The following is a 144,179-nucleotide window of genomic DNA, read 5'->3' as shown; positions in this document are numbered from 1 at the left end:
CTGAGAGCTCACCTCCTCCAGGAGGCCTTCCCAGACTGAGCCCCCTCTTTCCTCTCCCCCTCGTCCCCCTCTCCTTCCCCCTCGTCTTGCCTCCTTCCCTTCCCCACAGCGCCTGTATATATGTATATATGATTGTACATATTTACTACTCTATTTATTTTACTTGTACATATCTATTCTATTCATTTTATTTTGTTAATATGTTTGGTTTTGTTCTCTGTCTCCCCCTTCTAGACTGTGAGCCCACTGTTGGGTAGGGCCCGTCTCTATATGTTGCCAACTTGTACTTCCCAAGCGCTTAGTACAGTGCTCTGCACACAGTAAGCGCTCAATAAATATGCTTGATTGATTGATTGATTGATTCCCTTTGTCTGGGGCTGTGCAATTGGGTGGTCCAAAGCAGTATAACTAATAGTATTTATTAAGTGCTTACTGTGTGCGGAGCATAGTACTAAGTGCTGGCAGGGGTCCATGTTCAGCTCTACCTCCCACAGGAAAGGTGGCTGGGTAACCCAAAGGTGGCTCGCCCTACCCGGGGTTGGATCTTGGGGCACTACAACTCGAACTGGCTGCTTCCCCTTTTAGACTGTGAGCCCACTGTTGGGTAGGGACTGTCTCGATAAGTTGCCAACTTGTACTTCCCAAGCGCTTAGTACAGTGCTCTGCACACAGTAAGCCCTCAATAAATATGATTGATGATGATGATGATGATGACAGGGGCAGAACAGAGCAGGTGACCGAGGAGATGGGGCAGCAGATGAGCGGTTTGGATCAGAGAGTCAAAGGCTGGGAAGAACCATCAATCGATGGTATTTATTGAGTGTTTACTGTGTGCAGAGCAGCATACTAAGCGCCTGGGAGAGTACAATATAAGCGAGTTGGATGACACGTTCCCTGCCCTCATGATGGGAGGAAGCATAAGGATATGACTGAGGATAGAGCCCCTTCCTTCCTCTCCCCCTCATCCCCCTCTCCATCCCCCCGTCTTGCCTCCTTCCCTTCCCCACAGCACCTGTATATATGTATGTATGTTTGTACATATTTATTACTCTATTTATTTTACTTGTACATATCTATTCTATTTATTATATTTTGTTAATATGTTTGGTTTTGTTCTCTGTCTACCCCTTCTAGACTGTGAACCCACTGTTGGGTAGGGATTGTCTCTATCTGTTGCCAACTTGTACTTCCCAAGCGCTTAGTACAGTGCTCTGCACACAGTAAGCGCTCAATAAATACGATTGATTGATTGATTGATAGAGCTGGACAAGCTGAGGGGCAGAAGACACTGTGAATCTGCTGACCCCAGTTCTTTATGTGGGTTCCCACACTGGGGAGGGTGGAGAAAGTTTGGACCCTCAATCTTCACCCCAGGGAACTTAGGCCAGAGCCTGCTGCCCATTTTGCCCATGTAGCCTTCCTCTGGGTCCTTGTGGGAGGTTTGGGGAATGGGTAGGGACTGTCTCTATATGTTGCCAATCTGTACTTCCCAAGTGCTTAGTACAGTGCTCTGCACATAGTAAGCGCTCAATAAATACGATTGAAGATGATGATGATGATGGAGAGTCAGGGATCAGAATGCAACAGAGAATAGAAGGAAGAAGCACAGAGGAGTGGGCTGGAGGCTGCAGGGATCTACAGCATGGTGTAGTGGATAGAGCCCGGGCCTGGTGCTCAAAGGGTCATGGGTTCTAATCCTGTCTCCATCACTTATCTGCTGTGTGTCCTCGGGTGAGCCACTTCGCTTCCCTGTGCCTCAGTTACCTCATCTATAAAATGGGGGTTGAGACTGTGAGCCCTACATGGGACATGCACTGTGTCCAACTCGATCTGTTTGTACTGTGCTTAGCACAGTGCCTGCACATAGTATAACTATATGTATATAGTTATATATACACATATGTATATATAAATTACTATACTGTTATTATTATTACTATTATTATTACTATTATAATAATATTACTATTAATAATAATATTACTATTATATATTATATTATATACTATTATTATAATATTACTATTAATAATAATATTACTATTATTACCATTATTATTATTACTAAATTACTATTATTATTACTATTACTACTAAATTACTATTATAAATTACTATATATACTATAAATTATTATATATGTAGTTTATAGTGCACCTTTTACCTCTCCTCCTCCCCATCCCCTCAGTCCTACCTCCTTCCCCTCCCCACAGCACCTGTATATATGTTTGTACAGATTTATTACTCTATTTCACTTGTACATATTTACTATTCTACTACTATTAGAATATTATACTATTATACTAATATTATATATTAGTAATATATTACTAATTATACTATTACACTAATATATATTATATATATTATATATTATCTATTATACTAATAGAATACTATTCTATTTATTTTGTTAATGATGTGCATTAAGCTTTGTTCTGACTACTTGACACCTGACCACATGTTCTGTTTTGTTGTCTGTCTCCCCCTTCGAGACTGTGAGCCCTTTGTTGGGTAGGGACCGTCTCTATATGTTGCCAACTTGTACTTCCCAAGTGCTTAGTACAGTGCTCTGCATACAGTAAGCATTCAATAAATATGATTGAATGAATAGTAAGTGTTTAACAAAAGCCATCATCATTATTATTATTACTATTACAGAGGAAAACAGGGAGGCCAGAGAAATGGCCCACCCCCAGTTGGCAGGATTAGAGGTGGAACTTCTGCTTCAGGAGGAATCTGGTGAATTTAGTCCCAAAGCAGGGCTCTGTGAGGCTGTAGGAGCCTCCCAACCTGCAGCCCAGGTTGGGAGGGAGTGCTGAACCAGCATCACTCCATGGAGGGCGATGGCGTCGTGGTGCCCAACGCCGAGTGGTACAGCGGGACCCCCGGAGGGAGGGAAGGATGGAGAGGAAGAGGGTGTGTGTGAGGAAGGGGCATTCGATGGAATTTAACGAGTTGGGGGGCTCCTTCCCCCTTCCCCATCCCTCATCCCTCCCCTACGTCACTTCTGGTTCCCCAACTGGGAGAGGAGGCGATGGCGTCACCTCAGGCCTCGACGCCCCCACTGTGACCCCCATTAATGCACGCAAATTCGTGAAGCGTTCCCTAGTTTTCTGATGAGCTTAGTACAGCGCTTCAAGCGCTTAGTACAGTGCCAAGCGCTTAGTACAGTGCTCTGCACGCAGTAAGCGCTCAATCAATACAATTGATTGATTGATTGATGAGCTTGCCCATCCGCTAAGCTAGCTGTCTTCCTCCCTTCAAGGCCCTACTGAGAGCTCATCTCCTTCAGGAGGCCTTCCCACACTCAGCCCCCTCCTTCCTCTCCCCCTCGTCCCCCTCTCCATCCCCCCCATCTTACCTCCTTCCCTTCCCCACTGCACCTGTATATATGTATATATGTTTGTACATATTTATTACTGTATTTATTTTACTTGTACATATCTATTCTATTTATTTTATTTTGTTAGTATGTTTGGCTTTGTTCTCTGTCTCCCCCTTTTAGACTGTGAGCCCGCTGTTGGGTAGGGATCGTCTCTATATGTTGCCAACTTGGACTTCCCAAGCGCTTAGTACAGTGCTCTGCACACAGTGAGCGCTCAATAAATATGATTGATGATGATGTTGACTATTAGGGGTGCTGGCTTAGTATGGAAGCGGCCTGCCACGTGACATTATCACACCTCACTCGGTATGGATTGTGATGTGTTACATCATATCAATCAATCGTATTTATTGAGCGCTTACTATGTGCAGAGCACTGTACTAAGCGCTTGAGGCACGGCACTTTTAACCCTCAGGGGGCTTGACCAGGTGAAAACAGCCCTGGTAAACAGACAGGGTCAAAGAACACTGCAAAGTGTTTGCACAGGTTGTTTATGTTCAGAACCCATTTATGGCTGAAGCGACTGCTGAAGTGGCATGGCGTAGCACTGCATCACATCCCAATGGGGTTTGCCCTGGAAGTTTTGTGGCTTAGTGAATAGGGCTCGGGCCTGGGAGACAGAAGGACCTGGCTTCTACTCCTGGCTCTGCCACATGTCTGCTGTATGACCCTGAAGTATTCACTTCACTTCTCTGTGCCTCAGTTTCCTCATCTGTAAAATGAGGATTAAGACTGTGAGTCCCATGTGGGACAGGGTCTGTGTCCAGCCTATCTTCTATCTATCCCAGTGATTTGTATGGTGCCTGGCACGTAGTAAGCCCTTAACAAATAAAATTTTTAAAAGCTGCTGTGGTTTTTTTGCCATCCATATTAGCCTGCTATTTTTTTTAGGACTTTTTGGGTTTCTCCACCACTCAGTGTGGCCTAAATGGTCTTTGGTCAGAAATCTTCACCCCTGATGGTATACACCAACAAGCAATCTTCTACTTTGCAGAGCCAGGACTAGAACTGAGTCTTTCTGATTCTTAGAACCAGAATACACCACTGGACTACAGCAGGCTGAATGGGAAATGGCAATTCACCTAGAGAAAGAACAAGAGTCGAAAAAAGGAGCACTGTTAAGATAACAGACATTCTCTATGCACATTTTCTTAGAAAAAAATTGAATATGTCTGTAATAGATGTAGTTAGATAAGAATCACTCTTTAGTATCTCAAAATGCATACATGTGTGACAGGTTGCTTTCCAAGGAGTCATAACTTCTGACCTACTCATCTTATGCGCACTCTGCCTTTTGCCCTTTCCTCTGTTACTTAAGCACATGATTTTATTTCATGAGTTTCAGCCTCTTTCTTACAACTTCATCTTCTTTCTTTCAAACTTCATTCTCTCTCTGAAAGATCTTGATGCTTGTCAAAATGACAGGTTTGAAACTCCAATTCACCCCTGTCAGTATTTCAGACGCAGGCAATCATTAAACCTTCCAGGGACACTATCAATCAGTGATATTTATTGAGTGCTTACTATGTACAGAGCAGTTGGGAGAGAACAGTACAACAGAATTACCAGACATGTTCCCTGCCCCTAACCAAGTCACAGTGAGTCATCCTCCTTTCTCTGACGTGTTCGGCATCGGGAGCTGAGTCCCGAAGGATTCTTTATCTTCCTGGGTGGATACAATCATTGAGGATAAATGCCAACAAAAAGAGGGTTGGGCTTAGCTATTAGTCTCCACCCAGCTAATTTCTCAGGAGTATCAGTGAGTCAAATGTTTTTACATTCATACTTTAACAACCTCCTGAAAGAGCTACTCCTATTTGCTTTTGTCAGCTGCTCTTTCATTGCATGTACTAGCAAAGGATGTTTAGGACTGGTGCTCACCAGGAAATGTTCTGGAGAGCATTAGTAACCCAACAAGAGTAGGATGATTAGCTGATTAGAACATTCCTGCCAAGTATTTCCATATGGTTGGGCTTATAATAATTGCGGTATTTGTTAATTGCTCAGTACGGGAGCAGTCACGAGTTCATCCCTGACCCAAATGGCGTTCGCAGACTAAGTAGGAGGGTGACCAGGTATTTAAACCCCATTTTACAGATGAGGAAACTGAGGCATGGAGAAGTTAAGGGTCACACAGCAGGCAAGCGGCAGAGCCGGAATTAAAACCCAGCTCCTCTGACTCCCTGTGCTCTTCCTACTAGGCCACGCTGCCCACACAAGATGGAGAAAAGGTCAGTATGACATCACGATGCAGAAAGACTACCGCCATCCCACTATTTGTGTATACACACACCCTCCAGATTCTTCAGCCAAAGGGAGGAGAACCTACCCTAGTGGTGAGGGAAAAAGCAAAATTAGTAGAGTTTAGCTATCCTGTTAGAGTATCCTGCCAAATGAAAAGGCTTTCTCTTAGTTGCTCATCCTTTGTGCTGGAGTAAGAGGATAGATCCAGCGGTTGACTGGCATTGTAACCCACAAAATATAATCAAAGACCTGTGACATGTCATCTGCGGTCCCAGGGAGTAAGAGGCTAATAAGCAATGCCAGTAGATTCTGAATAAAGGCCCCAAGACGTTTATGTAGAACCACTGCAGGAATATTGATCTAGGTAAGTTATGTCTCTTTAATTGCATTTGTTAAGCATTTACTGTATCAAGCCCTACGCTGAGCGTTGGAGGAGATACAAGCTAATAAGGTTGGACACAGTCTCTGTCCCACATGGGGCTCAGAGTCTGAGGGAGAGCAGGTTTTGAATCCCCATTATATAGTTGAGGGAACCGAGGCACAGAGCTGGGATTGGAACCTAGGCTCCCTGACTCATGGCATAGTGAATAGACCACGGGCCTGGAAGTCAGAAAGTCATGGGTTCTAATCCCGGCTCTGCCACTTCATCATCATCATCATCATCAATCGTATTTATTGAGCGCTTACTATGTGCAGAGCACTGTACTAAGCGCTTGGGAAGTACAAATTGGCAACACATAGAGACAGTCCCTACCCAACAGTGGGCTCACAGTCCAAAAGGGGGAGACAGAGAACAAAACCAAACATACTAACAAAATAAAATAAATAGAATAGATATGTACAAGTAAAATAAATAAATAAATAAATAAATAGAGTAATAAATATGTACAACCATATATACATATATACAGGTGCTGTGGGGAAGGGAAGGAGGTAAGAAGGAGGGGATGGAGAGGGGGACGAGGGGGAGAGAAAGGAAGGGGCTCAGTCTGGGAAGGCCTCCTGGAGGAGGTGAGCTCTCAGTAGTGCCTTGAAGGGAGGAAGAGAGCTAGCTTGGCAGATGGGCAGAGGGAGGGCATTCCAGGCCCGGGGGATGACGTGGGCTGGGGGTCGATGGCGGGACAGGCAAGAACGAGGTACGGTGAGGAAATTAGCAGCGGAGGAGCAGAGGGTGCGGGCTGGGTTGGAGAAGGAGAGAAGGGAGGTGAGGTAGGAGGGGGCGAGGTGATGGACAGCCTTGAAGCCCAGGGTGAGGAGTTTCTGCCTGATGCGCAGATTGACTGGTAGCCACTGGAGATTTTTGAGGAGGGGAGTAACATGCCCAGAGCGTTTCTGGACAAAGACAATCCGGGCAGCAGCATGAAGTATGGATTGAAGTGGGGAGAGCCACGAGGATGGGAGATCAGAGAGAAGGCTGATGCAGTAGTCCAGATGGGATAGGATGAGAGCTTGAATGAGAAGGGTAGCAGTGTGGATGGAAAGGAAAGGGCAGATCTTGGCAATGCTGCGGAGCTGAGACCGGCAGCTTTTGGTGACGGTTTGGATGTGAGGGGTGAACGTGAGAGCGGAGTCGAGGATGACACCAAGGTTGCGGGCTTGTGAGATAGGAAGGATGGTAGTGCCGTCAACAGAGATGGGAAAGTCAGGGAGAGGGCAAGGTTTGGGAGGGAAGACAAGGAGTTCAGTCTTTTACATGTTGAGCTTTAGGTGGCGGGCAGACATCCAGATGTAGATGTCCTGAAGGAAGGAGGAGATGCGAGCCTGGAGAGAGGGGGAGAGAGCAGGGGCAGAGATGGAGATCTGGGTGTCATCAGCGTAGAGATGATAGTTGAAGCCGTGGGAGCGAATGAGGTCACCAAGGGAGTGCGTGTAGATCGAGAACAGAAGGGGACCAAGCACTGAACCTTGGGGAACCCCCACAGTAAGAGGATGGGAGGGGGAGGAGGAGCCTGCAAAAGAGACTGAGAATGAACGACCGGAGAGGTAAGAGGAGAACCAGGAGAGGACGGAGTCTGTGAAGCCGAGGTCAGATAGTGTGTTTAGGAGAAGGGGGTGGTCCACAGTGTCTAAGGCAGCTGAGAGGTCGAGGAGGATTAGGACAGAGTAGGAGCCGTTGGATTTGGCAAGCAGGAGGTCATTGGTGACCTTTGAGAGGGCAGTTTCTGTGGAATGTAGGGGACGGAAGCCAGACTGGAGGGGGTCGAGGAGAGAGTTGTTGTTGAGGAATTCTAGGCAGCGCGTGTAGACAACTCGTTCAAGGAGTTTGGAAAGGAATGGTAGGAGGGATATGGGGCGATAACTAGAAGGTGAGGTGGGGTCAAGAGAGGGTTTTTTGTCACTTTGCTGGGTGACCTTGGGCCAGTCATCTCATTTCTCTGTGCCTCATCTCATCCATAAAATGGGCTTTGAGACTATGAGTCCCACATTGGACAGGAACTGTGTCAAATTCAATTTGCTAGTAACCACTCCAGCACTTAGTGAAGTGCCCGGCACATAGTAAGCGCTTAACAAATACCATCATTATTATTATCAACTAGGCCATGCTGCTTCCTATTTTTCTCAACAGAGGGTTTCTTTCAGGCTCTGGAGCAAAAATTCCACTGTGATCTCTATTCCCTCCAAAATGTCAGCAACACCCAGGAAGTCTTAAAGCTCCAGGTACTTTGGTGAGAGAATGCCCAATAGGAGTGATGTAAGCATCCACTGAACACATTGTAAGCCTCAAACTCTCAATCATGCTCTCAATCATGCTCTCAATCATGTCACACTTGCTCTTCTGGAAGAAAGCTTTCTAATGCCTGGGAATGAGCTCAAATTCTAAATAATTGCTTTCCCATGCATCCAGAACCTTAGACAGGTATCATAGATGCCCCAAGAGATAAAAGAGAAACAGCTGTTACTTTTATTTTGGGAATTGCTTTCCTATGGAAATTATTTCTTTGGATCGTTATGCCCTGGATGACTGAGACTATATCAATGATGTCTGTCTCACCCCTTCTAGACTGTAAGCCAGTGTGGGCAGGGACTGCCTCTCTTTATTGCCGAATTGTACTTTCCAAGCGCTCACACAGTAAGCGCTCAATAAATATGATTGAATGAAGGAATGAATGAATGGAAATTATCAATCAATCAATCCGTGGTAATTACTGAATGTTTACTGTGTGCTGAGCACTGTACTATGTGCTTAGAAGAGTAGAATAGAGTTTATAATCAGTCGTATTTAATCAATCGTATTTATTCATCATCATCATCAATCGTATTTATTGAGCGCTTACTATGTGCAGAGCACTGTACTAAGCGCTTGGGAAGTACAAATTGGCAACATATAGAGACAGTCCCTACCCAACAGTGGGCTCACAGTCTAAAAGGGGGAGACAGAGAACAAAACCAAACATACTGACAAAATAAAATAAATAGGATAGGTATGTACAAGTAAAATAAATAAATGAATAAATAGAGTAATAAATATGTACAACCATATATACATATATACAGGTGCTGTGGGGAAGGGAAGGAGGTAAGATGGGGGGGATGGAGAGGGGAACGAGGGGGAGAGGAAGGAAGGGGCTCAGTCTGGGAAGGCCTCCTTCCTTTATTGAGCGATTACTGTGTGCAGAGCACTGTACTAAGCGCTTATAGCACTTTATAGACCTGATCCTGGCCATCAGGGAGCTTACAGTCTAGTATGTGAGATAAATACATAAGTGATGTGAGAGTGGAAGAGAAGTATTCAAGTGCTTAGGGTGTTTAGACCCCAAGCGCACAGGTGATGTAGAAGAAAGGAGGGAGAAGAGATTTGTAAGGGGGGGGGGGGGGGTGTTTTTCTACTGTAATTTTGTATTTTCCACATTTCCAAAAGGAATCAGAGTACCTCTTGCTGAAGCTCATTGAAGTATTTCCAGCTACCTCTGCCAATGATATTCATTCATTCATTCAATTGTATTTATTGAGCGCTTACTGTGTGCAAAGCACTGTACTAAGCACTTGGGAAGTACAAGTTGGCAACATATAGAGATGGTCCCTGCCCAACAGTGGGCTCACAGTCTAAAAGGGGGAGACAGAACAAAACAAAACATATTAACAAAATAAAATAAATAGAATATATATGTACAAATAAAATAAATAAATAGAGTAATAAATACATACAAACATATAAACATATATACAGGTGCTGTGGGGATGGTAATAACAATCAGCACTTGTGTAATGTTTTGTCAAAGGGATCTGTCATCATTAATTGCACAATGTCCCTGTGATACAAGTACTTATCATTATTTCCATCTTAAAGGTTAGAAATCTAACAAAGACTTTATGCAATTTTCATAAGGTTAATGTCATCCAACAGCCAGGAAACTAATTCAGGATTTCAATTCATAAAATCACCACTTTCCCAACCAAGAGTGAAATACAGGTAAAACCACTGAGTTTTACATTTCCAAAAAGAATATAGCACATCTATCATCAAGAGGTTATCTCTTTTGGTTGCTGGGATCTCTACTGGTTGGCTGAAGACCAAAAAATAGTATAAAATCTAGCATAATTTGAAAGTGGTTTCACTTTACTTCAACTTTTTCTGAAAGCAGACAAAACATAAATGTATTTGCTTACTGGGATGTTCACACTAAGACCATGTTCTCCATAACAAACAACTCTCTCCATGTATGCTATGAAGAATAATTCTTCTCCTGCTAAGGTATCTACTATCCCATCCTGAAAGAGGTCAACCAATTTATTTTAGACCAGATTGGTAAATTAGCAGGTGGCACCATTTCTACTAGGAAACATCAAGATACTGAAGACCACAGCATTTTAAAAATGACCCAGAGGACTCTGGCTTGACAAAAGTTCAAGTCACACTTCAAATTGCTCTGTTTGCAATGAAGAGTGCCAAGTGATGATTTGGAGAGCCACAAGGAGTTTTGGACAAAAGACTAAATTTATATAAAATGTCTATGCCAAAATGATGAGACTAGTATCTTTTAGAAAACAAATTTGGTTCATTTTGACTTTAAAGGACAAAAAAAAATAAGAAAGGATTCTATTGAGACAGTTATTCATAGGTAAATCTGGATCCTCTGTTACGATGTAGTGTTGGACTAAGAGCCTGAAGTACTTTACCCAATAAGGAACTCTATTTGTCATTGCCATAGTCCCTGAGTAGAAGCAGCATAGCTCAGCAGAAAGAGCCCGGGCTTGGGAGTCAAAGAACATGGGTTCTAATCCCTGCTCCACCATTTGTCTGCTGTGTGACCTTTTGCAAGCTGCTTAACTTCTCTGTGAGTTACAATTCTCAGTTACCTCATCTGTAAAATGGAGAATAAGACAATGAGCTCCACGTGGGACAACCTGATTACCTCTGCGCTTAGAACAGTGCTTGGCACATAGTAAGAGCTTAACAAATAACATTATTATTATTATTCATAATAATAATAATAGTATAAAATAACTGGGACTCATGTTCGGAGGGTCCTGCTGCCAGAATCTTGTGGAGCCGGAGTTTATGTCTGAGGCCAGGAATTCCCCTGGTCCCTAGATTAGCAACTTTTGTACAGCAGAGGATAATTTTTGTCTGGGACTACTGATGTTAGTCCAAATGAATAAGAAAAACCCCAAGTAAGTCCACGGGCTATCCTGGTTGGGATGGTCATGGATTTCTTGCTACTGACCCCATCCCCAAAGTCCAAGCAGAATAATTTTGGCAACCAACCTGCATTCTCGGTCACAAATGTGCATATTTAAAAAATACGTATTTTTCATTAACGTGCTCTAGAAAAGCAGCACCGTATCAAGGGATTCTGTCATAGGGATAGCTGCTTTATTGAGTTATCTGCTATTGGGAGCAGGTTCAGGCTTTATTGGGTCTAGGGCAGAGGGCACCCCAGCCATAGTTCAGCTATTCCCTCCCCTTCCCAGATTAGGCATGGTGCCTGCCTCTATCAGTGTGTTATTGTCCTTTATGATGTCTAGAGCAGCTGCTGGGTGGGGAAAGGGTGGGGGGAGGAAAGAATAAGCAGAGTATGCTGTCAAAAGAGCCATGGTAAGCCTCTTTGAGTCTGGAGGGACTTGGGACAATTGTCTCTTTGCCCAATGATTAAAATGGCCTTGTCTGTCCTGATAAGGCCAGTAAACAGTCCACATTAAACAGCTAGCCAAAGAACAAAGGAATTTAACTAACCCCCCTTTACCCATACTGCACAGAAAAGAAGAATTCTCACAGTAAGGACTTTTAAGGCTGTAACAACCATACCCTCAACCTACCCTCTTTTCAAGGAACTAAAAATGTTTTTTCATCCATCCTGTGATGAAGGATGGTTGGGCCAATTTATTCCGATTCCACCTGTATGGAGAAATGTACAGAGAATGAGTGAAATGCACAGGTTATGGAAAATATGACTGATAGAGCTTTTGTATAGGACTAGATTTACAAAATTCTTAGTTGTACTTTGTTATTAACTATTCAGGTGAAAATGACTGATGGGGCTTTCATGTACAACTAGATTTACAAATTCTTAGAAACTGTTTCAAAAAACTATTAAAGGAGAGCATGAGTCTTCAGATTTTTCATCCCATTTCTTCCAATTGCCCCAAGACTAATAAGTATAAATATAAAAATAGATACATTATGTATATAAAACTGAGAAGAGAGGTAATTTGGGAGTCATTTTGTCACTGATATTTAATAGTAATTACACTTCACCATTCAGTCACTGTAGAGAAATGATTCAGTGGTAGAGAGGTGGGAGGAAGCTGTTCAGTTTTCAAAGACATTCATTCACTCATTCATTCATTCAATCATATTTATTGAGCGCTTACTGTGTGCAGGGCACTGTACTAAGCGCTTGGGAAGTACAAGTTGGCAACATATAGAGACGGTCCCTACCCAACAGTGGGCTCACAGTCTAGAAGGGGGAGACAGAGAACAAAACAAAACATATTAACAAAATAAAATAAATAGAATAAATATGTAAAAATGAAATAAATAAATAAATACATAAATAGAGTAATAAATACGTACAAATATATATACATATATACAGGTGCTGTGGGGAGGGGAAGGAGGTAAGGAGGGGGGATGGGGAGGGTGTGGAGGGGGAGAAGAAGGAGGGGGCTCAGTCTGGGAAGGCCTCCTGGAGGAGGTGAGCTCTCAGTCGGGCTTTGAAGGGAGGAAGAGAGCCAGCTTGGAGGATGAGTGGAGGGAGGGCATTCCAGGCCAGGGGGAGGACGTGGGCCGGGGGTCGACGGCGGGACAGGCGAGAATGAGGCACGGTGAGAAGGTTAGCGGCAGAGGAGCAGAGGGTGTTGGCTGGGCTGTAGAAGGAGAGAAGGGAGGTGAGGTAGGAGGGGGCGAGGTGACGGACAGCCTTGAAGCCCAGGGTGAGGAGTTTCTGCCTGATGCGCAGATTGATTGGTAGCCACTGGAGATTTTTGAGGAGGGGAGTAACATGCCCAGAGCGGTTCTGGACAAAGACAATCCGGGCAGCGGCATGAAGTATGGATTGAAGTGGGGAGAGACAGGAGGATGGGAGCTCAGAGAGGAGGCTAATGCAGTAATCCAGACGGGACAGGATGAGAGCTTGAATGAGCAGGGTAGCGGTTTGGATGGAGAGGAAAGGGCGGATCTTGGCAATGTTGCGGAGCTGAGACCGGCAGGTTTTGGTGACGGATTGGATGTGAGGGGTGAACGAGAGAGCGGAGTCGAGGATGACACCAAAGTTGCCGGCTTGTGAGATGGGAAGGATGGTAGTGCCATCAACAGTGAAGTTAATAGAGGTTCATTACCTTTGGTAAGTCCAAAACTTCCAATTTCCGCTAAGTAAGATTATTTGCATATTTGTGTATCAACAGAATAGTAATAAAAATTGACACAAACAATTGGCTTGTAGGGCTCTGCCTATGGCATGATGCCAATTTTGTGCCCCTTGGTCCTACTTTTAGAATTATGCTGCCTAGCAACTCAATGTGAGAGGATCCTAAGTGAACAGTTCTTAGCTGGGTGGTGTATTTTCAATGAATTAGGGGTAGTACTGACAGGAAGGTTACTTGTATTCCTAAACTCCAACCTCAAGTATTTTACTCCTCCTTTTCCCTCTCAAGCAGTGGGGTGCGGGGGAGGACTTCTTGTCATTCTATAAGGAAAAAATTTTCTTCCAAGAAGAAAGCAGTATGGCCTGGCTCTTCCTGTAGAACGTCCTCTGCTGATCTTGATGGATTAAGTACAGTACTCACTCTATCCCCTTATTTGTGTACAAAACTGTATCTTTCAAATTTCTTAGAGAAGCAGCGTGGCTCAGTGGAAAGAGCCCGGGCTTTAGAGTCAGAGGTCGTGGGTTCAAATCCCGGCTCTGCCAATAGCCAGCTGTGTGACTTTGGGCAAGTCACTTAACTTCTCTGGGCCTCAGTTACCTCATCTATAAAATGGAGATTAAGACTGTGAGCCCCCCGTGGGACAACCTGATCAACTTGTAACCTCCCCAGCGCTTAGAACAGTGCTTTGCTCATAGTTAGCACTTAATAAATGCTATCATTATTATTATTATTATAGCTTGGGCCTGAAAGATGGAAGGACCTGGGTTCTAATCCTTGCTCTGCCACTTGTCTGACATGTGACCTTGGACACACAGCATCAGTTACCTCATCTGTAAAATAGGAATTAGCTTTTATCTATCCCAGCAGTTGGTTCAGTGCCTGACTCATGGTAAGTACTGAACAAATATCATAAAAAAGATATTTTTATTCATTAGGGAGATATATCATCTTCCCTCGTATTTAGACTGTGAGCCCCATGTAGGACAGGGACTGTGTCTGACCTCATTATCTTCCATCTACCCCAGCACTTAGTACAGTGCTTGGCAAATAGTAAGGGCTTAGTAGATACCATTTTTAAAATATCCAAAATTGCTTCTTGAGAAACAATTGATGTTTCAAGAAAAAACACATTACAATGGAGAACATAAAAGAGACAAATAGGCAGCCATTTGGCGAGCCATTTGGCCCTTGCCAAATGTAAATGAGATCAAACAAACAGTAAAAGGATCACAGCACTTAAAATACATGAAAGGACTAGTATCCAGAATGAAGGACTCCAGGAAAGAAGCGAAATAAGAAAATTGGAACATGAAATGTCACAAGTAAAAGAAATGTAATCTACATAAATCTAGTAAAAGGGGTACACCTGTTCATATGAGATAACCTAGTTAATGGGCTGGCACTGATTCTAACTTTGTGAGTTCGCAAAGTACAAGTTCAAAGAGGAAGTTTCATTATAGGACTTTCCATAGGATAATAGTAGTAGTATTTATTAGTTCTTAAGCGCAGGTGGGACAAAGTATACAAGGACGTAAGTGAGATATGGCCCTGACCCTCAAGGAGAGGACAATCGAAGAATAAAGGTGGGGAAGGTTGACAGCTGACACAGAAGGAAAGGTGAAACAATAAAGCACAGAATAACGATATAAGATAAGGATGAAAACATAAACCATAGGAGTTACAGAGGGACGTTGGCTAAAGGAGCAGTTTCATACGCTTCACTGCCAGACCAGGGTGTTTAGAGTACAGCAGTCAACAGAATTTACAGAATATCATCTGTTCACAAATCCCTTCTCTGAGCACTTCGGAGAATACAATGGAATGAGTGGACATTATCCCTGCCCACAGAGATCTTCCAACCTAGTGGGGGAATACATAAAATACTTTAAAATTTGGATGAAGTACCATATTAAACATGAATGAAAGCTTAATGAGTAGTAGTATAAAATTGGGGTAAAAGTGTTGAGAAGATTGTTGGGAAGGCTGTGAACTGGGAAAAACAGTCTATCAACGTTACTTATTGAACGTTACTGTTACGTTACTGTTATTACTGTGTGCAGAAAACTGTTCTAGGTGCTCAGGAAAATAGAGGCAAAAGAGTTTCCTGACCATAAGGAGCAGGAAAAATTAACCAGGGAAAAACTCCTTGAAACCAGGGATCATGTCTACTAATTAGAATTTGTGTTTTGCACACCAAAAGTATCAGTGAATACCACTGATTAATGTCATTTATCATCATCATCAATCGTATTTATTGAGCGCTTACCATGTGCAGAGCACTGTACTAGGCGCTTGGGAAGTACAAATTGGCAACATATTTATCCTCGTGTATGAATGTTTTTCCATATTATCCATGGGCTGTATCAATCCATCAATCCATGGTATTTATTAGCGCTTACTGTTTGCAGAGCACTGTACTAACTGCTTGGGAGAGTACAATCTAACAAAGTAGGTAGACATGTTCCCTGACCACAATGAGCTTACAGTCTAGAGGGGAGATAAATAGTAACATAAATAAATTGTGGATATGTACATAAGTGCTATGAGACTGAGGGAGGGGTGAATAAAGGGTGCAAATTCAAGTGCAGGGGTGCTGCAGAAGGGAGTGGGACAAGAGTTAATGAAGACCTAGTTGGGGAAGGCTTCTTGGAGGAGATGGGCCTTCAATAAGACTTTGAAGGTGGGGAGGGTGATCGCCTGGCGGATATGAAGAGGGAGAGCGTTCCAGGCCAGAGGCAAGACATGGGGGAGAGAGCGGAGGAGAGATGGACGAGATCGAGGTACAGTGAACAGGCTGACTAGGTGAGCGAAGTGTGAGGGCTGCGTTGTAGTAGGAAAGCATTTAAGAAATGGTTATTCAGATGTGCTGGGCCAATGCTGGTTCTACTCTGAGTAACTTTGGCATTAGGAGTATGGTACAGGTTCACCGTGAGTGTATTTCAATGGATCTGATCATCCAGTTAAATTCAGACATAAAAGAAAGCTAATTTAAGATACTACTGAATTAGAAAGTAGGAGTTTCTGTAGTAACTGGACTTGCTGTGACTGGCTTCCCCCTCTGAGTGCTCATGTGAGCGTCACACAAAAAACTCAAGTGAAATTACGTAATACATTTCCGTCTCTATTCTACAACCGATTGTTTTGTAATTCACAAAGTTCCACAAAAATACTTGATTGCAATCCCCCTGCCCACCCTCTGACAGTTTGGAATGTTTTCTTGCACATCGCATCCACTTAAGATTCTTTGGCGAGACCCTAAAATAAAATCATCCTGAAAATATATTTCTACTCATAATACGTTAAAAGGAGATCAGCCGTCTGGCTTTTATAAATAATTTCATTGCATTTTAGTGCTTATTTCACTTCTGCAAGACTTAACTACTGAGGGGGAGGAAGGTGACATTTCAGTTGTAAATCTCCCAAGCAAAATGCATTTGCTTGAAGGCAGATCTAGCAAATTGAATCTAGGAAACCTGTTCCCACAGAGCCGGCCTCAGATTTCACAACAGTTTAGCACCAGCTCTGACCTCAACTGTCCTTCCTTTCACACGGCTAGTGTATTATCGTCTTGATGCTGTACAACTGTTGAAGGGGAAGGGCAACTTGACTTGACCCTTGAATAAGGACACTAAAATACGGACACAGCGTAGACTCAAAAGTTGCTTTTCAGAAGTTGCTTCATGGAAAAAAAGATCCAGTATTTTATGGATCAGCTTCATTGACACTAACGCTGCACAGACGCTGTCCTGTCCCGGTTCTCCTCCTATCTCTCTGGCCACTCATTCGCAGTCTTTTTCAAGGGCTCCGCCTCTGCCCTCCACTCCTTGAAGGTGTCCCTCAAGATTCAGTTCTGAGTCCCCTTCTATTCCCCATCTACACCCACTCCCTTCGAGGACTCATTCGCTCTCATGACTTCAACTACCATCTCTATGCAGATGATATCCAAATCTACATCTCCAGTCCTGATCTCTCTCCCTCTCTGGAATCTTGCATATCCTCCTGCCTTCAAGACATCTCCACTTGGATGTCCTTCTGTCACCTCAAACGTCTAAAGCCGAGCTTCTTATCTTCCCACTCAAACCCTCTTCTTCTCCTGATTTTCCCATTACTGTAGATGGCACCACCATCCTTCCTGTCTATAAGCCCGTAACATTGGGCGCTATCCTTGACTCTTCTGTCTCATTCAACCTACCTATTCAATCCATCACTAAATTATGTTGGTTTGACCTCCCCAACATCACTAAAATCTGCCCTTTCCTCTCCATCCAAACTGCTACCACATTAATCCAATCACTTATCCCTATTCCTCCTTGATTACTGTATCAGCCTCCTTGCTGACCTTGCTGCCTTGAGTCTCTCCTCACTCCAGTCCATACTTCACTCTACTGCCTGGATCATTTCTCTACAGAAACATTCTGGCCGTGATTCCCCACTCCTCAGGACCTTCCAGTGGTTGCTCACCCATATCCACCTCAAAAAGAAATTCCTCACCACTGGCTTTAAAGTAATCAATCACCTTACCCACGCCTACCTCTTCTCACTATTCTCCTACTACAACTCAGCCCTCACACTTCACTCTTCTAAAGCTAACCTTCTCATCTTAACTCTAGCTCGTCTATCTCACCACAGGGCCTCTTGCCCACATCCTGCTTCTGGCCTGAAACTCCCTCCCTCCTCATACCTGACAGACAATTACTCTCCCCATCTTTGAAGCCTTATTGAAGGACTTCACTAGTATAATGAATATATTTCTCATGTTAATAATAACAATGGTATTTGTTAGCACCTACTATGTGTCAGGTGCTGTACTAAGCGCTGGACACCAGAACAGTCCCTTTTCAGGCTGATCAAGCAAATGTCAATAATAGGATGACAGACTATGGGCTTGCTGTGGGCAGAGATTGTCACTGTTTATTGTTGTACAGTTCTTTCCCAAGCAACAGTGCTCTGCACACAGTCAGTACTTAATAAATATGATTGAATGAATGAATGAAAGATTACAAGATTATTATTTGACAAGCTATATGGAATTTGCATTCTTGTGCTGGAATGCATTTAGTATCCAATGTCCTTTTATTTGTAAAAAGATTTTTTGGATAAAGGATTAAGTTGGGGTTACTCATTTGCTACAGATTCAGAAAACACACTTGTGATCATTTTCTAAGTAAACCGCCATACTCTTGAGGCAGAATAGAGTGGGAAACATTTAATGGGTTCAATCTTTCAGATATTGTAGAGATTTGAGTAGAAAGATGACTCAGCTTGATTCAACAAAGACGGTTATACTGAGAATCACTTCTGCTATGATACATGTTTTCATTAAAAGTGTATGTAACACAACAGAATAATGTCTGCTGTGTGGCCTTGTGCAAGTCACTTAACTTATCCGTGCCTCAGTTACCTCATCAGTAAAATGGAGATTAAGACTGTGAGCCCCAAATGGGCCATGAACTGTGTCCAACCTGATTATCTTGTATCTACTCCAGCACTTAGAGCTGTACCTGGCTCATAATAAGTATTAAGGAATATTCTTCCCACGACATGAGTCCGTCCTAGTATTATAACACAATCCAAAAGTTGGTACAAATAGATTTCCCTACCCCTCCATATCTGTCAAAACATCACTCTCACCATCTTCAAAGTTGTATTATCATTCAGTCAAATTTATTAGGTCATCTCTCCAAGAGGCCTTAATGGAATAAGCCCTCTTTTCCCTGCTTTCCTCTCTCTTCTGCGTCATTCTTCCACCTGGGTTCGCTCCTTTAAACCCTTTTTTTAATGGCATTTATTAAGTGCTTACTATGTGCAGAGCACTGTTCTAAGTGCCTGGGAGGTTACAAGGTGATCAGGTTGCCCCACGTGGGGCTCACAGTCTTAATCCCCATTTTACAGATGAGGTAACTGAGGCACAAAGAAGTTAAGTGACTTGCCCAAAGTCACACAGCTAAGTATCAGAACCCACGATCTCTGACTCCAAAGCCCTGTGCTCTCACTTGATATTCAACCGCACCCTCAGCCCCACTGCACTTATATAAATATCCATATCCGTAGGATATGTATCCACCCAGCTGCTTAGTACAGTGCTTGACAAATAGTAAGCACTTAAATACCACAATAATTATGCATATTAATGCCTGTCTCCCTCTAGACTGTAAGTTCATCATCATCATCAATCGTATTTATTGAGCGCTTACTGTGTGCAGAGCACTGTACTAAGCGCTTGCAGGTTCATGCAGGTTCAAGTTCATGCAGGTAGGAAATGTGTCAATCAACTCTGTTGTACTCTCCCAGGCACTTAATGCCATGCTCCGCACACAGTAAGCGCTCAGTAAATACCACTGGTCAATCAATCAATCAATCAATCGTATTTATTGAGCGCTTACTGTGTGCAGAGCACTGTACTAAGCGCTTTGGGAAGTACAAATTGGCAACATATGGTCGATTTAGTGCAGGAAGAATAGGTCGCAAGCATCTGCCAAGATAGCTCTCTTCCTCCCTTCAAGGCCCTACTGAGAGCTCACCTCCTCCAGGAGGCCTTCCCAGACTGAGCCCCTTCCTTCCTCTCCCTCTCGTCCCCCTCTCCATCCCCCCCATCTTACCTCCTTCCCTTCCCCACAGCACCTGTATATATGTATATATGTTTGTACATATTTATTACTCTATTTATTTATTTATTTATTTTGCTTGTACCTATCTATTCTATTTATTTAATTTTGTTAGTATGTTTGGTTTTGTTCTCTGTCTCCCCCTTTTAGACTGTGAGCCCACTGCTGGGTAGGGACCGTCTCTATGTGTTGCCAACTTGTACTTCCCAAGCGCTTAGTACAGTGCTCTGCACACAGTAAGCACTCAATAAATACGACTGATTGATTGATCAGTCATAGTGAAAGACTGCAATGCTTCCCAGCTTCTGCCTCACTGCTCCTCAATACTTCGGAGTATTTAATGCAGTCAAATAACAAGGAGGCAAGAATATAAAGGTTTCTATGAGTAAAAGATAGAATATAAAAATCTTTAAGAAAAATTTCCCCCTCTCCGGGGCTCACCTGGAGAGTTTCAGGACTCTACCAGTCACGACTACAGGAGGGAGAGTCAAGCAGAGGCATACCCATTCCATCCCATTCCTGGCTTGGCCAGTGGCTAGTGAGTGGAAGACAATCTGCCACAAGTTAAAAACTCACCTGTGCTGGGCAGCAGCAGCATGGGAGAGAGTCGAGGGCAGAGACTCATTTATTGCGGGGAAGGAGGTGATGGTAAACCACTTCCCTTTTTTTTTCCAAGAATACTCTATGGACACGCTACTAGAACGATTGCAGGTGGAAGTGGGGTGTTGTAATGGCATTTGCTAAGTGCTTACTATGTGCAGAGCACTGTTCTAAGCACTGGGGAGGTGACAAGGTGATCGCGTTGTTCCACGGGGGGCTCACAGTCTTAATCCCCATTTTACAGATGAGGTAACTGAGGCACAGAGAAGTTAAGTGACTTGCCCAAAGTCACACAGCTGAGAGATGTGTCTATGGCATCGCTACGGGTCGGACACGACTCGACAGCTAAGGCAGAGCTTAGTACAGTGCTCTGCACACAGTAAGCGCTCAATAAATCCGATTGAATGAATGAAGGACAGCAAGAGCAACAAGAAAAATTTCGGTCATAGCTACCTCCACAGCGATTATATACAGGTTCTTATATTTTGTTGCTTCCTCTATCTATAATTAATTTTAAGGTCGGTCTTCTGCTGGACTGTAAGCTCCTTGACAGCAGGACTCCATTGTACTCTATCAAGTCCTTACATGTTGCCAACTTCTACTTCCGAAGCGCTTAGTACAGTGCTCTGCACACAGTAAGCTCTCAATAAATACGATTGATTGATTGATTGATTATGGTACTTTGCACAAAGCGCTCAATAGATACCACTGACTGATCTTCAAACTATCAACTCCTAACTCACTAATTCTTTGGAATCAATGGTCACTATAGTGTGACTGTCCCATAACATTAAGTTCTTCAAGAGCAAAGCCATATTGGAACAAAAGTGACGATAACAAAAAAGCGATCAACCTTTCAAACAGAAGCCTAAAACATTCATGCAACCAGAAGAAGATGACGTTAAATTTGAACAAACATTTCAGAATAAAGTAAATAAACGCACATTTGAACAGGATGAATTATTCCTAAAATATCTATCCTCTTTCTCATGGTCACCTACACAAAAGTTTTCACGGAAATAAAACTGCCCTTTGTCCTGTTTTCGTTGATTTATTTGTGTTAAAGGAGAAAAGGGTTTTGTCATTTAAATGTATATAAAGTAGAAAGGACTCCAAAAGCCTCCCATAGTTCTGAGTTATCCCAGTCAGGATGAGAGAAACAAAGACACACTGGTTCATGTTACAAAAAATACACAGAAAAAGTGAAAGACATACTAGTTTTTGTGCAAATATGCCTAAAACAATCTATTCTTTCATTCAATCGTATTTACTGAGCGCTTGCTATGTGCAGAGCACTGTACTAAGTGCTTGGAAAGCACAATTCAGCAACAGAGACAATCCCTACCCAACGGACTCACAGTCTAGAAGTGGGGAGACAGACAACAAAACAAAATAAAGCAAGTGGACAGGCATCAATAGCATTGATGAATCTAGAATCTAGATCGATCCAGACCAATTAGATCAATCCAGATCCATCTAGGTTAATCTAGATCAATAGCATTGAATCTAGAATTCGGTTATTAAAATCAGAAGTTTAAAAAAAAACGCATTGTGATATAAGAAGGGCTGCTTTACAGAGAACCAGTGCTTGGCACGCAGTACGCACTTAAAAATCCCATAATTATTTTTTTAATGGTATTTGTTAAGTGCTTACAGTGTGCCAGGCAATGTACTAAGCACTGGGGTAGATACAAGCTAATCAAGTTGGAAATAGTCCATGTCCCACATAAGGCGCTTACTCCTCATTTTACAGAGAGCATAACTGAGGCATGGAGAAGTTAAGGGACTTATCCAAGGTCTTGGGCCGACAGAGGGAGGATCAGAACCCAGCCCTCCCAGGCCCAAGTTCTAGCCACTAGACCATCGTGGCTCAATGGAAAGAGCCCAGGCTTTGGAGTCGGAGGTCATGGGTTCGAATCCCGGCTCCAGCGCATGTCAGCTGTGTGACCTTGGGCAAGTCACTTAACTTCTCTGAGCCCCAGTTCCCTCATCTGCAAAATGGGGATTAAGACTGTGAGCCCCACGTGGGACAACCTGATCACCTTAGAACAGTGCTTTGCACATAGTAAGTACTTAACAAATGACATTATTATTATTATTATTATTATATTATTTCATAAACCAGTTGTTGGGCAGGGGATGTGTCTGTTTATGGTTATATTTACTCTACTAAGTGCTTAGTATAGTGCTTTTCACACAGTAAGAGCTCAATAAATACAGATGAATGAGTGAGTGAATAACTAGTGTTAAGAACCATGAGTTTCCTCATTACTCCTTTACTAGTGAGAGACGCAAAAACATTATTTACATCAATCAATCAATCAATCAATCAATCGTATTTATTGAGCGCTTACTATGTGCAGAGCACTGTACTAAGCGCTTGGGAAGTACAAATTGGCATCACATAGAGACAGTCCCTACCCGATAGTGGGCTCACAGTCTAAAAGGGGGAGACAGAGAACAGAACCAAACATACCAACAAAATAAAATAAGTAGGATAGAAATGTACAAGTAAAATAAATAAATAAATAAATAAACAGAGTAATAAATATGTACAACCATATATACATATATACAGGTGCTGTGGGGAGGGGAAGGCGGTAAGGCGGGGGGGATGGAGAGGGGGCCGAGGGGGGAGAGGAAAGAAGGGGCTCAATCTGGGAAGGCCTCCTGGAGGAGGTGAGCTCTCAGCAGGGCCTTGAAGGGAGGAAGAGAGCTAGCTTGGCGGATGGGCAGAGGGAGGGCATTCCAGGCCCGGGGGATGACGTGGGCCGGGGGTCGATGGCGGGACAGGCGAGAGCGAGGTACGGTGAGGAGATTAGTGGTGGAGGAGCGGAGGGTGCGGGCTGGGCAGTAGAAGGAGAGAAGGGAGGTGAGGTAGGAGGGGGCGAGGTGATGGAGAGCCTTGAAGCCCAGGGTGAGGAGTTTCTGCCTGATGCGCAGATTGATCGGTAGCCATTGGAGGTTTTTGAGGAGGGGAGTGATATGTCCAGAGCGTTTCTGGACAAAGATAATCCGGGCAGCAGCATGAAGTATGGATTGAAGTGGAGAGAGACACGAGGATGGGAGATCAGAGAGAAGGCTAGTGCAGTAGTCCAGACGGGATAGGATGAGAGCTTGAATTAGCAGGGTAGCGGTTTGGATGGAGAGGAAAGGGCGGATCTTGGCAATGTTGCGGAGCTGAGACCGGCAGGTTTTGGTGACGGCTTGGATGTGAGGGGTGAATGAGAGAGCGGAGTCGAGGATGACACCAAGGTTGCGGGCTTGTGAGACGGGAAGGATGGTAGTGCCGTCAACAGAGATGGGAAAGTCAGGGAGAGGACAAGGTTTGGGAGGGAAGACAAGGAGCTCAGTCTTCGACATGTTGAGCTTTAGGTGGCGGGCGGACATCCAGATGGAGATGTCCTGAAGGCAGGAGGAGATGCGAGCCTGGAGGGAGGGGGAGAGAGCAGGGGCAGAGATGTAGATCTGGGTGTCATCAGCGTAGAAGTGATAGTTGAAGCCGTGGGAGCGAATGAGGTCACCAAGGGAGTGAGTGTAGATTGAGAACAGAAGGGGACCAAGCACTGAACCTTGGGGAACCCCCACCGTAAGAGGATGGGAGGGGGAGGAGGAGCCTGCAAAAGAGACTGAGAAAGAACGACCGGAGAGATAAGAGGAGAACCAGGAGAGGACGGAGTCTGTGAAGCCAAGGTCAGATAACGTGTTGAGGAGAAGGGGGTGGTCCACAGTGTCAAAGGCAGCTGAGAGGTCGAGGAGGATTAGGACAGAGTATGAGCCGTTGGATTTGGCAAGCAGGAGGTCATTGGTGACCTTTGAGAGCGCAGTTTCCGTGGAATGAAGGGGACGGAAGCCAGACTGGAGGGGGTCGAGGAGAGAGTTGTTGTTGAGGAATTCTAGGCAGCGCGTGTAGACAACTCGTTCAAGGAGTTTGGAAAGGAATGGTAGGAGGGATATGGGACGATAACTAGAAGGTGAGGTGGGGTCAAGAGAGGGTTTTTTTAGGATGGGAGAGACATGGGCATGTTTGAAGGCAGAGGGGAAGGAACCAGTGGAGAGTGAGCGGTTGAAGATGGAAGTTAAGGAGGGGAGAAGGGATGGAGCGAGAGATTTCATAAGATGAGAGGGAATGGGGTCAGAAGCACAGGTGGCCGGAGTAGCACTTGAGAGGAGGGAGGAGAGTTCCTCTGAGGATACCACTGGGAAGGATGGGAGAGTAGCAGAGAATGTTGAGAGCCGGGGGGTTGGAGAAAGGGGGGAAGAGACTTTGGGGAGGTCGGACCTGATGGATTTAATTTTGTTAATGAAGTAGGAGGCCAGATCGTTGGGGGTGAGGGAAGGAGGAGGGGGAGGAACCGGGGGGCCTGAGAAGGGAGTTGAATGTACGGAAGAGCTGGCGGGGGTGATGGGCATGGGTGTCAATAAGGGAGGAGAAATAGTTTTGTCTGGCAGAAGAGAGGGCTGAGTTAAGGCAGGAAAGGATAAACTTGAAGTGAACGAGGTTGGCATGGTGTTTAGACTTTCGCCAGCAGCGTTCGGCAGCTCGAGCATAAGAGCGAAGGAGGCGGACAGTGGCAGTGATCCAGGGCTGTGGGTTAGTGGTGCGAGAGCGGCGAAGGGAAAGGGGAGCGAGCGAGTCTAGCTGAGTAGAAAGGGTAGAGTTGAGAGCAGTAATCTGATCATCAAGACTGGGTAGAGAGGAGAGGGCGGCGAGGTGGGGTGTGAGGCGTTCCGAAAGATGGGTGGGGTCCAGAGAGCGGAGATCTCTGTGAGGGAGTAATACGGATTTACAGGGGAAAGGAGTGTGAGTGAGGAGGCAGGTGAGAAGATTATGATCAGAGAGAGGGATCACAGAGTTGGTGAGGGTGGACACAGTGCAGCGGTAGGAGATGATGAGGTCGAGGGTACTCGAGGGTACTCGAGGGTACTCGATCAGTGGTACTTCTTGGGTGATTTATTGTGTATAGATTACTCATTTGGAAAAGTACAACTGAGCAGCCAGACAGAATCCCTTCCTTTCAGGTGCTTAGAATTTTACATCCTACAACTTTAGCAATTCATAAGTAATTTTTATGATTCCAATCAGGTAAATTTTAAGGAAACTTAATGGTGACTCTTAATAGAAGTAGCATGGCCTAGTGGAAAGAGCATGAATGAATGAAATCCCCCCCCCCCCCGCCCCCCGGCCTACCTCCTTCCCCTCCCCACAGCACTTGTACATATGTTTGTACAGATTTATTATTCTATTTATTTTACTTGGACATATTTACTAATCTATTTTGTTAATAGGTTTTGTTTTGTTGTCTGTCTCCCCCTTCTAGACTGTGAGCCCGCTGTTGGGTAGGGACCGTCTCTCAATGTTGCCAACTTGTACTTCCCAAGCGCTTAGTACAGTGCTCTGCACACAGTAAGCGCTCAATAAATACGATTGAATGAATGAATGAATAATAATGATGGCATTTAGCCCCCTCCTTCCTTCCCCCTCCTCCCCCTCCCCATCCCCCACCTTACCTCCTTCCCCTCCCACAGCACCTGTATATATGTATATATGTTTGTACGTATTTATTACTCTATTTATTTATTTTATTTGTACATATTTATTCTATTCATTTTATTTTGTTGATATGTTTGGTTTTGTTGTCTGTCTCCCCCTTCTAGACTGCGGGCCCGCTGTTGGGTAGGGACCGTCTCTATATGTTGCCAACTTGTACTTCCCAAGTGCTTAGTACAGTGCTCTGCACACAGTAAGCGCTCAATAAATACGATTGAATGAATGAATGAATGGTCTGAGGACCTGAGCTCTAATCCTGGCTCTGCTACTTGTCTGCTGTGTGACCTTGGGCAAATCATTTGCCTTTGCTGGGCCTCAGTTTCCTCAATTGTTAAATGGGGATTCCTTCCCTGTTCCCCCAAACACACTTAGACTGGGAACCCTGTGTGGGGCATGGATTGTGTCCAACCTAATTAAGTATTTAGAACAGGACTTGTGACAAAGTATATGCTTAACAAGTACAACAATAATAATGATGATAATACATTGAAGGAATCGTAGCTGAGTTGAAGAGGAAGGAGAGGGGAAAGGTCTACTTGAATGTTTACAATATTGCTTAAAGGTGAACACCTAGATGTATTTAGAAATAGCTGCATTCATTCATTCAATCGTATTTATTAAGCACTCACTGTGTGCAGAACACTGTACTAAGTGCTTGGGAAAGTACAGTTCAACAATAAACAGTGACATTCCCTGCCCACAATCAATCAATCAATCAGTTGTATTATTGAGCGCTTACTCATCATCATCATCATCAATCGAATTTATTGAGCACTTACTGTGTGCAGAGCACTGTACTAAGTGCTTGGGAAAGTACATTGCAACAATAAACAGTGACATTCCCTGCCCACAATCAATTAATCAATCAATTGTATTTATTGAGCGCTTACTCATCATCATCATCATCATCAATCGCATTTATTGAGCGCTTACTGCGTGCAGAGCACTGTACTAAGCACTTGGGAAGTACAAGTTGGCAACATATAGAGACAGTCCCTACCCAACAGTGGGCTCACAGTCTAAAATTTGGGGGTTCTCCTCACTCTTTGAGGCAAACGTTTAGCCCCATTTTCTCAGTTAAGCTTCCTGCAGAGACAAATGCCAAACACTTACGAGAAGTAGCGTGGTCTAAGCGGAAAAATCCCGGGATTGGAAGTCAGAAGAACCTGGGTTCTAATCCTGGCTCCGCCATTTGTCCGCTGGGTGATCTCGGGGAAAATTACTTCACTTCTCTGGGCTTCAGTTCCCTCAGCTGGTTTCTTTGAATGTTGCTAGGAACTTGTTCGACAAAGGCATCCCTTTCTGCTGTCCAGAGTTTTGTTACAAACGTCAGTGCTTTTCTCTTCTGCTTACTGTGTGCAGAGCACCGTACTAAGCGCTTGGGAAGTACAAGCTGGCAACATAAAGAGACGTTCCCTACCCAACAGTGGGCTCACAGTCTAGAGGGGAGTTGTGATCCGGTTAGTCTAGGAAAGGGATGCAGAATCTTCTGCCCTGTAAACTCCACTTGTAATAATCCTAATGATGGTATTTGTTAAATGCCTACTATGTGCCAAAATGTACTAAGCACTGGGTGGACACAAGCAGATCGAGTTGGACACAGTCCCTGTCCCATTTGGGACTCACGGTCACAATCCCCATTTTATAGGTGAGGTAACTGAAACGTAGAGCGATGAAGTGACTTGCCCGAGGTCACACAGCAAACAAGTGATGGAGCCAGAATTAGAACCCATGACCTTCTGACCCTCAGGCCTGTTCTCTAGCCCATAAACTCCTTCATTCATTCGATTGTATTTATTGAGCGCTTACTGTGTGCAGTGCACTGTACTAAGCGCTTGGGAAGTACAAGTTGGCAACATATAGAGACAGTCCCTACCCAACCATCAATCAATCGTATTTATTGAGCGCTGGCAACATATAGAGACAGTCCCTACCCAACAATCAATCAATTGTATTTATTGAGCGCTTACTGTGTGCAAAGCGCTGTACTAAGTGCTTGGGAAGTACAAGCTGGCAACATATAGAGACAGTCCCTACCCAACAGTGGGCTCACAGTCTAGAACTCCTTGAGGGTAGGAATCAGATCCACCAATTCAATTGCATAGTACTCAAGCGCTTAGTACAGTGCTCTGCACACAGTAAGCGCTCAATAAATACGATTGAATGAATAATGATGATGAAGGCACTGGTTAAGTGCTTACTACGCGTCAACCACTGTTCTAAGAGCTGTTGAAGATACAAGCTAATCGGGTTGGACACATTCCCTGTCCCCAGTGAGACTCCCAGTTTTAATCCCTGAGAAGCAGCGTGGCTCAGTAGATGGAGCACGGGCCTGGGGTTCAGAAGGTCTTGGGTTCTAAACCTGTCTCTGCCACTTGTTTGCTGTGTGTCCCTGGGCAAGTCACTTCACTTCTCTGTGCCTCAGTTACCTCATCTGTAAATTGGGATTGAGACTGTAAGCCCCTTGTGGGACACAGGGACTAGGTCCTAACCAATCTGCTTGTATCCACCCCAGTGCTTCGTACAGTGCCTGGCACATAGTAAGCATTGAACAAATACAATCATTATTATTATTATTATTACTACTACAGATGAGGTAACTGAGGCCCAGAGAAGTGAAGTGAGTTGCCCAAGGTCACACAGCAGACAAGTAGCAGAGCGGGGATTAGAACCCAGGTCCTTCTGATTCCCAAGCTTCCCCACAGCACCTGTATATATGTATATATGTTTGTACATATTTATTACTCTATTTATTTATTTATTTATTTATTTATTTATTTATTTATTTATTTATTTATTTATTTATTTTGCTTGTACCTATCTATTCTATTTATTTTATTTTGTTAGTATGTTTGGTTTTGTTCTCTGTCTCCCCCTTCTAGACTGTGAGCCCACTGTTGGGTAGGGACTGTCTCTATATGTTGCCAGCTTGTACTTCCCAAGCGCTTAGTTCAGTGCTCTGCACACAGTAAGCACTCAATAAATACGATTGATTGATTGATTGATTGATAGGACACGCTGCTTCCCTCGAGACCATTTGTTGACTGGCATTAAATTTAGGTCAAAAGCTCGACAGGAGGACATAGTTTATAAAGACTTGCTTAACACGTCTGTTGCTTCAGTGGGCCTGCCACCCCCTAAAAATTCCTTTTTTTCCCGTCGCAAGGATGGCAACATGTTCCCAGTCCTCTAATGGAGACGCAGCGTGGCTCAGTGGATAGAGCCCGGGCTTTGGAGTCAGAGGTCATGGGTTCAAATCCCGGCTCCGCCAATTGTCAAGCTGTGTGTCTTTGGGCAAGTCACTTCACTTCTCCATGCCTGTTACCTCATCTGTAAAATGGGGGTGAAGGCTGTGAGCCTCCCGTGGGACAACCTGATCACGCTGTAACCTCCCCAGCGCTTAGAACAGTGCTTTGCACATAGTAAGTGCTTAAATAAATGCCATTATTATTATTAATGCTGAGTGTGAGTTTATGCGGATATTTTTCACCCCAGAGGAAGCGGTTTGGTTGGCAACGGGCACCATCTAGTAACTCTCCAGAAAGTTACTCCTCACCATTGGCTTTAAAGCCGTAAGCCCTCTGCCCATCTGCCAAGCTAGCTCTCTTCCTCCCTTCAAGGCCCTACTGAGAGCTCACCTCCTCCAGGAGGCCTTCCCACACTGAGCCCCTTCCTTCCTCTCCCCCTCGTCCCCCTCTCCATCCCCGCATCTTACCTCCTTCCCTTCCCCGCAGCACCTGTATATATGTATATATGTTTGTACATATTTATTACTCTATTTATTTATGTATTTTACTTGTACATATCTATTCTATTTATTTTATTTTGTTAGTATGTTTGATTTTGTTTTCTGTCTCCCCCTTTTAGACTGTGAGCCCACTGTTGGGTAGGGACTGTCTCTATATGTTGCCAACTTGTACTTCCCAAGCGCTTAGTACAGTGCTCTGCACACAGTAAGCGCTCAATAAATACGATTGATTGATTGATTGCTAATCACCTTGCCCCCTTCTACCTCACTTTGCTACGCTCCTACTACAACCAAGCCCCCACACTTCCTTCCTCTAATGCTAACTTTCTCACAGTTCCTCGGTCCGGTCTACCTCACCGCCGACCTCTCGCCCACTCCCATAGGGAAGCAGCGTGGCTCAGTGGGAAGAACACAGGCTTTGGAGTCAGAGGTCGTGGGTTTGAATCCCGGCTCCGCCGCAAGTCTGCTGTGTGACCTTGGGCAAGTCACTTAACTTCTCTGAGCCTCAGTTACCTCATCTGTAAAAATGGGGATTAAGACTGTGAGCCCTACGTGGGACAACTTGATCACACTGTATCCCCCCAGCGCTTAGAACAGTGCTTTGTACATAGTAAGCGCTTAACAAATGCCATCGTTATTATTATTATTATTATTATCATCCGACCTCTGGTCCGAAACACCCTCCCAAATTATCACTCTCCTGCTCCCCCACCTCAAAGCCTTATTGAAGACCCAACTCCTCCAAGAAGCCTTCCCTGACTAAGCCCTCCTCTCAATCATCAATCAATCGTATTTATTGAGCGCTTACTGTGTGCAGAGCACTGTACTAAGCGCTTGGGAAGTACAAGTTGGCAACGTATAGAGACGGTCCCTACCCAACAGTGGGCTTACAGTCTAGAAGGGTGAGATAGAGAACAAAAAAAAAATATTAACAAAATAAAACAAAACAAAATAATAACAGTGCCTCTTCTTCCACTCCCTTCTGCATGGCCCTGACCTCCCCCTTCATTCATCGCCCTCCCATCTCCACAGCACATGGGAATCTATCTGTAGATTTATTTACTTATTTATTCAATTTATTTACTGAGAAGCAGCATGGCTAGAGCACAGGCCTGAGAGTCAGAAGGTCAAGGGTTCTAATCCTAACTCCACCACCTGTCTGCTGTGTGACCCTTAGGAAGTCACTTCACTTCTCTGGGCCTCAGTTCTCTCATCCGTAAAATGGGGACTGAGACTGCGAGACCCACAGGGGACAGGGACTGCGTCCAACCTGATTTGTTTGTATCTACCCCAGCGCTTAGTACAGCACCTGGTACATAATGAATATCATTATTATTATTCTAGACCGTGAGCCCCTTGTTGGGTAGGGACCGTCTCTATATGTTGCCGATTTGTACTTCCCAAGTGCTTAGTACAGAGAAGCAGTGTGGCTCAGTGGAAAGAGCACGGGCTTGGGAGTCAGAAGTCATGGGCTCTAATCCCGGCTCTGCAACCTGTCAGCTGTGTGACTTTGGGCAAGTCACTTAACTTCTCTGTGCCTCAGTTAACTCAGCTGTAAATGGGAATTGACTGTGAGCCCCACGTGGGACAAACCGATTACCTTGTATCCCCCAGCGCTTGGCACATAGTAAGCGCTTAACAAATACTATTATTATTATTATTATTATTATTATTATTACTACAGTGTTCTGCACCCAGTAAGCGCTCAACAAATACGACAACGAATGACTAGAGAAGCAGCGTGGCTCAGTGGAAAGAGCCTGGGCTTGGGAGTCAGAAGTCATGGGCCCTAATCCTGGCTCTGCCACTTGTCTGCTGTGTGACTTTTGGCAAGTCACTTGACTTCTCTGCGCCTCAGTTCCCTCATCTGTAAAATGGGGGTGAAGACTGTGAGCCCCACGTGGGACAACCTGATAATCTTGTATCCCCAGCACTTAGAACGGTGCTTTGCACATAGTAAGTGCTTAATAAATGCCATCATTATTATTATTTTTAACGGCATTTAATAAGCACTTACTATGTGCAAAGCACCGTTCTAAGCGCTGGGGAGGTGACAAGGTGATCAGGTTGATAATAATAATAATAATAATAATGGCATTTGTTAAGCGCTTACTATGTGCAGAGCACGGTTCTAAGTACTGGGGGGGGGGGGGGATACAAGGTGATCAAGTTGTCCCACATGGGGCTCACAGTCTTAATTCCCATTTTACAGATGAGGTAACTGAGGCTCAGAGAAGTTAAGTGACTTGCCCAAGGTCACACAGCAGACATGTGGTAGAGTTGGGATTCGAACCTATGACCTCTGACTCCAAAGCCCGGGCTCTTTCCACTGAGCCAACAGTGCCTGGTACATAATAATAATAATAATAATAATGGTGGTATTTGTTAAGCACTTACTTTGTGCAAAGCACTGTTCTAAGCACTGGGGGGGATACAAGATGATCAGGTTGTCCCACTTGGGGCTCACAGTCTTCAGCCCCATTTTACAGATGAGATAACTGAGGCCCAGAGAAGTGAAGTGGCTTGCCCAAGGTCACACAGCTGACAAGTGGCGGAGCTGGGATTCGAACCCATGACCTCTGACTCCCAAGCCCTCGCTCTTTCCAATGGCGACAAATGCCATTATTATTATTATTCTGCAGGCTAGGCGGCGACCTCCTCCATCGCAAACCGCGTCAGCGAGACAGGAATCTACCTATTCTATTTATTTCATTTTGTTAATATGTTTGGTTTTGTTGTCTGTCTCCCCCTTCTAGACTGTCCCGTCTGGACCACTGCATCAGCCTTCTCTCTGATCTCCCATCCTCGTGTCTGTCCCCACTTCAATCCATACTTCATGCCGCTGCCCGGATTGTCTTTGTCCAGAAACGCTCTGGGCATGTTACTCCCCTCCTCAAAAATCTCCAGTGGCTACCGATCAATCTGCGCATCAGGCAGAAACTCCTCACCCTGGGCTTCAAGGCTGTCCATCACCTCGCCCCCTCCTACCTCACCTCCCTTCTCTCCTTCTCCAGCCCAGCCCGCACCCTCCAGGGCTCCTCTGCCGCTAATCTCCTCACCGTACCTAGTTCCCGCCCGTCCCGCCATCGACCCCCGGCCCACGTCCTCCCCCGGGCCTGGAATGCCCTCCCTCTGCCCATCCGCCAAGCTAGCTCTCTTCCTCCCTTCAAGGCCCTACTGAGAGCTCACCTCCTCCGGGAGGCCTTCCCAGACTGAGCCCCTTACTTCCCCTCCCCCTCGTCCCCCTCTCCATCCCCCCATCTTACCTCCTTCCCTTCCCCACAGCACCTGTATATATGTATATATGTTTGTGCATATTTATTATTCTATTTATTTTACTTGTACACATTTATTCTATTTATTTTATTTCGTTAATATGTTCTGTTTTGTTGTCTCTCTCCCCCCTCTAGACTGTGAGCCCGCTGTTGGGTAGGGACCGTCTCTAGATGTTGCCAACTTGTACTTCCCAAGCGCTTAGTACAGTGCTCTGCACACAGTAAGCGCTCAATAAATACAATTGATTGACTGATTGTGAGCCCACTGTTGGGTAGGGACCATCTCTATATGTTGCCAACTTGTACTTCCCAAGAGCTTAGTACAGTGCTCTAGCACCCAGTAAGTGCTCAATACAATTGATTGATTACTCTATTTATTTTACTTGTACTTATCTATTTATTTCATTTTGTTAATATATTTGGTTTTGTTCTCCGTCTCCCCCTTCTAGACTGTGAGCCCATTGTTGGGTAGGGACCGTCTCTAAATGTCACCAACTTGTATTTCCCAAGCACTTAGTACAGTGCTCTGCACCCAGTAAGCACTCAATAAATACAATTGAATGATTAGTCTATTTATTTATTTATTTATTTTACTTGTACATATTTACTATTCTATTTATTTCATTTTGTTAATGTTTTGTTTTGTTGTCTGTCTCCCCATTCTAGACTGTAAGCCCACTGTTGGGTAGGGACGGTCTCTATATGTTGCCAACTTGTAATAATAATAACAACAACAACAATAATAATAATAATAATAATAATGATGGCATTTATTAAGCGGTATGTGCAAAGCACTGTTCTAAGTGCTGGGGAAGTTACAAGGCAATCAGGTTGCCCCTCAGGGGGCTCACAGTCTTAATCCCCATTTTACAGATGAGGTAACTGAGGCCCAGAGAAGTGAAGTGACTTGACCAAAGTCGCCCAGCTGACAGTTGGCAGAGCCGGGATTTGAACCCATGACCTCTGACTCCAAAGCCCGGGCCCTTTCCACTGAGCCACGACAAGGTGATCAGGTTGTCCCACATGGGGCTCCCAGTCTTAATCCCCCATTTTCCAGATGAGGGAACTGAGGCCCAGAGAAGGGAAGTGACTTGCCCAAAGTCACCCAGCTGACAGTTGGCAGAGCCGGGATTTGAACCCATGACCTCTGACTCCAAAAGCCCGGGCTCTTTCCACTGAGCCACGACAAGGTGATCAGGTTGTCCCACATGGGGCTCCCAGTCTTAATCCCCCATTTTCCAGATGAGGGAACTGAGGCCCAGGGAAGCGAAGTGACACAAAGTCACCCAGCTGACAGTTGGCGGAGCAGGGATTTGAACCCATGACCTCTGACTCCAAAGCCCGGGCCCTTTCCACTGAGGCACGACAAGGTGATCAAGTTGTCCCACAGGGGGCTCCCAGTCTTAATCCCCCATTTTCCAGATGAGGGAACTGAGGCCCAGGGAAGCGAAGTGACACAAAGTCACCCAGCTGACAGTTGGCGGAGCCGGGATTCGAACCCATGACCTCGGACTCCAAAGCCCGGGCTCTTTCCACCGAGCCACGCTGCTTCTCTAGTCCTTCCCAAGCGCTTAGTACAGTGCTCCGCACCCAGTAAGGGCTCGTGGCTCAGCGGAAAGAGCCCGGGCTTTGGAGTCGGAGGTCATGGGTTCGAATCCCGGCTCCGCCAGCTGTCAGCTGGGTGACTTTGGGCAAGTCACTTGACTTCTCTGAGCCTCAGTTCCCTCCTCTGGAAAATGGGGATGAAGACTGGGAGCCCCACGTGGGACAACCTGATCACCCTGCATCCTCCCCAGCGCTTAGAACAGTGCTTGGCACATAGTAAGCGCTTAACAAATGCCAATTATTATCATTATTGATTGATCGATTGTCGGTTACGCCCCGTTGACGAGGCGACAGCCCCCCCCTCAGCCGCCCCGCCTCCCCTTGGCGCGCGCGCGTGCACGCTCGCGCTTTATATTGACGCCGGCGCGCCTTGCTCTCGCGGGAACTGGGAGCTCCAGCGCTGGGCCCCCCCTCCCCTCCCCCCCCGAAATCTCACGATATTTGAAGCGGGGCCGGGCAGGGTAGGGTGGGGCAGGGGAAGGGAGGCCAGGTCGACCTGTTGGTGGCAGGTAGCGCCGCCTGGCGCGGAGTCCCCGCCCGCGCGCCCCCCCCCCCCCCGCCCCGAGTCGCGGTTCCCGCGCATGCTCCGTGCGCCGCGCAGGGCGCGGGTCCGGCGGGCGGGCGGGCGGGCGGTCCGTCGGGATGGTGTCGGCGGCGGGCCGTGCCCTGTCGGTGTTCCCGGAGCCGGGCAGAGCGGCGCTGGGCGCGGCCGGCCCCACCGGCGGAACCGGGACCCAGGTAACCGAGGACGGCCCGCGGGCGGCCCCCCCCGCCCCATTCTGCCCATCTCCTCCATCCCTCCCTCCCCCCGTTCCCCGGTACTTCTTTCTCCCCATCACCCCGGCCCCCGCTGTCCCCCATCCCTCTCTCCGTCCCCCATATCCCCTTCTCAGTCCTCCGTTCCCTCTCCGTCCCCCACTGTCCCCATCCCCCTCTCCGTCCCCTATTTCTCCTCCTGTCCCCCACTGTCCCCCGTCCCTCTCTCTGCCCCCGTTTCCCCTCCTGTCCCCCGTCCCCCTCTCCGTCCCCCACTGTCCCCCATCCCCGTCTCCGTCCCCCATATCCCCTTCTCCGTCCCCCGTCCCCTCTCTGTCCGCCACTGTCCCGCACCCCCCGTCCCCCACTGCCCCCCGTCCCTCTCTCCGTCCCCTATTTCCCCTCCTGCTCCCCATATCCCCTCTCTGTCCCCCGTCCCTCTCTCAGTCCCCCGTTTCCCCTCCTGTCCCCCATATCCCCCCTGCCCCCCGCCCCCCCTCTGTCCCCCATCCCCCTTTCCCCACAGACCCCCATCCCTCTCTGTCCCCCGTTTCTCCTCCTGTCCCCCATATCCCCTTCTCCGTCCCCCGTCCCCTCTCTGTCCGCCACTGTCCCGCACCCCCCGTTCCCCACTGCCCCCATCCCTCTCTCCGTCCCCTATTTCCCCTCCTGTCCCCCATATGCCCACTGTCCCCCGTCCCTCTCTATCCCCCACTGTCCCCCGTCCCCCCTCTGTCCCCCATCCCTCTGTCTGCCCTCCGTTTCCCCTCCTGTCCCCCGTTTCCCCTCCTGTCCCCTATATCCCCTCTGCCCCCCGTCCCCCTCTCCGCCCCCCACTGCCCCCCATCCCCCGTTCCCCACTGTCCCCATCCCTCTCTCCGTCCCCCATATCTCCTCTGTCCCCCGTATCCCCCTCTGCCCCCTGTCCCCCATCCCCCGTTCCCCACTGTCCCCCATCCTTCTCTCAGTCCCCCGTATCCCCTCTCAGTCCCCCGTATCCCCTCTCAGTCCCCCGTGTCCCCTCTCAGTCCCCCGTGTCCCCTCTCTGCCCCCCGTGTCCCCTCTCTGCCCCCCGTGTCCCCTCTCTGCCCCCCGTGTCCCCTCTCTGCCCCCCGTGTCCCCTCTCTGTCCCCCGTATCCCCTCCTGTCCCCCGTTTCCCCTCTGTCCCCCGTGTCCCCCTCTCCGTCCCCCACTGTCCCCCATCCCCCGTTCCCCACTGACCCCATCCCTCTGTCCGTCCCCCATATCTCCTCTGCCCCCCGTATCCCCCTCTGTCCCCCACCCCCCGTTCCCCACTGTCCCCATCCCTCTCTCAGTCCCCCATTTCCCCTCCTGTCCCCCATTTGCTCTCCGTCCCCCGTCCCCCTCTCTGTTCCCCACTGTCCCCATCCCTCTCTCCGTCCCCCATATCCCCTCTGCCCCCCCGTCCCCCCCTCTGTCCTCCATCCCTCTCTCTGTCCCCTGTTTCCCCTCCTGTCCCTCATATCCCCCATTTATCACTCTATTATACTCTATTTGTACATATCTATTCTATTTATTTTATTTGGTTGACATGTTTTGTCCTGTTCTCCGTCTCCCCCTTCCAGACTGTGAGCCCGCTGTTGGGTAGGGACCGTCTCTCTATGTTGCCGACTTGTATTTCCCAAGCGCTTAGTACAGTACTCTGCACACGGTAAGCGCTCAGTAAATACGATCGAATGAATGAATATCCCCTCCTGTCCCCCATACCCCTGTCCCCCGTCCCTCTCCCTGTCCCCCACTGCCCCCATCCCTCTCTTAGACCCCCATATCCCCTCTGTCCCCCACTGTCAATCAATCAATCAGTCAATCGTATTTATTGAGCGCTTACTGTGTGCTCAATAAATACGATTGACTGTCCCCGTCCCAGCGGTGGGCCGGTTTGGGGGGGCCTTGCGGGTCCGGTCCCCCTCTCTGGGGGTCGGGGGTCACCGAGGCCAAGGTCGGCCTGGACCGCCTACGGACGCCTCCGGTTTCGGCCGCTCACAACAGACAGTGGCCCTCCGCCGGGACAATCAATCAATCAATCGGTCGTATTTATTAATCAATCCATCAATCAATCGTATTTATTGAGTGCTTACTGTGTGTCTCTATATGTTGCCAGCTTGTACTTCCCAAGCGCTTAGTACAGTGCTGTGCACACAGTAAGCGCTCAATAAATACGATTGATTGATTGATTGATTGCAGAGCACTGTACTAAGCGCTTGGGAAGTACAAGCTGGCAACATATAGAGACGGTCCCTACCCGACAGTGGGCTCACAGTCTAGAAGTGGGCTCACAGTCAGCGGGCTCACAGTCTAGAAGGGGGAGACAGAGAACAAAACCAAACATATTAACAAAATAAAATGAATAGAATAAATAGACACCCACAGGGTCAACCGCCTCTCCCTTCTGTCCCCCGCCCGCCTGTGGTTCTCCCCACGCACCCCGATCTCTTCTTCACCCGACACGTCTTCTCTCCGGCTCCTGTCCCTCGCTCACTCCCCTACACGCACCTTAATAATAATAATCATCATGATGGCATCTATTAAGCGCTCACTATGCTTACAAAGTACTGTTCTTTTAGACTGTGAGCCCACTGTTGGGTAGGGACCGTCTCTATCTGTTGCCAACTTGTACTTCCCAAGCGCTTAGTACAGTGCTCAGCACACGGTAAGCGCTCAATAAATACAATTGATTGGTTGATTGATTGATCTAAGCACTGAGGAGGTTACAAGTTGATCAGGTTGTCCCACGTGGGGCTAACAGTCCAAATCCCCATTTTACAGATGAGGTCGCTGAGGCCCAGAGAAGTTAAGTGACTTGACTAAAGTCACCCAGCTGACAATCGGCAGGGATGGAATTTGAACCCATGACCTCTGACTCCCCCGCCCGTGCTCTTTCCACTGAGCCACGCTGCTTCACCTTCCTCACCTTCTTTAACTCCATTTTATACATATGTATATTTTCTATTTTATATAAATAAATGTGTATATATACATATCTCTATATAGATAGATGCTCAGCTCCCATCTGCCTTAATTGTCTCACCGCTCCCACCCCTGGTCCTTACCTGCTTTCTCTCACCCGCTGCCTTCCCCTCACAGTTTCCTGCTCTTTTCCTGTTATTCTCTCTTTTCTCCTCTTCTTTTGATTAGTCTTCCTGTTTTGTGTTTCTTCCTAACATACTTCTCCCATCCAAGGAGTATTTTGCGTGAGCTCTAACCATCCCTCACTATCTCCCTTTCTTTTTTTTTTTTTTAATTCCTCTACCTTGTTGCCCCCTTATAATAATGATGGTATTTGTTAAGCGCTTACTATGTGCCGGTTGTCCCACGTGGGGCTCACGGTCTTCATCCCCGTTTTACAGATGAGGGAACTGAGGCCCAGAGAAGTTAATTGGCTTGCTCAACAGTCACACAGCTGACAAGTCATCATCATCAATCGTATTTATTGAGCGCTTACTGTGTGCAGAGCACTGTACTAAGCGCTTGGGAAGTACAAGTTGGCAACATATAGAGACAGTCCCTACCCAACAGTGGGCTCACAGTCTAAAAGGGGTGGTGGATCTGGAATTAGAAACCACAGCCTCTGACTCCCAAGCTCGTGTTCTTTCCACTAAGCCACGCTGCTTTCATTCAGTCGTATTTATCGAGCGCTTTCTGTGTGCAGAGCACCGTGCTAAGCGCTTGGGAAGTACAGATCGGCAGCATATAGAGAAGGTCCCTACGCAACAATGGGCTAACAGTCTAGAAGGGGGAGACAGTCAATCAATCAATCAATCAATCGTATTTATTGAGCGCTTACTGTGTGCAGAGCACTGTACTAAGCGCTTGGGAAGTACAAGTTGGCAACATATAGAGACAGTCCCTATCCAACAGCGGGCTCACAGTCTAAAAGGGGGAGACAGAGAAGAAAACCAAACATACTAACAAAATAAAATAAATAGCAAAACAAGTAGACGGCTGCTTCTCATGATCCCTCATCTTATCATTCTTCTTATCCTTTCCAGGGTGGTTTCTTTTCTCTTATTGTCCAGCAGTAGATTCCTCTCCATCATGCCCTTCCGTTCCCCTTCATTTAGTTCCCATCAGTTTTCTCCCCAGCGAGGTTCCCCATGGTATTTTCTTATTTCTGCCCCCACCTCCCCACCTTCCTCTGTCCACCTGCTAAAGTCATCTTCTGTGAAAAGCAGTGGAAGCAGCGAATCTCCTGTCCATTCACGGGACTCTCCAGTGTGTGTGATTTTAAGAGGCGTTATTCGTATTTGGCATGTCCACAAAAAAATATCAAAAATGCACAACCAGCAAAAAGCTTGGTTCAGAGCTCCCTGAATGCTGTTTTTCACTTTGAAATGAAAATGGTGTATAACTTTTCTGATGCCAATAAGTACCAAATGTATTTTCAAAAAAATCACTTGTCATTGCAGTTTGATATGTGTGAATTTATTATTGTGACGCATTGCATCACTCTTCTTAAGGTTCGTTTTCCTCTCGATAAATGTTTGTAATTACAGTTAACTTTAGTGGAAGGTGTCTGCGTTTTTAAGGAATAATCAAACCAAAGCAAGGTAGAATTGGTAAATTACATATTTATAGAATATTGGGAAAAGATAGTGGGTGCCTATTACAATTTCTGAGTGGCCTTGCATTTCGTTTGGTGGAACGTACTTTTTTCTACCATGACTTCTTACGATTGACCAGTATATTATTAAAATAAAAAAGGAATGAAATACATCGAGAGATTTGACCTACAAACTTGTTTATGCAGACTGAGTCTTTTTTGCCCATCACTAACATACGTCGGGATGGCATAGAAGTTGCTTTCTATTAAGTGATTTTTCTTTGTTAGGAATGAAGATAACGAGTATAAATAGTGTAGTGTATTTCTTTTAATCGCCAAAGCTTTTTTCACCTGTTAATTTACTCCTCACAGCATCCATATCAAGCTCAAATTCTACTGCTCCTATTTACAAGTAGACCAATAAGGCCAAAAGGTTTAGTTCCCTGCGTCAGGTGATGCAGCGAATCAAAGGGAGAACTAGCAATCAGATCGTGCATAGGGGAAGTCGAATCTATTGACTAAATTTACAGTTGATTATTGTTATCATCTCAGTAGGAAAGAATGAACTCCCCATTTTTTTCTAGGTTCCATTTTATACTTTCTCTCTGGTCCATGCAGTGTTTGAATACACTTCTGTGATCTGTAGGGGGAATAAAATATCAAACTTGCCAAAAGAAAGAAAGAAGCCAGTTTTTCTGTAACACAGACTTCTGTCTATATTTTAACGTACTCCTTAATGTAATCTTCCGTGACATGTTAGTGAACTACTTCTGCAATCAGAAAGATAGTGGCATGCTGTACCAGGCCCTTGACTGAATGCCAGCAAATCAGAATCCCAACTAAGACTCATTCAGGTTACTTAGAGATGCTTCTTAACCATTCTGCTCCAGTGTCCCCGCCTATAAAGTACAAGTAATGATAGGTGCCACCCTCCAACCTCAGAGTGGCATAGTGAGGAACCCATTTTAAACACATCTCTAATGTATGTACCTCCCTAAAGTTCTATTTAAATGCTTACTAGTAACCTATTTTGGGAACAGGATAATGGAAAGACAGTAGTTGGGGAGCGTAATTCCCATCTGGATTAAACTGGAATTTAAAAAATTGAAGCAATTTTATAATTATGGCATTTGGTGCTCACTATGGACTAAGCATCGAGGTGGATACGAGATTATCCGGTCAGACACAGCTCCTGCCCCACTTGGGGCTCACAGTCTACCTCATCCTCATTTTACCAACGAGGAACGGAAGCCCAGAGAGGTTAAACCATTTGCCCAAGGTCATCCAGCAGGCCGATGAGCAGAGCTGGGATTACAAATCGAGTCTCCCAACTCCCTGCCCCATGCTGTTTCTCCACAGGATCCAGGGACTGCCCAGGGGACAGTTACATTTTTAGAGTGGCATTAGATAGTGAGCTCCCTATCAGCATGGCCTAGTGGAAAGAGCATGGGCTTGGATGTCAGGGATCTGACTTCTAATCCCCTCTCTGCCCTTGCCTGCGTTGTGATCTTGGCAAGTTTCTTCTTTGTGCAACAGTTTCCTCATCTACAAAATGGGGATTCAGTGTAACCTATTCTCACTCCTATTCAGACGGTGCGACAGGGAAGTGTCCGACCTGACTGTATCTTTTATCCTCCCCGGTGCTTTGTGCCATGCTTGGCACATAGTAAGCATTTAACAAATGCCATTATAATTGCTATTATTGCAAACGTGTGAATTGCATTCCTGAAGAACCTCACATTACGAACGAATTGCGCAGTACGCCGCGGGCGCACCTGTTTCTTCCAACATCGAAGCAGGATCTGTCCAGACCAACAGAGTCTGAGGATTATTTCCTAATTTCCAAGGCAAACACGTGTTTTTTGGGTTTGTTTTTGGCGGGGGTTTTGGTTTTATTGAGCGCTTAATATGTGTCGAGCACAGTTCTGAACACTGGGCTAGATACAAGTTAATCAGACCAGATACAGTCTCTGTTCCACATGTGGCTCACAAGTAGGAGGGAAAACAGGTTTTGAATCCCCAGCTTTTACAGTAGAAGAAATGGAGGCACAGAGAAGTTAAGTGACTTGCCCAAGATCACACAGCAGCCAAGTGGCAGAGCAGGGATTGGAATTGTTTTGGAAACTTCCTTTTCAAAAGTTTATAGCACAGACAAGTCACAAAAAGTGACTGTTCACCTATTTTTGGTGGTTAAAAATTTTGGTTGGAGTAAGATTCAACGAGGAAACTTTTATGTCCATGATTATTCAAGGTTTAGGTAATCCTTCAAACAGCCTGGAATATGAGTTATTCTGGATTCTGTTTGCTACATAGGTCAAATGTGACTATTCTGGAATGGTGCTGTGATTCTGTCTAGGTTCACTGAGGTGTCCTGCTTTTCCTAATTATGAGTATCTTTATTACTTCCAGAATGGACTAATTTATGCATTTAAAAAACTGTAATCCCCGTAAAGTTAGCCTGTGGAATGCAGCTGCCTCATCCAAGATTGTTTTTAGCACCATAGTGTCTGACACCTGACCTCTGCAGTCTTCACAAGTTGCCAGTAAGCCATGGACTTCAAAAAGTGCTGCTGACTGTAAACATATCTGAGTAATCTATGCCCCAAGGTCAAGCTTTGAAAATCAACTTGCCAATTTTACATTGGCAAATATAGCTTCAAATCCAGCCAGTCTGTTTTCTTTTGCCATAACCTCTGCCACTTCAGGAAGAGATTCACCTTTTTAAAACACTCTGACTTTAAGATTGAAGGCTGGATATTTACTGAGAAGCAGAGTAGCCTGGTGGAAGGAGCACAGGCCTACTCTCTGCTCTACCACTTGCCTGCTGTTGTGACCTTGGACAAATTACCTAACTTCTCTGGGCCTCCGTCTTCTAAACATTATAATGGGGATTATACGTATTACGTATAATGGGGATTACGTATCTCTCCCCTTTAGTCCTGTGTATGACAGGTACTGTGTCTTATGTTTTTTATTGTATCCACCCCAGCAAAGCATTTAGCAAAGAGAAGCAGCATGACTTAGTGGAAAGAGCACCGGCTTGGGAATCACAGAACGTGGCTTCTAATCCTTGCTCCGCCGCTTAATGTCTCTGGCCCTCAGTTGCCTCATCTGTAAAATAGGGATTAAAACTTTGAGCCCCATGTGGGACAACCTGATTACCCTGTATCTACTCCAGTGCTTAGAACAGTGCTTGGCACATACTAAACACTTAAAATATTCCATTATTATTATTTCTTGGCACAGATATTACTGTCATCCTTATTGCTGGTGTACAGGCATAGGATTAGAGAAGTAAACAGATGTGTTATGTCTTTCAGCCACAAGTACTGACTCCTTTTCCTGCTGAACTAGCCTATTGCACTTCCTAATAATAATAATAACTATGGTATTTTGCACTTACTATGTGTCAAGCACCAAACTGAGTGCTGAGATAGATACAAATAAGCAGGTCACAGTCTAAATAGGAGGGAGAACAGGTATTGAATTCCCATTTAGCAGATGAGAGAACTGAGGCACCGGGTAGTTGTGACTTGCCCAAGGGTCACAAAACAGATTAGAATCCAGATCCTCTGAATCCCGTCTCCATTCTCTTTCCATTGGGTCATGCTCCTCCTCAAAAGCAAGATTTTTAGGCTTGAAAGAAAACCTCTTTCATTGATTCATTCAATCGTATTTATTGAGCGCTTACTGTGTGCAGAGCACTGTACTAAGCGCTTGGGAAGTACAAGTTGGCAACGTATAGAGACGGTCCCTACCCAACAACGGGCTCGCATAGATTCTCTTAGTTGTGTAAGTAGAGATAAGCCTCATGAGTATGAGCTGAAGAGAACAGCTTTCCCAGAATTAAAAAAAAAAACAACAAAAAACGTAGCCATAATGTCCAGGCTCCATTCGGGTAAGAATGGAGGGAGGACGGTTCATAACTGTCTCCTACTCTTCAAACTCCTCCGAAAATCCCATCTTCCCCAGGAAACCTTCTTTGATTAGTTCACAACACCCCAAGCAGATCAACCCAGTAAACACCATGCTTATTACTTATATATATTTTGTTCCATTCCTTGGCACTTGTATAGGTGTGTTTTTATTTGTATATTCATTTATCCAACGACTTCATTGATACAGGTGCGTTACATTATGCTATATGCTCCCACTGTGTGAAAACTAATTTTTGTCTCTTCACCCTTTAGTTTGTAAACTCCTGGAGGAAGGTCAGTGGTGGTTGTATTTCCCTTGTTGTCTTCTGAGTGCTTGGTATTGTTTATCGTGCATAGCAGTGACCAGAGTAAATGCCACTGATGATGGTGTAGAAAAGGAGAAGCAGTGTGGCTCAGTGGAAAGAGCCCGGGCTTTGGAGTCAGAGGTCATGGGTTCAACTCCCGGCTCCGCCAACTGTCAGCTGTGTGAATGTGGGCAAGTCACTTCACTTCTCTGTGCCTCAGTTCCCTCATCTGTAAAATGGGGATTAAAAACTGTGAGCCCCCCCATGGGACAACCTGATCACCTTGTAAGCTCCCCAGCGCTTAGAACAGTGCTTTGCACATAGTAAGCGCTTAATAAATGCCATCATTATTATTATTATTATTATAGATGCCTGCTGTCAGACACATCTGGTGTTCTGGATGTTGTTGAAACTTCCCTTGTCCTCAGTCAGCGTTCCATGGGAAAAGGCTAAGCTTGGACTCCAAGAAGCCCTTGGCCTGGAGAACCTGGTTTACAGAGTCCTGCTGGGATAATAGCAGTAATAGCATTACTACTTAAACCAAATTTAATTCTCATTCAGGTTTTCTCCCTCCCCCCACCCATACACACACTTAGTGCAAATCTTTGTGTATAGTAGAAGCCAATTACTTCAGTCATTCAGTAGTACTTAATGAGCACTTGGTAGGCAGAACACTTTTCTAAGCACTTGAGAAAATACAATACAGGAGAATGAATAGATACGATCCCCGTCCATGAAGAGCTTTGTTGGGTAGGGACCGTCTCTACGTGTTGCCAACTTGTACTTCCCGAGCGCTTAGTACAGTGCTCTGCACACAGTAAGGGCTCAATAAATACAATTGAATGAATGAAGAGCTTACATTTTAGAGAGGGAGATGTACAGTAAAATAATTTCAAATAAGGGTTGTGAAATTACACAGCACAATGTAATTTGTGTAATTACATTACACAAATTAATGTCATTTAAATAGGACAGCCAAGAATAAACCACTTTATGTGGAGAGAATCATAATATTTAGTGCCATAAGGGGCCATGGCAGTTTTGCCATGTGCTTGCAAAAGTAGAGGGGAGAGCAAGTAGAAGAAATGAGGACCTAGGGGAGGCCACTTGGAGGAATGTGATTTTTAAGAGGGTTTTAAAGGTGGGGAAGGTGGTCATCTGTCAGATGTGAAGGGGAAGAGAATTCCATGCCAGACAGAGAATGTGGGCATGGTTTAGTATTGTTTATCATACTTTAAAGGAGATGTGGAGAAACTCCGAGCTTCAGAGAAGAGCAGCACATAACTTAAGGATTTGAAAAGCAGGCTTCTTTGTGGAAGATTAAATAATGTCTTAACCTGTACTGCCACCTAAAAGAAAGTCAGTGAGACTCCAAAAATTCCCTCTGCTACCTTTGTGGGACAGCAAGGGTACATTTGTATAGTCTGGTCAGGCTGCCTGTTGTTGCCATTTTTGGTCCCCTGAACCAAAGACATAATCTCGCTTAACCGTTCTCCGTGTGTGTCTCTGGTATCTCCGTCTTTTAGCTTTCAGTTTTTCTCTTCCTGGATCAGTGATTATCTCCATTTCCCGCCTTTACTTTTATCCACCCCAATTCTTGGGCCACTGACTCTGTTCCTTTCCCCAATTTACCCACTTTATACTTGAAAAAAACATTGTGGCCTAATGGAAAGAGCATGGTCCTGGGAGTCAGAGGACCCAGGTTCTAATCCTGACTCCACAATTGAGTGTTCCGTGATCTTGGGCAAGTCAGTTCACTTCTCTGTACCTCAGTTATTTCATTTGTAAAATGGGAGTTAAATCCCCCCTCTGATATAGACTGTGAGCCCCATGTGGGACAGGGAGTATGTCCAAACTAATTATGCCTAGCACATAGTAAGAACTTAACAAGTACCATTAAAAAAAAAGAATGCCTCCTGTGCATAGCAGTGCTGTATTTTTCCACTAAAAGGAGAGCATAACTGAGCTCTATGAAACTTAATTTGTCAATCATTATTTGCTATTTTCAGTATCTTCTATTATATGAGGGTTTTATAAAAAGTCGCTTTTTTAGTTCCTAAAAAGAAACAATACAATGATCCACTTGTCTCATTTGACAAAGATGTGTATAATTAGGGGAAATGAAGCGTTGAGTAATTGTTCTTTCTGAATGGTTGATTATTAAAGACCTTAAAGTCTATTAAACTGTATTTCTAATATGCCCAAAATAAGCTTGTTTTTTATGTTTTGTTCACATTTATGTCATCACATTATGAATTATGCAGTGTCATTTTTGAAGAACTCGTTCCCGTTCCTCATTCCGTACCTCATTCTCGCCTGTCCCCCCATCGACCCCCAGCCCACGTCATCCCCTGGGCCTGGAATGCCCTCCCTCTGCCCATCCACCAAGCTAGCTCTCTTCCTCCCTTCAAGGCCCTACTGAGAGCTCCCCTCCTCCAGGAGGCCTTCCCAGACTGAGCCCCTTCCTTCCTCTCCCCCCATCCCCCTCTCCATCCCTCTCATCTTACCTCCTTCCCTTCCCCACAGCACCTGTATATATGTTTGTACATATTTGTTACTCTATTTACTTATTTTACTTGTACATGTCTATTCTATTTATTTTATTTTGTTAGTATGTTTGGTTTTGTTCTCTGTCTCCCCCTTTTAGACTGTGAGCCCACTGTTGGGTAGGGACTGTCTCTATGTGTTGCCAACTTGTACTTCCCAAGCGCTTAGTACAGTGCTCTGCACACAGTAAGCGCTCAATAAATACGATTGATGGTGATGATGAAGGACTCTACTTTTTATAAAACTCAGCTAAATACTGCTGTAACTAGAGTGAGGCCTCTAATAACGGGCATTTCCAATATTCCCTAATATAACAGCAAATTTTGGCTGACCCAGCCCTCCAGCCAGCTTTTGAAGGAGTTTACAGTGACCAGGATATGTTGGCTAAGAAGGGGATGAGATATTTTTCATGAACTCTCCCTTTTGAGTCCCAACAGGTCAGGTTAAGCAAGCATCAAAGTGTTCTTTTCATCTGACTGGCAAACAATCCTCTAACAAGAGCTTTAGTGTGTATTTGGAGAGGAGACTACAACCCAGTCCACCCGCTTCACTCCTTTAAAGGCAACCTAGATCTTGTATACCTCACGCACTATACCTCGTTCTCATTTATTTTGCCACTGACCCCTTGCCCATATCCCCTCTCTGGCCTGGAACTCCCTCCCCCTTCATATACTTCAGACCACCACTCTCTCCACCCTCCTAATAACCCTTCTAAAATTGTATCTCCTCCTAGAGGCCTTCCCTGATTCATCCCTCATTTTCCCTACTCCCCCTTTCTTCTGTGTCAACTAAGTAGTTTGATGTGGAGGTGAATGGGCAAGCACTGGAGGTTCTTCAGGAGTAGGGCGCACTGGGCTCAATTTATTTATTTTTTTTTTTTAGGAAAATGATCCAGGGAGCAGAGTGAAGAGATATGATTCGTTTTCCCAAAGACCTCACCGTATAGTGGGGGAAAAACACCATACAGAAGTGCTATGGGAGGGGGGTGAACTGGTGTTCCCTAGTGAACAGAAGTGCTGAAATGGCAGTCGGGGAAGAAACAAGTTGGGGAGATCATTCAGTGGTATTGGTTGAGCACTTTCTGTGTGCAGAACACTGTACTGAGCGCTTGAAAGAGTGCAATACAACAGTTGGTAGAACGTTCCATGCCCACAAGGATGGGAGATCATCAGAGAAGGCCTTCTGCGTATTTTTGTGGAGTATATTGCTCAGTTAAGTGCTTCAGTTCCTCTGAGGGTAAAATGGAAAAAAAAACGTTATTTATCTTCAGTGACTATTTTTTAGAATCGATGATCTTTTTGACAATAGCGCCCAAAAGTGCTTAGGCATAATTATTAAGGAAATGCAAGGATTATTACATGAAGGGAGAATGTAGCAATAGTACAATTGATAGCTTTACATAAGGTGAGATGGAGGGAAGCCACAACTCCCTACTCCTGAAGAACCTCCAGTGCTTGCCCATGCATTTCCTCATCAAACTCCTTAGGTGACCTAGAAGAAAGAGGGAGTAGGGGAAAAGAGGGCTGAATCAGGAAAACCTCGATGCGGTTTTAGGAGAGTGGAGAGTGGTGGTCTGAAGTATCTGAAGGGGGAGGGTGTTCCAGGCCTTCTAGTGATGTTTGCTTTGATGTAGTGATGTCACTTCAGATGAGCTCTGAAGATAGAGCAGCAGACTGCTGGATTTGAAAAGAAAGGGTGCTCCAGACAGAGGGGAGGGTGTGAGCAAGAGGTGGTGAGAGAAAAAAGACCAAGACATGGTGAGAAGGCTGGCTTGTAAAGAATTAAATGGGCAAGCTGGGGTGTAGAGGGAGAGGAAGGGATGATAAGTAAGATGGGAGAGAGCTGATTACTCAAAGTAAAAGCCTATGGTGAGGAGTTTCTCTTTGATGTGGGGAGAATGGACAACAATTGGAGATTTTTGAGGAGTGGGGAGACATGCAGAATGATTTAGAAAAGTGATTTGGACAGCAGGGTGAAGTATAAACATAATGAAGTTTGTAACAAGCTCTATAAATGCACTTTTCTCTGTCTTTATAGTGAGGTTGTAATCAGAATGACTCCATAAAAGTGTTTTTCTTATTACGAAGGTGTTTTCTCAATAGGTTCTGCTTATGCTGACCATATTGAGATTTCCATTTAAGTGTTCATTCATCTGGACCATGTTAGGTTATAAACCCAAGATGGTAAGGAACAGGAATCTCTGGTGGGGAGCAGCATGGCCTAGTGGCTAGAGCATAGGCCTGGGAATCAAAAGTAATTGTATTCTAATCCTGGCTCTGGCACTTGTCTGCTGTGTGAATCTGGGCAACTCACTTAACTTCTCTGTGCCTCAGATACCACATCTGTAAAATGGGGATTAAGATTGTGAGCCCCATGTGGAACATGAACTGTGTCCAACCCTATTAGCTTGTATCTACCTCAGTGCTTAGTACAGTACGTGGCACGTACTATGCGTTTAACAAATTCCATAAAAAGGGTCCTGTTGAGTCCATCTTCTCCCTCAAGTACAGCACGTTTAATGTCAGTTTACACACTAGATTGTAAACTCTTTGTGGGCTTGGATCATGTCTACTTATTCCGTTATGCTCTTCCATGTGTTTAGTAAAGTGCTTTGCAATGATTAGATTTCCTGTTTAGTGAACATGAGGAAAGTAGTAAGGGTAGATGGCAGTGGTGGAAGTTGTGACTCCCTCCCAGGGCTTGGGTGTGTTCTTCAGTGACCACATCTCCAGCACGGCCGCTGGCTACTTCTGAAGCCAGAAGTACAATACATCATCTGAAAAGTGCTGTGTTTCTCAAGTGCTGACATTTTGTCCTCTTAATATACTCATGAGACGGTGGAGTTGGGAGGCAGTATTGCCCCATTTTACATTTGGGGAAGTTGAGGTCTGGAGAGATTAAGTGGATGGCTAGCTTGGCATTTGCCAGTCAGGAGAGGGGTTGGTATACATGGGCAGAGGTTTCAGTGTGAAAGAAGGCTGAGAAGCAGATTTGAACACAGCCCGCATGCTCTGCAGATGGTAAATGAGTTAGTGTGGTACAAGACTACCCTTTTGTGTATATTTTTGTGGGGTTTATTGCTCAGTCAAGCGCTTCAGTTCTTCTGTGGATGAAACGGAAAAAAAAATGTTCATCTTCAATGACTATTTTTAGAATTGATGTTTTTGACAGTAGTGTTCAAAAGTCCTTCCACATAACTATTAAGGAAATGCAAAGATTATTGCATGAAGGGAGAATGTAACAGTAATACAATTGATAGCTTCAATAAGGTGAGTTGGAGGAAGTTTACGTTTTTCAGAAGATTAGTTAATGACATTCCCTCCTTTTCAACACAGGGAATTCTATCCAGGATGAAAAGATGAGAAGCTTGGCTTAGTGGAGAGAGCATGAGCCTGGGAGTCAGAGGACCTGGGTTCTAATCCCAGCTCTGCCACTTGTCTGCTGTGTGATCTTGGACAAGTCACTTAACTTCTCTGAGCCTTAGTTACCTCATCTGTAAAGTGGGGATTAAGACTGTGAGCCCCATGTGGGACATGGACTGTATCCAACCTGATTATCTTGTTTCTACCCCAGAACCAGCTGGCACATAGAAAGCACTTAACAAATCTCATAAAAAGGGCTTTATTATGTGCCAAACACAGTCCTAAGCACCTAGGGCCCAAGGCCCAAATCACCCGCCCCTACCCCCCATTCCAGTTACTAGTTGCAGTCACCTATCAACCCCAGGCCCCTCCTCCATCTTTCTGAACCTTTTTGATCCCTTTCTCACATTCCTTCTTTTTCCATCCCTACATTGATCCTTGAGGACTTTGGTATCCATGGGATTGTTGCAGATAACTCTTGCACTGCTTACTTCCTCTCACTCCCCAACTCCACTAATCCCTTGCTCCACCCCACCCCTTCAGCAGCTTGGACACTCATTCAGTTTCATCATCTGTAGTCATTGTACAATCTCTACTCCCACCAACTCTGAAATTCCCCTATCCCAACCCCAACCCCCCCCCCCCCCCCCCAAATCTGTCTTGGTTCCCCACGGACACTTCCAATCTTTTGACCCCTTCCAATTTTTTGAAGTCATTATGACCCATTTGGTCTCCATATCCAAATTACCTTCTTTTGATGCAGAAGAAGCAGAGTGGTCTAGTAATAATAAGAATGATAATAAGAATAATGATGGTATTTGTTAAGCGCTTACTATGTGCAAAGCACTGTTCTAAGTGCTGATAATCATGGCTTTTATTAAGTGCTTACTATGTGCGAAGCACTGTTCTAAGTGCTGGGGAGGTTACAAGGTGATCAGGCTGTCCCACGGGGGGCTCACAGTCTTAATCCCCATTTTACAGATGAGGTAACTGAGGCACAGAGAAGTTAAGTGACTTGCCCAAAGTCGCACAGCTGACAAGTGGCGGAGCTGGGATTTGAACCCATGACCTTTGACTCCCAAGCCCGCGCTCTTTCCACTAAGCCACGCTGCTGGGCCTGGGTGCCAGAGGACCTGGGTTCTAATCTCACCTCTCCCAATTGCTTGCTTTCTGACTCTGCCAGTGACTTAATTTTTCTGTGTCTCCGTTTCCTCAAATATAAGATTGGGTTTAAAACTGTGAGCCCCAGGTGGGACATGGATTGTATTCAGGCTGATTATCCTGTTTACCCACTCCTCATGAATCTGTTATTTCTTCCCTCCCCACCCCCCCACCCCCTTAGACATTTAGCCCCACATGGGACAGGGACTGTGTCCAACTTGATTAACGTGTTCTGTCCAACTCTGTCCCTGAACTCAACTCCGTCACTTCCCTGTCCCTTCACCTTACTAACCCAGAACCCTGGATCACCTCCACTTTATATACACTTACGTTTCCTTCACTCCTGGGTATGAGCTGTAGAGTGCTGCTAGTAAAATTCCAGTCAGAGCTCATCCTATTTGCAATTCATCCTCATCTGCTTTAACTCTGCCCTCTCCTCCACCTGGCAACGTCATTTTTCCAACCTTATTTAGTCCCGTGTTCATTGCCTATGCCAGTCATTTCAGATACTTAACTCCTTCCTCAAGCCCTGTGTTTCTGCCATGCCCATCCTTCTCTTCCCCTCCCCTAACCAACCTGCCAATCTCTTGGCCCCAAGATCGGGTCATATACTTTATCGATAAAATTGAGGTATTCTGGCATGCTCTCCCTAAAATCACCCCATTCCATTCATTCCATTCAATCGTATTTATTGAGTGCTTACTGTGTGCAGAGCACTGTACTAAGCGCTTGGGAAGTCCAAGTCGGCAACATATAGAGACGGTCCCTACCCAACAGTGGGCTCACAGTCTAGAAGGGGGAGACAGAGAACAAAACATATTAACAAAATAAAATAAACAGAATAAACATGTACAAATAAAATAAATAGAAAATAAATAAGGTTTTCACATTTACAAAACGCGCCGTTTATTTGGCTTTGTGAAAAACGCAAGCCGCCTCGTAACCTTGAACCCCTGCATCTTTCCAATCCTGCCTCCTCTTTGACTTTCCCATCTTTCCCAGCAATTCCTCAAGGAGATCTACCCTCTCCCCCTTTGCATCTTATCCTATTCCTTTGCTCCTTATCAAAACACATGCCCCTTCTTTTATTCTCTCCCTGACTACCATCTTCAACCATTAACTTTCCAGTTACTTGATTCCCCGTAACAATGCTTTCAGGATTCTCTAGAAAAGCTTGTGTGGGCAGGAATCGTGTCTACTAACTCTATGGTATTGTACTCTCCCAAGCGCTTAGTACAGTGAGTGCTCTGCAGATAGTAAGTGCATGATAAATATCGATGGTGATAATGCTCTGCGCACAAATGCTCATTAAGTACGATTAATTTATAGATTTCAAACATGCTCATGTATGCGATATCCTAAAACAACCTATTCTAAGCCCTAAGCCCTTATTTCCCCTAATCCATTTCCCTTCTGCTTCACTTATGCACTTTGATTCATACCTTTTAAATACTTGATATTCACCTCATCCTCAGGCCTACAGCATTTATAAATTAAAATAATTTATTTTAATTAAAATAATAATAATTAAATAATTATATTATTTAATATTATTTAATTTAATTTAATTCATTAATTATTAAACAATTATATTATTATTAAATAATGATTAAAATAATTTATTTTGACGCCTGTCTTCCTATGTCTCTGGCTGCTGTTTCTCAGTCTCTTTCACAGTCTCTTTTTCTGCCTCCCACCCTCTAACTGGGGTTGAGGTGAGCATCCCTCAAGGCTCAGTTCTGGATCTCTTTCTGTTCTCCAGCTACACTCACTCCCTTTGAGAACTCATTCACTTCCATGGCTGCACCTACCATGTCTATGCAGATGATTCCCAAATCTACATCTTCAGCCCCAGCCTCTCTCCTTCCCCGCAGTCTCACATTCCCTCCATCTCACATTTCCTCCTGCCTTCAAGACATATCTACTTAGATGATCTGCACTTACCAGAGGCTGTGGGGTCAACACCTCAAGCCCAACATGTCCAAAGCAGCACTTCTCATCTTCCCACACAAGCCCTGACCTTCTCTGCCTTTCCCATCATTGTAGACAACACCACTGTATCTCCCAAGGCCATAACCTTGGCATTACCCTTAACTCTTCTCTCTGTAGATCCACATATTCAATCTGTCACCAAATCGTGTCAGTTTTACCTTCTTAACATCGCTAAAATCCTCCCTTTCCTCTCCATCCAAACTGCTACCATGCTGATCCAACCATTTGTATTCTCCCCCCTTGACTACTGCACAAGGCTCCTCACTGACCTCCCTGCCTCCTGTCTCTCCTCGTCTCCACCCTCACTTCACTATGCTGTCTGAGACGGGAAGGATGGTAGTGCCGTCAACAGTGATGGGAAAGTCAGGGAGAGGGCGAGGTTTGGGAGGGAAGACAAGGAGTTCAGTCTTGGACATGTTGAGTTTTAGGTGGCGGGCAGACATCCAGATGGAGATGTCCTGAAGGCAGGAGGAGATGCGAGCCTGGAGGGAGGGAGAGAGAGTAGGGGCAGAGATGTAGATTTGGGTGTCAGCAAGTATGGATTGAAGTGGGGAGAGACAAGAGGATGGGAGATCAGACAGGAGAAAAAAAATGAAAAAAAAAAAGTTCAGTTCATGTTGTCCCAGTCCTCAAGAACCTCCAGTGATTGCCCATCTAACAGCATCAAACAGAAATACCTTACCTTCTTCTTTAAAGTACTCAGCCAATCACCTCACCCTCCCCTATCTTACCTTGCTTACTTCCATTTACAGCCCAACCCACATACTTTAGTCCTCCAATGCCAACCTACTCCCTGTCCCTTGATCTAGTATATCTCACCACCAACACCTTGCCTGTGTCCTCTTGGCCTGGAACGCTTTCCCCCTTCCTGTAGCACAGACCATCTCCCCACCTTCAAAGCCGTATGAATCAATCAATCAATCAATCAATCGTATTTATTGAGTGCTTACTGTGTGCAGAGCACTGTACTAAGCACTTGGGAAGTACAAGTTGGCAACTTATAGAGATGATCCCTACCCAACAGTTGGCTCACAATCAAGAAGGGAGAGACGGAGAACAAAACAAAACATATTAACAAAATAAAATAAATAGAATAGATATGTATAAGTAAAATAAATAGAGTAATAAATACGTACAAACATATATACATATATACAGGTGCTGTGGGGAAGGGAAGGAGGTAAGGCGCAGGGGATGGGGAGGAGGGGGAGAGGAAGGAGGGGGCTAAGTCTGGGAAGGCCTCCTGGAGGAAGTGAGCCCTCAGTAGGGCCTTGAAGGGAGGAAGAGAGCTAGCTTGGAGGATGTGGGGAGGGAGGGCATTCCAGGCCAGGGGGATGATGTGGGCCGGGGGTCACGGCGGGACAGGTGAGAACAAGGCATGGTGAGATTAGCAGCAGAGGAGCGGATGGGGCGGGCTGGGCTGTAGAAGGAGAGAAGGGAGGTGAGGTAGGAGGGGGCGAGGGGATGGACAGCCTTGAAGCTGAGGGTGAGGAGTTTCTCCCTCATGCGTAGGTTGATTGGTAGCCACTGGAAATTTTTGAGGAGGGGAGTAACATGCCTGGAGCGTTTCTGGACCGAGACAATCCGGGCAGCGGCGTGAAGTATGGATTAAAGTGGGGAGAGACAGGAGGATGGGAGATCAGAGAGGAGGCTGATGCAGTAGTCCAGACGGGATAGGATGAGAGCTTGAACGAGCAGGGTAGCGGTTTGGATGGAGAGGAAAGGGCGGATCTTGGCAATGTTGCGGAGCTGAGACCGGCAGGTTTTGGTGACGGCTTGGATGTGAGGGGTGACCGAGAGAGCTGAGTTGAGGATGACACTAAGGTTGCGGGCTTGTGAGACGGGAAGGATGGTAGTGCCGTCAACAATGATGGGAAAGTCAGGGAGAGGGCAGGGTTTGGGAGGGAAGACAAGGAGTTCAGTCTTGGACATGTTGAGTTTTAGATGGCGGGCAGACATCCAGATGGAGATGTCCTGAAGGCACGAGGAGATGCAAGCCTCGAGGGAGGGAGAGAGAGCAGGGGCAGAGATGTAGATTTGGGTGTCATCAGCGTAGATATTTTTTACAGTTTATTTTAATGCCTGTCTTCCAGTATAGACGACATAACCTACTTTTAGTCAGGGAGCATGTCTGTGAAAGCACTCAATTCCGTGTTCTCTGCTCAATAAATACCCCTGATTTGATTGATCTGGCCTCAGAAAAAATGAACAAGCCAAAGTTCTATGGTTTATAGGAGGTAGAGCCTGGATCTATGTAAACTACCTACTCAAGTGTCTTGCCTCAGTCCCCTGGTAATGCAAATATTGTTCTCGCCCCTTGATTATTTGTTGCATGAAGAACGAATGTACTGCTGGTACCTGGGCCTCAAACCTGCAAAGAATCTATAAATCCAACACCCTCAAAATAAGAAAGACTCGAACACAATCATGTACTTAGAGGGGAATATTAATATCATCTAATCAGAGCCATATTTTTTTGTTTCCCATAGGGGAAATGTACCTTTGACAACAAGAACAAGTAACTGGAAGTACAAGATTAATTATTTCATATATTAGAATTAAGTTTTGATCAGAAAAGGTAAGAATGCAATATTTTTAAATTTTGCTTATGCCTTAGTATAGATTCCCTATCTCTTTAATTGACATTCTAATTAAGCTATGTGGTCCATTTTCTCATATTTGGTCCTTGAAACTCAGGTGCCATTAACATTTATAATGACTTAGCAAATACTGGTGAAGAAAAAAAGTTCACCAATTAGTTTGGACTCTTAAATGCCATCTATGAATATAAACATTTCATTAGGATTTGTCCTGTGGGACTCTGGATCATAATGTGTTACAGTTCTGAGTACCTTGCAGCAAAATGCATTTGGAGAACGTCTTTTTGGAAAGATCACTATACGATCCAGAGGAAGGAAGGTTCTGAGTATGGGGAATCCTCGGTCCCAAGATAAATGGTAGAACAAGGCTGGGATAAAATATTGACAAACCTCATAATTTGGTCATATTGAAGTTATGTAGCCTTTATATTTGCTGGTTAATTTTAAACCAACATCTTTGGCACTAGTAGTGACCATTTTGCACTAGTAAAGAACTGAGTAAAACTTTTTTTATCAAATTCACCTTTCTTAATTAGATCATTTAAATGTGTAGCTATTATTATTTTTAAAGTAATTTAAAAATTATAGTTCAGTGTTGTTAACACTCAGGAATAAGACTTTTCTGTGTATGTTCAAAGTGATACCCACAAAATGCTGGCTACAGAAGGAAGTTCTGTTAACATTTTATTGATTAGACTGAGTTGGGGAACTAAGCGCTTTTTGAGAAATGATTTCTTTTATGTGATTTTTAAACACTGTTGCTGCTAATCTTGTGAAAATTCTTTTTTTTCCTTTCTTCTCCTCTTTTTTCAAACCAGTAATAAGGTGCTATCAGTAGCTTTGTCTTCTGTGTATAAATAAAAATGAGTGAAGTTCAAGCCATGGTAGAATTCTCCGTGGAGCTCCACAAGTTCTACAATGTGGATTTGTTTCAAAGAGGGTAGGTATTTATTTATTTTTTTTAAGGGGGAAAACACTTTATAAATAGCTTTTTATTTAAACTGTGGTAGCACAGTCTTTATCAGGAAACTATTTGTGTAAACATCTGTAAAGGAAATATCATTGTACCTTTGAAAACAACTTTAAATGTTCAGATGGCATAGCATTGAATGTCTTCTTGAAATGCATCATATGGCAAATTGTCATTTTTAGTTTAGGAAAATGTTTTACATTCACTAGGTATGTGTAATCTCCACTTTCCCTAATACCGCAAGCTGTCCCATTTCCAACTTCCCCTTTGCTTTTAAATTCCTCAAAGTATCCTGGCCAAATCTGCATTGGAAGAACCAACTTTCGTTTCCTAAAACAAATTCAGAGCTTACGTGTTTCTGAATGGTGCAGAGTGCTCTGAATTATGTTTCCTATAGACTGTCATATTTATTGATGCCTTCCGTGGAGTGGCTATGGATCGGAGATGACTCGACAGCATAAGACAAGACAATTATGTGCAGAGTACTCTAAGTGCTTGGGGGAGTACCACAGAATTAGTAGACAGGATTGGCAAAGTACAGTTTCTTGTAATATATCAGGATTAGTTGAAACCAACAGTTTTGGTTCGGGCCATGATTTCTGACTGATTAAACATTCAGTGGTGCTGATGGCGCAGAGCTGCTCCCCTCCATCCACTGCCATTTTTGCCTAGATTTTGGGGGGGACTGCCTTTGGGCTCCCCAAAGGGCAGTGGGGCTGGGACTGAATTTGAACCTAGAGAAACTAGAAATGCCATAGATCAATCAGGAGGATGTGGTGGTGACACAATTTCCAGAGATCTTTAGTGTGTCCTGGGAGATTCAGACTGTTTTACCTCTGCCATCAAGCCTTGGTTGTGTGCTGAGGTATGTTGCTTGTTCGGAGCAGAATTGGGTTACAAGGAATTTTCCACTGGAAAATTATTTTAAATTTAGACGGCCGTTTCCTATTATTGTGCTCAATTGCTGCCTTGACTTTCCACCTTCCTCAGCCAGTGAGATATCTTTGCTCATATTAATCTCTTTATATGCCTCGCCTTCTTCCCTCGACCACCTTTACAGAAACTATTGAAACAATCGTATTATCCTAAAGCATATATTATGATTCTGTGATGTTTCTCATCAGCGTTATGTCCTTAGTCTCCCTTCTGCTCCTATTGTTTGGAATTGCATTTTATCCCTCCTCCCCCACCATTCTGTAAGCTTCTTTATTCATTCAGTCGTATTTACTGAATGAGCTGGGAACAAGCCTTGCTTTTATCGAACTGTTAAAAAGTGCTCGGCACTGACGTGCACTCCCACTGACTCAGTTTAGAAGGGAAATGCTGAGTTGAAATGAGAATTGCCCCAAATTTAACACCCGGGTGTGTGCAAGCGGTTGCAGCTGCTCCAGCAGAGCTGTTTTGGGCAGGATCACTTCTTTCTCTGCTTCGTATAGAGCCAGCAAGTACACAGTCCCCTTAGGAATGGATTACCTGACCTGAGTCAGATTACCACCCTCCGCACAGCCGGCCTTCCAGAATCAAAGCCGTCCGGGATCGAAGGAGGACAGTCACACTCCTTCACCCTCGCTGCCCTGTTCGGAATAACTCCAGCTCCTCTTCCTGAAAAACGTTCCTGGAATTTGGTGCCATATAGTCACCATTCAGTGACTTGATAGATTTGGACCGTAGGGATAGATGGGGAGCTTTAGGGAGTGTTGGCTGCAGGCTAGTTAGAGTCCCTAGCGGGTTCAGCCACCAGTTAAAGGAGAAAGCCAAATGACCTCAGTTTTTGCCCCATAGCGGTAATGTTGTCTTCCCAGGAAAATGGGCTCACACACACATGTGATGATAAAAGATGATAAAACAATTTATGAGATTTAAAATTTTTTCAGTCAGAATCTTAAATGAGAAGCAGTGTGGCTCAGCTTTTAGACTGTGAGCCCACTGTTGGGTAGGGACTGTCTCTATATGTTGCCAATTTGTACTTTCCAAGCGCTTAGTACAGTGCTCTGCACATAGTAAGCACTCAATAAATACGTTTGATGATGAAAGAGCCCGGGCTTTGGAGTCAGAGGTCACGGGTCCAAATCCCGGCTCCGCCACTTGTCAGCTGTGCGACTTTGGGCAAGTCACTTAACTTTGTGCCTCAGTTCCCTCACCTGTAAAATGGGGATGAAGACTGCGAGCCCCCCGTGGGACATCCTGATCACCTTGTAACCTCCCCAGTGCTTAGAACAGTGCTTTGCACATAGTAAGTGCTTAATAAATGCTATCATTATTATTATTATTATTATAAATCTCCCTTAGGGAATGTGTCTATCAACTCTACTGTCTGATCTCTCCCAAGTGCCTAGTACAGTGCTCAGCATGCAGTAAGCACTCAGTAAATACCTTTGATCCATAGAATAGCAGGGAGTTTGTAAGATAATTGCAGTAGTAAGTAATAATAATAATGATGATGGCATATATTAAGCTTACTCTGTGCAAAGCATTGTTCTAAGCGCTGGGGAGGTTACAAGGTGATCAGGTTGTCCCATGGGGGGCTCACAGTCTTCACCCCCATTTTACAGACGAGGGAACTGAGGCCCAGAGAAGTGAAGTGACTTGCCCAAAGTCACAGAGCCGACAATTGGCGGAGCCGGGATTTGAACCCATGACCTCTGACTCCAGAGCCTGTGCTCTTTCCACTGAGCCACGCTGCTTCTCAAATGAAGAGTAGAGATTTAAAACAAAAACAAAACAAAAATTCTCATTTAACCACAGACTGACCCTACCCTGTCACTGGTCCTTAATTGGTAATTAAGGGTAATTCCTGGGTAATTCCTAAACTAGCAGCTTCACTTATCTTTACTTTTTCGGGAAAGTTCTGATGCTTTGGATTGCCCCATGAAGACATCATCTTCAGATCTGGATGGAAGAACAAAAGAGGGTTCTCTTGCTGTTTATCCCTATTTGACCTTTTCTCTTGACCTCCCCTTTGTCCAAATTCCCTTCTGTATTTGAATTGTCAGTAGATAAGCTTGTCCTTTCCAAGAGGTTGACAGGACATGTGACTGAGCCTCCCCTCATGATAAAAGTCGCTAATGCCTCCTTATGGTGCCCTGTGTGATCTGGGCAAACTCCCACAGGTGCTATTTTTGGTGTTTGAATATTTAATTTTAATTTTGAAGCTTTAACTTTACTGCCATTAAAGGCCTTCCCAGACTGAGCCCCCTCCTCCCTCTCCTCCTCCTCCCCCTATCCCCCCACCTTACCTCCTTCCCCTCCCCACAGCACCTGTATATATGTATATATGTTTGTATGTATTTATTACTCTATTTTATTTGTACATGTTTATTCTATTTATTTTATTTTGTTAATTTTTTTTTTTTGTTCTCTGTCTCCCCCTTCTAGACTGTGAGCCCACTGTTGAGTAGGGACTGTCTCTATATGTTGCCAACTTGTACTTCCCAGGCGCTTAGTACAGTGCTCTGCACACAGTAAGCGCTCAATAAATACGATTGAATGAATGAATAAATGCCATTTTAGACCGTATTCCACAATTTATCAGTTGCACAGGAATTAAAAAGATGCTTGTCCATTTAATGGTTAAGAATACATTTTTTAAAAAAAATTGTGTAAGAAATTTAGTGTTATGAGTAGGTATGTCCATTGGTTAATTTTTTTTTTTTTTGCATCTATGAATGTTTTGCAAAGTTGCAGTGAAAGTAGTGGGTACACTATAAGTGTGAACTAGAAGTCAGTGTGAGCAAATTGCCTTTGCATGAGAAATTCTATTAAAGTTATTATACATTACATATATACAGCTATATATTACATATATGCAGGTATTTATATACATTTCATGATGAGAGACCGGTATTATACTGAGACCATCAAAGTTTGAGTCACTAAGTATATTTGTTAAGCATCCATTGGGTGCAGTTCAGTGTACTAATACCACTAAAAAGGGGTTTTAAGCACTTTATGTCAAACACTGCACTGGGGTAGACACAAGTTAATCAGGTCGGGCACAGTTCGTCCCCCCATATGGGATTCACAGCCTAAGTAGGAGGAAGAACCAGTATTTAATGCCCATTTTACAGATGAGGCAACTGAGGCACAGATAAATTAAGTGACTTGCCCTAGGTCGCACAGCAGGCAAATGGCTGTGATTCATTTTTTGAGGCTATACTCTGAAGTGAAAGTGAGATTTTTGACCGTAATTTTTTGAAAAGCTCTTGTTAATATATAATCTTTCAGTGCATATAGATTTGCTTAATTTTATGCAATATAGCCAACTCTTGATAATGTGTTCTCATAGGATAGGAATATCATGGTTAATTAAAGCCCACATATAATTCAAGCATAACTTTCGCTGATAATTTCCGCTTCTTCCACAGCCAAACCATTTGACAAGAATTAGAAGTAAGCTCGTTGCGGACAAGGACCGCGTCTACTAACCTTTCTGCTGTACTCTCCGAAGCACTTAGTACAGTGCTCATCACAGTGAGCACTCAATGAATACCATTGATGATGATCAATTGTATTGTGTGCTTACTTTGTGCAAAGCAGTGACTAAGCACTGGGGAGCATACAACACAACAGTGTGACAGACATGTTCCCAGCCCACAACGAGCTTGCTTACAGTTTAGAGGGAGCTTGCAGTCTAGAAGGATAATATAAAGTAAATCCTGGATTTCCCTAGCTTACTTGTGCCTCTGACTGGGATAATGAGGATCCTAGAGCATCCCACTGTATCCATGCGCTGACGGATTACCACGTGGCGTTGGTGTGTCGACCCCTGATTCTCACCAAAAGAAATCTCGGGGCCTTGGAAAATTCAACAGGAAGTATTTCTTATTTCTGTTTCCCACTGGTTAACACCGTCCTATCTCCCTTTCAGTGAAGTTGGTCATTTGCTGTTTTTTTGGTGTTACAGTTTCAGGACTTTCTTCTTTTCCTGCACTTCATCCTGGATAATGGAGCTTAGTGGAATATCGCCCATAGTGGAACATCTTTTAGCCATATTTGATCTACACACACCCTTCCTTTCTAACTGCTTGAAGCACTACTGTTTAATGTTGCCAGGCCTGATGACTAAGATCTTTCTCCTTTACCAAATTTATGGGAATAGCTTAATCGAGGTGTGTGATGGTTGGAATGCGGTCAGTAGTAGAAGTTAGTTGTTTGCTGTTGCTTCATTTTGGAACATGAAGTTTGTGTTGTGTGATCTTTCCATTTGGAGAAAAACAGCATTTCTTGTCATTTGCAAAGATCCCTGGTGTCTGTGTTAACAATCAATTATAATAAAATTATAATTTTAAATATATCATTATTACTCTTCTACAGAGTGAGTACTTGAGAAGCACCAACCCCCACTTGTAATTTTAAATATTAATAAAATATTAAAATAATAAAATGTTTTATATTAATAAAATATTTGCTATTAATATCTATTCCACAAGAAGGTTTTATACAACAAAGCTTCAAATATTTTTGATACATTTTATCTGAGTGCTGTCTGAATGGATTTTAGTGGTGTAGATTGCCTATGGAAACTGAGTGCACAGTATCATATTTTAAATGCTTGCCTCATGCAAAGTACTATACTAGCTGTGGGGAAATATTTATGTCCTTGCTAATTTTAGATTTTTATTTTATTTGTACACCTTATGCATACGTTCAATTAATTACAAATTGTGTATGAAACTATGCAAAGAGGTTTTAAATGAAAACTGTTATGATTATTTTCTGCTAAGAGTAAGCCATTTCATGATACCACACAGAAGTTGTGATCTCTTATCTGATATCTAATATCATTTTGAAAATGTGAAAAGACAATTTGAAGTTCTTAGGGGATTTTCATTTTGAGCTGTGTGGCTCAGTGAAAAGAGCACAGGCTTTGGAGTCAGAGGTCATGGGTTCAGATCCCGGCTCCGACACTTGTCAGCTGTGTGACTTTGGGCAAGTCACTTCACTTCTCTGTGCCTCAGTTACCTCATCTGTAAAATGGGGATTAAGACTGTGAGCCCCCCGTGGGACAACCTGATCACCTTGTAATCTCCCCAGCGCTTAGAACAGTGCTTTGCACATAGTAAGTGCTTAATAAATGCAATCATCATCATTATTATTATTAACTCATCAACTTCTAGGTGTCTTTTAAAAGGTATTGCAATTTAAAGTTGTCTGACTCATGGGCAAGGGTATGTGTTTACCAACTCTGTTGCATTGTGCTCTCCTTAATACTTAGTACATAGTAAGTGCTCAATAAATGCCAGTAATCGATTCACTGACTGACCTAACCAGAAGTATAGGAGGGAATGGTAAATGAGCTGCTTTGTTATTTCCCCTGAGGGTGAGACCAGAGAGGTTGGGCTTCAGCTGTAGCTGGAGTGATTCAACTCAAATAATAAGAAACTTTTCTTGCTCTGAGGGCAACCCAAAATGCTTTACCAAGGCAGCCTGTGAAGGTTTTTTTTTTCCTTTTGAAAATTAAGAAAACGTCAAAATACATGGAATGGTTTAAAAATTTGAGGCAGGGAGGTGGAAGTGAACCGTGATATATAGGTTTCCAAACTGTGATTGGAAGATCTGTATGATATTTGAAAAGGTAATTGTTTCTTTTTCTCTTCCTGCTTAAGAAAAATACCCACTAAGAATTAAAGTTTAATTTCCATTAATCTTCCTAATTCTTATGGGAGAATTAAAAGTTATATAAATACCAAGTATTACTGTTGCAGTTCTTTTCGCTGTCTTTGTTGTTTACAATACTAAGCACATCAGTAGCATGGTTCTTGACCCAAGATTCTAATATCTTAGTGGGTAAGTCATCCAATAATAAACTTGCCAGAAGGAATGAAATCATTATTACTCTTCTATAGAATGAGTACTTAGCGCTCAATAAATACAATTGATTGATTGATTGATTGAGAAGCACCAACCCCCACTTGTCTTCACTCTCCCATGGGCTTTTAGCTCAGGGCAGAGAGGTGGTGATGGAGGGCCCATTGACGCCTCGCCATGTGTTGGGACATAGTCATTCATTCATTCAGTCATATTTATTAAGTACTTACTGTGTGCAGAGCACTATACTAAGCGCTCAGGAATTACAACACAACAATAAATAGTGACATTACCTACCCACAACGCGCTCACAGTCTACTCATCTAGGCAGTCCTTATTTTGTCCCAAATATTTGCTTTACAGAACGGAAACCTAGCAATACATGCTAGAATTCAGTTGCTAATGAGGGACTTATAAATATAACCTGTTTAAATAATTATGGTGTTTATTGAGTGCTTATTATGTGTTGACCACTGGAGTAGTTACAAGATGTTCAGGTCGGACACAGTCCCTCACCCTCAAGGGGCTCACAGTTTAAGTTGAGGGGGTAGGATGTATTCCGTTTTTACAAATGAGGAAACTGAGGCAGAGGAGTTAAGTCGCTGCCCAAGGTTACCCGTCAGACAAGTGGCAGAGCTGGGATTAGAGCCCAGGGTCTCCACCTCCCAGGCCTATGCTCTTTCCACTCGATCGTACTACTTCCCAGCATTTGTTTATGTTTACCGTATACAATATAGTTGATTAACCTTTAGAAGTAGAGAACAGTGGTAAAGCCATCAGATCTATTTCCTTATTCCTGCAAATATAAGTACATGGAATTAGAGCTTTGGTATTTTTACAATATACTTACAATTATTTGTTTTGTTCCACAGATTTTACCAGATTCGTGCATCTATGAAAGTTCCTCCAAGAATCCCTCACAGATTAGAAGCTAGTTTATTACGGGCAACAGGTAAGCATAGGACTGCTTTTAAATTTTATTTGAAATGGTCACAGATGCTATTTTCCTTAGTGAAAATGGATAAAATATGTCTATGCAGATTATGACCCTTTTTTAAAAAAACAGAGAAAATTGCTTCCCAAAGAAACGTTTTGGTTCTTGGCACCTTTTTAAATGGTTAAACTCCATTATTCCCAAGCCCCCGTGCCTAATTCCCATGTTTGTCTCTTCCATACATTCAGTTGTCTGTTTCCTTCCTGTATGACTCAGTTCCTCCCAAGTGTCTCCCCTCCCACATGAGTTGTGCTGTTTTCTCTGCTCATCCCCATTTTCTCCTTCAAGAGTTCCCTACTTGGTGATTTATGCTGCTCCTACTCTACTCAAAGCATATGTGGTGCTGAAAAACAATCAATATGTAAAGAAGGACAAACGGGGAGTTTGACAAGGATGAGCAGAGAACACAGACAGAAGGCAGAATAAAAAGCACGTAGTTCTTTCCCTGATTCTTGTTCCCTCCCTCTGTCACCATTTTCTCCTTATTCCCTACCTGCCATAATCCTCTGCTTCTTGATTTTTCTTCCCTTTCCTCCACTTGGGTCTCCACTCACTGCTCACTCATCTGCTTTTCTTCCTGCCAGGAGTTTCCTCTGTGCTGATCAACTTGCTAAGCCCTGAAGCAAATTCAGACATCCTCCCTCTCCCATTGGGGGTTTACAGTGTAGGTGCGGGGATAGACAATAATAATTGGGGTATTTGTTACGCGCTCCCCCAGGCTTTAGACGGCCCCCCTTCAGTAGATCCTGGAGATCATGGTGGTGTCGTCAGCCTTCGCTTCACTCAATTTAATTATATTTGAGTGCTTACTGTGTGCAAAGCACTGCACTGCACATGGGTCTCGTCCTACCAGCTGCAAGCTTAAACTGGTGCTCCTTTCTGTGTCATCGCGTACATTATAGGTTGTATGGCCGGCTTCTTCCAAATCTGTGGAACAGATTAGGTACCTCGAGGTGTGGTGAATTTATAAACAGCATTTGCCAAAGCAGCATGGTGTAGTGGATAGAGCATGGGCCTGCGAGGCAGAAGGTCATGGGTTCTAATCCCGGCTCCATCACTCGTCTGCTGTGTGACCTTGGGCAAATCACTTAACTTCCCTGTGCCCGCCACCTCATCTGTAAAATGGGGATGGAGACTGTGAGCCCCTCATGGGACAGGGACTGGGTCGAACCCAATTTGCTTGTAACTATCCCAGCACTTAGTTCAGTGCCTGGCACATAGTAAGTGTTCAACAAACACCATAATTATTATTATTATATTCTGTAGCTGGTGCTTGGGATGTTCTTGGAATGTGGTGTTCCTTGGCAGTGAGACATTTTTTTCTCCTTTGGAATTTTTTTTGCAGCATAAAAGTATTTTAACCAATATCCATTTTTTTTTTAGTGCTGAATCACCCGGATCTTATCTTATTTATATTCAAACACCCACATACAGGCATTTTCATAATCTGTTAGTGCTTCGGGGTTCCCGGGGGGTTTATGTGCTGGGTGGGGAAAGCAAGCTAGGGCATTGCAGTGTCTGTTACTGCATAAGGGCATTTACAGATATTCTGTCCCATGGCCTCAGATCAGCTGTCTTGCTGTGTTGGCCGATTACCATAGGGAGACCTGATGAGAGACATTGGATGATTCTGTATGCATCATCACCACTACTGGGGAAAAAATGAGTACAAATTTAGAGAGATTTTACTTCGCATTCTGACAGTGTCAGAGTGTGACTTATCATTGTAATAACCAAGGTTTAGGACCTAGTGACTGATCATCACTCCTAAATTTCACAATTACAGGGTGTGGCCTGGGAGTTAGCTTGGATTCTTTTCAAAGGCGGTGTAAGAATGCTACCTTAGCCAGTGTATTAATCATCTTGTCAGTGTTTTTCTCACATCTACTATTCCTGTTTCGTGGAGTCTTTTAGACTTTGCTTTACAATTTGGATCTTAAAATATTTTCATGTGGCAGCATGAAACCCTTAGCGCAACCAGTCCACTTGTTACCTTAATCATCTGTGAGGTTATATATGTCCAGCCAAAATTATTTCATCTTCTTTGTTGATGTGCCTATTACCATAATATGCGAGGAAAAAAATAGGAAAAGATGCTTATGAAGTTTGGCCAAAAATGTGCTTATTCATTGTAGGCAAGTGTGTAGTAAAAGGTAAGCATTATTCTTCTATTTCCAAAAGACTTGAACAAAAAAGTGGATTCTTGACATGACAAAGCTGAAGTATCAGCATTGTGAAAAGAGCACAGGAGTCAAAGGATGTGGGTTCTATTCCCAGTTCTGTCACTTTCCTGCTGTGTTATCTTGGGCAAGCAGTTTATCTTCCCTCTGCCTCAGTTTCTTGTAGACTGTAAGCTTGTTGTAGGCAGGGAATGTGTCATACTGTATTCTTCCCAAGCGCTTAGTACAGTGCTCTGCTCCCAGTAAGCGCTCAATAAATATGATTTACCTACTGACTTGACTGACTACCTCAACTGTAAAATGGTATTAAATCATACTCCCTACAACTAAGGGAATAACTAATTTATTTATTTACAACTACTGTATCAGCCTCCTCTCCAATCTCCCATCCTCTTGTCTCTCCCCACTTCAATCCATACTTCATGCCGCTGCCCGGATTGTCTTTGTCCAGAAACGTTCTGGGCATGTTACTCCCCTCCTCAAAACTCTCCAGTGGCTACCAATTAATCTGCGCATCAGGCAGAAACTCCTCCCCCTGGGCTTCAAGGCTGTCCATCCCCTCGCCCCCTCCTACCTCACCTCCCTTCTCTCCTTCTCCAGCCCAGCCCACACCCTCCGCTCCTCTGCCGCTAATCTCCTCACCGTACCTCGTTCTCACCCGTCCCGCCGTCGACCTCCGGCCCACGTCCTCCCCCGGGCCTGGAATGCCCTCCCTCTGTCCATCCGCCAAGCTAGCTCTGTTCCTCCCTTCAAGGCCCTACTGAGAGCTCACCTCCTCCAGGAGGCCTTCCCAGACTGAGCCCCTTCCTTCCTTTCCCCCTTGTCCCCCTCTCCATCCCCCCCACCTTACCTCTTTCCCCTCCCCACAGCACCTGTATGTATGTATATATGTTTGTATGTATTTATTACTCTATTTAGTTTACTTGTACATATCTATTTATTTTATTTTGTTAATATGTTTTGTTTTGTTCTCTGTCTCCCCCTTCTAGACTGGGAGCCCACTGTTGGGTAGGGCCCATCTCTATATGTTGCCAACTTGTACTTCCCAAGTGCTTAGTACAGTGCTCTGCACACAGTAAGCGCTCAATAAATACGATTGATTGATTGATTGAACTAAGACACTGAGCCTTATGTGGAACAGGACTGTGTCCAATCTGATGATTCTGTATCTACCCCAGCATTTAGTACAGTGCCTGGCACATAGTGATTAAAAAAAAATAGCTACAAAACACATCCATGTGAGGCAATTTAGGAATTATTTACCAAGCAGCAGTATTATGCATCTTACTTATATTTTTACAAACATAACAAGGGTGCAGAAAATGACAGTTTCTTTTTTCATTTTGTCGAGAACTCATTTTTGTTCCACAAACATAAATCCAGGGTTAGACTGTCATTGCTACAAAACCAGTTTCTGGGCTTTGATATTATTGCTGACTGTGAAATGTTGTCTTACGTGATTGAAATTGCTTATGGGTGTGGTAGGCTTTTGCGTGTTATGGCAGGTTCATACGACAAATTTCAGACAATGAGAGCCTTTAGAATATTGCAGTGATATTTCCAGTCATTGTATGGGAAACAATGATTTATCAACCTTGTATTGTGTTTTTAGAAAATCTTACCTCCAAAGAGCTACGTGTTTTTTTTTAAGAAACTGAACATTTTTCTAATTGTTTCATCAGAATAACGGTAAAAGTGAAAAGGAAACAGAAAAAAGGAGCAGAAATAGGAAAACAAAGATAAAAAAATACAGAGATTAATATACTAGAACAAAACAGGTAGCGCTCTTTCCACTGGATGAGCAGAAAGTTAGGCTTTATCCATCCAGCGAATAGACCATGTCACGGTCGGTCTCTTGCTTCGTGTCTGGGAGGTGCTTGGTGTCAGAATTCAGTGTTTCCTGCCTAGTAGACAGTAAGTCTTCAGGCTCTCATGGTAAGGCTAAATATCCCTTTTCTAATCCCTAGTACTAGAAGGACTTCAGGAGGTCTTACATGGTGCGTTCCTTGCCTAGCCCCTGTTAAGTAGCTCATATGGTTGGTAGGAGAGACAAGGAGGAGTTAGGTGGAAATAGAAAAGCAAGCAGAGTGTCTCTCTGTCTCTCTCAGCTCCTCGTGGTTTTGAAACTCAGCTATGAGTAGTAGTTTAACTTGGTGCCTCTTTCTAATGTGAAGAGAGAAATTCTACCATTATTTCAATATTCTACCTTTATTATTCTACCATCATCATCAATGGTATTTGGTGGGAGAGACAAGGAGGAGCTAGGTGGAAATAGAGAAGCAAGCAGAGTGTCTCTCTGTCTCAGCTCCTCATGGTTTTGAAACTCAGCTGTGAATAGTAGTTTAACTTGGTGCCTCTTTCTAATGTGAAGAGAGAAATTCTACCATTATTTCAATATTCTACCTTTATTATTCTACCATCATCATCAATGGTATTTGGTGGGAGAGACAAGGAGGAGCTAGGTGGAAATAGAGAAGCAAGCAGAGTGTCTCTCTGTCTCAGCTCCTCATGGTTTTGAAACTCAGCTGTGAATAGTAGTTTAACTTGGTGCCTCTTTCTAATGTGAAGAGAGAAATTCTACCATTATTTCAATATTCTACCTTTATTATTCTACCATCATCATCAATGGTATTTGGTGGGAGAGACAAGGAGGAGCTACGTGGAAATAGAGAAGCAAGCAGAGTGTCTCTCTGTCTCTCTCAGCTCCTCGTGGTTTTGAAACTCAGCTATTAGTAGTAGTTTAACTTGATGCCTCTTTCTAATGTGAAGAGAGAAATTCTACCATTATTTCAATGTTCTACCTTTATTATTCTACCATCATCATCAGTGGTATTTACTGAGTGCTTTCTGTGTGCTTTCTATATGTTGCCAATTTGTACTTCCCAAGCGCTTAGTACAGTGCTCTGCACATAGTAAGCGCTCAATAAATACGATTGATGATGATGCAGGGCACTGTACTAAGCACTTGGGAGATTTCAGTACAACAGAGTTGGTAGACACATTCCTTACCCACAGTGAACTTAAACTCTAGAGGAGGAGACAGACAATATAAATAAATCACAGTCTACTATTTATGGTGATATATATAAGTGCTCTGGGGCAAATGACAAATGCCCAAAGGTCCATCCTTTACAGATCCAAGTACATAGATGACAAAGAGAAGAGAAGCAGCGTGGCTCAATGGAAAGAACACGGACTTTGGAGTCAGAGGTCATGGGTTCAAATTCCGGCTCCGCCACTTGTCAGCTTTGTGACTTTGGGGAAGTCACTTCTCTGGGCCTCAGTTACCTCATGTGTAAAATGGAGATTAAGACTGTGAGCCCCCTTGGGACAACCTGATCACCTTGTAACCTCCCCAGCGCTTAGAACAGTGCTTTGAACATAGTAAGTGCTTAATAAATGCCATTTAAAAAAAAAAACAGAGGGGAGAGGGAGTACGTTGGAATGAGGGCACCCAGAAGGCAAAGACGTCTTGGAGGAGCTGTGACCTAAGTAAGGCTTTGAAGTAGGGAAGTGTGGTGATCTAGCATATGTGGAGCAGGGTCGGAGTTCCAGGCCAGAGGTACAATGTGGGAAAGGGGTTGGCAATGATATAGTAAGATTGCGGCATAATGGTGCTGGAGGAGCGAAGTGTGTAGGCTGGGCCGTCGTAGTAGGAGATACCAAGAAAAGGTAGGAGAGGACAAGCCGAGTGCTTTAATGCCAGTGGTTAGGAATTTCTGTTTGATGTGGAAGTGCAACTCCTGGAGGCTGTTGAGGACAGGGGAGATGTGGACTGAACTTTTTTTCAGAAAAATGATCCATGCAGCAGAGTGAAGTGTTGACTGCGGTGGGGAGAGACAGGAAGCAGGAGGTCAGTGAGAACATTGTAAGGTACTGAGGGAGCTGACGTATCCATCTCCGATTATTTAAAAACATAGAATTTCTATGGTCCAAAGTAGATTAGGTATGGACCATCCCCAAAGGTATAGAAAACTAAGTGACCTTTCACAGTAAATGTTATTCTTTGATTCTAGGCATTGATTTTAATTTTACATTGTGTAGTGTAGAACTCTGTCATTTTCTGGTATAATAATGCCATCTTTGGAAACCAATAAACCCAAATTTGGCTTACTGAGGACACTTGTAGACCACTTTATCGTGTACTGCTACAGGAAACAGAAGTAAAATGAAAAGTACAGTACCTTGATTTTAGTTGTACATTCAGTTTGGTACAATTAAAGTTCATATATATGACATATGAACGTACATATTATTGTGAGTGACTTAATCTTGTATACGATTGGCATTGTTTGTAGTTACTCAAATAGCTGTAAATTTCATCATTTTGTACATTTCTACTGCTAACTGAAAGTTTTCTATCTCAGTGTTTATATCAAAATGCCCAAGATGAGATAATAATAATAATAATAATAATGATGATGATGTTGGTATTAAGTGCTTACTATGTGCCAAGCACTGTTCTAAGTGCTAGAGTAAATACAAGGTAATCAGGTTGTCCCACGTGGGGCTCACAGTATTAATCCCCATTTTACAGATGAAGGAACTGAGGCACAGAGAAGTTAAGTGACTTGCCCAAAGTCACACAGCTCACATGTCTGACATGTGAGGGAGCTGGGATTAGAACCCATGACCTCCGACTCCCAAGCCCGGGCTCTTACCTCTAAGCCACGCTGCTTCTTTGTTTAACTTTTAATACATAGATTACTGCAAAGAGGACACTGGAAGAGCTTCTCCCCCTTGGGCTTTTTTTTATGCGTTTGACCCTAATACCATTTTAATATGCTCTTTGTATTTTGTTTTCATGCTATTCGTTGTATTTCTCCCTCTCTAAAGTTTAAATTCCTTGACCTCTATTAACAACCTCTCCCTTTTTTTCCCTGCTCTCTTTATTCGCATTTCTTTTCTGCCGTTTCTTTGGCTTGCTTCTTCCTCGTCTCTGGTCTGCCTCCCTCTTCTTACCGTCTTTTCAAGCCAAGTTGAGCCAGTTCTCCGACAATGTAGTGTGGCATAGTGGAAAGTTCAAGGGCCTGTGTGTCAGAGGACTTGAGCTCTAATTCTGGCTCTGCCATTGCAGGCTGTGTGGCATTGGGCAGATCCCATAGCCTCTCTGCCTCAATTTCCTCATCTGTATAATGGAGATTGGGGATTCAGTACCTGTTCTTGCTCCTATAGAGACTGTGAACTTAAATGGGAGACAAGGGACTGTGACTGATCTGATTATCTCGTACCCACCCCAGTGGGTAGTACAGTGCTTACCGAATAGTAAGCACTTAACATATACCACCATTACTATTATAACTTCATTTAAGGAAAAGTTGCATCAAGTTACCTTCTGTCCAGGTTCATTCAGATGTGTTCATCCACTTCGAATAACACATCATGTTATATTTATGTCTGTATGTGCTTTTGCTAAAGCTATCCTTACCTCCTCTATCATGTTCTATCCAATATGTATAGTGTAAACACATATTCTAGAATTGACTGTATGAAATAGTGAAACTTAATATTTGAATATATGGGAGAAAGGCCAGTATGAATATGTAACTTAAGGATAGTTGAAATAGTCACCTTTATGTGCCACCTGCATAGAAGATGGCAAAATGAATTTCAGGAAGGCTGTATAGAAATTATTTGAAACTGTCATCCTCTGTCATCGTTACCTTTCACGGCCTAGTAGAAAGAGCATGGAGCTGGGAGTAAGAGACTTTTGTTCTGTCCCACCTCTGCCATTGGTCTCTTCAATCAGTGATATTTATTAGGCACTTATTGTTTGTAGAGCACTAGACTGAGCGCTTGGGAGAGTACAACAGTGTTGGCTGACATATTCCCTGCCCAAAGCCAGCGTACAGTCTAGAGGATGAGACAGACATTAATGAAAATAAATAATTTACAGATATATAGATAAGGGCTGTGGGGCCGAGATGAATAATAAGTACCCGAAGGTACAAATCCAAGTGCAGAGATGATGCGTAATGTAGAGAGTATCGAGGGAAAAGAGGGCTTAATTCAGGGTGGCCTCTTGGAGGAGATGTGACCTTAATAATGCTTTGAAAGTGGGGAGAGTGGTCTGGTATATGTAGAGGGGGAAGGAGTTCCAGGCCAGAGGGATCATATGGGAAGGGGTTGGCGGTGAGATAGGTGAGATGAGTGAAGTGTGTAGTCTGGCCTGTAGTAACAGATTGAGTGAGTTGCTGTTTGGGTGTTTTAAAGCCTATGGTATGGAGTTTCTGTGTGATATAGAGGTGGCCGGGCAACCATTGGAGGTTCTCGAGATATGGACTGAACTTTGTTTTAGAAAAACGATCAAGGCAGCAGAGTGAAGTATGGACTAGAGTTGAGGGAGAAAAGAGGCAGGGAGGTTAGCGAGAGGCCGGGTGCAGTAGTCTAGACAGGGTAAGATACATTTTTGGATCAGTGGAGTAGCAGCTCGGATGGAGAGGAAAGGGAAAATTTTAATGCTATCTTGAAGGTAGAACAGGGGAAGCAGCATGACTTAGTGGATAGAGCATGGGCCTGGGATTCAGAAGAACATGGGTTCTAATCCTGGCTCTTCCAGTTGTCTGCCATGTGACCTTGGGCAAATCACTTAACTTCTCTTTAACTCAGTTAACTACATCTGTAAAATGGGGATTAAGACAGCGAACCCCATTTGGGACAGGGGCTGTGTCCAACCTGATTATCTTATATCCACCCCAGCTCTTAAAACAGTGCTTGACATATGCTAAGTGCTTAGAAATACTCTTTTTATTATTATTATAGCTGACAGGATTTGGTAACATTGAATATGTGGGTTGAATGAGAGAGATGAGTTGAGGACAATGCCAAGGTTATGGGCTCGTGAGTTAGGGAGGATAGTGATTATTGTCTGCAGTGATGGGAAAAACGCAGAGAGGATAGGGTTTGGTCGGAAAGGTAAGAAATTCTTTTTTGAGCATGTGTAGCATGACGTCTCGTCAGGATATCTCGGTAGAGGTTACTGAGTGCCTTATCCATTTTATGATATCATTGATCGCTATAGCTAAGTGCATTCTCCACCAATCAATCATTGGTATTTACTGAGTGTTTACTGTGTACAAAAAGCAGTGTTTCGGAGAGTACGATTCCTTGAGCTCATTGGTGGACACGTTCTGATTTACCTTCTAATTTATACTCAGCATATGCTTTTAAGGAAAGTTATACCGCAGAAATACATGCACAGCAACTCCTAAATAAATGAGTCTGGTTGTGATGAGAGTTACTGCTGCTGCGTATTTAGCGATACAGTCTTATGTCATATTTAATCCTAATCAATGCTATCGTCTTCAGTTTTATATGCCCTTGGACTACAAGAATTTTAAGATGGGGAAGAGGTGGGGAGAGTTGAGGGATGTAATGCAGTCATCTCATTCCATTCAAGTCCTTTCCAGTTGTGTTGATAGTCTGGTTAAGGATCCATCTACCCATCAGTCGTGAAGGACAATGTTAGTTATCATTGAAAATAGATTATTATATCACTACAGGACTCCCAGTCTTGTGATCGAGGCCGATAGGAAAATTCAAAGAAAATTTCCCTTTCTACTTATGATAAGGATTGATGTGTTCTACAAAATTGGACCTAATTTCAAACCATGAATGTTAGCAAAACCTCTGAGCAGATTTTGGGAGGCAGTTGCATAATGAGCTCCCTATTCTTCTACTTTGAATTTTGGGGAATAAAAACCATTATGTGCTATTATTTGAGATGAGTAAAGTTAATCACCATCTTCGAAAATGAATACCAATCATACAAATGCTATAGTTGAGTTTAATCCAGATTCCTCCCACCCTATCTGTCCCTCCCTACTGCCTCACCCATGCCCTTAATCCCAGCCCTTTAGCATTTAGGTATTTACACCACACCCATGGCATTTATGTAATGACCTTATACTCGAAGCCTCCCTTACTTACCTTTGTTTTAATCTCCGTGTCCCTGGCTAGACTGTAAGGTCTGGCAATGTGCCTCCCAATTCTGTTGTACTCTCTCTAGCACATAGTACAGTGCTCTGCACACAGTAAGTGCTGAATAAATACCATTGATTGCTTTATTGAATTCATATCCTACTACCTATCAACTAGGAAAAGCAATGTTAGATGAAATTAGCACAGGTTAGTAATACGATCACAAACGATGAATTATATTTCTGTTTGAATTTTCTTCAAGAAATGAGAAAGTGATTTTGGAAAGTGGTGTTTTTTCTTATTGCAATATTTAGAGCCTTTGCTATAGGAATTTAAAATGATATAGGTGAAGGAGCAGTGTGGCCTTATTCATTCATTTAATCGTATTTATTGAGCGCTTACTGTGTGCAGAGCACTGTACTAAGTGCTTGGGAAGTACAAGTTGGCAACATATAGAGACGGTCCCTACCCAACAACAGGCTAACAGTGTAGAAGGGGGAGACAGACAACAAAACAAAACATGTAGACAAGTGTCAAAACCGTCAGAATAAATAGAATTATAGCTATGTGCACATCATTAACAAAATAGAGTAGTAGATATGTACAAGCAAAATAAGTAGAGTAATAAATCTGTACAAATATTTACAAGTGCTGTGGGGAGGGGAAGGAGGTAAGGCAGGGCGGATGGGGAGGAGGAGAGGAAAAAGGGGGCTCAGTCTGGGAAGGCCTCCTGGAAGAGGTAAGCTTTCAGTAGGGCTTTGAAGGGAGGAAGAGAGTTAGTTTGGCAGATGTGTGGAGGGAGGGCATTCCAGGCCAGGGGAAGGACGTGGGCCAGGGGTCGATGGCGGGACAGGCGAGAACAAGGCACAGTGAGGAGGTTAGCGGCAGAGGAGCGACGGCGGGACAGGCAAGAACGAGGTTAGCGGTAGAGGAGCGGAGGGTGTGGGCTGGGCTGTAGAAGGAGAGAAAGGAGGTGAGGTAGGAGGGGGCGAGGTGATGGACAGCCTTGAAGCCCAGAGTGATGAGTTTTTGCTTGATGCGTAGGTTGATAAGCAACCACTGGAGACTTTTGAGAAGGGAAGTGACATGCCCAGAGCGTTTCTGTAGAAAGATAATCCAGGCAGCAGAGTGAAGTATAGACTGAAGAGGGGAGAGACAGGAGGATGGGAGATCAGAGAGGAGGCTGATGCAGTAATCCAGTCAGGATAGGATGAGAGATTGAACCAGCAAGGTAGCAGTTTGGATGGAAAGGAAAGGGCAGATCTTGGCGATTTTGTGGAGGTGAGACCGGCGGGTTTTGGTGATGGATTGGATGTGTGGGGTGAATGAGAGAGCAGAGTTGAGGATGACACCGAGGTTGCGGGCTTGTGAGACGGGAAGGATGGTAGTGCCGTCTACAGTGATATCTTGGTGTTTTGCTTTGGAATCGAAAAACTCTAGGCAATAAGCATATCTAGCCTTCACTCCAGGATGCAGTCCTGATTCCAACTAATTGTCAAAGTAGTGGTGGCTTTAACTGTAGCATAAAGCCCCAGGTAGCTTTGCAGCCTTAGCTGGAGCCTTTCAAAAACTCTAGAACAGCTTAAACTTCATTCTTCCAATGAAGATCATCTGAGACCCGTAGTAGTGAATGGTAAGGAAATGGTTGTTCTTTTATTTGGACAGAATATTGATGACAAAATTATTTCTTGTATATACATGATTTGTTGTTCTCGAAAATCCAGTCAATAACTGAGCCTTTCTGGAGACCTGGTAGTTACTGAAATCTACCATTTCTAGACTGTGAGCCCGTTGTTGGGTAGGGATTGTCTCTATCTGTTGCCGAATTGTACTTTCCAAGCACTTACTGCAGTGCTCTGCACACAGTAAGTGCTCAATAAATACAATTGAATGGGTGAATGAATTTCTGAAGAACACACTCCAGATCAATCAAGCAAACAATAATGTGGAATACCTACTGGGAGCAGAATTCTGAGCACGTGGGAAAGCACAGTAAAAGCCAGAGACATGCTCCCTACCCTTAAAGAGTTTATGGTCTAATGGTCTAATTAGACCAAGGCAGATAGACATTACTAAGAAATAGTGGGAACCAGGAAAGAACAACCAAATACATTTGTTTGAAGTGGGTTTGCACGTTCATTTTTCTTAGGGAAAATTTGACATGTCTTCACCAATCTTAAACATAATCTCTGTTCTGTCATGTGCATCCAAATGGCTACTTCACTGGTCCAACCAACTTAACATATCCCACCTTGTCTACTGCATTAGCCTCCTTGCTGACCTCCCTGCCTTCTGTCTTTTCCAACTTCAGTCCACACTTCACTCTGCTGCCCAGATCATTTTTCTAAGAAAAAAGTTCAAGTCCACATTTCCATACTCCTAAAGAACGTCCAGGGAGTACCTTGGTATTTTATTACTATTATTGGCTTAAAACACGTAACTCACCCTCTCCTATCTTACCTCACTGATTTCCTATTACAAACCAGCCCTTTTACTTTACTCCTTTAATGGCCAACCGATGTTCTCTGCCTCGATCCTGTCTATCTTGTTCCTGACTCCTTGCTTATGATCCCCCTCTGGCCTGGAACTCCCTCTCTTTTCACGTACAACAGGCGACTACCCTCCCCACCTTCAAAGCCATATTATGAGAGACCTTCCCTAACTAGCCCTCTTTCTCCCTCTCCCTTCAGTCACCCTAGCACTTGGATTTGTACCCTTTAAGCACTTGATATTCATCCACCCACAGCACTTATCTATAATTTATTGTAATGTCTGTCTCCCCACCTCTAGACTCTAAACTCCAGGTGGGCAGGGAATGTCTTCCAATTCTGTTGTATTCTCCCAAAGATTAAGTACAATGCTCTTTCTACAGTAAGTGCTCAGTAAATACCATTGATCGATTAATGTTCTGATTCAAAATACAGGTTTTAAGAAAAATCAGACAAGAAAACACAATGCCTCGTTCTTGCTCTATTCTAGGTTAACTACGTTTTTTTTTTTTCCAGGTATGGACCTAGCCTTTCCAGCTTCAGTTCATGACACTGTAATTTGCAGCAAGACATTTCAAATTCTTTATAAAAATGAGGAAATTGTTGTTAATGATGTTATGATCTTCAAGATTAAAATGCTATTGGATGAAAAGAAGGTAAGCATGCATTCAGGTTTACCATATTGAAAGTCCAAATTCATATGTTAAAGGCTGAAAGTTCATAGAAATTGTCAGTGTATTTACAATGCATCATTATTTCTTTGCAGATCGAAGAGTCTCTTAATGACATGAATTTCCTACTGTCTTTAGATCTACACTTCACGGACACGGATTATTCGTAAGTGCTTCCTTCCTACAATTCCTATCTCCCTCTTACTCGTTCTTAAACCTCAAAAAATCCATATCAGAAAGAGAACGGTGGAGACGGGTCTCGCCAGAATCCTAGGAGAGTTCGATATGTGTACTGAATTTTGTATTTCATACTTACAGTGGAAACCTGCAATTCAACATAACCTTGCTAAATGTCTGTTGCATGCCCCCTCTAGATTGTAAGCTGGTTGTGGGCAAGGAAGGTGTCTGCTACCTCTGTTGTACTCTACCAAGCACTTAGTATAGAGCATAGTAAGCAGTCAATAAATACTGTTGATAATGCTGTTTTCACTCTGTCTCATTTTGGAGGGCATTTCAAGTTCCACTGAAATAATACTGCCTCTTCCAAATTGTTCTTATTCAGATCTTGTGAATAAATGTGTTCTTTTTTCAGGACAGATGACTTGAGCTCTTTGCAATTAATAAGTAGCCGAACTTTGAAGCTGCACTTTAGCCTCCATCGAGGCCTTCATCATCATGTTAATGTTATGTTTGATTACTTCCACCTCTCTGTTGTATCTGTCACAGTCCACGCATCATTGGTTGCACTACACCAGCCCCTAATAAGGTAAACTTATGTTATTGTAGTGTTTTCATTGCTTTATAAGAAGGAAGTTCTAACTTGGGAAAGATACCCTGATATTGGAGGGAACTGGGTAAAGATTATATGGTTTTATAAACTGTACACATGTTTGAATGTGGTCATTTTAATTTAAGCTAATGTGTAATAGGATCTGATCGTATGAATTTGCAGTCTTGAATCAGCTCCAGTAGATGGAGATTCTATTTTGCAAGACCCCCAGAGGAGGGCCCATAATCTTCCTCTAGTGCATCTCAGGTTTTATAACCCTGAAAGAAAAGTCTTATTCAACAGAAATATCTTATAATGCAGTTAAAGCTAATTTCAGTTTATTCTATCCCCAGTGGAGGTAAAGAATAGCTGGCTGGAGAGAACATGCTTGGTGTAATGAGCCCTTCTTATATCTTAAAAAAAAACCCAAAACAGTTAATTGCTTCAAAGTTCTCTCCAATCTGAATAATGCCAATTCTGTAACCTCTTAGGTCTTGTTATTCATTTCTAACCAGCCTTGGCAGTCTCTTTAGTTGACGATCCCTGTGCTGAGTACTTTAGCCAGGGTGACAGTCAATGCTCTTTGCAAAAGTTGCCTCAGAATATCTACATAGTTTACTCCCATTTTTGTCAAGCTTGTCTTTGATTTTGCTTTTCTTTGATGAATTTTAATATTTGTTATATGCTTTCAGGGAACTTACTTGCAAATGTGTATGGAACCAAATAGGTGGAACTATGAGCTTACTAACCAGTCTGTATTTTACTTTAGACGGTTCTATCTCAGGTGCAGTGCACTTTACCGTGACCCCAACAAGGAATTTTATCCGTTAACATTGTAACAAAACTCACTGTCACACTCTGAAGTTAAAAATCATAAAGTCCACCTTGCCCCCAAATAAGTGATCAACTAATTCGACCAAGAATTTATGTTCTAAAGTTAGGATATGGACTTGCCAATGTTAATATAAACAAAAAAAAGTCACTTTGTCGCTTCCGTGGTTGTAGTAGTTAGTGAATGGTTTTGTCCATCAGTTTTACACAACTATTGAGGCTGAGCCGGCTAAATTTACAAATCACCTGTGGAAGCCGAGTCAGTTACCACTGTTGCGGATTTTGACAGTCCTGATTAAGTAGAGCTATGACCTCCTACCTGACGTTAGTGAGTTACATATCTGCTTCCTCTCGCAATGCAGCAATTTATGCCACAGACTATTAGGAGAAAGGGGCAACTCATCTCCTAGAGCTCGATTACTGCAAGGCGAAGACTCTTTTGGCTCAGAATCAGAAGCCAGAAGGATTAACTGTTGGCTATGGTTAGTGGCTGGAAGAGATGTTGAGGTGCTTACCACAGCTGGGGTCACTGCCATGGCTGCCCTGGTCCCTTATATTTCTTCTGTTGCGGCTATTGTCCCTACTGTGATTGCAGCAACGTCTATCCCTTCCTTTTTCTGCCTCTTGGAAAGTCTCTCAAGTGGATTTGGGAAGTTAATGGGCTGGGGCCGGGGGGCTGGGGTGGGCAGGGGAGCAGGGGAGGTAAGGGGAAAGCTTTGTGCTTGTGGTGCTGGTAAAGGAGTCATTAAGGGTAATATTCCTCTCTGTTCATGCTTCAAGATGTTTGTCCTAAATACATTTGTCCCTTTTTTGCCCACTGAATTTTTTTTCTTTAAAGACTGACACCCCTTTATCTTTCTATCTAGATAGATCTAATCTTAAAAAGTTAACCAGCCCAACAATGGAGCCACTTGCTTAGCTGAACTTATTTTTGGATTTCTAGATGCTTTTTATATGGTATTTCTCCTACTTTACTGTTTCCTCTACCTCTGGAAGGGATGAAAGAACGCGAGTGGCATCGCACAAACCACTAGCCTTCTAATTCATTCCTTCGAGCAGATCCTCAAGTCATGAAGTCTTTGTGACCGGATCGAGGCTCAACCGTCATGTACCATGGGGAACATATCACTGTATTATCTTCTCGATTTGAACATGACGTTTGCCGGTCGTAATGCCTGAAAGTCAGTGCTGAAAAACATGTCGTACCGAGTGGAATTTACCATTGCCTTGTGGCTCCCTCCTTTGCAGTGTTACACATTTTATTTTTGCAAATGAAATCTGCTTATGCTAATGGTGGAATTGATTTACCTCTTCTCCTTCTTTGCCCTTTTGCAAAACTGGCAAGCAAGCAAAAATGATCGGTTTGGTAAATTATTCAAAACTTGGCAGAGCTCTTGCTTCATGAATGGAATTCTTTGATAGTCTCTCAAATATGGCATTTATGATATAAAAAGTGATTTAAAAAATTGATGGCATATGGGATAGCAGATACAGCATTCTTTCTTCTAAAATCACTTGAAAATTGCAGTGTTTTGATGGTGCCCTAACTCATTTGTGGACATCCTCACTAAACCTCACAACATTCCTTTGAGGAAGGTAGGTGGAAGGAGGAGAAGCAGAGTCACCAGTGATTTGCCCAGATTCTGTAAACCATTTGCAGAACTGGGAAGGGCTAAAGCCCATGTCTCCTGACTTTCTGTATCTGGCTCACTTACACAAAACACATTTTGTATCCAAGTTGGGTCTCTCTTCTTGTCAGTGCTAAAAAATGAAACAATGATAAAGTTGTTTCAACATCCTCTTATAAATCAGAAACTAGCAAAATTCTCATCCTTCATACTGATTTGAATATCTGCTTTATGTTTTTCTTTAGCATATATGTTCGTATGTTAATATTAAAAATAGTAATTCAAAAATAATTATTCCCCTAGCTTTCCTCGCCCAGTCAAGAACACTTGGTTAAATAGGAACGCTCCAGTACAAAACAAGGACTCTGTGATTCCGTCTCTTGAAAGCGTGGTCTTTGGTAATAACTACACAAAACAGTTATCGTCAGACGTAAGAATATAGTCCTTTTACAAATTGTGTTTCTGCTATTACTGTTAAAGGAAAAGTCAAAGATGTGTTGCTTAGAGCAAATAACTAAAATTCAGCATTCTCTTTATGTATTTTTGTATTGCTTGAATGAATTAAAAAAAAAATTCTACCCTTCACGTTGGAAGAATTCAGTGGTTTTGAAGTGATTTTTATAGGAAACAAGTGTTTCCCCTTGTGTATAACTTGGTGTTTCTATTTTTTGCCTAGGGTTGCAGTTTTATGGTCGCCGAATCCTTCTTACATCATGCCTACAGCTTCCATTACACACTCTGTGCCAGTTTATTGCTCGCGTTCAAGGGCTTGCACAGCTATTTTATTATGGTAACCAAGGAGCTTCCCTCCTGTCAAAGGATAGAACTGGGTATGTTGAAAGTAACATCTCTTTTGTATTTCTTCCATCTCTTTTCTATGGATTCTCCATATTGCTCCAAATTTACTCTCTTCTTCTGTGTATCATCTTCTAACATAAAACTACGATATCCATCAGATCAGATGCATATTTCAACCAGTCAGTGATATTTATTGAGTGCTTACTATGTGCAGAGCACTGTACTAAGTGCTTGGGAGAGTACTATCAATCAATCAATCAATCAATTGTATTTATTGAGCGCTTACTGTGTGCAGAGCACTGTACTAATCGCTTGGGAAGTACAAGTTGGCAACATATAGAGACAGTCCCTACCCAACAGTGGGCTCACAGTCTAGAAGGGGGAGACAGAGAACAAAACCAAACATACTAACAAAATAAAATAAATAGAATAGATATGTACAAGTAAAATAAATAAATAGAGTAATATGTACAAACATATATACAGGTATATACATATATACAGGTGGATATATACTAGTGGATGTTGAAGGAATACCCTCATTCTCTACTCTTACCAGTGCCCAATAGAGTAAAAAAAAAGGATAAATATAAAATTGTCCTGCATCATTGTAAAACCACATGTTCCTTGGTTCTGCAACTCAATTAAGATTTTGTTAGTAAAGAATTTAGAAATTAGACTTTTTAACCCCATTGAAAAATTTCCAAGAGTATGATTTTCCTAATTTTCACCAGATCCATCTCTAACAGCAGATGGTGGAAAAGCTCTCTTCGAGATTGAACATCATGAATTACTTACTAGTCTGTAGTACAGAGCAAACATACACCCTCATAGAATTATTTGTCCGCCGCTTAAATATTTACTGCCATGCCCCTATTTGAGCATCTGGTACATGCAGATGCCTTCTTATGTACAAGCTGACACATCTCTAATCTTTTGGATGCAGTTCTGTTGGTGACAGAGACCCATTTGCAGGTTCCCTGAATTTTTTAATAGTCTTGCTTGGTTGTGATTTTTAGATACCTCATTGTATTATTGTATTATAATTTCTGCAACAACAGAGGTGAACCTCAGTACCACTTCTCAAAAGCAGTATTTGTTTTTGGACCTGACCTTCTAACTGTGAAATGAGAGAGGTCAAATGCATCCTATTCCTATATTCAGAATCCAAGGTGGAAGAGAATGGTGGAGTGTCAACTAATGATTCCTGTTCCATGTATCAGGAGAGGAGTGGGAAGGGAGTAATAAGGGGAAAGAACAAATTGGAAAAGAATAGTAGTGACAGAGAGAAATACAAAATATGCCACAGGAAGGTGGCGGTGGAAACAATAAGGAAGTCAGAAAATAGGTGTCCTGTGTGCCTGTGTAGTTGGCTATGTGGGGAAGGCGAAGGAACCCGCTTTCTGTTGTGTCTGTGGCAAAAACCGTGCCATGGACTAACCATTGAAAGCTTAGTTCATTTTTACAAAAAAAAGTTTGCCGTGGCTCTTCCCCCTTACCCCACAACCTCTTTTCTCATCTTCCCCCTTCCTTTCCCCCATCGAGTGACTGCCTCCTGGCCACTGGAAAGCCTGGGAGAAACACAACTTCATATCTCGACCCTCTTTTCTCTACCCGGCAACTTCTCAACTCCCTCAAAGCTCCCTGCCCCTCTGTGGGCCTAATGCAGTAGGAAGGGAGAAAAATATTGTGCTCTTTAGTCGTGGGAAAGCTCAGGTTTGATCCCCAGAAGCTGGAGCATGGCATATGTCAGGGCACCAGGTAGGAGGACTTCCCTTGGCATCTGCCCCTTGTTGGGTAGGGGCCGTCTCTATATGTTGCCGACTGGTGCTTCCCAAGCGCTTAGTACAGTGCTCTGCACACAGTAAGCACTCTATAAATACATGTGAATGAATGAATGAATCTGATTTAAATTCTGATTCAAAGATGACCTGCTTTTATGCTGCTAAAAATAGACTAACAAAAGCCATCTTGGTTTCAGAGGAATGTGGTACTGTTCTAAATCACATAAAATATGTTTGTCAGCATTGTGCTTTATGGGTGAAATTTTAATTTGGATGAGGGAGCCAGTAATCAGGAAAGCTCAAGGTTTACATTCATTCTGCACTTGTGCGCACTCTTTCCCTCTCTCTCTCTCTCTCTCTCTCTCTCTCTCTCTCTCTCTCTCTCTCTCTCTTTCTCTTTCTTTCTCTCTTTTTCTGTCTTCCCCCCCACCCCCCACCCCATGTTTGAAGAAAGCATCCCTGTTGGTTCTTTTGTAGTCGAAAAGAATCCACAGTCCTTACTTCACTGGGTACATACAAAGACTGGCCTTTGTTGTGCGATTATGTCCCATTCATTAGAAGCATAACAAATATCCAAAATATAAGCCATATAATTTTCATTCTCTTTCTAGTAATAATAAATCCTAGTGTGAAGGAAACATCTTTTAATCAGCAATCATTCCATTTACCTGAGTGCCTTTTATAGAGGTTTTTGGCTGGTTTATTGTGTTTACAAAAGATCAGTTGATTTGGCACTTAATTGGCAGTTAGTTATGGTGTTTATAATGCCCTAACCACAGGGGTAGATAGGAAGTCATCAATTCAGATAAAGACCCCAAGACCTGGACTCATAATCTATATTTGCAAAGACTGATGCATAGGAAACAGGAACAGATCGGAGGCAACAATGATAAACAATGGGAGCATTTTTAAAATTCAGTTAAAAATTGAAAGCATAAATGATTAAAAATATCACTTAGACCTTGCAAGAGTGGGGTCTACAACCTTAATTTAGTTCTTAAGGTTGAATCTGAGACCTCAGCCACTGACATGAGAGGAAAATATTTTCCCAGTTATATTTCTAATATATTTTGTTATAGAATGAAAAGTAGACTTCTACAATTCAACATAATGTTTGCAAGCAAAAATACTGAACTTTGCTAACTTTTAGAAAAAGTTGTGTAACTTGCAACTTACATTTGAATCTTGTGGGGCCCCTTAGTACAATAAGATTCCTCTTCAGTATGCATTTTATTGATATTTTGAATTTTTATTGATAAATAAATATTTTATTACCTATATCCTTTGTTTTCCTATTGAAAATTATTGTATAAATTAATTATACATAATTTAATTAATGCATGCATTTTTTAAGAGAATACTTAAGAAGTGCTGTATAATTACATTTCATTTTTAAAATGACTAATTCTTAGTGCAGATACTAAAATTACTAACATTGTTCATTTTGGAAAATGAATACCTATTGTAGGAAGGAAAAGCTATTTCATATCCCGGTAGGGTTTATTATATGACTATCATTATATGAAAGGTCAATAATTGACTTAAAGTAAATTTTTTTATTATACCATATTAGGTTTGCTTATCCTTTTTACATATTGAATTTTCAAATTAAAATGTCTTTCAACTATTGGAATTAAAATATATTTTTGAAAAATATTGTCGATACTCTTTGATTTATAAAAAACAAATCTTTTAAAAATTCTATCTCCCATTTCTTCACTACACTTTTCTTTTCACATAGTTCTATGATCTACATTTTGGTTGATATTTATTCAGATTAATTTGCAAGGACATTCATAAACTTTTACAATTCAAATTTTTACTTAAATCAGAAATGTAACTTGCTAACACCAACCTTAATGTACATCATCTTTAATATCTAATAAGCCTATCAACTCTCCTCAACGTCTGTTTTAATTTTTTGATTTAATTGCACTATTAACCCCTTAATAATAATAATACTAATGTTAAGGAAAATTCTAATAAAGCAAATTTTAAAAAGAGTGTAGTAACTAGTCATCTGTGCAATCCTTATAACTAGCCAAGGCCAGCATGCACGTCCTTTATGAACGCCTTCTCAGAAGAAAATACCCAAGAACCCAGAGAGACGCCAATCTAGGTATGTTTTTGAAATCAGGTTATATATAATCCCTTAGAATTTGTTATTAATCTGAAGCATTTTGTTGTAAATGTTAATAAGTTGTACATCAGTTTAATGTGCTCCCATCTTCATAGCATGTAGATTTTGCTACCCTATTAAGTAGGCAGAGATTGGTTTTTATTAATGAATATCAAGCACTATAGGGAAGGACTTCCTGAATTTTTTGAAACGAAAAATTAAATATTATACAATGAATTGGTAAATGTGAAAAGGAACCCTATAGCCTAGGGATCGTCTGTGCCTCTCCTAGAGTCCGATGTATGATGCTGTATTTTCCAAGCGCTTAGTACAGTGCTCTGCACACAGTAAGCGCTCAGTAAATACGATTGAATGCTGGCTTGTTTATCCACTTATCTGGATCCCAAGGTTATCCAGTCTGTTTTTGGTTCAGAATACAGTTGTTTTTGTGGGACTGCAATGCGCAACCGAAGAAGCCAAGCTAGAAGAATGGGTTCTGAGGAATAGAGAAGCAGGGTCAGGTCGGTAAGCAACAGGAGAGGAGGTTGAGCCCAGCCTGGAAGCTGGAGAGGAGGATGAGCAGGGCAAATCTCTCCTCAGACTCTCTGATTATAGACTGTTTGGTTCCCAATCTAGCTGGGAATGCGTGGTTGTACTGAATTTCCTTTTCCTAGCCCGCTTTGTATCCTAAACTGCATTCAGGGGTAGGGAATCTGCTACCCTGCTGGGGCCGGATAACCTTTTACAACCCATTTATTTGCTATTTGGGGATTACTTTATTACCTATCATAGACAAGCCTGTCAATAAGAAACTGGATCAAAGTCAAACTCCAGTGTTCTGCATTGGCAGAGAGCACTGCAGAAGACCCACTAAAGTAGCTATGGTTTTGCTGTCCATTTTCATCTTTTAATTATGTTGTCCCTATTAATAAAATCACATTAGATGATAATAGCATAAATATGTAAACTAACATAAAAATGTGCTTGTGCAAATGATGTGGTTAAAGGATCCTTTACAATATTAAGAATTTTATAAGGACAATAAAATGTCATTTTATTGGCATTTTTCTTCAATGAATACCATTATGAAGGTTCGCAGATCCTCCTATTTTGCAAAACTAAAAGCAATAATAGAAATGTGGGAGCTTATTTCTTTTTTTTAAATAGTGTATATTTGTCAGGTCTTTACAGGTATAAGCTTGTGATTTGACGAAGAGAAAGAAAAATCTATTCTCTATAGGTTTGCGTGGTAAAGGTAGCTCAAAGAAAATTAAATTGGGCTAAACTATTTAAAGAAAACACTGAATCTTTTTATCAACGCCTGAAAATTTTTAAGGGAAAGAGTAAAGATTTAGTATTGACTGGGTGAAATACATTTTATTTACTTTAAAAATTTAGGCTATATTTAGAGGTATTTTAAAATGTGCCTTGCTAAGTTGTGCAAGATGCAGTAAAAGTTTTATCCTCTAAAATACTATGCTGTCTTGTTTCATGTAGCTCTCTAAAAGGGTCCCTTTTTGGTCCTGATGTCTTGACTGAAACTCATCCATTGTTCCTGATTGGAAACTTGGCCAGATATTTTAATTCAACTTGGTATAACCAGTCTCCTGCAATCCAGAGCTTTAATTTATCCTGAGAGTGTTTGTTTGACAGACTCCTAGCATAACATATTTCGCTCACAATCTCCCACTTACATCCATTACCTAGTAATAATAATAGTAATTGTGGTATTGGTTAAGCACTTACTATGCTCCAAGCTCTGTTCAAGTGCTGGAGTAGATACAAGGTAATTAGGTTGGATACAGTCCCTGTCCTACATGGAATTCACAGTCTTAATCCCCATTTTACAGATATGGTAACTGAATCACAGAGAGGTGAAGCAGCTTCCCCAAGGTCACACAGCAGACATGTGGTAGGGCCAGGATTAAAAAACACATCCTCTGACTCCCAGGCTTGTGCTCTTTCCACTAGGACACACTGCTTCTCTGTGGAGGTACCTCCTCCGCGGTGGTACTAATAATGATGGTATTTATTAAGCGCCTACTATGTGCCAAGCACTGTTCTAAGCATTGGGGAAGATACAAGATGATCAAGTTGTCCTACGTGGGGCTCACAGTCTTAGTCCCCATTTTACAGATGAGGTAACCGAGGCCCAGAGAAGTTGTGAAGTGCCCAAAGTCACGCAGCTTATCAAGTGGCAGAGCCGGAATTGGAACCCATGGCCTCTGACTCCCAAGCCTGTGCTCTTTCCGCTAAGCCACGATGCTTCTCTGGTCGGCTGGGTTGTTGCCTGAAGATCTTTGCCTTCCATTGCTCTATCCCTAAAGTTATTCCTGGATTAGGAATCGCAAAACAGTTCAAAATTGATGACTAGAACACATATGCAACTTCTCACTTAGTGCAAGGAAGGGAGAGAGATATTGGTATATTCAATTTTTCAATTCAATTCATTCGCATTTATTGAGCGCTTACTGTGTGCAGAGCACTGTACTAAGCGCTTGGGAAGTACAAGTTGGCAACATATAGAGACAGTCCCTACCCAACAGCGGGCTCACAGTCTAGAAGGGGGAGACAGAGAACAAAACAAAACATATTAACAAAACAAAATAAATAGAATGGTCTACGGAATCATTACTTAGTGCACGCACGGGAATTCATTCATTCCATTGTACTTATTGAGCACTTACTGTGTGCAGAGCACTGAACTAAGTGCTTGGGAGAGTATAATATAACAACGAACAGGCACATTCCCTACCCACGTCAAGCTTATGTTCTAGAGGGAATTCAGTTAGGGAGCCAAGGCTAAGATCCAGTAGCTGCCAAAAATAGATGGAGGGATTTTCAAGTGATCCCATTAATCACATGTGGCTCATATTCAGTATTTCAATGTTAATGTATCCCAATATTTTCAGTCCTGAAAGAGCCAGATATGCAGGTTGTAGTGTGTCTTAAATCCCCTTTCTTGGTAGTCTGGTTTATAGTACAAACTGTTTGAAATAGGATTGAGATGTCTATAATATGAAATGCTTAAGTTTCATTTTAAATAAAATCAAAACAGTAAACAGTGTGGCCTAGTAGAGAGAGCAACAGCCTGGGAGTCAGAAAGATGCGGGTTCTAATCCTGGCTCCACTACTTGTCTGCTGTGTGATTTAGGGCATGTCACTTAACTTCTCTGCCTCGGTTACTTCACCTGTAAAATGGGGATTAAGACTGTGAGCCTCATTAAGACAGAGACTATGTCTAACCTGATTAGCTTGTGTCTTTCCCCAGTGCTTAGAACAGTTCTTGATACACAGTAAGTGCTTAACAAATATTATTATTGTTATTGTTACTTCTTCGTATTAGTCTTAATTTCTGTTGGATGAGTAAGATCCATTTGAGTGTAAAGTAGGTGTTTCCATGGCAATATTAAGCCTTCTGGGTCCTGAGGTGTGTCACTGTAGTGTTGATTGAATAAAAGCCTGAAAGGAGCAATTTAAATCCAAAGGGTGTTTACTTAATTAGTTGAATGTGGCCTAAGAATTTTCTCTTGGTTTAAGTTGTTTTACAAGAAGATTATTTTGCCCTACAATTTGCAGACTGTTTGAATTACAATACTACTTTTTTAAAAGTCTGTCTTCACTTTAATTTTCAGAGAAAATAGATGTAGAAGCCCGCCTTGCTGAACTGTGTGAAGAAGTAAAGGTAACTCTCTTTTATTCAGAATATTTGTGAAATTATTTGTATTGTACTTTTCATGTATTTGTCTCATTAAAATGTGATATTTTTGAGGTTCTTCAATATCACAAAGATTTAACTTATTTGCAAGAATTAAAATTAATCTTTTCCCCATTAAGAAAGTGTTATTTCTTTAAATGAGCACTTTTTTCAAAAATAGGTCCAGTTCTCTCACAGCCTAAAGTTACTTTATGTTAGTAAGTTAGACACTTTGAAAGGTGTATTAAGTCTTTGAGACTTTGAGACATGCAGCCCCTGTACAAGCATCTTGCCCTGGGTCCTTGTAGCTTACAGCTTTATTAAAAACCTATAGTTTTGGAGGCATATCTTTGTGACTACATTCCTTGATTTACTTTCTTGCACAAAATGACCATATCAAAAATGTGAAAGCACAGCACAAGCTAACTACCTCTCAGTGGATTTTATTTAAGAAAATAGAGGGAATTCATATACACGAGGATTATCGGCAAACCAGATTGAAGATATTTAATAGCTTGTGGTTTTATTTGAAAGTTCTGATAGGGAATATTCCATTTTACTTGCGCTCTCTACACGACCATTTACCGTGCTGTTGGAAATGTAAAAGGAACTTTGATTCCTTGGCTATATTTAATGCTGAGAGCATTGTTTGTCTATTTAGTGGTACTTGAAAGGCCAGAGTAGGCACAGTTCTTAGGTTAATTTCCTTGCCGTAAATGTAGTATTGTAAACATCTTGTTCTCGTAGGCTGTAGACATAACATATTCACACAGCTTCCCTTATTTCACCCTTTAATTTCCTCTGTGGTGAAAAAGATCGTAAGGAAATAGAAATTAGAGCAGTTAGTATTTCTCTGTATAGTAAGTATAAATTTTATCTAGGTAGCATTTTGGGGATGTGAAAAATCTGTGTGAATAGGTCCGTACACTTAAAATATTAAAAATCCAATATGTAGTGCATCCCTGAATTAGAATAATTTAAAGGTACATAAGTCGTAATTACAGACAAAATAGAAATTGATGTTTTGCCCCTAACAATTTACATGTGTGTCCATAAATAATAAATAAAGGGATAATTGTACATTTTTCAGCTACCGTTTAATGGAAATAGTCCATTAAGTTAAGCTTGTTTTTGATAATGATAATCATAGCAAATTATAGATGAGCCTTGGTCCTGAAACACCAAGACCAAGAACCAATACTGAAGAACTGATTATAGAGACAGTGGTGCCATTTCTACCATCATCTGTTGTGTTCCTACTGGGCAACTAGTTCCTGGAGTGCTTTGAGTAAATAGGTAGTCAGGGGTACAGCCTAATCCAAAGGGCGTGCAAAGTTGGTTTTTGACACATGGGTCCATTTACTGCCAAAATGCAGGACCCATTTGCTGGATACGTGACTGCAGCATCACTTATTTTAATCCTTTTCCTGGTGGGAACGATCAAACTCTTAGCCGTTGGTTCATGCTAGAAAAAGAGGTTTGTGTTACCCACTGGGAAAAGTGGATTTTATTCTTACCAGTATATAATGAGAATCAGCGTGGCTTAGTGGCAAAAGCATGGGCTTGGGAGTCAGAGGTCATGGGTTCTAATGCCGCCTCCGCTACTTGTCAGCTGTGTGACTTTGGGCAAGTCACTTAACTTCTCTGTGCCTCAGTTACCTCATCTGTAAAATGGGGATTAAGACTGTGAGCCCCACATGGGACAAACTGATCACCTTGTAACCTCCCCAGCGCTTAGAGCAATGCTTGGCATATAGTAAGTGCTTTACAAATACCATTATTATTGTTATGGTATTTGTGAAGGGTTTACTGGGGTGGATGCAAGCAAATGAGGTTGGACACAGGCCCTATTTTAGGTGAGGCTTACTGTCCCAATCCCCATTTTAAAGATGAAGTAACTGAGTCACAAAGAAGTGAAGTGACTTGCCAAGGCCATTCAGACAGGTTGCGGAGCCGGGATTAGAACGAATGACCTTCTGACTCCCAGCCTGTGCTCTATCCACTGTGCCATGCTGCTTCTCTGACATCACGTGCCATTTTCCAGTTGACCCGCGGACTCCCTGAATCTTGGAACATTTCTCCAAGGGGATTCCCGTAGTCCCTACTTGCTCCAGAGTCTTTTGCATTCCCCAGCTGGGTCGGTGTGAAATCTGGCCCTGCGACTGTGCTGTGGAACTCAACAGCAGGAACCATGGCAGAGGGACCCTTGGGGCTGAAAATAAAAATGGACAGAAAGGCATCTGGTTCTGAATAATTCATCGCAGCACTTATTGTTTCACTAGAACTAAGTACCAGGCCATTCCAGCTTATTTTCACCACTGGTGCTACATCTATTTTAAAAATTCACTGTATATTTTTTATGCCTCTCTGGTTGCCCGCGTTTAGTTTTCTTCAAAAAACTTCAACATTTTGTCACAGGAAAAAAGGATTACTCTGGTTTTTGCAATGACGGTGGTAAGAAGTTCAGTTTCCAAATGAAAAGTAGTGAAAGGACCAACTTAATATCGAATTTGAGTTTATCTTTGTCCGAACAATTGTTTATTTTAGTGTAGAATCACAGGGGAATTATTTGACCTCTGCATATGTCTGTGCTGTTCAACAGTGCTCACTGTGCAGGAGACTGAAGCTGCCGTCAGCCTCTTCTTAAGGTAATTGCTACAGAGGACATGATTAGTAGCATTGTAACTTTTACATTTGAAAAGAAACTTCTGATCAATGTCCCAGGGTTTATGACTAAAACTGCATCCCTGGGGGGAAAAAAGAACATTTTTTAATGATACACTCTCTTCTTCAATGTATTTTTTTCTTTTCAGAGCTTTTTTTTGTATTTAACAATTCACCTGTAAACTGATTGCCTCTTCACTGGATCCTACTTTTCATAATGGAATAGAAGTTATGCCTTAATGAGAAGTTTAGGTGAATATTGAAATTTTAACATCAGTATTGGAGAGAAAACCCAACAAGGGCATGGTGTAGAGAAATGCTGCATAAAGAACAAAATCTTGAGGTTGTAGGAACATGGGAAGAAAGGGAAGCCATTAATGAAGAAAGTCTCCATCCTTCCTAAAGAATCAACTATATTTTTACAATTCCCCCTATCTAGAGAATACCTTAGTTAAAATCACATTGCAAGATTACATTAGTGTCTCTTTAATCACACTTTATAGAATAACAACTTTAGCATTTGCTGATTATATTGGTGTGCTTTGCATTTTTATAATTTTAAATTTTAAAAAGAATGTCTTGAAAGGTAAAACAGCAGTAAAACGAGTGTACTTGTTCTTATGTCTCGTTAAAATCTTTTTTCTTTTCACTTTCTCCTTTGGAAAGGAGCCCCTACCGTGGTTTTGCATAGGTGTTTGGGTGGACATAAAATGTGGATTTTACATGTAACATCAAGTCTTGAGAAAAAATTATTATATTTCTCTTTCCTCAATTTCAGAAAATGGAGAATCCTGATGAACTGGCAGAACTTATAAATATGAATCTTGCGCAGCTTTGCTCACTTCTTATGGCACTGTGGGGGCAGTTTCTGGAAGTTATTACTTTGCAAGATGAAATAACATCATTATTAGCCCAAGAGCATCATACATTGAGGGTGAGTTGAGTCCATTTTGAGTAGAATGTTTAACTTTCCGTTATTCTTTTCCACTTTTTCTATTTGTGAGTTAATAATACCATAAGATTCTAGAGGAAACGACTGGGGAGTCACTCCCTTTTAAGAGATTGGTGCCCGTGTCGGCTGATGCTGCTCTTCTAATTTCTGAACCCTTGCCCCCAAGCCCCATGCAGTGGTCATGGAGGGGTGCCCTGTAGAGGGGGAGCCATGAGGGAGAAGGGAAAGGAGCGCATTGTAACTTTTCTGTGCCTCAGTTACCACCTCTGTAAAATGGGAATTAAGACTGTAAACCCCATGTGGGACAGGGATTGTGTCCAACCTTTGATTCATCCATTGATTCCGTTGTATTTATTGAGCACTTAACTGTGTGCAAAGCACTGTACTGAGTCCTTGGGAGTACAATATATCAAGAGACAAACAGACATGTTCCTGCCCACAACAAGTTCATAGTCTAGAGGAGGAGACAGACATTAATATAAATAAATTACCGATATATACCCAATTTGCTCGTGTCTACCCCAGCTCTCAGTACAGTGCCTGGAACATATTAAATGCATAACAAACATTATTATTATTATTATTAATAACATGAGCAAGTATTTGAAAATGTATTTTCCAAAAGATTACCTATTGTGAAAAACCAAGTAGCTCCACTCTAATTTGAATTTTATATCAGGTTAGTTGCTATTAGGATAGTTGACAACACTCTTAGGAACACAACATACGGGAAGCAGTGTGCCTCAGTGGAAAGAGCACGGGTTTGGGAGTCAGAGGTCATGGGTTCTAATCCCAGCTGTGTGACTTTGAGCAAGTCATTTAACTTCTCTGTGCCTCAGTTACCTCATCTGTAAAATGGGGATGAAGACTGTGAGCCCCACGTGGGACAACCTGATCACCCCCCCAGCGCTTAGAACAGTGCTTGGCACGTAGTAAGTGCTTAACAAATACCATCATCATCATCAATACATTTATTTTAAGACTTTTCCCCCTCTAGTTCGTAAGCTCCTTGTGGGCAAAGGTTGTGTGTATCTACTCTGTTGTACTCTCCCAAGTGCTTAGTTCAGTGCTGTGCAAACATTAAGTGCTCATTGAATACCATTGAGTGTTTAAGTAAGTTTTTTACCTTTGTGAACTAATCATAATTAGTCATATTTGTTAGTAGCAGAAATAGTTTGTGTGTATTTTCAAGTGTGTATATAGAAAAGAAGGATTTCAAATTAAATCCAAGATCCAAAAACAATTACTTCGTCTTGGACTATGTGTTTTCTATGTTGGAAAGTAAATTAGATCTTGGAGCTAAGTAAGAGGAAGCATAGGAGGGAAAAAATTGAGTGAAAGAGGTGGGATAAGGTAGATAATCAATCAGTCATATTTATTGAGCGCTTACTGTGTGCAGAGCACTGTACTAAGATAAGCAGTGAAGCAATTGATTTTGATTTTGTTTCTCTGAGTTCATTCATTCATTCATTCATTCACAGGCATTATCACATAAGGATAAGAGATGCCAGCTTTTCACTTTGAGCTCCAGGGAAAAAGAGGAGATTTTAGGATGAATGAGGATTAGGAGAGGACATGTTCTGAAGAGTTAATAAATCAGAAAGCCACCTTTTTGGATGTCTTCCACCTTGTTGGAAACTTAGGTCTTGTCAAGAGCCCTAGGATGAACAAGTTGCCTGACTAAATGAAAAAACTGTGGGGGCAGTCGCTATCAGTGTTCCTGTTAATAGGGGTGTATATATCCAATCAATCATATTATTGAACGCACTCTGTATCCAATATTCCCGTTTATGAGAAATCTCGTGATAATGGCTTAGGAAGGAGAAAGACATTTTTTTGTGCATAACGACCTCTGCTGGCAAGCACAAATTTTTTTTTGTTTTACTAATTTGTTGGATAAGAAACTAAAACCAAATTTACTCAGTTGACATATTATCAATGTTCCAGTGCATTTGAGTTGTGCATTTGTCCCTGAAATGAATTTGCATCAGGTTTTTTTTTTTAAAACAAATTCTAGCTTCTCCGAGCAGCGATGGTAGATACGTAGATTTGTGCCTGGATCCATCCAGCAGCATTTTGCCAAAGGAAGGGAATATTTTCAGATCTAATGTTAATGCCATCAGAGAACTATTTTGAAAACAAAAATTGGATTCAAAGCATGCTATCAATTTTTTCTGTATTCTGTTAATTATGGGGAAAACTGTTGATGTTTAAAGGACTGCCTTTCTAAGTTCTCAATCAATTTTTGTGTTGAGTCTTTCTAATGGACTTTCATTTTCGCCCTTTCCAGTTTTGAAGGCATATGTTTTTAACCACATTTGTATGAATGAAATTAATATAGCCTGCATCGACGTAATAGAAATGAGGCTTAATTAAATTCTTAGTGCGGGGAGGTGTGTTCCATCCCAAGTTAGAAATCAGCCATTGCTGGTTAATAGTAGCCATCCCTTTTGTTTCCAGCTAAAATACCAATAACAGGTATTATTAACCAGAGTGTTTAAGAGTAGACCCCCGGAGATCATCCAGTTAAAATCTGGTGTCTCTGAACAGGCCTGCACTTGAAGCATCCCTGATAAATGGTTTGGGGAGAATTAGATTTTAATTGTTTCCTATTAATCTGTTACCGGATCAGACAATCTGTACTGTCGGGAATTCCTTTCTCTCTGTCTCAAATCTGTTCTGCAGCTTATTTAAACCCATTTCTTCCTGTTTTAGCTTCAGGGGATATTGGTGTGTTTGTTACAATCATCTGAATAATAACTCTTTACATTTGTTATTAAATCATCTTTTTTCCAGATTGTAACATGAAGTTCAGTAAATACATAAAGTGAAAGTTTTAAATGTTTTGTAATGTGCCACAGATTGTAATTACATGTTGAAATAGTAATATGTATTTTTCCATTCATATTTTTCATTATATTGTTAGTACATTGTATTTAATATAGTTTAGTTAATATTTTGGTCATTGTCTTATTTGAGGTCTCTGCAGAAAGTATTTGAACCCTTGAGAGTGATAGGTTTGTAAAATAACATTATTAAACGATTATTTATATTTAACTAGACATAACAACACTACTGTTATGTAGTTTAATGTAACATTAGCAATGTCAAATAATGTTTAATGTGAATAATACCTTACATATAAACTATATACTTTAATACAACAATAGTATATATATGTATAGTGTATATATATTAAGCAGTACTATTTCCAAACCAAATGGACCTGTGTTTTCAAATTACTTCCACATTGGTCCAAACAAAATAATGAACCCAATCAGTTTGTATTTCTAAACTCGAGAAGTCATATTAACTTGAAAATAAATACTGTAAACAATATTCATTCATTCATTCAATCATATTTATTGAGTGCTTACTGTGTGCAGAGCACTGTACTAAGCGCTTGGGAGGTACAAGTTGGCAACATATAGACGGTCCCTACCCAACAGCGGGCTCACAGTATAGAAGGGGGAGACAGACAACAAAAAAAAACATTAACAAAATAAAGTAAATAGAATAAATATGTACAAGTAAAATAGAGTAATAAATATGTACAAACATATATACAGATATACAGGTGCTGTGGGGTGGGGAAGGAGGTAAGGCGGGGAGGATGGGGAGGGGGAGAGGAAGGAGGGGGCTCAGTCTGGGAAGGCCTCCTGGAGGAGGTGAGTTCTTAGTAGGAGAGCCAGAAATCGCCATATCACCTTGTCAGAAGTGGCCATAGCCAAATTTTATGGCCAGCTAATCATATTTCTGATTTTGGCTACCCAGCCTTACTTCATTTCAGAGTTGCATGTGGATTTTTACTGAAATCCAAAAGCCATAAGTGTCACTTCTGGCATCTTCAGCAGCAAGTTTGAACTGAGATCTAGTTTAAAATAGAAGTGTTACGGGGATGGAGCAGAGTACTATATAAGCAGCCTAAAGTGTCCCCTATCCTGGTTCACAATTTCATAGCTTTTTCACCATAATCTGCAGGTAGGCGGCTTCAGGCCCACGCTTTGGGAGTTGCACTGTGTTGGCCAAACCTCTTGTCCAACTATTTGGTTGGGTGTTTTGCAGATTACACAATAGGTATCACTGAGTGAATTTACTCTTCCAGCTTATTAATTGGTTTCCTTATATCTAGCCTAAATGAAATCGATAATAATAATAATGATAGCATTTATTAAGCGCTTACTATGTGCAAAGCACTGTTTTAAGCGCTGGGGGGTTACAAGGTGATCAGGTTGTCCCACGGTGGGCTCACAGTCTTCATCCCCATTTTCCAGATGAGGGAACTGAGGCCCAGAGAAGTTAAGTGACTTGCCCAAAGTCACACAGCTGACAGTTGGCGGAGCCAGGATTTGAACTCACGACCTCTGACTCCAAAGCCCGGGCTCTTTCCACTGAGCCACACTGCTTCTCTAATGCACTACTAATGCACTTCAGATGCACTACTGAAGTGTGAGCCTGATATAATCCGGCCAGTAATTTGAAAATGCCTGTGAGATTCTCTGAGAAAGCATCTCAAGACGCAGCCCTGGGTCCCCTTTCTTTCTTCATCTACACTAACTCCCTTGGAGTACTCATTCTCTCCCGTGGCTTCTCTGCAGTCTCATATTTCCTCCGGCCTTCAGCTCATCTCTATCTGGATGTCTTGCCAACACCTCAAACCATACGTGTCCAAACCAGAACTCATCTTCCCACCCGAGCCCCATCCTCCCCATGAGTGTCCCGTCATTGTAGAAAGCGCCCCCCGACACTGTTTCACAAGCCTGAACCTTGGCATTATCCTCAACAACTCTCTCATTCAATGCGTACATTCAATTTGTCATCAAATCCTGTCAGTTTTACTGTCACAACATCACTAAAATCTGCCCTTTCTTCTCCACCCAAACTGCTACTTTGTTAATCCAAGCACTTATCTTATCCCACCTCTATTACTGCATCAACCTTCTTGCTGACCTCATTGACTCTTGCGTCTCCCCACTTCAGTTTATACTTCCCTCTGACAAAACCATTCAGTACGTGTTTCCCTACTTCTCAAGACCTTCCAGTGGTTGCTCATCCACCTCTCTGTCAGACAGGAACGCCTTAACATTGGCTTTAAAGCACTTAATCAACTTGCCCCCTCCTACTTTAACTCGATGATTTCCTACTTCAGTGCAGCCCTCACACTTGGCTCCTCTAATGCCAAACTATGCAGTGTACCTAGATCTCATCTATTCTCGTCACCAACCCCTCACCCGTGTCCCACCTCTGGCCTAGAACTCGCTCCCCCTTCATATTTGAAAGATGATCACTCTCTCCTCCTTCAAAGCCGTATTAAAAGTACATCTTCTCCAAGAAGCCTTCCCTGATTAAGCCCTCACTTCCTCTTCTCCCACTTCCCTCTGCATTGCCCTTGAACTAGGATTTGAACCCTTTATCCATTCCACCTTCCTCCCCACAGCATTTATAAACATATCTGTCATTTATTGATATCTATCATCCCTGATAAGCTCGTTCTTAGCAGGGAACGTGCCTACCAACTCTTTTATATTGTACTCTCCCAAGCTCTTACGACAGTCCTCTACACACAGTAAGCACTCGGTAAATATGATTCATTCGAGGGAGATATTGAGACAGATATTTTTTTCCTGTTAAAATTTAGCCATCCCAATGATCAATTTATAGTTAGTACCTAGTAAATTTCATAATCACTAAAAATCAGTTGTTGTCGGTTCAATTTCTAGAAGATATATTACACTGATGACCAGAACATAGTTCCTGCCATTGAATTAGCAATAAGTAACTCTCCTCATATGAGGGAGATATTAATTGAAGCAAATATTTTTTTCGGTAAAACAGATGCTACCCAAATGATTAACACATAGTAAGCACCTAGTAAATATCCCAATTATAAAATAATTAGTTGTTGTGAGTTCAATTTCTAGTGAACACTGATGACCGGAACACAGTTCCCACCATTGTATTAGCAATACTTAGGTCTTTTCTTGGGGAAAAGACCAAGCAGTCTGTCAAGGCTGAAACATCCTCATTTTAGAGGCATTTCATTTGAACCTAGTTAAGGAATTGTATTCTGATTTTACTTTATTCCTATATTTCCATGTTAGCCAGCTGGGAGAGAGTAAGGTGGTGCTCCGACATTGCACTCAGAAAGCTCTGACGTTTACCTCGCTGCCCAGGTGGAGATGAATAATTAATAGTAATAATAATAATAATTGCAGTATTTGTTAAGCCCTTCGTATGTGCCAGGCACTATACTAACAGCTGGGGTGGATACAGGCAAATCGGGTTGGACGCAGTCCTTGTCCCACATGGGGCTCAGCGAGTCTTAATCTGCATTTTACAGGTGAAGTAACTGAGGCCCAGAGAAGGGAAGTGACTTGTCCAAGGTCACACAGCAGACAAGTGAAGGAAAGGAAATGAGCAGCAGAGACATGGGATGGTAGCGCTATTAATGGAGAGATCCTGGAGCAGAAGCACAAGGCAGGAAAATAGTGTAGGCAGCTCTAACTTCTTCCCTCCTCTGGGATGTACGGAATTTGGAAAGTGACATGCTTGGCACGATAGCACAGAGAATGGCATTTTAAGACAGAAGATAGTAATTCTGGCACTCAGTTCAGAAAGGGTGGGACATCAATTTAGCGTTCCCCAGCAGGGGCCCTTGGAAATGATGGTGCATACCAGTTTCAAGCCAGATAGGCTGGCTGGCGAGCAGAATTGCGGAGCCTGCTGGGGGCCTCCAGATTTTAAAACTGCAGAATGGCATTAGGAGCCAGTGCCTTCTTTTGAAGAATCAATCATATTTATTGAGCACTTAGTGTGTGCAGAGCTCTGTACCAAGCATTTGGGAGAGTACACTACATCTTAATTGGTAGACATGTTCCCTACCCACAGTCTGGAAGGAGAGAAAATAATCATGTTTCATATCTAATATGTTCTCACATCACTCATCAGTAAAAATATTGATAATTTTTTCAATCAATTTGAGCCAGTGCAATGAACCATTCGTGCCTTTTAAATCTTAAAATGATATAAACTGTCTTACCATTGTGACCTGTTCAGTTAAGTAACTTTTGGAATCTTTCAGGTGCGTAGATTTTCAGAAGCATTCTTTTGTCTTGAGCATCCACGACAAGCTGCCTTGGCATATCAAGAACTCCAGTGAGTAACACGAACCCAAAAAATGAGACTACCATCCTACTGCTTTCCTTTGCATGAACCCTTCAGCTCTTTGCATTTTGCTAACAAATAATGCAAATAGTCCTATAATAGTAGAGTTAGGGTAGAATGAATGAAATTGTAGTACAGTTCTGGTATCCCCTGACTGACAGCTTAGGCAGCTAGAGAGAGCTAGCTTAAGCTGGAGCATTTCATATTCAATATGCTCTCGCATCACTCCACGTCATAAAGGTATTGATAATAAAAATGTTTTGATCCATTTGAGTTAGTGCAATGCATTTTCAGTCTTAAAATGATCTAAACTGTTTTTACCATTGTGGCCTGTTCGATTAAGTTTTGGAATCTTTCAGCTGCGTAATAGTATTTTGACTTCATTTTTTTTAAAGACCATTATCAAATAATATTAAATACACAATCCGTTAGTCAATCTGCATTTTGCAGGTGAAGTAACTGAGGCCCAGAGAAGGGAAGTGACTTGTCCAAGGTCACACAGCAGACAAGTGAAGGAAATGAAATGAGCAGCAGAGACATGCTGGTCTCTGTTAGAGAATAATAATAATAATGATGGCATTTATTAAGCCTTACTATGTGCAAAGCACTGTTCTAAAAGCTGGGGAGGTTACAAGGTGATCGGGTTGTCCCACGGGGTGCTCACAGTCTTACTCCCCATTTTACAGGTGAGGTAACTGAGGCACAGAGAAGGTAAGTGACTTGCCCAAAGTCACACAGTGGAGTGGCTCTCAGTGGAGAGAGCCAAGGCTTGGGAGTAAGAGGTCATGGGTTCAAATGCCGGCTCTGCCATTTGTCAGCTATGTGATTTTGGGCAAGTCACTTCACTTCTCTGGGCCTCAGTTACCTCATCTGTAAAATGGGGATTAAGACTGTGAGCCCCACCTGGGACAACCTGATTACCTTGTATCCTCCCCAGCGCTAGAATAGTGCTTCACACATAGTAAGTGCTTAACAAATGTCATTATTATTATTATTATTATCATTATGTTAGTAGTGCTCAAAGTTAGTTAAAAAGGAAGCATCGTGGATAGAGCATGGGCGTCAGAAGGTCATGGGTTCTAATCCCGTCTCCACTGCTTGTCTGCTTTGTGGCCTTGGGCAAATCACTGCACTTCTCTGTGCCTCAGTTCCCTCATCTGTAAAATGAGGAATTAAGACTGTGAGCTCTATGCGAGACAGCGACTGTGTCCAACGCGATTTGCTTGTATCCACCCCAGCTCTTAGTATAGTGCCTGGCACACAGTAAGCGCTTAACAAATACCACAATTATTATTATTATTAGGTACACACATAGACCAGATTCCTGCCAATCAGTAGCTCACTAAACATTGGTAGAGTACAAAATAGTACAAGAATAAATGTTTACCTTATGAAAAAACTTGCTACCATTGGAGCCTAGATCATGAAGTGCCGATATGAGTTTTAAACCAGGAGATGATAATAATTGTCATTGTTTTGCATTTACTTAGGGAATAATGGGTTGGTGAAGCGGGAGTGTTTTACTGATCATATTTTTCCTTTTATTGTCTTTGGTCATGAGAATTCATTCTCCTTCAGCCCCAAAACAAAAATGTATGCGATATAAATGTGGCAGTTTCTGACCTTGCATGATCCCAGTGCTGAGCACTCATTCTGTGCTATCTAAAACCTGACAGGATTCAGGAAGGGCTGGAATTTAACTCTTACCTAGCCATCTCAAATAGTAAAATTAGTCCCACATAGGGCTTATATATATTACTGTTATGCAACAGAGCTCCACTGAAAGAGTCCAGGGTCTCAGAAAGAGAGAAAACAGAGCCGCCCAACAACTTTCCAACATTGCTTTAGCCCCATGCTGCTTAGAGAGAGCTGTAGCATGTTCAGAGTATACAGGTGGGAGGTTTCTGGTTCTTATCACTACAGCCCCAAATTCACTTGACCTTTAAGAGTTCCATGTAGAACCAGATCAACCCCCATGCAAGGATCATTAAAATGGTGAAGCTTGGAGCAGGGCTGACCTCAGTTTTGTTGCAGTGAAACCACCTAGTTTAAGCTACTGGGCTAGAAGTGACTCCCCAAACCCCAAAAGGGCATTGTCTAGCACCTCGCCCCTCCTTCTGAAGAGTAGGCGCAGGCTTTCCCTCCAAATCTGGAAATTGTTTCTCCAGCCCCATGAGATCTCCATGTACTAAGATCACTCTTGAGAGAGCTCATCCTGAAGTCAAGTGAGCAGGGAGATGAAACTGGAAATACTTCTCAAGGGGCATTGAGGGCGAGGTTAGAATAGTAGAAGACCTGAGTTCTAGCCCAGATCTTCTACTTGCCCACTGCATGACCTTGGACAAATCACTTAATGGTAGTATTATTTTTGATACTAATAATAATAATGGTATTATTAAGCACTTACTATGTGCCATGCATTGTACGAAGTGCTGGGGTAGATGTAATACAACTAGGTTGGACCCAATCCCTGGATAGAGCATAAGCTTGGGAATCAGAAGGACTTAGGTTCTAATCTCAACTCTGCCACTTGTCTGCTGTGTAACCTTGGGCAAATCAAATCACTTCTCTGGGCTTCAGTTATCTCATCTGTAAAATGAGGATTAAAACTGTGATTAAAACCAACCAAGTTTGCTTGTATCCATCCCAGCGCTAAGTTCAGTGCCTGGCACATAATAAGCGCTTAACAAATACCATTATTATTATTATTATTATTCTACGTAGAGCTCACGTCTAAGTAGAAGGGAGAACAGATAATTTAAATCCCATTTTACAGATGAGGAAACTGCCCACTGTGTCACTTTGGGCAAGTCATCATCATTGTCATGATCAGTGGGATTTATTGAGTGCTTAACTTCCCTGTGTCTCAGTTTTCTCTTCTATAAGATGGGGATTAAATACTTATTTTCCCTCCCCCTTAACCCGTACGCCTTGTGTGGGACAGGGACTGTGGCTTATTTGATTGTATTAAATCTGCCCCAGTGCTTTGGGCAGTGCTTCGCAATGAAGAAGCAGTCAGTCGTATTTATCTGTGTGCAGAGCACTATACTAAATGCTGGAGAGAGTACAATGTAGCAGTATAACAGACACATTCATTGCCCATAATGAGCTTACAGGCTAGAGGGGGAGATCGACATTACTTATAAATAAATAAAATGACAGATATGTACATAAGTGCTGTGGGGCCGAGAGGGGAGGGATGAATGAAGGGAGCAAGTCAAGGCGGTGCAGAAGGGAGTACTTATTATATTCATTCATTCAATCTTATTTATTGAGCGCTTACTGTGTGCAGAGCACTGTACTAAGTGCTTGGAAAGTACAAGTTGGCAACATATAGAGATGGTCCCTACCCAGCAGTGGGCTCACAGTCTAGAGGGGGGAGACAGACAACGAAACAAAACATATGTCCTTATTATAACTAGGTTCTTATGACAAACCTATAATGAAGGGTTTTTTGAGTGTTTGATGTATTTTTCAGTGCTCAGAGCCACCTCCAGATGTGCACAGCTATCAAAAATACTTCTTTCTGCAGTTCTCTTCCACCTCTACCTATCGAATGTAGTGAACTAGATGGAGACCTCAACTCATTACCTATAATCTTTGAAGATAGGTATTTAGATTCCATCACTGAAGGTAAGCCAAAATTAATTTTGGTTCTGAATCGGCAGAGGTGGAGGAAGCTTCTGTAAAAGCTAGAAATTGCTTTTCTGAATTTTCATTACTGATGCCAGGCAAGAGTTTTCACTCCTTTTTAAAAAGTTGGTTTGCTCGAATTTGTTTGTTTTGCAGATTCTTGAAAGTTATATTCAGAAGAAATTGAGTCTTGATCTCTTGAGTTACCTTGTTTTAAACTTGAATCTCTTTTTCTTTGGATAAAAGACTTAGATGCACCCTGGATGGGAGTTCAGAATCTTCAGAGATCAGAGTCCAATAGAATGGATAAATATGAGACTGAAGAAAGCTCTGTAGCTGGATTTTCTAGCCCAGAGTTGAAAAACAGACCTGCTGGTGCCGCCAGTATTTGGTATACAGAAGGTGAAAAGCAGCTAACAAAGTCTCTAAAAGGAAAATATGAAGATTCAAATAAATCCAAGGTTAAGGTTACTAAGCTCATGAGAACAATGAAAACCGAAAACACCAAAAAAGTAATAAAACAAAACTCTAAAGACTCGGTGGTTTTGGTAGGCTACAAATGTTTGAAAACCACAGCATCAGAGGACATCTCTAAATGCTTGGAAGGCAAACCTTCTCATAGCCAGAAGGAAGGTCTGGATCCCACAATAAGTGGACTTAATTATGACTCAAAGACCTACACCAGACAGACAAGTCAAAAAGACCTTAGATATTTGCCAGCTAACACAGACAGAACTGAACTAAAGCCTGCAAAAATTGAAAGTGTGCAGCAAACCCAATTTGCCCCTGTGAACTCTGGCAGCCTAAATCTTTGTGCAAATTTGTCCATTTCAGGTAAACTTGATATCACCCAGGATGCTCATGAAATTACACAAGTGGATCTCAGCGTGGCCTCAGGACGTGCGTCAGACGATTGCTGCGTTCATCAGACAACGCCAGCGCCAGGAGTTAGAACAATTGAAGTCAAGCCAAGTAGTAATGATCCTTTTAAGGGAGAGAAAGTGACTGTCACTATTGGGCGTTGGACAGAGTGTCGGCGAGAAGAAATGTTGAGGGACAATGTACAGTTGCCCGGTTTCCAGCCTGTAGAACCTAGTGGTAAATCGAAGTCTTCAGAACAGGAATTATTTTTCGAAAAGGAAACTGTGCAAGAAACAAGTTTCCGCTGCACTGGAGAGTCCTTAACTAAGTTAAAAAGTAGTCAGTCTGCTCTTTCTGCGAAAGAATATCATGTTATTGTAAGTGGGGATGTGGTTAGGTTACCAGACGTTAATGTCGCATATGCCTCGTCTAGATTTTCCGATTCAGGTGTAGAAAGTGAACCGAGTTCTTTTGCAACACACCCAAACCCTGATGCGGTGTCTGAGCCTGTACAAGGGCAGAGTGCTTGCGGTAATGAAAGAACATTTCCCCAGCTTCTACTGAAACCAGATTGCAATATCAAAATTTCAATAGAAAGCCACTGTACTGAGAGTACTAGTGCTTTGAGTGAAATACAGTCATCCTTGACATCCATAAACTCTCTGCCTTCAGATGATGATGAACTGTCACCTGATGAGAATTCTAAGCTCTCTATTGTACCAGAATGCCATCTGAGTGATAGCAAAACTGTATTCGATCTAGGAATAATTGATATGCCACAATATGACAGTAAAAGGTCAAGTATTATTTTGCAACAGCAGAGTACTGCATTTTTAGGTAATTCTGGTCAGGAGACCGTATCTGTATATTCCTCACTTTCAAGTATAAAAGACCCATTGCCGTTTGTTGTTTCAGGTGACGATACGCCCAGTGACGTAAAAAGCAGTTACAGCTCACGGGCAAAATTTGACTCGGTGTGTAAGCGCTCGCAGAGTCCTGATAAAGATCAAAACTTGATGGAGGAGGCAAGTAAATTAAATTCAGAACTGATGTATTTGGTAGAGCCTTGTGCTGCTGTTTCTGGTTCAGTTTCTACTAATGCAGAGGGGAGTGAAGATAGAACTGACCAAGAAACACACGTAAGTCTCTTAGACCTCAGTCAAGCAATTATGGAACTACCAATGCTGAAAGGTGAAATTCACACAGGCATAAATGACCTATCATCAGCCAGTAGTACTGACATGGTAAAACAAGGGCTTGTGGAAAATTATTTTGGTTCTCGAAGCAGTACGGATATTTCTGATACATGTCCTACTGACCAGAGCAATCCAATTAGCCCACAGAAGGAAACTTCTGAAAAGGAGATAGTTAATCCTCAGCAGCAGCAGGAGGAGGAGGAAGAAGAGGAGGAACAGGATCAAGAAATGGTTCAAAATGGTTATTATGAAGAAGCAGATGATACCATTTTGGATGGAGCCACAAACACTAATTATGAGGACAGCCTTGGGCTAACAGAAGAGAAAGTTCTCCGGTCTGAAAGGATAAATAGTGAATATCTAAGGGATGGAGCAAATATGCCTGCTGTCTGTACTCCGGGTTGTTTGTCTTTCCCGGCTTCACTGAGGGAGTCTCCTTGCAGTATTACGTATCCTTCAAAAAGCAAATTTGATGCGATTACAAAGCAACCAAGCAGTATATCATATAGCTCCACTTCATCGGTTTCCTGGTATGAAAATTCACCCAAATCTCAAATGCAAGCGTAAGTATTGGATCAACAACCTGTGTGTGTGTGTACGTATATATACATATATGTATATATACATACATGTATATATGTAAAACTATAACTACATCTAGATATAGATATTACTATAAGATACTTTGGAGGGTTTTTTTGAATAGAAGAGACAGTGTGAACTGCTGATCTGTTTACCAGATCGTCACCATCTGTAAGTCTTTGTTTTATTTCACACAGTAATTAAATATTAATCAAAACAAAATCCTCTGACCTGGTATATGCTTCCAACAGTGTGTGGGAAACAGACTGGAAATTGACTTTTTTGTCTGACTTAAAAGGCACTTTTGAAAGAAAAAGAGAAAGGTAAATGAATGCCTGCAGCTTAATATCTGGAGAATGAAAAGGGTAAAATACTTAATTGACTGTACGGAAGGACTCCATCTCCTTTGCTCAAGGCAATGCCCAGTAAGAAATTGTACTTTTCAAAGGGCTTCCCAGTAAAAATAACCAAATGGCCCAAATCAGACAGGAGGCTCACGGTGATTTTTGCCCCTTTGCTACCTTTCAAAATGTTTCCAACAGAACACCCAAAAGTTCTGCTTTCAGTTGAGGTGTCAGCAACACCTATGGTTAAGGAGTTGTGTCCCTCCAGGTGGTACTAGGTCAAAGTGGCAGCAGCAGGTAAGGTTTTTCCTTATGTGTTTTGACCTGGAGCCTGACCATCACCGTAAGCCTGCATGCTTTTGCTGCTTCAGGTAGCTGCTTGTGGTAGAAAAGATGATGAAAGTCTTGGATACAGCAGCATTAGAGAGCATGGCAGTGACCCCTGATTTCCCTTACCTGCTGCTACTTATTGCTGCTGCTCTGCTACTGTTTGCCGTCTGCTGGAGTGACAGGGCTCCATCCTGCAGAACCCACTGACCTAGAGTGTAGTAGACTGTATGGTGAATGTGTGTCGGTATCCGACAGTCTGGCTATATATTTTCTCTCTGGATCTTTCTCACTGGATCTTTCTTCTCTTCCTTTCTTTGTTGCTGCCTCTTTCTCTTTCAATCTCCATCTTCTTTTTCTGCTCTGCCCATTTTGACCTCCAGAAAATATCCCAAGTGCATCTGCATAAGCAAATAGGGTCTTATTGGAGGGAAACTAAAAATAAGCCAATAAGTAATTAGTTATCTTGTATGTTTATAGTACATCCACTTCTCCCATAATGCAGAGGTCATTTTCTTGCATGCCTTTTCAATAAGGAAAACTCCCATTTGTAATGCTCAGCTGTCAGGCACATGTGCCACCACTGGTTTTGACACTGCAAACATTTTCTAATTCTGCCATTGCTATCTAGTCAAAGCATGTAGTAGAAGAAATCCAAGTTAATAATGCAGAACTGAGCATATTTGAGAGTAAATCTCAAAATGGGGACCCACTCCACTATATAGTCCATTCTGTGTAATATGTTATTTATCCATTACAGGATGAATACCATTCCTTCAAGTGACTCTAATAATTTCTTCTTTTCCCTTATCAATTAAAAGAAAAGAGAGGGAGCTAAGATCTCTAACTAAGCTCAGGGACCAAAAACCTGCAGCCCCATAAGTATAGCAGCAAAAAGTGGAGATGTTATGTATGATTGTTGAAGTACGTTAAAATTTCAGAGTTTCTGAACCTGACCAGCTAGAAAAAGATTTCTGTTAATTGTTGATGACTAAGAAGCCAGGTGAATGGAATTGAGAAATGAGAAATGTTCAGCACCACGAAGTGATTGATTTTAAAATGTCATAGACAGCATAGTTGAGGGAAGGAAATCCATAAGATGGGAGACTGAGAGAAGGATTATCCAACACTAATCAAGCTTGATATCCTCAGCTGAGCAGATTTTCTTGTCACTCTACGTATCCCATATGAAATATAAAACTCAAAATATAAGCAGGTAATGGATGTGAGTCTTCCCGGGCATAACTGGGCATGCCTCTGCTGTGATTCTCCACAGTCCTGGGTTGCCACCATCCCAGTTTTATGAAAAAGAAGTAGAAGCCAGTTGGTATTTGACTAAGAACTAGTCTGAAACTGAGAATTAGACCAAGAACTACGGAGAACTCAGAACTACAGCAAGATGGACATGGAAATGATTACAGGTCTAGAGATTACCTTGAAGATAGCTGATATTATTATTGTTGTTAAGCGTTTACTATGTGCCAAGCACTGTTCTAAGCACTTACTAGATACACAATAGTCATATTGGACACAGTCCCTGTCCCACATAATAATAATAATAATAATAATAATGATGATGGCATTTGTTAAGCGCTTACTATGTGCAAAGCACTGTTCTAAGCATTGGGGGTGGATCCAAGGTGATCAGATTGTCCCACATGGGGCTCACAGTCTTAATCCCCATTTTACGGATGAGGTAACTGAGGCTCAGAGAAGTTGTGGCTTGCCCAAGATCACACAGCAGACATGGTGGAGTCGGGATTAGAACCCATGACCTCTGACTCCCAAGCCCGTGCTCTTTCCACTGAGCCATGCTGCTTCCCAGTGTGATAGTTGAAGACTCTCCCATAACTGGCTAGAAGCCACAGGAAACATGGTGGCTACACAGCTTTTGATAACCAGTGTCCCCAAACCTCCTGTAAGGTAGTTGAGGCTAGTCTTTTCAATTCCTAGTACTTTTATCATGGTCCTCATTCTCCTCATTAATATTTGTCACTATCTTCCCATCCAGGTAGCCAAATGCTTAATCACCTATCCAAGCACTATTTTTAGGTGCTTAGGGTGGATGGGAAGTGATGATGTGACTGATTCCCAAGTGATACAGGCTCCTGGGTTTTGGGAATCCATAAATCTGGGGGATGTATATTTTCATTTTCTGTTACCCGAAAAGGGGTTTCCTGTTTGATACAAATTTGGAAATATAAGCTAAGCCAATCTTAGCATGTGCCTCAAAATGCACTTATTCTTTCAGGCACCTTTGTCAGTGTAATTGAGAAATATAGAAGTAAGCCTACAAAATAACCCAAGTGGTCGACCAAGTACTGGTATTTGAGGGCCTATTCTGTGAAGAGCACCGATTGAAGCGTTTGGGAGAACGTAGTAGAATTAGCAGAAGTGATCCCTGCCATGAAAGACCTATCAATCTAGTAGGGAAGGCCATCGTTAAAATACATTTTAACTAGAAGATGCATTACAAAGTATGTGCAGTATAAAGATGAGTACTTAAGTGCTTAGATGGTATGGGAGGGCTAAAATGGCAGTTGTGGGATTTAAGATGAGGAGATTAGGAATTTATCAGAGTGTGGAAAAGAGATCAGTGGTGGGAGAGGAGAAAAGAACAACGTACTATGAGTAAGCTATCTGGAGAGGAACAAAGAGTGCAAGCAGGGTTGCAGTGGGTAAAGAGATTGTATAAGTGGGGAAGAGGGAGCTGATTACCTCAAAGGCAGTTGGTCAGGAGTTTCAACTTGATATGGAGACGATTGAACAATTGTGTAAGAGTTTTGAGAAGTGGGAAGATGCGTACAGAATTATGTTTTTAAAACTTGATTTGAGCAGCAGAGCCACATCTGCTTTGGAGAAGGACAAGAGAAGAGGCAGGGAGAGCAGTGAAGAGGTTAACGCACTAGTCGAGACATATATGACAAGTCTCTGGACCAGCATGGGAAAGGTTTGGATAGGTCTAGACTATTAGAGAAGCAGCGTGGCTTAGTGGAAAGAGCACGGGCTTGGAAGTCAGAGGTCATGGGTTCTAATTCCGGCTCTGCCACTTGTCCTCTGTGAGACCTTGGACAAGCCGCTTCACTTCTCTGGGCCTCAGTTCCCTCATTTGTAAACTGGGGATGAAGACCATGAACTCACTTGGAACACCCTGATGACCTTGTATCCACCCTAGTGCTTAGGGCATAGTAAGAGCTTAACAAATACCATAATGATTAATTATTATTATTACTGGAGCCTGAGAATCTGTGGAAAAGAACGGATGCTAATGCTAGTGGTTTTCCCAGTGTCACTCTATCTCTCATCCTGCCAGCTGTGTTCCTCTGAGCCAGTGGGTAGTGATTAGACAGACAGGGCACAGCATACTGTGAAGTGCACAGTTGAAAATTACTACAGAACTCATTAATGGTATTTATTGAGTGCTCACTATGTGCCGAGCACTATACTAAACGTTTGGGAAATTACAGTACAGCAGAGTTAGCAGACACATTCCCTGCCCACAGTGAGCTTATAGTCTAGAGGAGGAGACAGACGTTAATATGAATAAATCATTTATAATAATGCAAAGATATGTACGTAAGTGCTGTGGAGTTGAGGGTGGGGCGAATCTCAAATGCCCAAAGCTCATCGTTTATGGCCAGAGGGACTGCAGCATAGTACTGATGCTATTCCTGAACACTGTAGACCAGTTGCCAGCTGCAGTGGCCGAAATAGCCACATCATTTGTGTCTGTGTTCTTCACCACCCAACCTAACCATTTATTTTCATGATTTCTTTGAACCTGCCCGCTGTGTTACTACTGGTCCTATGTAGTTCTTATTTTATAAACCTCCTCCCCAAACACACACACTGGGGTTAATAATTTTAATAATTTTGGTATTTGTTAAGCGCTTACTATGTTCCAAGCACTGTTCTAAGCGCTTGGGGAGATACAAGGTAATCAGGTTATCACACATGGGGTTCACAGTCTTAACCCCCATTTTCCAGTTGAGGTAACCAAGGCACAGAGAAGTTAAGTGACTTGCCCAAGTCACACAGCTGATAAGTGGCGGAGCGTGGATTAGAACCCATGACCTCTGACTCCCAAGCCCGCACTCTTTCCATTGAGCCACGCTGCTTCTCAAGGGGAATCAAGAGGTAGCTTTATTAAAAACAAATGCCTAAAGGCAAATGACTAAAGACTCATTTGACAGTTCACTGGCAATTCACTTGTCAGCAAAATAATTCATGAACACTTTTCCAAAGGTTCCAACCTTCATCCTAACCCTTGGCTGTAACCCTAACTTTATTGAGGTTTTAAAATGATGGAGTTGTTCTCAGTTTTTGTAAATGTTGATTGAAAGGCATCTGTTTTGAGTTGTTATTGGCTTTCCCCTTCCCCTTTTTTCTTTCATTCAACGTTTACCGCCCTAAACACATACATATTTGCTGCCTCTCCAACTCCCGTCCATTACCATGAAGGCTGACAAAGCAGGCAGAGAAGAGAGGGAGTTTGAGGTGGTTGTGGGCAGGGAATGTGCCTGTTACATTGTGTTGTCAAGCGCTTAGTACAGTGCTCTGCACACAGTAGGAGCTCAGTACAGTTGATTGACTGAGCAGAGAGATTATCAGTTCAGTTTCCTGGATAGTATCTTGTACATTTCTTCTCCAGACCTATTTCTGAACCTAGAATATCGAGGCTTTCGCAGGAACAGACAAGTTCTTTAAAGTCTCCCTTTTAAAGATGAAGCAGCGTGGCCTAGTGGATAGAACCCGGGCCTGGGAATCAGAAGGACCTGGGTTCTAATCCTGCCCCACAACTTGTCTGCTGTGTGACCTTGGGCTGGTCACTTTACCTTTCTTTGCCTCAGTTACTGCATCTCTTAAATGGGGATTAAGACCGTGAGCCCCATGTGGGACATGGACTGTGTCTAACCTAATTAGTATTTAACTCAGCACCTAGTGCCTGGTACATAGTAAGTGCTTAATTACCATTAAGAAAAAGCAGGGGGTGTTTTCTTAGCTGCCCTTGAATACAGAATTTTCAGAAAAGAACAATATTAATAAATTATCCTACTATGTGATTTTTATCATGAATTAGCCATATGGATTTCCATTGTGAATCCCCTAAGTCAGTGGGTCGTGTCCTATATGCTAAAGGTGCAATCAAATATTAATAATAATAATATTTTGCTTCAGTTTCCTTCAGGCAAAGGAGGAATTGAAGCAACTTAAGCTCCCTGGATTTATGTACAGTGATGTTCTTAAACTGGCTTCAGCAGTACCTTATTTCAGCATGGAAGAAGATGATAGTTTGGAAGATGGCATTCATCTCATTGTTTGTGTCCACGGCTTAGATGGTATGTGCTCAAGTGATATTTGATACTGAATTTTAGGCCATGTAAGAGAGATGAAAGTTCCGTTTTTCGTATTTAGTCTCCGTACTGAAAAAATGTGTAATTTCAGCGACTTGAGCTATGCAGACTTGCTAAAATTTAACTTTTTGGTAACCTAGAAACTGCTTAATTTTGAAATACTCAAAAATATCCTTTTTGCACATTCTGTTTAAATGTGAAGGATGATCACAAGCTTATAAAAACTGTATTATAGTCTTCATCATGAGAAGTATTTCTTGAGTGCCTACTGTACTTCAGGGAGTACAAAGAATTAGTAGACATGTTCCCTATCCCTGAGGAGTTTACAATGGACCTTGGGAGACAGGAACTAAAATAATTTACTGATAGTAGAAAGAAGCTTTGGATATGTATATATTAGTGCTTAAAAATAGGGTAGGTATGATAAATACAGAAGTGTTATGGCTGTTCTAGTGCAATCCTCACTCATATTTATGGAGCACATATTGAATGCAGAGTAGTGTACTAAACGTTTTGGAGAGGATGATACAATAGAATTACTAGACATGTTCCCTGCCCACAGTGAGCTCACAGTCTGAAAGGGGAGAGAGACATTAAAATAAATAAATTGTGGATATGAGCTTAAGTTCATTCATTTAATCATATTTATTGAGCACTACTGTGTGCAAAGCACTGTACTAAGCACTTGGGAAAGAACAATACCGCAATAAACAGTGACAATCCCTGCCCACAATGAGCTCACAATCTAGGGGACTGTCTCTATATGTTGCCGACTTGTACTTCCCAAGCGCTTAGTACAGTGCTCTGCACACAGTAAGTGCTCAATAAATACGATTGATTGATTGATCAAGACAGACATCAATACAAATAAATAGATACTTAAGTGCCATGGGATTCAGGGTGGGATACATACCAAGTTCTTTAAGGATACAGATCCATGTGCATTGGTGATGGCATTCGGGAAAAGGAATAGGGAAATGAGGGCCTAATTGGGGAAGGCAGCATGCCCAAGTGAAAAGGCATGGGAGTACCTTTCTAAACCCAGCTCTGCCATTTGGTGGCCGTGTGACCGCGGGCAAGTCACTTCACTTCTCTGTGCTTCATTTACTGCATCTGTAAAATGGGAATTAAGACTGTGAACTCCATGTTGCACAGGGACTGTGTCTAACCCTATTATCTTTACCCCAGTGTTTAGTACAGTGTCTGGCACATAGCACTTATCAAATGCCTTTAAAAAAGGTCTCTTGGAGAAGAGGTGATTTTAATATGGCTTTCAAAGTGGGGAGAAGTGGGAAAAGTGAGGTCTGTCATAAATGGAGGAGGAGGGGGTTTCAGCCCAAAAGGAGGATGAGGGCAAGAGGTCTGTGATGAGTTAGACAAGATTGGAGTTTACTGAGTAGTTGACATTAGAGGAATGATGTGTGTGGACCGGGCTGTAGTAGGAAATCAACAAAGTATGGTAGGAATGGAAAGCAGATTGAATGCTTCAAAGCTGAAGGTAAGGAGCTTCCGTGTGATACAGAGATGAGTGGGCAGCTATTGGAGGTTCTTGAAGAAAGGGGAGCTATGGACTGAGTATTTTTTTTTTTTTTTTTTCAGAAAAATGATCTGGGTGACAGAAATATGGACTGGAGTGGGGAGAGACAGAAGGCAGGGAGGTCAGCAGGGAGGCTGATGCAGTAGTCAGGGTGGGTTATGGATCAACATAATAGGTTGGATGGAGAGGAAAAGGTGGATTTTAGAGTTGTTGTGAAGGTAGAACTAATAGGACTTGGTGACCAGTGGACTGTATGGATTGAACAAGAGAGATGAACAAAGGTTTGAAGAGGGAGTTAAACATTTGAAAAAGCCGGTGCGGGAAATGGGAGTCACTAAGGATGGAGAAGTATTGTTACCAAGTGGAGGGAAGGGCAGAATTAAAGTGGACGAGGATAAATTTGTGACGGATGAGGACGGCCTGGCGTCTAGGTTTGCACCATCAGCTTTCTCCAGCTCGTGCACAGGAGCAGAAGAAGTGCACTGTAGAGCTGATCCTGGGTTGCGGATGAGTGGTGCGAGGTAAGCCGAGGCAGGGGAGCAAGGGAGATGAGTTCAGTGCAGACAGCAGTGTTGAGGGTGTTAATTTGTGAGCCAAGAGAAGGCGGTTGAGGAACAGAGAGCAATTGAAGCATGATGACTAGAGAATTGGAGGAGTTCAAAAGATTGGAGGTCTCTGGGGAACAGGAGCAGTGCGAAAATGTGTAAGTTTTTCAGGTAGTGATTATTGTGAGATTATAATTTAGGATGAAGATGAATTAATTGGAGAAGGCCTCCTGAGGAAGATATGATTTCAGGAGGGCCTTTGATAGCAATGTTTAAATAGGAAAAACAAACTCCTCAAACTGGTTTCTGTACGTCTGTTAATTGATGGGTTTTTTTAATGCACCTAGCACTCTTGGGTGTTCAAGAGTTGCAGCACGAGTTCTCTGCCCTGAAAAGTTATAATCCCACAAGATTTCTATTGAAGAGGTTTCGTTACATTGTGACATAATATCATAGAGATGCTAAAGTATGATATGGCCACCTTAAGTGGAATTAAGTAGCGTGGCCTAATGGAAAGAGTACAGGCCTCGAAATCAGAGGGCCTGAGTTCTAGTCTCAGTTCCATCACTGGTCTGCTGTGTGACTTTGGGCAAGTCACTTAGCTTCTCTGCATCTTAGTTCACTCATATGCCAAATGGGGATTCAATACTTGTGCTCCCTCGTACTTTGATTGTGAGCCCCATTTGGAATATCTTGTATCTACTCTAGCGCTTAGTGCTGTGCAGTAAGCGTTGAACAAAATGCCTTTATTATCCCTCTAGACTGTAAGTTTACTGTGGACAGGGAATGTGTCTACCAACTCTGTTATATTTCTATATTGTACTCTCCCAAGCTGTTAGTATGGTGTTCTGCACACGGTAAGCACTCAATGAATACAATTGATTGAATTAAGTTTAAGTGTATGCCTCTGCTCGGTTAAATTACCAAGTAGGCTTGGTCTTGAACATAAAACAAATGTCAATATTAGGTCATATATAGGTCATATGACAAACCGTGGGAAAAAATGCTTAGAGAAATCATTTCATAGTTGCCCTCTTTAGGATCCATTATACTTCTGTTTTATCAGCATATTTTATTTGCATCAGCCTCCTCTCTGATCTCCCATCCTCCTGTCTCTCCCTGCTTCAGTCTATTCTTCACTCTGCTGCCTGGATTATCTTTGAACAGAAACACTCTGGGCATGTCACTCCCCTCCTCAAAAATCTCTAGTGATTGCTTATCAACCTTCGCATGAAGCAAAAACTACTCACTATCGCCTTCAAAGTTCTCCATCACCTCACCCCCTTCTACCTCACCTCCCTCCTCTCCTTCTTCAGCCCAGCCCGCATACTCCGCTTCTCTGCCGCTAATCTCCTCACTGTGCCTCATTCTCGCCTATGCCGCCTTGACCCCTGGCTCACATCCTACCTCTGGCCTGGAATGCCCTCCCTCCACACATCTGCCAAACTAGCTCTCTTCCTCCCTTCGAAGCCCTACTGAGAGCTCACCTCCTCCAGGAAGCCTTCCCAGACTGAGCACCCCCCTTCCTCTCCGCCTCCTTCCCTCCCCATCGTCCCCCCTCCCTCCCTCTGCCCTACCCCCTTCCCCTCCCCACAGCATGTGTATATTTGTACATATTTATTACTCTACTTTTAGTAGTGATGTGTATATAGCTATAATTCTATTTATTCTGATGGTATTGACACCTGTCTACTTGTTTTGTTTTGTTGTATGTCTCCCCCTTCTAGACTGTGAGCCCGTTGTTGGGTAGGACCGTCTATATATGTTGCCGATTTGTACTCCCCAAGTGCTTAGTACAGTGCTCTGCACCCAGTAAGCGTTCAATAAATACGATTGAATAAATAATAATGATAGTCATTGTCACTGTTTTTAATCTAGAGGCATAATTCTTCTTTTTCTTTCACTTGTTTCCTCTTCCTGCTGATGCCCATTTGGTTGTGCCTTTTGACTGCTGCCCAATATCTTCCTGGTGACTTTAAAAGCACAGTTAACAGCTTTTTATGGAGGCGTTCCCAATGGAAGCGTTTTACTGTAACTTTGGTCTGCCCCACAAACTTACAAAAGTTTTCATTTCTCACATTCTTCTCCTTTCACTCACTCATCTATTGTAATGGTGAATTTGATAAAGTGAAGCTGCCACTGATTCGGTGTGTGTTTCATCATAACTAAACTCTCCCCCTTTTAGACTGTGAGCCCACTGTTGGGTAGGGACTGTCTCTATATGTTGCCAATTTGTACTTCCCAAGCGCTTAGTACAGTGCTCTGCACATAGTAAGCGCTCAATAAATACGATTGATAATGATAAATGATGATCTAGAGCAATAATACTCAGGGATAATGACCTCTGAATCATTACTACTAAAAATAATGATTATTATTCGGGTGATCTAGAGCAGTAATAGTCGGGATTAACAACCTCTGACACATTTGAGGCTGGCCTGGTAGAAGTGATGGCCACAGTGGGGAGGAGTTCGATTTTTTTGGATCCTGGAGGAGGGTAGATGGATTATTGAGCTACACTGAGCCTCCTAGAAGCTACTATTTACCCACTGGGAATACAGAACAATAGCAAACCATGTAAACTGTAAAGCCAAATATATGTAGTTTCCAAAATAAAATTAAAATATTGTTTGGGTTAAGGTTCTTTGTAACATTATTATTATTATGGTACTTGTTATGTACTTACTAAACACTGTTCTAAGCACTGGGGTAGATACAAATTAATCAGGTTGGACAAAGTCCCTGTCCCACATGGGGCTCACACTCTTATCCCCATTTTATGGATGAGGTAACCGAGGCCCAGAAGAGTCAGAGGTTACCCAGGGTCACAGAGCAGACACGTGGCAGAGCCGGCATTAGAACCCAGCTTCCTCTGATTCCCAGGCCCGGGCTCGATCCACTAAGCCTTGCTATTTCTCAAAGCCACTAAGGCACACTGCTTTGTAGAACTATAAGCTTACCGCTGTTTCATGGACTATAAAATTCCTGTCGTGAAATAGACACATGTATTCTGGTGTACTTGGAAACCCTTGCTGTATTTCTCCTTAAATATTATTTTTCTGTTTTTAGGAAACAGCGCAGATCTTCGATTAGTAAAGACTTATATTGAACTTGGATTGCCTGGGGGCCGAATAGATTTTCTTATGTCTGAGAGAAATCAGGTATGATAAATGACAGTGTTTCGTGAGGAGCTCATCGTCATCATCAGTGGTATTTATTGAGGGTCATATATGTTTGTTGACAACTCTGAATCTATGCCCAGATCGTACTGTAGTGTGAAGTATCTTCCATTATTGAACCTTTGCAGTCTTTACAGCTTGAATCTCTAGCAAAACCCGTAAACTTTGGGAAAATTGGAAGAAAAACTCAGTGCCAGATACGTTAAATGATGATGGTATTCGTTAAGCACTTTACTATGTGTCAAGCCCCATTCTGAGCACTGAGGTAGATATGTTATTAATAATAATAATGGCATTTGTTAAGTGCTTATTATGTGCTGTTCTAAGCACTGGGGGATACAAGGTGATCATGTTGTCCCATGTGGGGCTCAGAGTCTTAATCCCCATTTTACAGATGAGGTAATTGAGGCTCAGAGAAGTTAAGTGACTTGCCCAAGCTCACACAGCAGACGTGGGGGAGCCAGGCACAGACCCTGTCCCATATAGGGCTTACAGTTTAAGTAGGAGGAACAACAAGTATTGAATCCCCATTTTGCAGGTGAGAAAACTGAGGCCCAGAGAATAATGACTTGCCCAAAGGTCACACAGCAGGCAAATGGCAGAGGTGAAATTAGAGCCCAGGTCCTCTGACTCCCAGGCTTGTGCTCTTTCCACTAGGCTAAGCTGCTTTTGTATTGTAAAATGTAAATATTATCTATTTAACGATGGCCTTAATCCAAAAGAATGTCAAGAGCGAAATAATTTTTCAAACTTTGGAAAATTTGAAATAAAAGAAGTAGTTAGGAAAAACATAGGAATGATGATCTTGGCTTTAATTTATACTAAGTCATTCATTGCTGGTCATGTTTGAAAAAGTATGACTCCTTAACTGTCTATATAAAGTTTTCATTAGAAAATTGTAAATACTGTCTAAAAAATGGTGCCAGGTAATTTAATGCCGGTTTTATTAAGGTGGCCAGAATATCTCCATCATTCCTTAAAGGAGTTGGATGGACTCCATGATAGCGTAGAAGAAGAGAGGATACTCTTAAATCTTGCAGCGAAGCTGGGAAAAGACGAAAAATCTGCTTTTTCTGCCCTACCAGTTCCAACCAACCTGAAGCAGAATTTTTCCATTTTCCCCTCCTGCCTTTCTTTCTGTGTCATCTATGCATTTGGTTCTCTACCCTTTTAGCACTTGATCTTCACCCCATCTTCAGTCCCACAACATTTATGCACATATCTGTAATTTATTTATATTAATATCCGTCTCTTGTGGGCAAGGAATGTGTCTATGTGTTTGTGTATTGTACTCTCCCAAGTTCTTAGTACAGTGCTCTGCACTCACTAAGTGCTCAGTCAATTAATCACATTTATTGAGTGCTTACTGTGTGCAGGGTGTTATACTAAGTGCTTTGGAGAGTACAATATAAGAGAATTAGTAGACACATTCCCTGCCACAAGGAACTTGCAGTCTAGAGGGGAGCTCAGTAAATACCATTGTTTGACTTTCAAGGAACAAGAAGACTAAAAAACATGGGGTATGAAAAAACAAAGTAAGCCTGTTTACTGCCCTCCTAATCCCCCATCCCTACAGTGAGGATTCCTGGGAAGCCTAGCTGGTCTGAAGGATGAGAAAGAGCAGCACAATGGCTCCCCTAAGACAAAGTTATACAATTAGGCTACTGCAGGAGACATTCTCCTTCAGAAAAATGTACCACATATGGAGGAAGGAAACTTTTACAGACTCTGACAATGGATAGGAGAATCTGAATGAAGTAAACTACACGCACTCGAGTGTGAAAACTAATCCTGAAGACCCTGGTGCTAAAACCACGCGACACTTGATTCTGGAAAAACCTAGGCAGAGAAAAGGAGACTGAGTGAGTAGCTGAAAAGATTTCAAGCCTAGAGGTGGAGACTTGTCATTTTGTCTGGGAGGGGTAAATAGAGGAAAAATGATCAGATAAGCAAATGCCTGCTGCCATGGAGTCCCAGAGGTCACACCTTAGGGAAGAGAAAGATGGATGCACACACAGACATACACACACACCAATCCCACCCAATAAAGGAGAATGAGAAGAGGGAGAAAGTTAGTATGCATCATTTAATCTTAGTTATAAAAGTGATCGAACCTACTGAGAGCTCACCTCCTCCAGGAGGCCTTCCCAGACTGAGCCCCTTCCTTCCTCTCCCCCTCGACCCCCTCTCCATCCCCCCATCTTACCTCCTTCCCTTCCCCACAGCACCTGTCTATATGTATATATGTTTGTACATATTTATTACTCTATTTATTTTACTTGTACATCTCTATTCTATTTATTTTATTTTGTTAGTATGTTTGGTTTTGTTCTCTGTCTCCCCCTTTTAGACTGTGAGCCCACTGTTGGGTAGGGACTGTCTCTATATGTCGCCAACTTGTACTTCCCAAGCGCTTAGTACAGTGCTCTGCACACAGTAAGCGTTCAATAAATACGATTGATGATGATGATGTTGAGGAGGGAACAATGTGAAATTTTCAAATCATCCTACTTGCCCAAAGTGTATGTTTTACCTTCCAACAGAATGATACCTTTGCCGATTTTGATTCCATGACGGATCGTCTTCTTGATGAGATCATACAGTATATTCAGATTTACAGCCTAACAATTTCAAAAATCAGGTAAGCACTACACAAAATGGTTTTGGTATATGTATATATGATGTATATCAGACAGTGCCCAGATTATTAGCCTGCTTTATAGCAGGAGTGGCCAGACTACTTTGGTAGCCACAAAAGATTGTGTTCAGAATTTGAGGATTCACAGAACAAAAGGCTACTGCTTTACATTGCTAAATGTCCACCTCACCAGTTTTATCATGATGAATGAGGACAGAGTTTTCTTGAAGTGTGGTTGCTGGAGGATCATTTGTGGTAGCGGGGGGAATAATTTCACCTCCACCAGCAGGGAGGACTGAGAGCCATAAATTATATTATAAAATATTTATATTAATGTCTGCCTTCCCCTTTAGACTGTAAGCTCGTTGTGGACAGGAAAAGTGTCTACCAATTCTATTGTACCCTACCAAGTGTTTAGTATAGGTCTCTGCACACAGTAAGCAGTTAGTAAATACCATTGATTGGTTAATAAAGAATATATTGTCTAAGAGTTGTCCACAGATTGCACAACTGACTTCAGAAGGGTGACAAATAATCAAGAGCCATAGCCACTTTGCCTAATATTTCCTGGTCAAGAGCTACATAGATTTTTAATTTCTGTAATTCATTCATTCAGTGGTATTTATTGAGCACCTACTGTGTGCAGAGCACTGTACTAAGTGCTTGGGAAGTACAATTTGGCAACAAATAAAGACAATCCCTATCCAACAACAGGTCCCTTGAATGATCTCAGGGCCCTCCTGAGTAATTATTACAAAAGTTGTGCAGGTTGTAATTAGAGAAGGAATTGAAGCAAACTAGTTGTAGGAAGGTTTCTTTGAATATAGGGTTTGTTATAGTCTACATATTCCTATCTGTAATGTAGTCATATAATTGAAAAAGCAAACTGAATTTTAGCAGTTTTTCTAGTTATAAGAACCTAAAATGTTTGGAGTTAAAATTACTAATAAGGGGGAAGTAAACCATTTACTTTTCAAGCACTTAGTGCATTGCATCCAGAAGGCTCTCAATAATTACTATTACAACTCCTAGAAATCATTCTTTTCTATCCATTTAGGATCAATTTAGTGAGTTGCTATAATCATTTTGTAATTTTTAAAAACTTTTTCAAGTATGTCTTAGTACCAGCAGGTAGCAAAATTATGTGTTGTGTAAGTCTGATTTTCATTTATGAAATTTTCAAAGTGATCAATATCAGTTACAGTTCCTGAATTAAAAATCAGGTTCCATTCATCATCAGTTTTACCTGTCACATTTTGCCAAATTACTCACCTAATCGTTGGGAAAGGAAATATACTCCCTCATTAGTAGTTTGGGGACTCTTAAAAGGCAAAACTAATTGAAGCATCATGTTATTAATGTATTGTTCCATACGGGAAGGCTCAATGTAGAATGAGAAGGCATTTAAAGTCAACTGTTTTATGGAAAATATGTGGTATTTTTTCTTTTATAGCTTTATTGGACATTCGCTGGGCAATTTGATAATCCGTTCAGTGCTTACAAGGCCTAGGTTCAAATATTACCTCAGCAAACTTCACACCTTTTTGTCTCTTTCTGGACCACACCTGGGTACCCTCTACAATAGCAGTGCACTTGTTAATACAGGTAAAGACTTCGAATCATTCCGAGCCTTAAAATATAGAATGGAGGATAATTTAATGACCCCTGGGTCCTTTCTAGCATATCATATTTTAACAAATTGTATTTCTTCCTGGCTCAGAAGAACAAGTCACTTCTTCACCTTAATGACTTCAGATGTCTAGGGAAGCAGTGTGGGCCTGGAATGGGCCTAGAAGAAAGAGCATGGACCTGGGTTCTAATTCCACCTCCTCCACTTTCCTGTTGTGTCACTTTGGGCAAGTCACTTAACTTCTCTGTGTCTCAGTTTCCTCTTCTACAAAGTGAGAGACCCGTATGGAAAAGGAAGTAGAGGTTAGATATGAACAGGGTACATTTAGATGAAAATTGGGAGAAGCTTCAGCTAACAGGGTAAAGGTTGAAAACTCAAAAACAAGGTTGAAAACTTCTGGTATGATATATTCAATTATACTCCTTTGTTGTGACCTCATTTTTCAGTTTTCTTAAAATTCCTACCTAACATTTTAATAGAATGCTCTCTGTGAAATAGCAGGCTGACATAAGTATGTATTCAGTCAAATCGCAAAAGTACCTATTTTTCGTCTCTGCTTTAATTCTATCAGAAAGCATTTTTATAAATTTAAAATGACATATTTAATCATATTAAAATTTGTATGAGTTAAATTGGTTTACATTTGAATATGAAATGGATGTTAAGGGTAAAGCTTTAAGTGCCAGCCTTAGAATTTACTGGCTTAGGTTTTAAGGAGGCATTATACAGGCCTACCCCAGGTAGCAACCACCCTACAATATGTGTAACATTGGAATATGCCCTACATTAGTTGCTGATTAATCCCAATATACATGATTCCACCCCCAACATTATGTGCAGTCGCTTCTAGTAACTTAATTACCCTTCCTCACCTAATCTTTTTTTCAATTTTCCTACCCTCTTCCCACATTCCAATCTCAGCTCCATCTCCCCATCGCTCCCCAGTCTCCCAACACTTTCCAGTGTTTTTGAACTCAGCGCTTGCGAGTGGATCGCATTTGTGTGTGTTTGTTCTTTATGGTGTTTATTAAGTGCTTACTATGTGCCAGGCCCTGTACTGAGTGCTGGGATGGATACAGGCTAATCAAGTTTGACACAATCCACGTCCCACATGGGGCTCACGGTCTTAATGGTCATTTTAAAGGTGAGAAGTTAAGGTCACGCAGTAGAGCCCGTTGTTGGGTAGGGACTCTATGTTGCTGACTTGTACTTCCCAAGCACTTAGTACAGTGCTCAGCACACAGTAAGCACTCAATAAATATGATTGAATGAATGAAATGGTGGAAGTGGGATTAGAACCCAGGTCCTGCTGACTCCCTGGATCATGCTCTATCCACTAGGGGACGGCTGCTTCTCATTATAGAAGTACAGTGCCAAGCGCTTAGTACAGTGCCAAGCGCTTAGTACAGTGCTCTGCACACAGTAAGCGCTCAATAAATACGATTGAATGAATGAATGCAGTGCTGTGTACCAAATGCTTAATATAGTGCGCTGCACACTGTGAGCAGTCAACAAGTATGAGTGATATACTGACATATATTTGACAGCTAAATACTCAGATTGTCTATTCTGGTTGAATTTATGCTCTCTTTGTTCTTCTGATGTGACTTGGGGCAAATTGAGCTTAAAAAAATGCTTTTTTTTCATCTTCATCATCATTAACAGTGTTCACTTCAGCCCCTAATGTGTACAGAGCTTTGTACTGGGATGCTTTCCATCCCATTTCTGGTGTGTCTAGCTGGAAGTCAACCATACTTTTTTCACTAAGACTTAATTCAAGATATCTTTCTTCTTTATTTTTAGCAGAAAATTGAGAACTGTCTGTTAAAGAATGTGAAGACCTTCTTATGCCATTTTATAACATGCAATTTTAAAAACTTTACTATGTATTAAAATTGGTATATATAAGTAGCATTTATTAATCACTGCTCAATTCAAATTTATACTCATCTATCTGTTCTTCACTCTTCAGGTCTCTGGTTTATGCAGAAGTGGAAAAAATCAGGTTCTTTATTGCAGTTGACATGTCGAGATCATTCAGACCCCCGTCAAACCTTCTTGTATAAACTCAGTAAAAAAGCAGGCAAGTGTATTATTTACATTGCAGTAGTAATTGATAATATTTTATAAGGGGGAAAAAATATTTTGCTTGAGAAGTGATTATTTACAAGCCCTTGAAAAAGATGACTGGAAAAAAAACATGGTTTTGGAAATCTTAAAACGCCAGTATAATTTCTTTTTCCACAAAGGGATAAGTGTTGTGGAATGAAGAGAAGTGAAGATGTAGTGGGTTCTTAATTGTACATAATTATACACTATCTTTAAGAAAGTATCCAGTTCAAAGAATATGCAAAGAGTTATAAATGATTTGATATTACCTTGGAAGTTTGTTTCGAGTCAGGTGCATTTAATAGTTTCATCAGTGACCTGGCTGTTGAAGTCAATAATATCTTTATTAAATTCTCTGACACAAAAGCCGGTGGGGTGGCTGGACCTTAGACACAAGGATATGAATTCAGAAAAACTGCAAATTGGGAAAGGCAGATAAGAATATAAGGTTCAGCATGGACAAGGATTGGACATGCATAAGTACTCAGTGGTATTTACTGATCGCTTACTCTGTGCAGAGCACTGTTGTAAATGCTTGATGTGAGCTTTCCTCAACATAGATTCTGCAGAAAGCAGTCCCTGTTTTATAATAATAATAATGATGATGGTATTTAAGTGCTTACTATGTGCAAAGTACTGTTCTAGGCGCTGGGGGGATACAAGGTAATCAGCTTGTCCCTCGGGCTTACAGTCTTAATCCCCATTTTACAGATGAGGGAACTGAGGCCCAGAGAAGTTAATTGGCTTGCCCAAGGTCACATAGCTGACAGGTGGCGGAGCTGGGGTTGGAACCCACGACCTCTGACTCCCAAACCTGTGATCTTTCCACTGAGTTACGCTGCTTCTCTTTCTGGGGTAACTGAATGTGCTAAACACCATTGCACCTGATGGCCAGGACACAATGGGATGATGAAAATATAAGAGAAAGAGCTCTAATGATGCACGGCCAGGTGTAGAGGCACTGTCACGGCACTATATGACACTAGGTTGCCAGACAAAGGACAGCCCACAAATATGGGCGATGGATACGCCATGTATTAGAGAGGCCTTCCCTCTTTAGAACCATTCCTGTCCGGGCTTGGATTTGCAGTGAGACAACAACCAATGGAGAACTTTGTAAACCCGCCCCAAGATTTAAGCAACCATGTAAACCTGCCCCTGAAGCCAAACAATTCTGCCACAATCGTAAGTGCTTGGGCCCAACAATGAGACACTGGGGGAAAAAAAGGCTGCACAGATTTAGACAAACTAAAAGCAGAAATGCCAGGACTAGAAAAATCCATTACAGTAGGTGATTTTTATGCTTTATTTTGTTGGTAGTGATGCCAACACATGGTGAAAAGTTGTCGGCCTTTTGGGTGTGGTAAAGGAGACCACAGTAGCCTGCTTTTGCTGAGTAAATATGACCGAAATCATCTCATTATTGCCAACACCATTCAAAGACAAACGCTCCGGATACATCCATGGTCAAAACATAGACATATTGTTGACTATGTTGGATTGCAGCAGAGAGACTTAAAGGGTGTGTTGATTACAGCGGCTATGCGTGGACTGAGTGCTGGATGAACCATTATTCACTCATTCAGTCGTATTTATTGAGCCTTTACTGTGTGCAGAGCACTGTACTAAGTGCTACACATTCCATGCCCACAATGAGTTTACCATCTAGTCATCTCATGCTCCAGGTTTATCATCATCATCAATCGTATTTATTGAGCACTTACTGTGTGCAGAGCACTGTACTAAGCGCTTGGGAAGTACAAGTTGGCAACATATAGAGACAGTCCCTGCCCAACGGTGGGCTCACAGTCTAAAAGGGGAAGACAGAGAACAAAACCAAACATACTAACAAAATAAAATAAATAGAATAGATATAAATAAATAGAGTAATAAATATGTACAAGCATATATACATATATACAGGTGCTGTGGGGAAGGGAAGGAGGTAAGATGGGGGGGATGGAGCTTACTACACAGCCATTTTATCGAAAAATGGTCTCCAAACCCCCAAGAGAGCTGAACATTAAGCTCTTGGAAAACAAAGAAACTCTTCAGCTCTTCAACAGAAAAATACAACCACAATCTCCAGCGTAAGCAATGAACAGTAGTTCTCCTTGATAAAGTCTACCCGGCAGTCATCGAGAAATCAGGAATGGCCATGCAAAATTCAATGCAAATGATTTGGAGATCAAAATCTATTTAGAGCAAAGCAAATACTGAACCTAAAACATCTTGCAGCACCTCATTATTCAGACAAAGCCTCCTTCATGACGTGCCTCTCAAAGAAACAAGCCTGGTAGGTGATGGGATGCCAAAAAATGGAAGAGATCAAGGGCTGTGGCACTATGCCATGAAACCAAGAACTGCTGCCCAATATTCAGAGAAGCAGCATGGCTCAGTGGAAAGAGCCCGGGCTTTGGCATCAGAGGTCGTGGGTTCAAATTCCGGCCCTGCCAATAGCCAGCTGTGTGACTTTGGGCAAGTCACTTAACTTCTCTGGGCCTCAGTTACCTCATCTGTAAAATGGAGATTAAGACTGTGAGCCCGCTGTGGGACAACCTGATCACCTTGTAACCTCCCCAGTGCTTAGAACAGTGCTTTGCACTAGTAATCACTTAATAAATGCTATTATTATTATTCAGAGACGATTTCCTGCCCTGTGCGTTTGGCATCTCTAAATTGGAAAGCATGGCTCCAGTCCTTTGGCAATCCTGAAGAGATGGCTTGGGGATCTGTGTATTGTTCTCAACACAGCTATTGAAGATGAGACCCTTCAAAATATAGAAAACATTCCGAAGCGCGATTACTCAAACAGTGGTATTTGTCAAGCGTGCAGAGTACTGTAGTAAATGCTTGGGAAAGTGCAATATAGTAGAGTAGGTGACACAGTCCCTGCCCTCATGGAGCTTACAGGCCGGAGGGACAGACATTAAAGTAAATTGCAGTGCATAATTACCTGACACATGTCCCAGCTATTGAGGAAGTTGGCCCTCAGAGCCATCAATGGAAAAGTGCTTAGGGCAGTGCTTGGCACATAGTAAGCTCTTAAAAAGTACCATTTATTATTACAAATTCAAGTGCAAAGGCAATATAAAAGGGAGAGGGAGTAAGGGAAATGAAGGCTTAGTCAGGGAAGGCCTCCTGGAGGAGCAGCTTGGCTTAGCGGTAGGAGCACAGGTTTGGGAGTCAGAGGACGTGGGTTCTGATCCCGGCTCTGCCACTTTTCAGCTGTGTGACCTTGGGCGAGCCACTTAACTTCTCTGTGCCTTAATTATCTCATCTGTAAAATGGGGATTAAGACTGTGAGCCCCACATGGGACAACCTGATTACCTTGTATCTACCGCAGCGCTTAGAACAGAGCTTGGCACATAGTAAGCGCTTAACAAATACCAGAATAATAATAATTATTATTATTAGAAGATATGGAATACACTAAGCACTTAGTACAGTTCTATGCTCAATAAATACAGTTGTATGAGTGAATGAATGGTGGTCTGTCAGCTATGAAGGGGGAGGGATTTCCAGGCCGGAGAGAAGATGTGGTCGTGGCAAGGTAGAGGTGATCTAGCTGGGTAAAGAGAGTAGTTTGGCATTAGAGGAGCAAAGTGTGCAGGCTGTGTTGCAGTAGGAAATTCGTTCATTCAATCGTATTTATTGAGCGCTTACTGTGTGCAGAGCACTGTACTAAGCGCTTGGGAAGTACAAGTTGGCAACATATACAGACGTGGTAAGACAGAAGGAGGCAAAGTGATTGAGTACTGAAGCAGCATGGAGTGGATAGAGCACAGGCCTAGATGTCACAAGGTAGGTGGATTCCAGTCCTGGCTCTGCCACCTATCTGCTCTGTGACCTTGGGCAAGTCACTTTACTTCTCTGTGCCTCAGTTACCTCATCTGTAAAATGGGGATTGAGACTGTGAGCCCCACGTGGGACAGAAACTGTGTCCTATCCACCCTAGCACTTAGTACAGTGCCTGGCCCGTAGTATGCACTTAACAAATACCATAATAATAATAATAATGTTATTATTATTATTATTATTTTAAAGGCAATAGTAAGAAATTTCCGTTGATGCAAAGGTGTGTAAGCAACCTTTGGAGGTTTTTGGAGAGTGCTTGATTGTTTTTGTAGAAAAATGATCCAGGCAGCAGAGTGAAGTGTGGACTGGAGTGGGGAGAGACAGGAGGCCGAGAGGTCACCATGGGTAGCTGATGCAGAAATCAAGGTGGGAGAGGTTAAGATATAATCAAGAAATGGCTTTTTTCTAACAGAAGCCTTTAAAGACTTTGAAATGAATCTGAAGTGTAAACAGCATTAGGCTGTGCACATAGTGAAGATAACAGTACAATAAAGGTCAGTCTAGATGTGCACAGTGTGGTCAATCCCGACTGTGGGTCCCACATTTATCTTTTCAGCCATTCACAACAATGTCTTTTCTGAGCACAAAGGACAACTCTGTGTGTGTGTGTGTGTGTGTGTGTGTGTGTCTGTGCATATGTGTTTCTGTATTTTTATACAGTTGTTTTTAACAAGGCAAGCATGATGGTGAACACAAACTGCAGAACAGGTAGCATATTGATTTTTATCTGATTAGACTCCCATGCTTGGTTTTGACTCCTGTGACTAAAGAAACTGTGTGAAATTAGAACAGAAACCAGAAAAGAGAAATTAAATTGGAAAAAATAGCTGGGAAAAGTGACCGCTTAACTTACCTTAAATAGGGTAAGTACACTATAGAAAAGTGGTTGGGGAGGGGGATGCAAAAGAAGTGGTAGGTGCGATCTTTTGAGTAGATGGATGCGCTGAGAAGCAAGGGAAGACCTCAAAAATGTTTGTCCGGATGACATACCACAATCCCGTTAATGTTGTCATTTGATGTTAACCAGTCAGTAGTATTTATTGAGCTCTTACTGTGTGTGGAGCGCTGTACTACACACTTGGGAGAGTACAACAGAGTGAGTAGACACAATCCTAATCAAGGTAATTCAGTCAATGGTATTGAGCACTTGCTATGTGCAGAGCACTGTTCTAAGCGCTTGGAAGAGTACGATCCCAAGTGCAGATTTGGGCACAACAGCATTTTCTACAGAAACATATCTTCAAAAAATACTCTTGACCATCATTTTTAGGTTACATATTAGAGAGAGAAATGAGTGAGAGTTTAAGGGAATTTTTTAAATATATAAGATCAAGGCCATAATTAATATTGAGAAAATTGTAAAGATGGCAAATTATACTTTAGAGTCTTTGCATGCTCCTTGTGTTCTATTCAAGAGAGGACAGTTGAGCAATAAATTACACCACCAACAGCCTTTATAATTTGTTGTAAAATGTCCACCGTTTCATTGTAGGATATTAAGTTAAATACATTTAGCCTGGATTATCACTGAAGCAGATGCAGTTTCTGTCAACCCAGTTGTTGGAAAAAGCTGGCCAATTGGGCTTCAGTTAAAGCAGAAAAAAGAGAAACACTGATTATGACCTAGGGGAAAAATAACTATCATTGGGATTTCAAGTTCAATACAGGAAGAAGGAGAAATCTATGCTTTATGCTCAGTGTGAAAGATTCTGGATTTAGCCATGGAATTTAACCAGCAAGAGGGCACTATTTTAAGAATTCTTAAAACAAATAACTAAGAATCATTTACAGCTGCAGAGGTCTGACAAATAAAAGATAATGGTTTAAAAAGTCTCTTGCTGCGCTACCCTGTGGCTATAATCTTTTTTGATAGGCTCTTATGCAAGCCGAGCTACTGGCTTGTTCAATTGACGATATCACTTTTCATTTGTAAATAACCTTATCTTGTTTGAGTGTTTGGCTTTTGCAAGAATGTGGAGAAGTGATGAGCTACAATTATTTTAGGGAACAGGAATAGAGACTTTTTTCAAAATGGTATTAGCAGGTGAACAAAATGCATACCATCCAATTTTATCTAGAATGCATCTTGATTATATAATAATTTAATCAATCAATCGTATTGAGCGCTTACTGTGTGCAGAGCACTGTACTAAGCGCTTGGGAAGTACAAGTTGGCAACATATAGAGACAGTCCCTACCCAACAGTGGGCTAACAGTCTAAAAGACTTAATTTAAGCCATCATTAGTATGGAACCACAAAAATTCTTGAAACCCATCTTCCATTTTCAAATTTATGAAGAAATTCAGGACAAAAGCAATTTCAGTAAGAGAATTCAGGAAGACCAAGATAACAAAGAACAAATCCCATATTCTTCAGATAAGAGAGTAGTATTACACAGTCCAAGGGAATGTTTAGATTTAGCTTACTAATCGTACTACAAATAGTGACTTAAAAATATATCCAGTCTTTAAACAAGGTAGAGCTTGATTCCCTTCTCATCTGAAGAAACCAATCCATTGAAAAGAACATGATTTTGAATGTTGATCAGTATTGAATATTGAAATCAGTCAATCTCCGGTATTCATTGAGTGTTTTCTGTGGGCCTTCGGGGAGTACAGTACAGTAGAGTTGGTAGACACGATCCCCGCCCACAGGGAGCTTATAGTCTAGTGGAAATGCTGTGTCCTAGGTGCCCCAGGGATCAATCATCTCCATGGGGTTGGCGTGGAGGGAACATCCACCACCACGGATTTTGGGGCCGGGTAGTGCTTGTCTAGTTCATCCCAGCCATTGAAGGCAGAAAGGGACCAGAGGAAGGGAGATGAGGGGGGAAAAAGATGAGGAGGATGCCATAGTCACACTTCTGGACCTTTCAGGGCACCAGGAGCTGGGCTTACCCCGGACTCCGAGAGAAGGCCTTCGTCGCCCCTCCCCAATCCAGAAGCTCGAGGGTACTTAGCACGAATGCAGCAAGGGTCCGGACCAGGATTTCTCGCCACCGTAGTGACTCTGGATTGACCCTGCAGCAGCCCCGGCCGTGGCCAGAGGACCCTGGTGGGGTCAGAAACCAGGGAGGGAGGTCTTGCTGTAGGGTGTATATAAAAGGTATTCTCTGATCCCTGGATTTGGGGCTGAAATGGGAAGTTGATTCTGTCTGAAGACAGGTTGTTGAAAATCTAACGTGGAATTGTTAAGCATCAGATGTACACTTCAGCAGTGACCAAAATCGAATTTCAGTCTTCTATAAAATCAATCTCTAAAATGTCTTAATGGAGGTGAACAGGACCTCTTAAAAATTGGTTAGCGATAGCTATCCCAAGCCCATTGTCTCAATATGTCCCACCCACGACTGGATGAAAAGGGGCTTCCAGTGACCATCCGAATAGAAAGCTCATGGTCAGGAAATGTCTGTCCACTGTTTAACTGTACTCTCCCAAGGACTTAGCGCAGTTCTTTGCACACAGTAAGCATTCAATAAATACAATTTGAATGAATGAATGAACCCATCCCTTCTTCCCTTCCCCCTTTACTGTTTGAGCTGTGGCTATGAACGAAGTTTTAAAGTGCTGGCATTTAGGGGTGAGAATACAGGAATTGGGAGAGGGGTTTGGAAGTGGGCAGGAAAGCCCCTAGGAACAGGAGACGGAGGTAAACAAGAGGTAGGGAGTTGCAGTTTAATTTTTACTTATCTGTGGAACCTTGCATCATGTTCTGAACCTAACAAATTGCTTGGAAGTCTGATAAAATGTTCCCATGACACAACTGTTCATGATTCATCCTTGTTGCAGACTATATCACCACCATATCGTGGGATATGGTTGAATACTAATTTGGCAACTTTTTACCATAAACCTGAGTAGCGCTGAACTCCCAGAGATGTATGTTTTGTTCTACCTACCCACGTTACACAGATTAGAAGAACTTTGGGGGAATCATTTCTCTATTCCCTAAAAATCCTTAAGCCATGGAGTTAAATTCTTGCTTGCTGTCTTGGACGGGAATTTGATGAATAAATCAAGGAAGGGTAAAATCCATGGGAGGATTTGGTAAACTTAGAACCAGAGAACCATCCTTAGACTGGGGTAGAGTTGAAAGCAGGGTACCATAGTGGAAGGAAGACTTTTGGAGAGCAGATGGGCCTTGCCTCAGATTTTGCCTTACTGCTTTGTCACAATTGGTACTTTAAGTCGCCATTGGATAGCAGAGTAACCATCGGAAATGCAGTTTCATCTCTAGTTGGTTTTACCATAGTGGATAAACAAATGCAAATGGTATTTGTAGTGGAAGTGTTTGTGAGATACATTGATCTGCGCTTAAAATTTGTTTTGGAATTGTGTGTGTAATTACAATCATCAGTGACCATTTCTATCCCTTTTCCACAGGTCTTCAATACTTTAAAAATGTAGTATTAGTAGGGTCTCTGCAGGATCGTTATGTTCCCTATCACTCTGCACGCATTGAGATGTGTAAAACAGCTTTAAAGGACAAGCAATCAGGTAATTATAGAGTTTTAGCCCATGAAGAAAATGGTCACTTTGCCTTGGACATTGCTGCAAGACATCTGAGCACAAATGTGTTCTCTTTTCATGTTTTTTTCTACCCCCCCCCCCCCCCCCCCACCTCTTTTTATGGTATTTGCTAAATGCTTACTGTATGGCAGGCACTGTAGTAAGCACTGGAGTTGTAGATACATGGGTTCAAATCCCGGCTCTGCCAGTTGTCAGCTGTGTGACCTTGGGCAAGTCACTTAACTTCTCTGTGCCTCAGTTACCTCATCTGTAAAATAGGAATTAAGACTGTGAGCCCCACGTGGGACAATCTGGTCACCTTGTATCCTCCCCAGCGCTTAGAACAGTGCTTTGCACATAGTAAGCACTTAACAAATGCCATCATTATTATACAAGCTAATGAGGTTGGTCACAGTGCCTGCTCCACATAGGGCTCACAATCTTAATCTCCACATAAGGTAACTGAGGCACAGAGAAGTAAAATAACTTGCCCAAGATCACGCCGCAGACATGTGGCAGAGCAATCAATCAATCAATCGTATTTATTGAGCACTTACTGTGGGCAGAGCACTGTACTAAGCGCTTGGGAAGTACAAGTTGGCAACATATAGAGACAGTCCCTACCCAACAGTGGGCTCACAGTCTAAAAGAGCAGAGCAGGGATTAGAACCCAGGTCCTCCTGATTCCCAGGCCCGTGTTCTATTCACTAAGTCATGCTGCTTCTCCTTTTTCTTTTCTTTTTCCTTTTCCTACTCCAGTATGACTGACTAAAAATTCTCCCTGCCAGAGTCTCAACTAAAACACCAGCTCTGAATCATCAGGGTGGACTGGTACTATGAGAGAGAGGGATGGGGAGGTGTGGGGGGAAATGGGGAGAGAGAGAGAGAGTGTGTGTGTGTGTGTGTGTGTGTGTGTGTGTGCCTCAAAATCAGTCCCAACTGCTCCAAACCCTCTTCACAGCCACCCTCCTTGCTCCTTTCCTCTGCAGCTCCAGTGTTCTGGAGCGAGGGAAGAGAAGAATGAGGAAGTGTGAAAAATATGTGTATGTGGATTACACTTGGAGCCCTCTTTTTCACATCCTTGCCCACTTATCTTTTGCAATAGACAGGCGACTGTTTTCCTTGACTTCCCCATGTGAGAGAGGAGGTGAAGTGAGGAAAATGGGAAAGGAGAGGTGGGGTACAGCTTCCCTTCCACCCTGGTGCAAGAAGGCAAGGTAGTAAGGAATGCCAAGTAGAGGAAAATCCACCTTCACTCCCTTGCCTGAGCCAGCTTCAAATGCCCCGGCACCTGAAATGGCCTCAGCTCCCTGAAAGTCAAAAGAAAGGCTGTGAAGGTTTCTGCCTGCTGAGACAAAACTTGCAACGTTTGAAACACTGAACCAACGTGCTTCCCCTCAAATGCTCAGTTGTCTGCCATTTATTTTTTGAAGTCATGGCAACTGAGTAATTGATCTGCTTCCCTGGTTTAATTAAGCGAGTTATTGGTGGGGGGTGGGGGTGTTACTGCAGAGTAGGTACTGTTGATGAATTTCATTGACATTTCAATAAAAGGGTAAATATGAAAACCTAGAGTTTTTTCCAAAAAGCAACATCGAACAAAAAGCAAATCCTTAATAGGTTTTCCATTTTTAAATGAAGTCAGCATCTGCTCTGTGACCTTGGAGAAGTCACTTCACTTCTGTTCCTCAGTTACCTCATCTGTTATCATTACTGTTATCTGTAAAATGGTGATTGAGACTGAGCCCTACAAGAAACAGGACTGTCCAGCCCAATTTGCTTGTATCCACCTTAGCGCTTAGTTCAGTGCCTAGCACAGAGTAAGTGCTTAACAAATACCATAATTATTATCATCATTTAATTTTTGTAAAAATCCTATCCTGAAAGGTCACGTTACTGCCTATTCTGATTCATTCGTTCATTGTCGTATTTATTGAGTGCTTACTGTGTGCAGAGCACTGTACTAAGCACTTCATGCTTATTCAAATATAATATTATTAAATATAATGCATCTTTTTGCTGTCTTGCTCCTAGGACCAATTTATGCCGAAATGATCCAGAACCTGCTTCTACCGGTTTTGCAAAATAAGGACTGTAATTTGGTTCGTTACAATGTCATCAATGCCTTGCCTAATACAGCTGATTCACTCATCGGGAGAGCTGCTCATATTGCGGTTCTTGATTCTGAAATATTTTTAGAAAAATTCTTTCTGGTTGCTGCCCTAAAATACTTCCAGTAGGAGAGGAGCATTATGAGAGCCTTGGCAATTACCTCATTCACTGATGAATTAAAAATGTGTGATATTAAAGTGTAGCTGCCGTTGAATTGAAAAAGAAAATTTATACTTTTTATATGGAAGATAGTTTATATCATCCATGACTAGAGCTTTTTTAACATCGACTTTTATTTCTAGGTAATGTGGCTGTGCAATATTTTTTTAATTTTATTCTTACTTTTCTATTGCTTTTTCTTATATTTTTGGTACCTGATGGTTTCAGAGTGGAAGTTTAAGCCTAGTGTGTACATTTATTGTTTTATTTTTGGCTTTCCATCATCAGAAGCCCAACTCTGTGGCTACATTTTATTAGAAGCTTTTAATGCCAAAATAACATGGGATTTAAAAATTCTAACCAAGGTTTTCAGCAGTCAATTATGTTTAATTTTCTTAGCATTTAGAGACTATTTTAACTGGAAACGCATTTATGGCTGCTAAAATATCATGCATTTTGAGAACAAGATTCTGTAGGTCTGGGACAGACCATGATTATATGAACAAACGACATAGGTTCACAAATCACTATGTCCTAACGGTTTTCTACGGAAGTATTGTCATCATGATTATTAAATACGTCACACCTGTGGAAATATATTTTCTACTGATAATCTCTTATTTCTTTACCTAGTCACTTTCATTACTGGAACTTTTCATTTTCAGAAGTTAGCAGCATATAAGGCTTTTTGAATGTTTGAAAGAGCTGCCTTTAAATATTTGGAACTTGTGGGGGAAAAAAAGTCTGTGTTGCTCCTACTCTCTGAGTACATTTCTTTAACCATTGTCATGGACTTCCTTGTATGTGCATACAATAATGTTATAAATTTCTGCAATACTTTTATGAATTTAGATAATTTTTAAATATTGTTAAAATATTTTATTGAACTACAAAATACTGTAAATAAGAACGCATCTTGAAATGGAATAAAATGATTAACTTTACATGTTTGGTGATACAGATTCAAATGTTTTTGATATGGAATTGTTAAAAGTCTCTTGACTTTTTACTGGTGCTGAATAGCATTGTTTAATATGTTCTTCTCATCGCCTTTTACTTGTTCAAACAATAATGCACTAAAGGTGGATAGGAGATTCTATGTGCATTCACTAATTGTGATGGGCAGAATTATTTTGAAAAATATGCATTTGTTGTATAATTATTGCATGTTAATTTTTAGCGTTGTGTTATTGCCTCTGGTGTTAATAAAATGAAAAAAATGACTCTGTACCAGGTAGAGCTTTTAAATCTCCTACCTATTAGTGGTTGGTGTTGCTAAGCATTTGAATCATTTGGTGGCAGGGAAAAGATGCTTGAGAGAAGCAGTGTGGCAGTGGAAAGAGCACAGGCTTGGGAGTCAGAGGTCATGGGTTCTAGTCCTGGCTCCGCCACTTGTCAGCTGTGTGACGTTGGGCAAGTCACTTCACTTCTCTGGGCCTTAGTTACCTCATCTGTAAATGGAGATTAAGACTGTGAGCCCCATGTGGGACAACCTGATCACCTTGTGTGTCCCCACAGCGTTTCGAACAGTGCTTGGCACATAGTAAGCGCTTAACAAATGCCATCATCATCATCATGATGCCAGGGCTTGGCAAGTCAGTCAGCGGTATTTGCTGAGCACTTACCGTGTGCAGAGCACTGCAGTAAGCGCTTGGGAGAATACAATGGGATTGGTAGATATGATCCCTGCCCTCAAGGAGTTGTATAGTCTAGTCACGATGAATCCAGAGGCACTGGCCTATGGCGTAGTGCCATACTTCACCGGGCAGGAGAGCTACACCCTGCAGTGAATATCACCGTTTATTGTTGTACTTTCCCCAGCTCTTAATACAGTGCTCTGCACACGGTAAGCGCTCAATAAATACGATTGAATGAATGGTGATGGGCCTGAGACTTATGGAGAGGACACTTCAGTGGATGCAGTCTTTGCAAGAGGTTAGCTGGGTTTCAGGCACTTCTCTGGAAGAGCCCCTAAGATGAATACACATGTTTTCTAAAAAAAGATTTGGACCATTTTTCCCCACTGCTCAAGAACCTCCAGTGGTTGCCCATCCACCTCTGCATCAAACTCCTTACCTTTGGCTTTAAAGCTCTCAAGAACCTTGCCCCCTTCTTATCTCACCGATTGCCGTCTACAACTCAGACTACGCATTTCAGCTCCCCTAATGCCAACCTACTCACTGTACCTCGATGTCATCCATCTCGCTGTGGATGAGGGGTCTGGAATGTCCTCCATCTTCATATCCTAAGGATGTACACTATTGAAATCACAATTTCAAGAGACCTTCCCCAACTAAGGCCTCCTTTCCTCTCCCCTTCTAGACTGGATGATTGTGGTGGGCAGGAAACGTGTCTGATAATTGTTGTATTGTACTCTGCTTAGTACAGTGCTCTGCACACAGTAAGACTGTCTGACTGTATTCCCTCTCCCTTCTACAGCAGCCTTGTGCCTGGATTCGTACCCTTCATTCATTCATTCATTCAATCGTATTTATTGAGCGCTTACTGTGTGCAGAGCACTGTACTAAGCGCTTGGAAAGTACAAGTTGGCAACATATAGCGACGGTCCCTACCCAACAACGGGCTCACAGTCTAGAAGGGGGAGACAGACAACAAAACAAAACATTCACCCCCACCCTCAGCCCCGCAGCACTTTTGTATTTATCCATAATTTATTTTAATGTCTGTCTCCTCTTCTAGACTGAGAGTTCTTGGTGAAAGGAACATGTCCAACGAATCTGTTATTCTATTCTCCCAAGTGCTTAGTACAGTGATCTGCGTACAGTAAGCTCTCAATAGGTACATTTGATTGATTGATGCGGTCAGGGGGCAGGGAAGATGAGAGATAAGGAAATAATCAAATAGGGACTAGAATGAAAGTGTGTTTATAAGTTATAAAAGAAAAAAAAGCATTCCAGAGGGAGAATGGTGAGGAGGGAGTGTTGGGGTGAGACAAGATGTGGGGAGAGGGAGTTCGGGATGTGTGTAAACTGCCCTGGAAGCAAGAGGGCATGGAAAGGGCTCCTTACCACTCTGACTTCAATCAATCAATCAATCATATTTATTGAGCACTTCCTGTGTGCAGAGCACTGTACTAAGTGCTTGGGAAGTACAAGACTGTACACCGGCGTTTCTCATCTTACATATTGGTTCTCTGCACCTGCAACTCCCTATCTTGGACTCTTTGCCCCTCCCAAACCCCCTTATTATTTGTTAATGGCATTTATTAAGCACTTACTATGTGCAAAGAAAGCACTGTTCTAAGTGCTGGAAAATAATAATGATGGTATTTTGTGCCAGGCACTCTACTAAGCCCTGGGGTGGAGACAAGCAAATCAAGTTGGACGCAGTCCCCGTCTCACATGGGGCTCACAGTCTCAATCCCCATTTTCCAGATGAGGTAACTGAGGCACAGAGAAGTGAAGTGACTTGCCCAAGGCCACACAGCAGACAAGTGTCAGAGCTGGGATTAGAAACTTCTGACTCCCGGGCCTGTGCTCTATCCACCCTTCTAACCCCAACCTGCCTCCCCTGACACTCACACACATTGCCCACTTCCAATCCCACGCTCGTGCTGTTCCCACAGCCTGGAATATCCTGCCCCTTCAAGGCTGACAGGTTTCTGCCCTCTTCATCGCCACCTCCCCCAGGAAGCCTTCCCCGATTAATTCTCCAAATCCTGACTCATGGCAAACCAGCAGCCACCCCTTGCACTTCTTGGCAGGTATTCTATAATTGTACAGACAACTATTCATTCTAACTTATCTGTCATTTTCATTTTACACCCTTTTTTATACCACTGCTTCCACTTTCTGTAAATATTTTGTCTGTCTCCATTTGATTGTAAGCTCCTCGTGGGCGCGGAATATGCGTTTTGCTTCCGTTGTTCTTTTCCAAATGCTTAGTACAGTGCCTTGCATTCAGTGGGTGCTACAACTTGTTAGGAGCAAGGAAGGGTGGTTCATTTTATGAACAAGTGCTTTATCCGACAGCACATGGGACGCTATTGTGATCCTACCCTACCTGCGGTCATTAAAGCAGAATGCAGAGAGGACAGTGTGATCTAGTGGATAGAGCATGGCACTGGTTAGCGGGAGACCTATGTACTCATTTGAGCTCTATTGATAGTCTGCTGTGTGACTTTGGGCGTATTACTTAACTTCTCTGGGCTTGTTCCCTCATCCGTTAAATGTGGATAATAACCCTTGCCTCTTCCTACCTCACAGGGGTGTTGTGAGGATAAAATGAGTTCGTTAATGTGAAAGCGTTTTGGAAAAAATTAAAGGGCTGTACCAAGAGAAAGGGATGAATTTTTCCAGATGTGATTTTAACTGTTTTACGGTTTGTATTCGGGAGTGTTCTCCCCGCCCCCAAATTCAATAATGTGGCGATGCTGCATTTTCTACATTTCATGTAGAAGTGGAAGGAGCATGGCATAGTGGATAGAGTACGGCCCTGGGAGTCAGAAGGTCGTGGATTGTTATCCCGGCTCCGCCACATGTCTGTTGTATGGCCCTGGGGAAGTCATTTCACTTCTCAGGGCCTCAGTTCCCTCATCCAGAAAATGGGGATTAAGACTGGGAGCCCAGTTTACTCATATCCACCCCAGTGCTTAGTACAGTGCCTGGCACAGAGTAAGCGCTTAACCAATACCATAATTATGAAGTTTTTCCATCTCTGATGAATCATTAGACCTCTCTCTTAGACTCTGAGCCTCGTGTGGGGCAGGGACTGGATCCGACCCGATTATCATCGTCAATGGTATCTTTTGTGCTTACATTGGGCAGAATACTGTACTAAACACTTGGGAGAGCACAATACAACCGGGTTAGCTAGCAGACACGATCCCTGCCTGTGAGTTTACAGTCTATCCACCCTACCAACGCTTAGCACAGTGCGTGGTGCATAGTAAGTGCTTAGAATTACTAGAGAGAAAATGGTAGCATATATAAACTCGTTGTGGGCAGGGAGTCACAGTTTATTGTTGTGTTGTACTTTCCCAAGTGCTTAGTACAGTGCTCTGCACACGGTGAGCTCTAAATAAATGTGATTGAATGAATGAATATAGTCTAGTCAAAGTAGTTTTGTAGCTAACCACACTGAAAACTCTGCAGGTTGTACTGTCCATTCCTGCTCTTGGAAAGAGGAGCGACTAAAATGCCCTGCCTTTCCAGAAGGATCTGAAGTGCTAAACATAATAAAGTCGCAGCCACCCCATAAGTATGTCTTCTGGACTGTAAGCCCGTTGTGGGCAGGGATTGTCTCTTTATTGCTGAATTGTACTTTCTAAGTGCTTAGTCCAGTGCTCTGCACACAGTAAGCGCTCAGTAAATACTCCACCCACAGGCTCAAACCTCAGGACTATGAGCTCCTTTTGAACAGGGACTGTGGCCATCTATTCTGTTATATTGTAAACTCCCAAGTGCTTAGTATGGTGCTGTGCACACAGTATGCGCTCAATACATTCGATCAATCGATCAATTCATTGATAGGACGAGAGTCAAGTTTTATTAGAGAAGTACTGTGGCTCAGTGGAATGAGCCCGTGCTTGGGAGTCGGAGGACTTGGGTTCTAATCCCACCTCCGCCACATGTCTGCCGTGTGACTTTGGGCAAGTCACTTTGCTTCTCTGTACCTCAGTTACCTCACCTGTCAAATGGGGATTAAGACTGTGAGTCCCATGTGGGACCACCTGATCACCTTGTATCCCTCCATCATTTAGAACCGTGCTTTGCGCACAGTGCTTAACAAATACCATCATTACTATTATTATTATTCTCTGTGCCTCAGTTACCTCAGCTGTAAAATGGAGATGAAGACTGTGAGTCCCACGTGGGATAATCAGGTTGTATCATCTTGCATCTCCCCACCGTGGGACAACCTGATGACCTTGTATCTTCCCCAGTGCTTGGCACATAGTAAGTGCTTACCAAATGCCATTATTATTATTAATAATAATAATAACAATTCATTCAGTCATTCAATCGTATTTATTGAGCGCTTACTGTGTGCAGAGCACCGTACTAAGCTCTTGGGAAGCACAAGTCGGCAACATATAGAGACGGTCGCTACCCAACAACGGGCTCACAGTCTAGAAGGGGGAGACGGACAACAAAACAAAACATGTGGACAGATGTCAAGTCATCAGAACAAATAGAATTAAAGCTGAATGCACATCCTTAACAAAATTAAAAGAATAGTAAATATGTACAAGTAAAATAGAGTAATAAATCCGTACAAACATATATGCAGGTGCTGTGGGGAGGGGAAGGAGGTAGGGCGGGGGAGATGGGGAGGAGGAGAGTAAAAAGGGGGCTCGGTGTGGGAAGGCCTCCTGGAGGAGGTGAGCTCTCAGTAGGGCTTTGAAGGGAGGAAGAGAGCTAGCTTGGCAGATGTGTGGAGGGAGGGCATTCCAGGCCAGGGGAAGGACGTGGGCCAGGGGTCAACGGCGGGACAGGCGAGAATGACGTACAGTGAGGAGGTTAGCAGCGGAGGGTGCGGGCTGGGCTGTAGAAGGAGAGAAGGGAGGTGAGGTAGGAGGGGGCGAGGTGATGTACAGCCTTGAAGCCCAGGGGGAGGAGTTTTTGCTTGATAATAATTATCTAGCTGGTGGCCATGCTCCTGGGGTGGGTCTGGGCCTGCCTGGGGATGTGGAGAGCCCGTTGTTGAGTAGGGACCGTCTCTATGTGTTGCCGACTTGTACTTCCCAAGCGCTTAGTACAGTGCTCTGCACATAGTAGGCGCTCAATAAATATGATTGATTGATTGATTGATTCCTCTCCCCCTCATCCCCCTCTCCATCCCCTCATCTTACCTCCTTCCCTTCCCCACAGCACCTGTATATATGTATATATGTTTGTACATATTTTTTACTCTATTTATTTATTTATTTTATTTGTACATATCTATTCTATTTATTTTATTTTGTTAGTATGTTTGGTTTTGTTCTCTGTCTCCCCCTTTTAGACTGTGAGCCCACTGCTGGGTAGGGACTGTCTCTAGATGTTGCCAATTTGTACTTCCCAAGCGCTTAGTACAGTGCTCTGCACATAGTAAGCGCTCAATAAATACGATTGATGATGATGATGATGATGACTGAATGAGTGAGTGAGTGAATGAATGACTGACTGACTGACTGAATGAATGAATGAATGAGTGTGGGGCGGGGCCTGGGATAGGGAGCGGGGTCTCGGAGCAGCTCTGCCCCGCGGAAGAGCTACACCAGCCGGCAATTCATTCATTCATTCATTCATTCATTCATTCATTCAATCGTATTTATTGAGCGCTTACTGTGTGCAGAGCACTGTACTAAGCGCTTGGGAAGTCCAAGTCGGCAACGTATAGAGACGATCCCTACCCAACAACGGGCTCCCAGGCTAGAACAGTGTAGTCTTTTTGGGGAAGCAGCGTGGCTCAGTGGAAAGAGCCCGGGCTTTGGAGTCAGAGGTCGTGGGTTCGAATCCCACCTCCGCCAATTGTCAGCTGTGTGACTTCGGGCAAGTCACTTCACTTCTCTGGGCCTCACTTCCCTCATCTGGAAAATGGGGATGAAGACTGTGAGCCCCTCATGGGACAACCAGATTACCTTGTATCTACCCCAGCGCTTAGAACAGTGCTTTGCACATAGTAAGCGCTTAACAAATACCAACATTATTATTATTATTATTAAACCATACTTGGTCAGTCATTCATTCAATCGTATTTTATTGAGCGCTTACTGTGTGCAGAGCACTGGACTAAGCATTTGGGAAGTACAAATTGGCGACATATAGAGACAGTCCCTACCCAACGACGGGCTCCAGGTCTAGAATAGTCTGTCTTCTTTTAAACGATACTTGGTCAGTCAGTCATTCATTCAATCGTATTTATTGAGCGCTTACTGTGTGCAGAGCACTGTACTAAGCGCTTGGGAAGTCCAAGTCGGCAACAGAGAGAGACGGTCCCTACCCAACAACGGGCTCACGGCCTAGAAGAGGGAGACGGACAACAAAACAAAACATGTAGACAGGTGCACTGGAGGGGCAGAGCACTGAAGCAGCGTGGCTCAGTGGAAAGAGCCCGGGCTTTGGAGTCAGGGGTCATGGGTTCGAATCCCGACTCTGTCAGCTGTGTGACTTTGGGCAAGTCACTTCACTTCTCTGGGCCTCAGTTCCCTCATCTGGAAAAGGGGGATTAAGACTGTGAGCCCCCCGTGGGACAACCTGCTCTCCTTGTAATCTCCCCAGCGCTTAGTACAGTGCTTTGCACATAGTAAGCGCTTAATAAATGCCATTATTATTATCATTATTATTATTATTACTCACTTGGGAGAGTACAATATGATAAACAGACACATTTACGGCCCGTGACAAGCTTACAGTCTAGAGGGGGAGACGGACGTTAATATGAATAAATCAATCACAGATATGTACACCATGCTGTGCAGCTGGGGTGGGGGATGAATAAAGGGAATGAGTCAGGGTGACGCAGAAGGGAATGGGAGCAGAGAAAAGGAGGGCTTAATAATAATAATAATAATAATGGCATTTATTAAGCGCTTACTATGCGCAAAGCGCTGTTCTAAGCGCTGGGGGATACGTGGTGATGAGGTTGTCCCACGTGGGGCTCACAGTCTTCATCCCCATTTTACAGATGAGGGAACTGAGGCACAGAGAAGTTAAGTGACTTGCCCAAAGTCACACAGCTAAGTGGCGGAGCCAGGATTCGAACCAGTGACCTCTGACTCCAAAGCCCGGGCTCTTTTCCCACTGAGCCAGACTTTAAGCCCCATCAGGGAAGGCTTCTTGGGGGAGATATGGCTTCACCTCGCCCCCTCCTACCTCACCTCCCTTCTCTCCTTCTCCAGCCCAGCCCGCACCCTCCACTCCTCTGCCGCTAATCAATCAATCAATCAATCAATCAATCAATCAATCAATCGTATTTATTGAGCGCTTACTGTGTGCAGAGCACTGTACTAAGCGCTTGGGAAGTACAAGTTGGCAACATATAGAGACAGCCCCTACCCAACAGTGGGCTCGCAGTCTAAAAGGGGGAGACAGAGAACAAAACCAAACATACTAACAAAATAAAATAAATAGAATAGATATGTACAAGTAAAATAAATAAATAGAGTAATAAATATATACAAACATATATATATAATCT

At 42.6% G+C, this 144,179-nt stretch overlaps 1 protein-coding gene across 5 annotated transcripts; it reads left to right on the top strand.

The window, feature by feature from the left end:
- Nucleotides 1-35,472: 35,472 nt before the first annotated feature.
- FAM135A (family with sequence similarity 135 member A) lies at nucleotides 35,473-136,258 on the top strand. 5 transcript variants are annotated; one of them, XM_038747561.1, is made up of 22 exons: nucleotides 35,473-35,560; nucleotides 55,914-56,002; nucleotides 56,843-56,964; nucleotides 64,674-64,753; nucleotides 77,901-78,040; nucleotides 78,151-78,221; nucleotides 78,648-78,821; nucleotides 81,587-81,713; nucleotides 81,960-82,113; nucleotides 85,907-85,984; nucleotides 89,620-89,669; nucleotides 93,124-93,279; nucleotides 100,379-100,452; nucleotides 103,940-104,094; nucleotides 104,929-106,714; nucleotides 112,583-112,743; nucleotides 117,910-118,001; nucleotides 120,563-120,660; nucleotides 122,111-122,262; nucleotides 124,260-124,370; nucleotides 132,639-132,752; nucleotides 134,799-136,258. In XM_038747561.1, exons 3-22 carry the CDS (start codon nucleotides 56,888-56,890, stop codon nucleotides 135,002-135,004), a joined length of 4,056 nt encoding a protein of 1,351 aa, XP_038603489.1. In that variant the 5' UTR covers nucleotides 35,473-35,560; nucleotides 55,914-56,002; nucleotides 56,843-56,887; the 3' UTR covers nucleotides 135,005-136,258. The 5 variants fall into 5 exon arrangements, with proteins under 5 accessions (XP_038603489.1, XP_038603387.1, XP_038603498.1 ...); XM_038747459.1 differs by having other exon boundaries at nucleotides 104,341-106,714; XM_038747570.1 differs by lacking the exon at nucleotides 85,907-85,984.
- Nucleotides 136,259-144,179: the final 7,921 nt, after the last annotated feature.

This window comes from Tachyglossus aculeatus, chromosome 1 (assembly GCF_015852505.1).
Source record: "Tachyglossus aculeatus isolate mTacAcu1 chromosome 1, mTacAcu1.pri, whole genome shotgun sequence".
Taxonomy (NCBI): Eukaryota; Metazoa; Chordata; class Mammalia; order Monotremata; family Tachyglossidae; genus Tachyglossus; species Tachyglossus aculeatus.
The sequence above is the reverse complement of the archived record's forward strand: the minus strand, read 5'-3'. Positions and strand labels throughout refer to the sequence as shown.

Excerpts from the sequence above, each read along its gene's own strand:
- FAM135A (XM_038747459.1), top strand. The coding sequence starts at position 56,888 with ATGAGTGAAGTTCAAGCCATGGTAGAATTCTCCGTGGAGCTCCACAAG. Across the intron at positions 104,095-104,340 it reads TTTAGATTCCATCACTGAAG|ACTTAGATGCACCCTGGATG; the intron begins GTAAGCCAAAAT and ends TTTGGATAAAAG. Across the intron at positions 122,263-124,259 it reads CAGTGCACTTGTTAATACAG|GTCTCTGGTTTATGCAGAAG; the intron begins GTAAAGACTTCG and ends TTCACTCTTCAG.